Consider the following 144,179-nt stretch of genomic DNA (forward strand, 5'->3'; position numbering starts at 1 on the left):
GAGTGTTTTGCCTCTTGCTAGAGGGGATGGTGTGCTTACACACAACATTGCTCAGTCCAGACTCGGGTTCAAACCCGGGCCCTTAGGATCGCGAGGCAGACGCGCTACTGACTGAGCCAACTCACCGCCCTGGATACAGAAAGGATTGTCATCCTCTCGATCAATTCAGTTCAATTCAGTTTGATTGTTTGTGAAATAGAGATGTTGTATTAGTGCGCCATTGCTGGGAACAAGCATCGATGTGATTAAAACATTTAAACATTTGTAAAATAACAAAACAATAACATGTCGTGCGAAGAATTTGAGTGAAATTGTACGCATCTTCAAAATTTCCAGCAATCCAGGAAACGTTCGTTTCGTTTGTATAATAAGAAAAACGGGTCATTTTGGTCCAGTAGAGGAAACTCAAAACATTTTGTTATCAGACTTACAATAGCCCCTCGTAAGCGCCGGCATCGGATACTCGCAGCTGACGGCGCCGGTGAGCACGGGGATAGCAATGATCAGAAGCTGGCCTGTGATGAGCACCAGGACCAGCTGTACCATGAAAAACTTGGACTGAACGTTGTAGCCCTCTAGCGGCTTCTTGGAGATACGCATGAGGATGATTACACCGTAGAGGGCGACGAACGTGGAGCACAGAGCGATGACCGTCAACCACACGTACGCACTGTCCGCAGCGAACTATGATGAAAAGGATATTAAGCCAAAATAATACGAATATCATGACAGACTGTCTGCTTTCATTCCTTCAAATCCACCTACATCTAATCGTACATTTGTTTCCTAGCTCAACCGAAAGGTTATTAATGTTATCACATGATGATAATTGTCCCAAAATGAGTTGATAATGGAAGTTAAAAAACGATGCTTTGTTTCTCTGAGTCAACGGAACAACTTAGAAAGAGTTAGGGAGATTTGACCTTTTAAGAAGTGGTTGATGCTGTTGACGTGTTTCTTGATGTTTCTTGATGAGTCCATGTTTTATGATAATACAAACTACAAAATGAGCTTTTGAGAATATTGTAAGTTCAGGTTATGACAATCAATGAAATTATTAAGTTACAGCTGGCGGAAGGGTAAGAATGGGAGGGGGAGTGGTGCCAGTGTGAAGGTACTTACCAAGCCAGGGACGTAGGTTCCGTTGGCCCAAAGAATAAGAGAGGTGAAGTTACAAATCGGTCGCACGAAGGCCACTTGCAACACAATACGTCTCAGCCTAAGAAGGTTGCGACTGTCAGAGACAAAGAAAAATTTGATAACTTGATCACTTGATATCGGTCTACCGTCACACCTGCCTAATTCGTTGCTAGACTCTCAGCAAGGACGATCCTGGCTTAGAATAATTCTGCCCTGTCGCAATGTTCCTTGGCAAGTTGTTTTATCCACTACTTAGAATGTCTCAGTTGACCAGGGTGATTAAATAGGCACATTATCAAGCTGGATTTAAAGCAACACCACCACCGTCACCACCACCACCACAACAGCAGCAGCAACAGTCGCAACAACAACAATAACAACAATAACAACAACAACAACAACAACAACAACAGCAGCAGCAGCAGCAACAACAACAACAACAACAACAAGAGCTTTGTGCTTTTCTCCTAACACGCTGAATAAGATATGTCACACTGAGGGAGCATACATGTAAGACCCAATTGGCATATTACCGCAAAAGCAGTGCCTCACTCATTATGTACCCCGCCGTTTCGGATGTTGTTTTTTCGCTAGAAACTTAACACTAGCAAACCTACCTCTCTCTAGTCTGAAAACTCCCCTGGAATATGAACCTTCGTGTCCCTATTTATTTTTACCCTTTCAGTCACAGCAACACTGATTCTCAGAGTGTCATTTAACTCAGAATGTACAGGAAACAAGAAAAAAATGATAAAACAAAACCCCCCATCGCCCTTCTCAAAATTGGCAAACGACTTCAATTGCAATGTGAACAATCAATGACAACATTGTCTTACGCATTCATGTCCGGCTGAGGCAAGCACGGGACGCAGCAGAGCAGTGGCGGGCTGGCGACCGGTATCTTGGTGTCCTTTAGCTTGATCAGCAGTTGCTCTCTCCCGCCAAAGTAGCCAACGATCAGCATTAGAAACTGGTACAGCGCCACGGAGAAATACCTGCAATGATTTTTATTAAACTCTTTTATAATCTACGACTAAGTCCAACTGATTGCCTTTGTCGTTTTCACAATGTAATGAGACTATACTTTTATTGTTCGGTAATTATGATGTAATTTATTACCATTGTGGGTTTTTTTTCTACGCCTAAAGGTTCGAAAATTAGTCGCAGGATGTTAGAAACTGAACAAAGTATCATGATTAAATATTGTAGCGAGAAGGACTTGTAATTCACAAAAACTGAGGTCAAGTGAATAGGATCGTGAAAATGTGTAATTCATCACTTTTTATCAAAATATTGTTATGTTATCATAATGTGCATAAAAATCATGCTACTATTCATATTTACAAAATACTACTGTTTCGGTTCACATGGTTATAACATCCCCAAGCTGTTGAGAGTTAATGACTTACAGTGTGGCTGTGAGATACGTGATCAAGTGGGCCCGGGGAATGTACAACGCCAGCAACGAAGTCGTTGAGTACACCTTGAAGACAACAAACATGAGTTTGCAAATTCAATTTTTGTTGATTTTTACAAGATATATACACGATAAGGTATACACACATTGAATATTGGACTCTTTCACTGACTTTTTTTATGAGAAATATGAAAGTGACGGAAAAACAAAAATAATTAAGTGACATAGGCTGATAATCGCAGATTTACCCATATCACTCGTAAGAAAACTAGGGTGAAGTGACGTAGTATCCACATACCAAAATTAACGGACATCAGCGTTTGAGTTTTGAGCCTCTAGCATACTAATAAACAACTTTCATGTGGACCTTCGCATTTTAAATCAATGTTCTCTGTTGTCAATAAGGATGCTTCCTTCGATTAAAAAACGCAATTATTCTCATAGCTCATCACCAATTGACCCTGGATATGAGCCTACTGATAAAAATACGATGACCATTTGACCATACTTACTGGATAGATACCGAGAATGACCAGAAGTCTGACCCTCGTTCGACTGTCGTTCACTTTCTTGTTGACGTAGTAGCCAGCCTCGAGGTACATCAGCACCGTGGACAACGTGAAAATTGACATAAACACGATCAGGACGATTGCTGGCGTATTACTCGAATAATCTAGGAACGCAAGGAATAAAATAAAATGAATAAAAGTCAGAAAGTGAAGATGAGAAAACTGGCTTCAAACAATGGCGTCACGATGTCCTAGCAGCACAGTTGCTGTTATCATTAATTTTCATGATCTGTTGATGATTATCATTATTTCTGCTTTTGAAAGCTCGAGCGGCATGATATTTTTGTATGCCGTTATAAGGTATTCATGTTAGAGAATTCATGAGAATTGTAATCATTTCTCCCTTAAAACAGTGAAGAGAAGGGCTGCAAAGACTTTTGTTTGACAGCTTAAATGAATGTTAAGTGAATGCCAAGTACTTGACTACTGGAGTACATTGGTTATGTGACGTTATAGATAGAATAACTGTTGTAAAGCAGTGCTGTTATCAAGAGGTCGATAAAAGAAACTGTATCAATACGATTTACATCTTCTAAAAATAATTGCCCTATTAAATGGGACTTATTCTTGTCAATGAATTGTATAATATCCGTGCAAATTTCTGAATTATTTCTTGAGGACCTTGCAACGATGTATTTTAATGATTTTCCCTATGTACTTATAGCTATTTGAATCCAGTTTACGATGTTAAGTCAGTCGAGGAGTGGGACCCTCTTTTCAACAAGTCAAACACTACTTACATGCAAAGAGCTCCTCAGAGGAGGGTTCTACAACGGTGCAGTTTGCCATGGCGACGCCTGGAAACCAATCTGATGTAGGGAGAGAAATAGTTTGTGGTCTTATAAGTACAGGTTGTCGTGACAATATTGAAATATCTCATAAGCAGTCGAACTCACTTTATTGTTGTTATCAAAATACCAAACACAGAGTGACGATGCAATTTGCTACAGTTCACGTTCGTTAATACGAATATCAATCGTGGTATTTTCCAAAGTTTCGTTATCATGAATGTTCGTTAGTCCAAAATTGAACTAATGATCGTTATTCAAAAGGCTCGTTCATCAGAAAATGAAAATAAGATTCGTTATTCCAACGGTTCGTTAATCCGAAAACTAAAAGAAGGTGCGTACTATCGAAGCTTATTTCATCTGTAGATTAATGAAACTTCTTTGTATCACGAACCTTCGGAATAACATGTCTTCGGAATAACGAACTCCGAGAACAAACTGTTATGTCAGTGTTCTCTCTCCCCCCCCCCCCCCTCTCTCTCTCTCTCTCTCTCTCAGTCTCTAATGATTAAAATCGCTGCGTTTTTATAGTGAATCGTCACACATTGATCTTAATTTGAGAGCAACCCGGCAGTTCAAATACAAGATTAGAATTGTAATGCCATTGGCGTGTGGTCATCGTGATTTCCGGTGGTCAGTCACTCAGGTGCTATTTACGATGTCCGACATCTGAATTCCTCGCGGTTGATATAAACACTTTACAAGGTGTTAATTAAGTTCTCAATCATCATTAATTACCGCATGGACTATATATTTTATAACAGGATATTTGGGCTAGGGTTACTCTGTTGTATGAATCACATTTGGAGAATACAGTAAATACTCGTAAATGTCAAGTCGATTTATATTTTCATTGCCCCCCCCCCCCGTTCGTGAGTGATGAGATATAGATACTATGTGATAGTTTAAACACAATAAACAATAATATGCGGTCTTTGCGAGTCGAGTATTAGAAGGTAAATAATATTTGCAATAGCAATGGTTGCAGGTGTATAACCTATGGATGATTAGAAATATATAGCTTAATAAATAACTAACAAAATAATTCACAATATTGATAAGTGGGATATTTGTTGTCAAGCCAGAGGTATACAGTAGGCATGCATATCATTGACATTCATGCTAGTCATCGGAAACTAAAATCAGAGTCTCGGTCAACTCTCTTACAAGCAGCATAATGATTTCATAAATTCGTCTAGATACATGTTATATTATGCTGTTTTGCTAACATTCAGATAGTAGCTACTGAGGATTGTTTTACGGAAGTATAGTACATGCACTTGAGTCGAAGAAACTAATGGTTCTACTTATAAAGTAATTTTCATTGATGCCTTAACTTGATTATGTAGGAGGTTTGATGCTCATAATTCAGTCCAGGGTCGACGTAAAGATTAAGGAGGTCTGGTATTGATGTTAAAAAGTGAGGAGTATACATAGGTCTATTATAGTGTTTATATCTTTATGTAAACGTCTTTATTGCTTCTGAAAATCTCGATAGCGATTATGCTTGTCGATGAAAATATAGGTATTGACAAACACAGATAGACATGAACAAAAATCCTGAATATCGCTCCTATACCAGTATTTTGGGTTTTGCAACTGTATCTATTAGTCATTTTCGATGACATTATTCGACGACAATATTTGTAAGTGAGGCATTAGAAAGAGCATCTTCCGCAGAAGACATTGATACCAAAATTATTAAATTTGGTTTACTACTTTTTATTCTACGCCAATTTCTGAAAATGCAGTCATTGTCAAATTTCGCCGGATTTTTGCGACTTATGAGATAATAATTTGAGTGCGACACGCGATCCATACGGTGAATATTGTGTAAGCTCGGTGACCCATGTCAACAAAAGATACAGTTTTCATATTGGGCACGGGCCAGGAAAAAACAGTGTGTGTGTGTGTGTGTGTGTGTGTGTGTTTGTGTGTGTGTGCGCTCCCAATATGAAAGTTGTATCTTTCGTTGACATGGATCAACGAGCTTACACAATTCACCGTATGGAACGCGTGTCGCACCCAAATTATTATCTCATAAGTCGCAAAAAATTGAAAATGACTGCATTTACAGAAATTGGCGTAGAATAAAAAGTACTGAATCAAATTTAATGATTTTGGTATCATGGTCTTTTGCGGAAGATGCTTTTTCTAATGATGTCAAAAAATATATCACTTTAAGAACGCAAGGTACTGAAAATCCACCGTTCCGCTTTTTTTGGGACACCCGGTATATATAACTCAAAGATGTTAATGAAATTGCAGAAAATTGATATATTTGAAAAAATGGCATACAGAGAACAAATTGAACCAAATCAAATCAAAACTGACAATTGCGACCGTGTCATGAGGGGTAAGATGCAGCGAGCAGAGGGACTAGTCATATCGAAACGAAAACACAAATCGCAGAACGGAATTCACAACGGAAGCTTTTAAGCATTGCGTAATCTTGCATAAGTCCCTATAATAATGCTTTAAACTGCTACAACTTTGATTTCATTTGCTACTGAGTGGCCCGATCCTTCCGATCGATAAATTTCGAATTTCATGTAACTTCTTCTTCTTGTCTTCCGTTATCACATTCTATTATCATGAGCTCATATTGTACAAGTGCTGTCTGTATTTGATTTTCTGGATTATGGAATTGGTTATCAAAACACCACTTCTCCGCCATGGAAATGATAGAGATGCAAATATTTTCCCAGTCTTTTAACATCGGTATAAAGGTATAATAATGGAGAACCTTGAACGGAATACCGATAGGTGAAATCAATCACTGTCGAGTTTAAAGACCCTTATAACAATGCGGCTCTTCTAAGGAGGTCTTGACTTGTTAGCTTTGGATATTTGTGCATCGTGTGTGCATAAGACGACGTACCCGCACTCTAATTCCAGAAAGGCGATACAGTTTTCATGGCCGAATCATTACTTCATGTATCTTATATACTGAAGACATAAGAATTCCTCCGTGTAGGAGTATCTTTCTGTCTATCCTACTTTGACAAGAGGTTTATACTGAGGAAATTCACCAGACAACTATATTTCAATCTGAATGAATAAATTTCTCGCCTAAATTTCTCGTCTAAGAGAACTATCGTTAAGATATCCAAAGACACAATCTAATGGCGATCACGGCGTTCAAGAAAAATAATTTATTCATGACAAGAGACAGTAGCAGCAAGCTTGATATATATAAAAAAAAATCGCTAAAGAATCTAGAAGATTAAAAGTTGATATAAACATTCCGAAGATTCAAGCACAAATTTCAATCGTTTTAATACACTTCCTAGTTGATCACTGAAGGAAAAAAATCACTGAAGAGTCTGAAATATTATATATCGGAAGATAAATGAGCAAAACCCAGACACACACACATACACACACACGATAAAAAGAGTGTTTTGACCCTATAATGGTATATCACTGCAACTTAATGGTATTCGTACAACATCAGATGTTAGCATTTATAAATAAATGGTCGAGTATTGCACTGCTGTGCATGAAAAAAAAGTAACACCAGAAATTCGGGAGCACGCTTGTTGTACTTTCTTTCATTAGACACCTCACACAACTCAACGAATTCATAAAAAAACATTCCTCAATCACAGCTTGAATGAAGAAGGCAGTTCCTACTTAGCGCCTTGAGTTTTGTAAGGTCACTTCTCCGACCTGTGATTTTGCAAAGATCGCATCAAAATACTGGACGAAAGTAAAACTACAAACGAAGAGGAAGACGAAGAAGAAGAAGAAAGATTCAAGGCTTGGCTTCTCAATTAAAATCAGCTTGAACTAAATCGCTCGGTAGCTTTGAAGCGTTTCTTTTTTATCTGGTTCTCTGTGGTTATACTGTTGGTTAAGAGCGCAAATTAACATCTAATAATGTCATTCTCTTACCTCAAGAAGAAATCAGATCAAACGTGACTTGGTCACCGACCAATATGATATAGTATGCCCAAAGCAACACACAGGGGCCTGTTTGAAAAAGGCCTTGGTTGAAAGAGTGCTGGACTTCTTTTCTTTCCGCCAGCGCCAACAGCACAGAAATATTTTATCTAAATACGGATGCCGAAAAAAAAGTTCTGTCCCGTGGGCCAATGTTCGAGAACAAGATGTTGTAGAGGTGGAGGACAAAAGCGCTTAAAGAGTCACTGTCTTGTGTAGCATTGGTCTCTGCCAGCGTCTATTTTTGAAACTTCTGCCTCGTCTAAACTTATATAGCTGCAAAAAAAGGACGTGCTAAGAGTTGTAAATCAGGATGACACCTTGGTATGGTAACTCAGTCTGCTCCGCTACTGCTTCGGTAGGTCTCCCGTCTGCGTCTATTATTGGTGCGCGTGCGTGGGCAGCGGAAGACCAAACAGAAAGAGTTCTTCAACTACTTGGCTAATCGTGCAGGGTAAATGTCATGATTTATGGCAGGTGTTCTTCAAAGAATGACTTCTGTGCTTTATAGACCAACATCTCGAAGGCAGTGGTGGTGGTCCAGATAATACAATGACGAATCCACATTGTGATTGTAAACCTGTGTACACATTGTGGTCCTGTTACGCATGCCCAAATAAATTCATTTGGTATTGACTGTCTGACTCAAGCTCGCAATTTTCCTTAAAAGTGTTTATATATTTCCTTTTTGTTTCTCAGTTAAAACAACTATAAAGGTAACGGTGGGGAGTCAGATTAAGTCTTACAAAGAACTACGACAAGATTATTTTTCGACGCATCACAATTATGTATGTTAAGGTTCTCAGTTCCATTCTCTTTCGAACAAAGAAAGGTTTGAAAAAACACATTCTCACTCCAAATTCATCCTTGCAGTTTATGAACATGTCTATTTGAAATTGCATCGGAAATAAAATGAAACAAATTAAATCAAATTAAATTAATGTAAAGTAAAGTAAATTGCATTGAATTAAATAGAGTTAAATTAGATTAGATTGAATTGAATTAAATTGAACTAAATTTAATCAAGTAAGCATTTACCTTAGAAGTAGGCCAAGCATTACCTAAGAATAGTGTAACTTTAATACAATAACGTTGTAACTAGAATCTCGGTTAATTAAACATGATCACTGTGCTCTAATGAAAACAAAACAAAACAAAGCAATACAAAATAAACAAATAAACATGAAGACAAATGGTGGTCCCATTGCACAAATGCAAACACAACGAAGTTATGCATGATCGTGTTCGTTTACAACTTAATTAAGCTACCTTGACAGTTAATTAATCGGAAAGTATAGGCCTAGGTAGTTATTGCTGTAAATTGTGTTAAATGTAAGGGGGTCAAACACGTCGAATTTGGTTTCCGTGGAAACCACGAAGGCACGCGGGTGCAAAATAATAGAGAGAGGGTAGGCCTATGACTAGAAGACTCATTCACTGCTTACATTATAGAGCATGGAGCTAGAGCACAGCTCCTCTAGATGGATGTTTTCATGAAGTATTTTGTCCAGACAAATTTGCATTCAGCCAGTCACAGACGAGGATTTCAGAAGCTTATAACAGTTTGTCAGAAAAAAATCTTACGAAATACTTCATGAAATGTCCCTCTGGTGCCAGCCTATGAAGTCCTGGGGAACTGTACTGAGGAAAATTATATAATTATTGTCTCATCATCATTAATTAGCACCTTTTGAATTTCATCGCGTTTAATATTGTATAATCATAATTCATTTCATTTCATTTCATTTCATTTCATTATTTTAGCTCGGCACACGATTCAGCCAACATGGCTGTTCTTCCTGATGTTCGCTAATCATGCTAATCATAATATACAGTCATGTTTAGCTTGGTCTGATTTGGTTTATTTCTTTATTTTCTTTCTCCAAATACAACAGCAAAAATGAAAACAAATTGATACGGAATATACAAAAAAAAAGGAGAGTAAAACATACAAATCAATACAAGAATTGTCAATTTAAAAACATGTAAGAATTAAAGCAACATGTCAACATGTTAAGGCATAGTTATTCGCATGTGAACAAGGGAGAGATACATGTACATGAAAGTATATACAGCATATAATTAAGTGAAACAAAGCAGAACAAAAGGCATCTCCCCCCCCCCCCCAAAAAAATGGTGCATTTATGGGAAAACACATTCTTTACTCAGATTTTATCCGAATTGGGGAGGACAGGTGGCATAACATCATTGTGGAGTCAAATACAAATTTGACCTACGTTTAAAACCGCGAAAGTTTTCTTTTTTTCTATGTTGTTTTATGCATGTTGGCAGTGTATTCCACAATTTCGGACCTGGTTAATCAAATTTCTTTACCTAAAGCGGGTTTTAATGTACGGTAACTTAAATACTCCCTAATGTTATATATCTAACTTATATATTTTTTTTTCAACTGAAACATATAATTTATATAGTTAGGGGTTGAATTATAGAAGCCACTTTACACATTGTGCTTAATATAGTATATGTTTATTTCTTCTCATCTCAATTGTGTAAATATTAATTTGTGATACATACATATATAATGATAATGATAATAACAATGTAATATTGAATTATGATTATAATTACTTTTCTCATATATATATATATATATATATATATATATTATATGAGAAAAGTTAAAAAGCAAATTTAAGAAAAAAAAACACTTTTTGACACAGTATCAAGAAGTATAGATCATGAATAACTTTTAATCTACGCTAAGTACATGTAAGAACTTATCAGATGAAAATGATGACAAGATTTGACTTTTTTCATGCGAATGGTATATTTTATCAACACATGTCAATCATATAGCTATGTTTAAGTTCTAAACTCCTTACGAAAGTATGCAACAATGCATTACATAAAGTCAATGTAAAGTTTTTACCAAAAAAAGAAATAAGAATTAGAGATGAAAATCAAATTATTACTATGTTATTGCACTTTTGAAGTATAAAAAATGAATGATTAAGACATTTTTTTCCTGATATCATAGCCGTAAGCGGTCTTCCGATATGTACATACTTGCTAACATAACATATCTTGTTTAACATAACATATCTTGTTTATGCTGTCAGCCTCTCAGGTCTTCACCACGTTCTGTTTCGTCACCCAGATTGTATATTGATAGTTTGACACGGTAATTCAGCTTTTCTTTCAACTTTGAATAAACAATTTTGTATTGAGTGCTGTCTAAATCCATCAGACTTCGAAGAAAAGTATTGTTTTTGTTTTTTGTAAGAGTATTATGCTCTTATTTTCTAAATTGAAATAAAGTACGATGACTGAAATGATTACATTTAAAATATTCATGAGAGTCAAATCAGGATTTTACAAGGTATACCTATCTTTTTCCAAGCTATATGCAGTCAGTTAAACAAAGACGAAACATCACGAAGATTGGTATGACCAAGAAGGTTCAAGAGAATGGAGTCATAACCGTCTTATTTCCTTTTTCTAGATGTTCGATGCCGCCGCTCAAAAATATTTGAAGCATGTGCCAAACAGGATCTTCCACGCAGATAGAAAGACAATTGACTCGTGTCTCATTGCATAATCACCAACCACTGTCTAAGGAAGATGTGATGGTAATTACTTTTCGCTATCCCTCCTTATAAAAGGTAGGTGGTACAGACACGAGGATGCGCGAATAGAAATTGCGCAAAAAAATGCTGAAATAAAGATGAAAATTGCTCGACTGGGCATACCCGGGCACTAATCTGATATCTATCAACATAGAATTATACTTGAAGATTATTCCATATTAAATATTTTCTCATGATACAGCTCTGATTCGTACTCTTGCACAAATTTCTGGACGGGATTGACTTTTGTTTTACATGCTTTATCATTAAGTGAAATTTCTTTTCATTCAATAAATAAGATAAGCAAAATATGGCTAATATTATGTTAACGTTCAAAATAAATCTTCAGATTGCTCAGCAAGACGGCGGCGTTGAACGTCGATCATCAAAGGCACAAAATGTACGTGTGAAATTCTTTTGTACATCAATAGAAATCTGACAACTGTTTGAATAATTACAGCCTCCTTGGTACTGATGACTTGCATCAGGACAACCGAGTTTCAAACATTTTAATCGTTAGTGTCTCAGAATCGCCAGACGCGGCACTCTTCAGATCAAGCGAAGCATCACTTTGAAGTTTGTTTGAATGCAAGCGGATTCCGCCTAGGTTGTCTCCAGTACAAATGTATCAAGGGATGCGTGGGTGTTTCCATGCTTTTCCAGCTATTAAACTAAAATTTATCTTTTACTGGGAAGTCGATGTTTTTTTTCTTTCTTTTCCTGTTTCTTTTCAGCATCTCTTTTCGTTCTTTTTGTTTCTCTGTCACGTTCTCCTTTTCAGTCATTCGACTCCTCCATAGGCCTTTTTTTCTTTAAAAAAAGTATATATATATATATATATATATATATGCTTTGCTACGTAAACCAAGTGACGAGCTGCACACATGACTAATTGTGGCCAACCAACATGACAAATGACAGCTAGTTCAGGGTCCAAGATTGAAGTCATGCCTTGACAAAGGGAAACATTTGTCCGAAAATGCCATTTTTCGCAGAAAAACAAATGTTATTATGTGAATTTATGAAATACAGGTTGTAACAGTCGCTTTGCATTCATCGATAGTCGATGGGTCTTTATCTTATCTGTTTCTTTGTGCGAGTGCCCAACTCTTGATCATTGCGGATTGCAAATCTCTGATGACACATGCGACATCAGCCTGCTGTTTATTACACAGACGTCACAATGTAAAATTTATTAAAGTTGAAATTACATTAAAAAGAATTAACACAAAAAATATCAGCAATTAGAAGGGAGAATTCTGCGCCCAAATGCGAATAATAATGTGCATACTTTTGGACCCTCGATCCCCACCCACCCTATTTTAGCGAGTTACAGTATTCCATTCACCTGTTTTTATTCGTCTGTTTCAATTATCCAGTTTACTATGTTACGCAATCTTCGGGTTAAACTTTGGAGTCTTCAGGAGCACAATCCTGACACGTAGTAGATTTCAATGTACGCTGTGCTACATAAACGTAATCAGTTACTAAGTATGTTCAGGCAGGTGGTAACACGCATATATCCCCTGCCCCCCCCCCCCCATCATTATTTGTATGGAGAATATGGGTGTCTTGATGAAAGAATATAATACCAGTACATGCGTAAATATTCATAAATTCATATTCAGGCGTAAATATTCATAAATGAATGATACACGCCAAAAAATCAAAATAACAACAACAACGTACTATAGTCTAGCAAGTAGTAACAGCGTGATATACCGGTAGTCTGTGTTTATTCTAAGCCCCGCCCCCTCTTTTCAGCTGCCCTTGGACAAATTACATGGCCAATATGTCTGCGGCAATGCAGAGAATTAGCAGGGAGCTTTTAGGAGCTTGTCAGCAGCATCATGGAAGACTTCTGCGATGTCTTTCAAATGTAAGTCAAGCGGGCATACCTTTCAATTGAAAGCCTTTGCAATTTAATTCTGGACATGGCTTTGCCCAGGGCCACTAGATTGCGCAGGGCAGGGAATAGATTACAGTCCCACCCGTTTCTTTCTGTGCTGTTTTGTTGTGTTATGAACCATGCCATGGCCATGCGCATGCTGCTTTTGGCCGTTGCTTGTTTACACAGCAGAAATGCGCTGTCATCATCATTGACCAAGGTACAACGTTCGTAGAGAAAACAACTGAAGACACGCTACTCTTAAAATGGAAATGGAGCTTTAAAAGAGCGTAGAGATTATTTTCTATAGGTAAACCTACCTGCAGATATACTCTAGCAGTCTAGCATAGCAGTCATTTTAGCTAGTCTAGCTCTAGACTCTAGTCTTTTAGAACTAGATCTATGTCATAAATTAGAATAAATGTGCAAAACATGTAAAATAGGTTAGCTTTCAAAAGTTTTATTTCACAAGAATACAATACACATTTTGTATTTTACACTAATTTACTTTCTTGTTTACTTTATAGATCATTGGTCCAGAGACTCCAACTCTCCCGTTTTCGACGGGAGATCTCCCGCCGAAAACCCATTTTTGCAAAATCTCCCGTTCTCCCGTTTGAGATTTAATTTCTCCCGCCCTGGCTCTTTGTCTCCCGTTAGAAGGGATTTCTTACTTATTTCTATCGTATGTTGAAAAAATAAGCCTTAGATAGCACAAGAGAGCGTCTAGAACCCTAGGAACTTCGCGCTTCGCACACATCAAGTTGGGGTCTCCCGTTTGCTAGGGGTTTCAGGCGGGAGAATCTCCAGATCAGAAGGCGCTTTGGGTTGGAGTCTCTGTTGGTCATCGTTTGCAAGATTTATGGCCCTGCCCCTGGGTCTGATATGTCTTGATGGCATAGTAAATTATCCTGACCTTAGAGTGGGAGCAAGGGAGAGGGAGAGAGAAGATGAAAAGACTAGTGTCAGTGAAAGACAAGACCAGAGTGGTTTGTCTATGGAGTTTTCAGCATTCTTTTGAAATAGGCGCCACCACTGCCTGTCTCTAATATACTATGGCGGCTTTGCTGTTATACTCGTGAATTCAACCCCACTGTGTGGTGTACATAAGCACAGCGGTGGGGTTTTCTTTCACAGTATATTACTCATGAATGTGGCTTCCACCCAACGCCGTTTCTGCGTGATTGATACAGCAGTGGGGCCAATTTCCGCTGCATAGCATCTTTTCATCCCTCCTTTCCTGTTTTCCTTCGTTCTTTCTTTTCTTTCTCCCTTTTATTCTTGGGAAGACTTCCTAATGTCCCTCAACTAATTTTAACGATATAGATACAATCCTATCTACCTAACCCAAAACCCTAAACCTAACCTAACCTTGCTTGCTAACACACAGATGCTCGCGCACTGCGGCTGGGCCTATTTCCTAATTTCTCTATTGATGCATGACATGAATGATAAAGATGATAACTGACAAGATCTGAGAGTTACATCTGCATGTATGCATTAATAGTATAGAAGGTATGGAGATAAGCCTAGGGGGGGGGGGTGATTATTTCACATACCCTCTATCTTGGCAAGACTTCCATAGTCTACTATATTCCCCAAAGATAATACGTAATGCTCCACCACTTGTCAAGTGTGTGTGTATGCATGTGTCTGTGCATAAGCTCCAGAATTTTTTTTGGGGGGGGGGACAAGGAAGTCTGTCCATTGTCTGTGAGTGTCGTCAGTTGAAACTGCGTATATCTATAGGCTTGTAAAGAAAGCCCGTAGGAGTGCTGACAGTGATATATCAATGCATATTATCATACAGAGCTTGCTCTTTTTTCTTCTTCTTTTTTTTAGGTGGCCAGAAGGGTAATGTGGGCAAGAGTTTCAGGTGGCGTAATGGTTTTCAGGTGGCCCCAAATGAGACTGAAGATATTAAATCAGCGAATTGTAGATTAGTGCTTATGTCTGTGGATATATTATATTGTAAAATATGATATATGATATATATAATATAATATAATATATGTAATATAATATATATACAATGTATATATATAATCATAAAGATTTTAGGTACTGTAATTCAAATGGAAATTTTGAGAATTTTGCGCAACATGAAATCAGCACAAAAATTAAAGCACACAATTTTTTTTTGCCAGTAATAAAATATATACTAGTATTTTATTTCTCATTTTTTACAGATTTTTTTGAAGTGTACAAAAATGTTGTGACAACGAAGATGTACCTTTAGGTTTTTAGTATTCTTCCTATGTTTGAGGTCACACCTATATTGATTGATAGATGCTGTTTATTGTGTGAGAGAAACTAGGCCAAATATTCATTGTTGTAAACAAACTTAATATGTAAGTTAGACCATGCATGCTGCATGAAATGAAATTTCTGTATGATTCATTTCCACTAAATTCTATAATCAAAACCATGAATGATCAGCATTATTAAGAAACAAGGCTTTCTAAGGTGTTTTTGTTTTGTTTTTTCACATCACTGTCTCTGCTTTATTTTTGCAGGATGTACGCATGGGCTTTGTTGGGATGGTGGGCAGGTAAGATATTTTACATTTTGAAGTGGTTGTTTTGATCATTATCTTTATATATATTTCAAAAATGTCATACTAACAGGTAATTTTAATAATTTTTTTTTACAGAAGGAAATGATAATACAGCTATTTGTATCGAGGCATCTTGACTTTGCCTTCTTTATAGGTGTGTATTCTCCTTTAAGACCTGGGAAATAGAAGACAATCACATATCATAGATGATTTATGAAAAACAAAAAACACAAGTGCCTCTCTCTAAACACTTGGCGTACATAGCTGAGTGTAAAGAAAATTATGTGCACAAAGTTAAGTGTAGGAAACATAACGAACTGAGGCGATATTATTCCAGCTCCATCTTTACCTCTTTGTTTTTTTCTCATCAAGTGCTCAAGCAAATGAAATTATAGTTATACCATATCTGTATACTTTTATGGATGCCTCATATATTATCTCTTGGTGGCCATCAGAACCCCCCTCATTCGACTCAACAAAGTGAGTGAAGAGACAGGATGTGACATAATGGTCAAGGCGGAGTTTGCGAATGGCGGTGGGTCAGTGAAGGACCGAGCTGCCCTGTTCCTTATCAAGCAGGGAATTGATGAAGGTATGCTTCATGAAAGATTGATGAGGCTTCCCAAATTTAGGGAGAAAAATAAACAAATTGCTGTTTTGAATTGTGTGAGCTGAAAATATTAGCACTGCAATGAGTCATATGTGCATTAGATGCTCACTTTGGTGCAGCCATGTATCTATAGTCAGTGTAATAAATGATAGCAGCCCTTGTTTTCAAAAGACCTTTAGGTTCTCAAGATAGATCATGCTGATATTGTGTATACAAAGCAGCTCATGAATAAAACAAAAATACAAAAATTTTCAATTTGTGATCACTAATCATTCGAGGAAACTGTAAGTGAAGAGAAATATTTTTTAAACTGTGAGACTAACATAATCTGAAACCACACTTGAATCATGGAGAGAAAAAAGGAGAAAATTCAAGTTGTGTCCAGAAATACCGACACATATACATGCATGAAAAATAGAACACATTTTTGGGAAAACAGGCAGTAAAAAAATTAATGTGCATTGGTAGTTACAAGTCAATGACTCCTGCATGCAGTGGTTTGCATAATACATACAACACTGATAGTCCATGATACAAAGGGACTGGCATGATAAAGTTGCATCATAAATGTTATGTTGAGAGACATAAAACTTGCCTGAGAATATAGGAAAGCATATTCAGCGCTTTGTGTATAAAGGTTAAAGTACAAGATTTTATAACATTGATGTGCAGGAAATGGTGCTTCTTCAATTTGACTAGGATTTCTCAAATTACCCTCCGTATAAAAGTAATTTTTATCTGTTTGTTTGAAAGTAGTCTCTCTTGCCAGTATGCCACTTTAATATCTCTGTTCACTACTGTCAGGTGATGAAATTACATGCCTTGCTATCCTTTTATATCTTGCACAAAGCAATGTTGATGAGATGAAGTAAAATGGACAGGAATGATGTGAATTTGATGATGGTGTTTGATTTCATTGCAGGTCGTCTAAAACCTGGTGGTACTGTAGTTGAGGGGACTGCAGGAAACACAGGTAAATGGAGTCCAAGATCGCTTTTATGGGATGTACTGAGGCATGGTATTAAAGTATTTGTTTTTCCAAGCTCAGCTATTCTACAGTTACAAAAAGCAGTGCATTGTATGCTGTGTATCCTTGCAAACAAGATTGGTTAAACCACTTGGGAGGAAGAAAATAAAATAATACATGATTTGCAGATTCCAAATGCAATTAGCAGGTTCATGCCTACATGGTAATACACTCTTCTGAGATGTCATTTTGTCAGATTTTACCCTATATCTTATAGGCTGTGCCTAGTTTTGAAACATTATCCTGGCATAAACACGTGACCACAAACATTTTCAGAACAGATGAAATTCCCCTGATAGCAATGCCAAACTTTTTAAGACTTTACCCTTATTTCAAGGGCATAAATAGTGCTTGACTCAAAGTTTCAGCTTATACTTACAATATAATTGGAATATGACCTCATCAAGAGTTGTTTGAAGTTTTGTTGTTGTTGTTTTTTTCGAAAATAATGATTTTGAAATGAAAAACAAAAAGTAAACCAGATGTATGATTCATTTATGATATATATATATATATATGTATATATATATATACATATTTATATTTCTAAAAGCTTTGTTGCCTTATCCAGACCATTGTTCTGATGTCAGTTGCCCTTTAATAGCAAGAGTAAAGCAACTGATCAGGGGTAGGGTGTGGAATAGGAATACCACCCTCCCAGAGTAGAGACTCTTTTTTTCCCCCTAGGATGTGTGTATTAATGTTGCAGTGTAAAGCATTTTAGATATTTTCAAGGTTATTAAGTAAAGCCTGATTCATTACTGCATTAAGAGAAATGGCAGCGGAATAATCATTATGTATGATATCAGAGACAGTCTTACCATTACAGTGAAAGTTTTGGTGTTTGTAAAATCAATATGACATTGTTCTGTTGTCATGCGTTCGAGGATTTCATGATGCGTTTTGTTTCCCTGTCCATGCAGGAATTGGTCTAGCCCATATATGCAATGCCATGGGCTTCAAGTGTGTCATCTTCATGCCCAACACACAAAGCCAAGAGAAGATTGACATGCTCAGACTCCTCGGAGCAGAAGTCTTCCCCGTTCCTGCCGTGCCTTTTGACAATCCAGACAACTACAATCACCAGGTAATACCTTTCCTCCTATCACCCTGTCACACCCTCCCCCCCCCCCCCCCACCTCTCCAACCATGGTGCTGTACATGATGAATGTAGGCCAAAATAGATTTGATTAACATATCATTTACCCAGGAAAATGACGTGAATGCACGCGATTTAAGGAAAGTGTTCCCGGGAGAACAATACGAGTACATGCAAGGCACGTGTTATGCTTACATGCCTGGCCAGCATTTGCATCGTTCTCCCGGGCACGGCTTTCTTGAATCGCATACAAATGTACTCCTGTCATTCTCTCATGCACATTACGATATTATGTGTGACTTGTTAGTATGGTGGCATCAATGTCACTGTCGATACAGTAGTTGTCCCCCTGTATGTCCTTATGTAACTTGACAAAGCTGTGTGAACACCGAGGAAAGTGAAATGTACCCACAGAAGTATAATTATAAACTTATGAGTAAACTCTGTGCCTCAGACAAGGAAAAAAAAGTTAAAAAGGTATTGGATTTATTACAATAGAAAACAAGACCTTGGACAATTGCTAAATATCTCACAAATAATCATAATTGTGTTTTTAATGATGTCTAATATAATATGTGTGTTTGTCTGTGTGTGTATGTGTTTGTGTGTTTTCTTTAAGAACACTTCATTCAAGTAGAATGATTCAAGTATACCTCTTGACAGGAGATATTATACTGTATGTATTTATTTTGTATATCTGTGCATATCTGTACATTTGCTTACCAGAACATTCAAGTAGAATGGTTCAAGTGTACTCCTGGACAGGAGATATTACATTTCATACATTTATTTTGTAAACATTCAAGTGGAATGTATATCAATGAATGAAATTGAAATAAAACAAAGTGTGTGTGTGTGTGTGTGTGTGTGTGTGTATGTATGTATGCATGTGACCGTGCATGTGTGTGTGATTTGCAATTGATAGCCCTCAGTTGAAATGAAGGTAGTCTGAATTTTGTTTTAAGGATGGTCTGCAATGCAGTACAATAATATGATGATCATGGCATTGTGTTGTTTGATCTTCCTTTGCAACATGACTTCGCATGATAGCTGGATGGTGCATGGGTGGTGGTAAAAATAAATGGTTAGTTTTTTGCCTCTCCCATGCCCTTCCTTGATTCAGTGCTGCTGGCATTGGCATATTATAATTATAGACTATCATAATATCCTCTTCTTTACACATTAGACAATGGAACGAAATATGTGTATGAAACCTAGATTTTCTCCTTCAGGTCATACTGAAGTTTTAAACTGGAAATAATAATTGATTTTAGAGACCTTTATGGACTTTGATTCTTATTTGGTAGCACCACAAACTGCATCCCAAATCTATGTCATTGTTGTTTTTCATATTTTTATTAAGTAATTAGTATCTCAAGAAGAGATAATTAGGCAACGCTTTATTTACTCGTAGATAACTTAAGTGCCATTATACACCCATTATGCCCATAGAGCGAGCAAACACAGTCACGCCAAAATTGACATTGAGGTGCATCTGTCTGAAAGGGGGTAGTAGAGATTTAATACCTCTATGTTGACTTCTATCTCAGAATCTAAAAGTAAAAAAGGCCACAAATATAAATTGATGCCCAGGCCTATTCCAGAACTGTGTTATCAAGAAGTGACCTGTGCATTTAAACGTCATACCTTTTCAGATGATAGACTGTTGTTGCTATACAGAATCTCACCCTAATTTCTGTGCACTTTTCAAGTTGTTTGGTTTTTTTTTTATACTTGAAGCACATTTAAACTCAACCTTTGGCCATGTACCACTCTTTCAGCAGCAAGTGTACATGAATGAGGCACTGAAGGGTGTAGATAATCTCAACGTTCTCAACAGGTGTTAGTAAACATTTTTGTCACACGCGATGTGTATGATTATTATCTAACAAGTGGTTATCCATTGATAATTTGCACTTAGGTAGCTTACATACCACTTTTGGCAAATTGTTTGCGGCTTTTGCCTTCTGTAGATCTGAGTGCACATTAAAAGAAAACAAACAAAACTCTTTTTATTACCTTTCAGCATGATCTGAAAGCAAATTAAGGCAGGAAACGGCCATGCTGCTGAATTTTGTTAGAGCTGTAGGTAACATTAAATACTTTCATTCATGTTGAATCCCTCTTCTTCTTTCTCACAATTCTTACTTTCTGATGTGATTTCCCATCTATACAAAACTTGCACATGATAAGACTCGTAATGTTAGCCATAAGAAGTGTGAGCATTTATATAGTTTTCCTATTCTCGCAGTTATTTACGAAAAGGCAATCTTCACTGGTCTTAAGGGAAAGATCATTGGTTATTTTTCTTCATCCCATTGTGACTATATGGTGTTTATCATAATTCTTTATTTTTTACTTTTTTATTTCATTATCCTTGATATTTGCTTTTAATTGGAGCACTGCTTCATTAGCTCTTGTTGCCTTCTGCTTTTTGTCACAAAGGCCAAACGCTATGCTGATTCCCTGGAGAATGCCATCTGGACCAACCAGTTTGACAACACTGCCAACCGCCAGGCCCATATAGAAACCACAGGACCAGAGATCTGGCAGCAGACAGGTTGGCCATGACCTTTGAGAATGTGACGTGCAATCATTCATTTCTCTGTTCATCACTTGTACTCCACAATTGCTAGTTTAACCACTTGTGAAATTATCGGAAAGTCCCGATTCACTGAAAATTAGACTTGCGAAATAAATGCCATATACAGTTATTCTAATATTTGTGCTTTCATATTTTTTATTCTATTGTTATTATCATTATTATTATTATAAGGGGGGAGGTTATGTTTTCGTTACTGTTGTTTGTTCGTTCGTTCATTCGTTCGTTCATTCGTTCGTTTGTCCGTGCGCAAAATAACTCAAAAAGAAGTTAACAGATTGGGATGAAACTTGCAGGAAAGGTTGAGAATGACACAAGTACCAAACGATTAACTTTTGGTAGTGATCCGAGAATTTTGGGGGAATTTATGAAGGATTTTTGATATTTTGGCAGGTAGGGTCAATGAACTTGCGAGTTCAGGCTGCGCGCATTTGAGGTTTGCATGCGCGCACTAAAGTGCGTGCTCTAGTTTCTGTTGGGGCGAGGCGCACCGTGCAGCTGAGGGTTTATGACGTAACAAAGGCATCTATATTGGGATTCGGGCGACTCTGCCCACAATGCAGTACGTATGGGTGGAAATAATAGAAGAACAAGATCAGTGGTGGAAATGAGCTGCATGCTTGGCGGAGGTCTGCGCTCTCAGAGTGCTTTTCTAGTTATTATTATTATTATTATCATTATTATTACTATCATTATTATTATTATTACTACTATTACTATTATTATTATCATCATCATCATCATCATCATCTTTAGTATTATTATTATCATTATTATTTTTGTTGTAATTATCATCATCATCATCATCCTTATCATTATCATTATCATTTTTATCATTATTGTGATTATTATTGTTGTTGTTTGTTTCCAGAGGGCAAGGTGAGTGCTGTGACATTTGGAACTGGAACTGGTGGAACCCTGGCAGGTATGTTTAGCACTCTTTGAAAGCTCGTTGTGTGGTTTATTGGCAAAGCCAAACTGCTTTCCAATTCTTATATGTAGGCATGATTCTACGATAAAATGCCAAACGTCATTTAGCTCGTCTGCACCTTGAAGGACAGTTAGGGTGTTAAGAGGCTTTTAAAAATTCTGCAAATGAGACAAACATTCACATCAAAACAACAACAACAACAACATAGGCTATCATATGAAAGAACCTATGTACTCTACCTCATGAATGAAACAATAACCATAGATTTTGCAAAAATTATGGTAAAAAGGTTTTACACCAAACCACTAAAATATAGTTTCTTGGCCTGATTAGGTTAACCCATTTAAGACTAGTCACAAATATTATACTCGGGCAGGTGTTTATGGGAACTGTGTGCAATATTTAGCGAAATCACCTCATCCTCAATGGGTTAATAAATGTACACTCTTCTTTCTGTGATGCGCCACTTGACAGGTGTGGGGATGTACATGAAGGAGAAGAGCAAAGATGTGAAGGTGGTGCTAGCCGACCCCCAGGGCAGCGTCCTCTACAACTTCTTCACCCATGGCAAGATAGAGCGCTCTCCCGGCTCCTCCATCACCGAGGGCATAGGTCAGGGGCGTGTCACCAACAATATGAAGGGCGCCCCCGTTGACGAAGCCATCTGCATTCAGGATGTCGATGCCGTTAATATGGTCAGTCAAGTAACAGTGAATTCTTTACTCCACCTTTCCCTTTCCTAACTAAAACACTCCACATGTCATTAAGGAGATCTTTGTAATTTGGTCATAGATCTTGTACCCAATGAAATGCTTTATAAATATGTCATGACTGTGCAGTTTAATGAATTCATCAATGTTTCACCTACATATTCCTTGCATATGTGATACTGTATAAGCTGTTATTTTTGCAAACAGATATTTTTTCAAATGAGGAAGTCACTTACATATTTGCCAGATGCTGTTTTTGCGATTTAACGCTTATGCTATTTTAAGTGCATTATTGCCCAAAGGCATAACAACTTTTTCGCGTGTTATTTGATTTGCAGTCCAACAGTGATTACAATACTCATTATTGTGTATGTTTACCTGGTTACATGATTGTAATGCATACACACTAAACTTGAATTTTAAATGATTTATTTGCTAGCAGTTTATTCTTTTCTTGCCTTAATGTTTTTTCATGAAATATTTTGATTTGTCTTCCTATGTGCCGAGAGGCTGCAGGTTTACCATCTATAGCTTGATTTTTGCAATGAGTTAGTTTAAGAGTCTGTCAGAAAAAAACACAGCAACAACAACAACAGCATAGTGGAAGGAAAAGAACAGAAAATATAACTTTTTGCATTGTTCCAAGTCAAAGTCATGAATCATGTGACATCATTAAAACAAATTAAAAATTTGTGCACAATATGCATGCTCTTTTTCACCGTAAGACTGCACTGTTCGAAAATTAGAACCACTATACAGAAGTAGGAATGAACATCCCAAATCAATTGTTGTCTTCACCCAACATCATTCACCCAGTGACCCCGTCTGCAAATAGTGTGAATGGTCCACAATTGGTGCTGTGCATCTGATTGCACTCTGATTTGTAAGAAAGCATTCACACCAATCAATTCCAATTAAAGTGCCAGCGATAAGGGACCGGTCAATAGAAAACTGCAATACTGTAATGAATTGCAAACTGGAGGAAAGGTCATGCTCTTGCTACATCTTCTGTAAATCCTCTTTGAATACTTCACTGTTTGGTGACAGTAAATCAAAAGATCAAAAACATGGATAACTTACTCTATCTTGGTGGTGCTTGCTTCTTGTAAAACAAGAATTTACAAGTGTAAAGTGGGTGAGAGGTCTTTCAGTGTATATCAGTGTGATTGCTTTATTTTCTCTTGTAAAACTTGAAATCCTGTTGTTTCCCTTAATGAGAAGAGATTTTTTACATTCCATCATGCTTGAAAACTAGGCAAAAGGTCATTGGGATTTCAGCCTCATCCAGAGAAATTACCTCAAATTAAGCAGATATTAAGGAATGAAAATATATAATTTGTGTATAATTTGCCTCAGTATTAGTTTAGTGATGCATGTCGTGATTAAGTTTTTTTTTTTCTTTTTTAATCTTTAAAGCTTGGCTTTGTCTTAGTAAGTGAGTTGTTGCTACACAAGTCAAGCCCAGGGCAAACTTTATACAAGCTTACAGCTGCCATGAATTTTAAGGACGCATGTTGAGCAAACAACATTCATTGTGTATAAGTCAAAGCAAATCTGTTGAGATGCATGCCCCCTTACAAAATATATTCTCAGTCACCTTTGGAAAAGAAATGCCTGTTTTCTATGAAGTGTTATATTTTGTGAGGGAAACGTATGATATTGTGCCAGTTTGGTCAAATGACATTCGTGTAGCAAAAAACATGTAGCAACAACCACAACAGCCAATATTAAGCCTGCTATATTAGTGCAAGGACATATAAAAATGATTGCTAAAGAAAAACTGTAACAACTACAGCAACAACCGATATTAAGCTTGCTATATTTGTGCAAGGACATAAAAACTTACGCTACATGTAACAAAAACTGGAACAACAATCACAACAACCAATATGAAGCTTGCTATATTTGTGCAAGGACATAAAAACTACTGCTGTAAACAAAAACTGGAGCAACAACCACAACTGATATTAAGCCATGCTATATTTATGCAAGGACATATAAAAATTACTGCTATGAATAGCAAAAACTGGAGCAGCAACTGAAATAACCAATAGGCTTGCTATATTTGTGCGAGGTGCTGTCTTTAAATAGTGTTCAATTTAAGTTTTGTGGCTAGATAAGGTTTTCCAGGCACTTTGATTATGCAGTTCAACCAAAAGTTTGTCTGTGTGTGTTGTGCTTGCTTGAGTAGTATCTCATTTTACAGGGTTAATTGCATTATGATTACACTAGTATAAACAGATTAAGAGTCAATAAAAGCCATGATCGGAGCCGACATAATGGTCACAAGGACGTTGTGATGAGCCAATGTCAACAGCGCTGTCTTTATGATCATAGCACAGCAAATATGCTCTTCACAGAGTTTGTTGTTTTTATGGAGGTATTGATATTGCATCATTAGTTTTTCTCAAAGCTCTCACAGTGACAATGAACTAGCGGAGCAGAAATTGTGTGTTTGTAGTTTTATTTTTGAAGCCGGTACTTATGTCTTCTATACATACCTTCTCGACAACTCTTCATTTTTTTGTGATGAAACCTTTGCTTCATAACATTCAGCAAGATCAAGAAAAAGTGCAAGGTCAAAAGAGGTGACCTAAAAAAGTTATTCCATTGTCTTGAAAAGGAATGGGTGGAATTTAGATAGTATATGTATTGCATATATAGATGTGCAATAAAATTGAGGGGGGAGGATGGGGGTAGGGCATGGCTTGGAAAAGAGCGATTTCAGGATTCTTTGAATTTGTGAGCCAGATCTTTTTCCACATCATCATGCTTAATAATATTTTTTCTGATAATCTCGATTCTGTTTCACTGTACTGCCACAAATCAGCGCAGAATTTATACGAATACCAATTTGGGCCTGTCCACTATACATGGTACCTGCCATTCAAATACAGGTCCATTTGTTTATCTCTTTCTCTTTCCCTTTCTATCTTTCTGTCGTAATCCTGTCTGCCTTTCTTCTGTCACATTCCATTTAAAAACATTGAGCAAATATTGCGCTGAATTTGTATCCCTGATTTGTGTATTGCATCCCCCTTTTGGCTCTTTGACATTGTGCGACATATATTATCTACTCCTCTGTAGACATTCCGTCTGCTAAGTGAAGAGGGTTTCTTTGTCGGAGCGTCATCAGGATTGAATGTTGTGGCAGCTGTGGAGGTAAGAAAAAACAACATCCCAAGATCTTATCTAAATTTCTTGTTTTGTTTCACGAAATTATTTTGTTCAGAGATAGCTGGCTTCTCAAATCTACACTGTATGTTGATTTTCAGAGTGTGTGGAGATTGAAGCACAAATGAATGAAGACGAAAACTCCCCGTCAATTTGGGACTTTTTTTTGAGGGGGAGTTTGTTTTTATCCTTGGTCACAAGAAATGTTATAGTTGTCAGGGATTTGAATGTAGAGAGGAAGGTCTCAGAGCAAAACTGTTTGTTTCACCAGATTCTCATTGACTTCTTTAACCCATTGAGGATCAACTGATTTTGCTACAACATGCATTTTCCATAAACCTCTGCCCGAGTATACTCGGGACTCATCCTCAACAGGTTAAAATGATTTGAGGAGGATTGTTAGCATTTCATATTTCATGTGATGGCAGCTGAGAGATACACAGAATTTTAATGCCTGTACGAATGATTTACCTTATATTACCTCCATCCTCTTAACCCAGTAGACTCAAAATATTGTGATGTATTCATAATGCCTGCATATTTCCATGGCAATTAAAAGACTCTGGTCAGTAGGACAGTACATCGACATGGTCATTTCCACAAAAAGAAAAAGAGAGTAATTGTGTGCTCATGCGAAGTCGACATTGCATGGTCATTGATAAGTCGGTCATGATGCTGATTATGACTTTTCTCTGTTGGTCAAAATGGCTTGTCTTTCTTTCTCTCTCTCTCTCTCTCTCTCTCTCTCTCTCTCTCTCTCTCTGTATTGAATTCATGGGAATTATAAAGTCTTGATAATGTTGCTTCCTGAACTTTTATAATCCATATCGCCCATTGTCACCCATAAATTTTGTAAGTGTCTTTGTGATTGACAATTGATGTTGATTTTATAAAGACTGCAAAAAGGTCAATTCTTTAAAAAAAAAAGAAGAAGAAAGAAATTGATTAGAGAAAATTAGTTCATGCCTTTTGTTTAGTGTTGACCTCCAACGAGTCTGTCAGGATTTTACAGCTATCCCAGTTGGTTTGTATTCTAAGAACTGCAGTAACGCAACAGTAGCAAGGCCACATACTTCTATAAAGTGTTTTGTCAACATCATTCACCAAACTCCTTCGCAATGTTTGGTCCCAGGGACATGGAGGTTTCCAGCGAATCTCTCCCCAAACGTCATCTCAGCAATCATTACATGCTACAAATCTAACCATCATGCTTACCATGATGCTCCCATTCATTGTAATGTACAGAGAGGCAGAAATGCATGTTTTACCGGTACCTGGAAAACGAAACCTACTATATAGAACCAGTTTAACCCGTTGATTTTGCCACAACATGCATTTCCCAGAGACACCTACCCCAGTATACTCGGTACTCATCCTCAACTGGTTAAGTGTGAATTCAAAGACAGATAGGACAACCGGACAGAATTCTCCCCTTCCCCCTTCCCCCTATTGTTATACATGTACATGTAGAGGGTGTGATGACTCCATTCTACATATATATGATGTTCTTAGTCTGCTTCCATGCAGAAGAAAAGAAAATTTCCATAACGAAAAGAAGTACTGGTAACATCTCCAAGCTCTATGGACTCTGTGGTTCAGTCAGCAGGGTGTTGCTGTCTGGATATTTGTGTTGTGTGTGTGTGTGGGGGGGGGGGGCAGCGGGAGAGAAATCAATAGGGAAGGGAGGGATTCCATTATGAATATTTACCACAACTCTCTCTTGTTCATGACAAGTAAGATGCATCATATGCTATTTCATTTCATACTTTAACACTATTTCATACTGTATTTTGCTGATTCATGTTCAGTTAATACTTGCATACCTTCTTCACCAGTCCGTACGCATTTATAAACACATTGGGAAAGAATATAGAAAACGTAATCCTATTAATCTTAAACATTTAGAAGAATGCCAAAAAGTCATGTCCACAGGTTTTCTCATTCTTTTTGCTTCTGCATCTGTGCTTTAGAACACAGATTAGTTAAATTCTGATTCTGAGAAACTCTTTTTTATCATTGAATAGTCATTTATAGGTATTATCTTATATGACAAATCCTTATTTGACTGAATTGAACAAAAGAAGAAGAAGAAACCCTTAATGTGCAGGAATTTCAAAAATCCACATATCAAATGCAGAGGAATGTGAGGTATTTACAGCCCCCGGAAGGGGACTTGGGTCGTTTAGGCCTGATCTTTCCCCCACCTCCAATCTTTGACCGCTACCCGTCAATATTTAGCCCGTAAACTGTCGAGAGCAAATAAGTAATTACTTGAGATTTGCTGCCGAGTGCCACTTAATCATTCTATAATGATTCCATTGTATTTTGATTGGCCCATAAACTAGCACTTTGTATTCCAACAATTTGCTTTTCCGAGTTGGCAGATTATTTGCACATAGCAGTGGCAAACAAGAGATAAGGCAATCATCCTGTGATGTTTTGTGAAATGCTCTCTATATCATCCAAGCAATTTATGGTCTATGCTCTACATCCTTGGATACATATTATAAAAACTATTTATAGAAGTATGCCTGCAAACTGGTTATTATGCTTTGTTTTAGATCCAGGAAAAGTTCTCTCAAACAACCACATTCTGAAAAAACCCCAACAACAACAGCTGTAGATATTTTTGCAACTTTGTGTGTGTGTGTGTGTGTGTGTGTGTGTGTGTGTGTGTTTGTGTCTTGCTTTTTTGTTTTGTATTGTGTGTGTGTTTTTTTTTTTAAGTGAGGTATTAAAGTTGATCTCAGTTATCATACCAAAGCTGTGCTAAGCCTGTATACTCACTAATTATAACAACTAAAAGATGCTTCAATGTGGATGAAACACCAACTGTAGATTGCACTTGATGCTCTTCAATTCTTTTTCTAGTGCTACATTAGAATGAATGTTTTTAATTTTTTATTTAAAAAAAAGATATTGCTTGCAAAAATTTTCTCCTTCCAGCCAAAAGAAAGATAAGAAAATAAGGAACAAGTTACTCCAGTTGATATTTATAATGTTATTCGACATTTGTATGTAGAAAACACATTACTTGAAAGTCCCAACAATCAAGGTATGCTTGGTCTGTGTACCTGATTGTCCATAGCAACGAAGATAGTCCATATAACCATCCATGTACATTTGCATACCACTTCAGATACAACAAAGTACAGAATTTATAGGACTTAAAAGAATATAAATGAAAATGAAAACATTTTGATGTAATTCACATCCTGTTTCTGTTGGAATGTGATAGGTGAATCTTGTGAGTTTTGTGAGTTAAAATTGACTTTCAAATCACTTTTTAAAAATTTGTCTTCACTGTGTGAACACATCAGGATGATTGAGAAGTGCAGATAAGAGTTTGCCAGATAATTGAGATTGGACTGTATTCAGTGTCAAATGTGCCATCTGTCTCTCTGTTGATTTAAGACATATCCATTCATGTTTTGTCATGTAAACTTCTCTGATTGAATAATCATTAGCGCTATCTGTGGCTTGTCCTTTTGCACCATCTTGCTGTTGATGGTTGATGGAATAGTGTTATGACACCAGGGAAAAAGACAAGCGGATCCATAAGTGTAATCTACTGAAGGGGCATTATCATTGCTGTCATAGATAAATGCCTTGTGTAGTGCTTGAGTTTTCCAACTAAAGTAGAAACAGTTGTTGATGATGCAAACACTTAAAGTGATCCCACTCAAATCAGTGTGGAAGACAATTTATGTACCACCATCCTGAGAGACAAAGTGTCTAAAGGAGCTTGTTTATTGCTGTTGGGTTTTTTTCGGTTTTTGTGTTTATTTATACTTTTGTAGAGGAAATCAGAATGCAGCTTTCTTGGAGTTAGATGACAATGAAAGTAATACTGTACAGAATCTGCAAATCCTAAAAATACACTGAGATCTTATGAAGGGTGCACCTTTGATTCTCAAAATCGTATAAGATTTCATCAATGAGCCATCCATTGATCATGGGGAAGTGGGAGGGGGGATGCAAATAACAAATCCAGCTAATCTCTGTAGAGTTTGTAAGCATCCACTAATGAGATATTTATTACGTGGCTTTATGGCAGTGGGCTGCACCACATGCATCTGTGCATGCTTCAAACCACCTGTGATTCATTAGTGTAATCAGCATTTAACTCCTGATTTTCTTGTTGCTATAAACAGAAATGGGAGGGGGGGGGGGAGGATAAAGCACTGTAGTCATTTGCCAGTCATGTGTGTGTGAGTTTAATTTAAATGTAAATGGCAAAATATTCCCCCAAAATCTCATAAATGAAAGCCCCTCTTTAACATTAGGAGTGCTCAGTGCAAAGTACATATAATTTAGTTGTATCACAAACACCCCACCATACCAAAATCTTGCAATGAAACCACTAATACTGTATAAAGAGACGTCACAAATTTTCTTAGTAAACCGTCAAGGTGACAGTTTATTCTAGAAAGGGATTTTGATTAAACTACTGTGTATTGTTCATATTTTGTATATTTAACAATACTTAATATTGATTACACTGATTAACATTTTTATATTGGTTATTTTTATCCCTACCTCACATTTTAGAACAGTATTATTCTCAAGCAATAAAGCTTCTTCTTTTTCTTTTTAAATCTGCAAATGTTAGAAGGGGCTTTAACCCTAACTAGGCCTGGGGGGGGGGGGGGGGGGGCTCGCTGTTTCGCACGATGTATCGCTATTGCTGAAAGCTATCTCTGTGACGTTTCATGACTTTTTTCTTTCGAGTCTCCCGCATCTTTTGACACCAAATTTGCAATGCCTATTATGCATAAATATGTGCGTGCATGTCAGACCAAAAATTGTTCAAAAACATGAATTTGTATACAATTTCAATGCTAACTGTGCTTACAGGCAAATTTCATAAAAGCATGATTATTTGGGGGTTTTATTGATTAAAATCAATTTATAACACATTTCTTGTTCGGAACGATGTCACAGACAAATTTCATCGGAAAAACAATGAAAAACATGAAGTCGAAAAACAGAAATACATAATCTGATATCACAATTTTTTTCTCTTACATTAATTTGCTAAGGACACTAAAAAGAATATTTACGCAAAAAATTTGCCTGTTTTGAGCTGTATTTTGTGATTTATACCAAATAGTCTGATTTCATGCATCATTATGCATAAATTAGCACAATTAAGCATAAATGATAATTTTTTGACAAATCAACATTTCATGGTATGTTAGATTACATTATAGGCAATGTGTGTGCCAATTTTCATTGCGATCTCGCGGTTGACGGCCGAGATCTGGAGGGGTGGGGGGGGGGGGGGGGGCTTGGAAGTTGCGTTGTTTTATGACTGCTGATTTTGTTCTGTTTTTGGACATGTCTGATGCATGATACCATTCTACATCCTTATTACAAATTAAAAATCATATGAGATTAACTAGTATAGGAGCATTGATGAAGGCAATCATGCATACGTAAACTTGATAAACTGTTCTGACTGGTTGCAGGTTGCCAAGAAACTGGGACCCGGTCACACTGTGGTGTCATGCTTGTGTGACACTGGACAACGATACTACGCCCGTCTTTTCAACAGGGCCTGGCTGCAGGAGAAAGGTCAGGGGAATCAAAAGGATTCCACCAGATTTATTCATTCATTTTTATTCATTTCATTCTTTTATGATGGGGAGGAAAAAAAAGAGTACAAAAACACAGCTATATGATATACCCTGTGGTGCTGCGAATGTGCACATGATTATTTGACTTTTTTTTTTCTTGTGTTGTTTCAAGTCCATGTTACAGGGGATGGCTAGTAACTGATCAGTGGGAATCAGTGGGAATGCTGGGGGATGATTGTTCCAATCCTTGTGGGATTCATTTAAGAGTACATTATATATCTATTGTTGTGTGAAAATTATTTGCTTCAGAATGGTCTCATATTCAAGTAATGTGCAGTTCAATGTTAACGATCGCCCCGTCACTGTACAGGCATGCTAACCTGGAAACATTAAATTGCACATTACTTGAATATGAGACCATTCTGAAGCAAACAATTTTCACATAACAATAGATATACGTGTATAATGTACTCTTAAATGAATCCCACACGGATTGGAACAATCATCCCCCAGCATTCCCACTGATCAGTTACTAGCCATCCCCTTTAAGTTAGTTGTTGCATGCAGGCCTGAATTTTAAAAAAAAAATGTCAATGTAGGGCAATTTGTCAGTCAGCTATAGTTATGTCCAAGTAGTCGTTCAATTGCTACAGACACTGGTTTCAGTTGGTTTCTTCTCTTTCTTTTCCACTGCCCAGGTCTCCTGGATACACTCCCTGAAAAGTACCACGGTTACCTACACTCATGATGACCTGGTTCCAGCCAGGCACAGTTGGAGCAGCTGTCAATTAACTAGTCAAGCATTTTTTTTCTTTTTCTTTGTTAGATGAAGAGCATCCTTGGGAGATAATCAGTGATGTAATTTTATAGTCATTCAATTTTCATTGGCATTAATTCTATCTCTGCAATCCGTACATATTGCGTGGTATTTACAATGTTTCAGAGAAGAATTACCCAAGGTGGAACACACAATGCAGAAGAAAAACAAAACAAAAAAACAGACAAACCAGGAACTGACAGAAAAAAAAAAAGATCAGCAAAATTTGCATCAATTGATCATGTCATTGTCATGGAAATTTCCTCTTTATTGAAAAGGTGGGAGCTACATGACAAGAAAGTGTGATTTGGAGTCCCAGCTATCAAAAGCTGGGGTCGGTATTGTAGTCATGTTGAAGACCAGTTGCCTTGAACCAAGACTTTGGAAAATGGCAAATCTGTAAATCAGTATCACACGAAAAAAACCAAGAGAATAAAAAAATGCCTTTCATTATACATAAATGTGTTTGTGTGTGATGGTGCTACTGCATTCTGGAAAGTGCATTTTTGTATAATGTGTAAGCTCTGTCCTGCCATGTGAGTGCTGAGGGAATCTTCTACAGGAGAAGTGATCATTAGTTTGAGTTTTGAAAGCCATCTGTGACAGCTTGTTATCATTATTCTCATGGAAAACAAGCTTGAATATGCACTGACAGCTTCCACTTTATGAGTGTGTTGGCACTGACAAAAATTAAAATGTATTTTAACAATACTCACCAAATTAACTCCAGGTGGCTAGATGGTGGTTATCGTTCGTTTTGGATCATGGGCGCACAAAAATCATCCATGATGACATTTTAGACAGAATCAATGATTTTCAATTTACTGCTCTTTTGTAAACTGAGGAGATAATTTGACACAATTATGGACAATTTGATATCATTAGTCATTGTTGGTGTGAATATGGTAGGCGAACTTACCAACTGTGTGTGGCAAATTTGTATCTGATTGTCTCTCCTATAGAGACCCACTTCAAATCCTATCAATGCATTCTACTCAGAAACAGGATGAAAAATTGGTGGTGGTTGTGCTCTTTCTTTTGTTGTATGAAGTTCTGATAAGGCGATAGAAATAAAATATGCAAAGTAAGAAAAGTGAGAAACATAAAAGGAGGAAGACTATAATCAGTAAATCGTTATTTGAAAGAGACCGACAGAGATTCCTTGGAAATAAACTATTGTATTAACTGTCTCTTTCAGCCTCATCATGCATGCAGTAATAACTGATATTAAGCCGTCCAAAAGAGGGCGCTATTTAGCTTCAGTTGACTTGTTTACAAGTGTGATTTGTGAATCGTTACGCAAGTACATTCTTTTTTTTTTCTGAATCTCTCAGACACTAATTCTTTGAATTTGTTGATCTTTTTGTGGCGTCTTTTACTCCAGTGTCACAAAGAAAGCTGCTCTCCGTAATTTCGGACGTCTTTATGCTGCGCGTGTGCTAACGCCACCGACTTGACAATTCCGCCCAGCATACTGTGTGTAGTTATGAGTACATAGCAATCTATCTTTACTATGCGTCGTGTGATTCAATGGAAAGATCTAGACAAGAGATTTATGTCAAATTCTTGATTATCCTTGATGTAATAGTCATACCTCGCTTAACGAATGGGCGGCTGGATATCGATGATGGACTTTCAAGTAGTGTGGTTAACTGTTGTGATCACCGGTTATCCACTTATGTGCCAAAGATTTGACGAATTGCCTGAATTAAGCTCATTGTCTGATGTATCGCTGATGATTTTGGAAAGACGGCAAGTCTGGGTTGGAGAGATATTGATAGCGCTGTTCTTTTGAATATCATCTTCCTTCATCATTTATACACGTCTACTTGTATACTCAGCCAGACTCTAGGCCCGTGGGTTGTGGTTTGTTTGCGGTTACAAGTTGTAACCGCAAACAAACCACAACAACTGTGGATTGGAGTGCTATAGCACACACTGTTTTGCGTTGTTTTTGTATTCACAGCGCCACGAAGTGTAGTGTTTAGTCGCGCAATAATTTTTTGAGGTATCACTGTTCATTGCTAATACATGTACATGTTTCCCAATTTTTTCGTCAGTAATTTTTACTTTGGGTGTCAAGGAATTACTACCGTCACTTTTACTTAATGCTTCTAACCATGGTTAAACTATACGAGGTCTTTTTCAGATGATTTCTATTGTTTTTATTGATAATTTGTAATATGTTGGGGGTTTTTTTAATGACTAATCTAGTGCGGTATGTTGCCAAAATGTAAAACATGGGTGTTTTTATGACGCATTTATGCCTTTTTCTTTTCTCTTACAATCATGGGCTGATGATGATAGTTTTGTTTGCTGGATTTCTAAAAATCAATTTTCACGAATCCTTCACTGCAATAATGGTGAATGACTAGTGTAGAATGTTTGGGAAGACTACTTCTCGGGACCATTTGAATGATTCATTGAGTCTCTCAGTGTGTGATGTTCAGTGGTTCATAGAAGCTATTAGTTCTATCATTTCAGTCGTTTTAAAGGAATTTTAGTGAGTTTTTTTTTCTCCTTTTACAATCCTTTGTTTAAAGGTGAGGGGTAAATTCAGTATGTTTACGTTTACGTCTATCATAATACAATGTTCTCAAAGCTTTATAATGAACTGTCAAATGAATATATATTTTGAAATAAACGTAGTAGATGATCATTCTGCAGCGTGTCACTGTATTTTTGTTGTACAGTATTCACAGAATGCACGACGCAAAACCTGTTGTTGGTCGATACCACGAGAAAAAAAAAAACTTGTACTGTCATACATTGTATGTGATAAATTTTTTTTTCACTATTATGACTTCATTTCATTCAAATGGGATATCTTTGTTATACAGTACAACGTAATGTGGGAGGTTTTTTTCGACAAAAGTGTCAAGTACAGCTATAGGGCCTACATCAATTTGCTTACTCATTTTTTCTGCAATCCCCAAAAACAAAAACAAAAAATCTTCTGCTTTGATAGATATTTTGTATGAAATGATGTTAATATAAAGTCATCGCTCCACTATGAGCGATTTATACATCATAAAATTACATTACACATTATGTTTTGGGCCCCGTTTTATCAAACGATAAAATCGATTTTAAGTTTCCTTACTACACAGGCTGCCATAGACTTACAGTTGAAATCAACTATATAATCAATTGTAACTCTTCATAAAACAGGGCCCTGGACTTACACAAATCAAGTTACACACAACTAGAGAGGATATGATACCATGCATGCATCATGCACATACTATGTCAGAATGTCAAATCAAGTCAGATTCTTTAAGGCCGTGTCACACCTTTCCGGGCAAGCCTTGCGTGCGACTTGTGAAAAAAAAATTTTACTACCCGAAGGTCCCCGCAGATGACCCGCACGTGACAGTACCAAGTACGTATCTCACCCGTAGTCGCCCGGAGGTGCGCACGCAAATTCTATTTACCTGCAACCGTGTTTAGGCCCTGTCACACCTTTCCGGGCAAGCTACGCGGGCTTGTTGCGTGTAGGGACTTTCCAGCATACCGGACAATGTCTGAGGGCGGACAAGGAATTGGGCGAGTTTTGCATGTGTCTTACTTGCTGGACGCGTTCTACTTGCGGGTATTCTGTGTGACCTGCGGGTATTTTCGCCGCATTATACGGGGATTGCAAAGTACCTGCGTTCGAGTTGCCTGCGAGGTGCTGCTGCTAAGGGTCTCCTGCTGGCGTTCTGCGTGGACCTCTGCGGGCAAACCCCGCGACTCACCCGGAAAAAGTTTTGGTCATCATCAAAACTTGGCTGCGGGTAAATCAGACTTGCGTGCGCACCTCCGGGCAAATACGGGCAAGATACGTGCTAGGTACTGTCATGAGCGGACCACCTGCAGAGAGCTCCGGGTAGCAAATTTGTTTCCCCGCAAATCAACCCGCAAAACTTCCCTAGATACGGCATGACAAGGCCTTGATCATGCCCAAAACTTGTTCCCAGTGACTCGCGGGGGTTTGTCTGCAGAGGTACACGCAGCCGAACACCAGTAGGAGATCCTTACCGGCAGCACCTCGCAGGCAACTCCAACGCAGGTACTTCGCAGTACCCGTAGGTCAGAAAACGGATCGGTTTCAAAGCTCTCACGCAGGTCACACGGAATACACGCAAGTAGAAGGTAAGTGGCACGCGTCTAGCAGGTAAGACAAAAGTGCGAAACTCGCAAACATTCTTGTCCGCCTGCAGAAAATTCTCCTGCGTGCTGGAAAATCCCTACTCGCTACAAGCCCTCGTAGCTTGCCCGGAAAGGTGTGACACGGCCTTATGCTTTGCAATATTTTTATGAACGTGTTGACATGGATGAGGGATGTGCAATTCTAAGCGTTAGAAACGAGTCCATTGTACAAGAAAGCGGCAACGTATGTGTTTTCTTTTATATTCCGTCCTTGGTCGGGGTTCATCAGGACACTTTATTGACTATCGCGTTCTATCGTTCTTGCTTTTTAATTTTATGTACTGTATCAGCTTTGTTTATCAGCGGTTCCAATTAGGTTGGTACATGTACTAAAATCAGGTTGAACGATAGCTTATAACCAAACACACACAACATTGATATTCAACTCGCTCTTCGTGATTTTATGTGTCAGCTTAGTCAGTGTACTGATTATTTGTTTGTGTTCATTTTATATAGATTTAGCCTCTCGTATACTTTTTCAGTGATACAATTCTGTAAATAATCGTATCCCCACATCGGCAGCAACGTGTCACATAAGGAAAGTAATGTCCAGAGCCTTCTCACGCCCTCAACGGCTCTACTTCTGCTGACAGATCCTCCTGCCGATCCCTCCTCGGACAAAGCTTGTCCCGAGGGTGGCTCAGGTGGTTGTCGACGGGACAAATGCTCAGAATCCGCAGATTCTCGCGGATTTACAACTACAGCTGGGGCACCGACATTACTTCATCTTATGTGTGTGTTTGTCTGTTGTTGGTTTTTTTTTTAGATGCCATAGGTGAGAGGAGGCGGTGATTTTGCAGCATTCATGAAACACACGTGCAAAATCTCAATAGACTTGAATGTATCTCATATCTCATCCGGTGAATTTCTGGTAGCTAAGAATCAATCTCCTTCACTCTAAACGCGAGAAGTATGACAATGAACGACACAGAAAGATTGATACAGTACAGCAGGGATGACTATAGTCTACAGGACCTTAATACGGCACTAAGTGAACTCAATGTGTCCCCCACCTATCTATCTATCTATCTGCCTTTCTATCTATCCATCTATCTATCTATCTATTTATCTATCTATTTGTCTATCTATCTATCTATCTATCTATCTATCTATCTATCTATCTATCTATCTATCTATCTATCTATCTCTATCTATCTATACAGCTCGAGCGAGAGTATAACCAGAGACGCTTTTATAGACAGGTTCCCCCTTCCCCCTTTGTGCTATCTTCACACGCACAACCTTCTGAACAACTGAATGAATCAAAATTTGTGAGCAGTTACTACTGTTGTTGTTATTATTTTTGTTTAAGCTTTAATTAAGCCGAGACAGCACGTCATGTCCCATCGTTATAAATTATGTTCTTATTATGCTCCTGACTCTATACATACTTAGCTAATAATTGTAAAATATTGTGAAATATATAAGGATTAGACCGTTAAATCCTTCAAACTATCAGATAATAGTATTTTCTTTCTTTATCACTATTATGTGAGAATATGTGATCATCATTACATTTAGGAATAACAATGCGTGATTGCGTTTGGTCTTTACCAAAATCTGCAAAATCAAAATCAAAATCTCTGTCTAAGTCCCTTAATTTTGTTTAAAATCACTTGAATCATTTGGATGTATAGGCCTACCTTTACATGAATGGAATTCTCAAAGATTGTACCAAGCTGGCTTCACAGATACTGCTAAGAGTGCTGTATTCTAGCTCAATGTCTGCTGTGTTAACTATTGAGATTCGTCATGTGTTTGTTTTTATTTTTGTCTTTTGCCATGGGGAAAATTGAAAATTATGTAAAAGTTGTAAAGCATCTGCATCATTAACTTAGACGTCTTTATGCTCATAATCTAACCAAAAAAAAAAAAAAAAAGATTCATATCAACCCGGTTTTCAATGGTTTTACAATACATGAAATATAATCTAACAAAAATTCTCTTTTTCTCTCTATGTTTTTAGCCCTCCATACTGCATGAGTTGTTTTTTTTTTCATTATTATTTTTAATTAAATCCATTCCATCATTTCAAAACTCAGTAAACTAATATCTTCAACCGAAACCATATTTTGTTACCCTTCTCCCGTTATCATTCACAAAAACAAATGATGGAGCACTTTGTATATGAAATTTGGTACGCGTATACGATACAAAATAAGTTTATATCATCGTCATGATAATTTATTCAATATTTTATTGTTTTTTCTTCACAATGTTAAAAAAAAATGTAATTTTGATATTTAGATTTTGTACAATAAGTTGCTGCATAATCTGAATCACCACACAATTTAAAACATCATTTCTAATTTCTTGAAAATATATGGACCAAATTCCACATTGATTTACTAATCTCACGTCAATAAAAGAAATCTATTATCTTTCAAGTCGTCTTTTTTGGACAAAACGAACATCTATCATTAATGATTATCTTCATCTTTAACATAGCCTTCATACATGCAAACGTACTTCCACTTCTTCATGAATCGGTAGTTCGTCGCTATTATCCTAGGCTCCCCCTATGAGTCAAAACCAATTAGCTACCATTCCTCAGACAAGAATCCATCTGCTTTTAAGACATGAAAAGCTTTGTTTTATATTGCAATGATATACAGTGTAGTTTGATGATATACGTTCAACTTTCTACTGTTGGGGCAGTAAAGTATCGATCAGCCATTACCAAACTGGTTGTTTTTCTTGTCATTTCACTTAGTATTCAATTCTGACAATTTCATTCTCTGTAAGTCGTTCAGTATTTCATTTCCCACAACTTTAGCAGTGCAAAATGTCCAAAGTAACGCAAAACACAAATCCATGAACTACTATTTAGTAGCTTTGCTTGGATTTGCAACTATAAAGTAGAAACATTAGTTTCTCCTAAGTCTTAAAGACATTTTTGTTAGAATTCCTGCCAACTTTCAACACATTTTCGTGAAAAAGCTTGAACTAGCCAAGAACACTGTAAAGTAAATTAATGTTGCCGAAATCCAAGCTAGTACAAGTTAAAAAAAATAATCTAAATTTACTCTTTGAGTATAATTCAAAGGTCAAGATTTATTCGATGCAGAAAATTGTCCTTGAAGCGGGCTACCATGGTCCTTTTGAATGCCTGATTGTGTTTGTATGTCTAACTTGCAACCACTTTGAATGCCTTCAACTTTCAAAGCCGATTGTTTCCAAACGTAAGATGTGTATGTGTAACAGGTGACTAACCAGTTCTTAACCATTTTTTGTGGTTTGTTTGGGAAATTCAGGGGAGAAATCACATTCCGTATGAAAGCTTTAGGATTGAAAATGTATTGATTCCAAAAATAGAAAATCGATATTCAGCGACTTTATGAGGTTTTTGGGTGGACGGCCGGGTAACACAGACATTTGCTGTCATACTCAATACTCATAGTATGGCATCATGCATGGTGATAAGTTACAGATATATAAACAACACCGATGAAACTCTACATGCACATCACTCTCTATCGAAACGCCTACACTGATATTTTTATCACACTCAATTCTATATGTAGGCGATTTACGTGGCTAACCGCAATTTACCCCGTTTTCCAGGCATTATTGAGAAGCTTTCAGCCGGCTTACCATCTTCATATCCGCCAGATTTCTGGAGAAGTGATAATATACTCGTATCCTCCAGGCGACGCTGAACTTCAGAAGATTGAAATTGTGTTTTGGTTTCGCCAGGAGGAATACAGAATCTCATGTAGGCGTTACTGTCGTATTGATGGAAGAAGCCTTTGATATTTTTTTTTTGACACTTTCTAACTCATTTAAATTTCATATGGCGATGTTATTATGAAGCTTAGCCAGGATCATGACAATTGCAAATTATGGATTGATTATATCATGTTACATAAAAGTATGTATGTATGTATGTATGTTTTCACGCAGGGCTCAAGATTAGCGATGGACCGCGACCAATAAAATTTGATGTCGGGCAACCAGATTTTTCTTTACTATAAAGACAGCAATTAAATACATCAGTTCAGATCCATGCAGGCAATTGACTTACTTGAACGAGATTCTCTGCAACGAAATACAAAAGTCGACTTTTTAATCTACTATTAGACACCACTGGTAAAATTTGCAAAATTCTATTTTTTACTAAAGATTTCAATTTATTTTCGTATTTCTCGATGGAAAATACATATAACAAAATATGATAATACATAATGTCCAGTTTGGATATATACAACAACAGCAACAACAAACGAACATAGTACATAACGGTCGATGTATTAGTTCAATCAAAGTAAAAGAATGCTATAGAGAAATACGATGGAACCTACTAAAAAGCAAGAGCTTGTTCAGCGTAGGTCTCAACAAAAGCCAATAGTGTGAAGAACAAGACGAGGAGCACGGGTACAACTAAAGACCAAACTTTAAAAAAAAATAAAATAAAAGACCATTAATACTCAGGGTACAAAAAGATTTTTATCTTATTATAAAAGGTGAATTAGAGACATCCATAAACAGTGATGGAGTTGTTATCAGGCCCGCTAGAGGGTTTGAGAAGGTTCTATCATGAGAAGTATTACAGCTGTTCCCACAAGTTATAGGAACTTTTAATACCTTTTATTGCACTTTACATAAAGGGAGCAGCTAGATTATTATCGATACAGACAGAAAACAAGCTAACAAGAACACAAAGAGAAGACAAAAATAAAATGCATATAAACTAATTGAATAGTGGTTTTTGTTGTCAGTTGGTTGCTACATTTTTATTCAGTTTCATCTCCATGCCCACAGCAAGGTGTGTCGGCTCCTTAGCAGAAGCTCGCTCGCCCGCCCGGTGTCGGGTGAATACCAAGTGGAGCAGATGCCTATCGTCATCACGCGGGATGAAATGACGTATTGTTGCCATGGCAATAAGATGTCTGCCGGCAAGTCGCGATGCGTGTGTGTCACGCTTTGGGGAGTCCAGAGCCCGATTCGATCGGTTGCTTCCATCAGTTCCACGCCGCGTAGTCTCGCCGTGGAGACTACAAAGGAAGCGGCCTTCCCCGCCAGACCTTCTCAAGACTCTTACAGTTTTCCTCTTGTTCTTATCTCAAGTAAAATGGTGTCCAGCATCAAAACAACTCCGGCAAAAATTAAGGTGCCTGACTCATGTAAGTAAACAGGTGGAAGAAATCCAGGAGTGTTGATTTTCCTTTGGGCAAAAAAAAAGAAGAAGAAGAAAAATGAAGATAGCAATGTCTTATCTGCACACATTGATTTCCTACAATATTGATTTTGATGGTAATTATTATTATTCATATAATCAACGTAATGCATACAATTTTTTAAATGAACATGACAAAAGTCAAGAGATTTTGCTAATGGTCAATCAAAAAGTGCATTGTTACATTCAATTCAAGTGAACTTTTTATATCCATCTGACAGAAAAGTAATACAAATACATTACATGCTTTATATGAATCAATAACGTTTTGCATTAAAAAAATGTTCTTCAGACAAAGAGTATACATTGTAGTTGATACTACATGGTGCAACAATCTTTTCATCTTTAGCATGAGCGAAAAGTCTTCATTTGTGTCTTTTTTCAGACAGATGAACAGATTCTGCTTTAGGAGGGAGATGTTATTCATTTCATTTTATTTCATTCCAAACCATGTTTGAAGTGCAATGTGACAACTATTATATACATACAGAACAATTAAATGCAGCTCATTTGTTTATAATGAAGAAATCATAGTTTAAGGGAATGCAATCATGATAGGCAAACTGTAACTGAATTGTATCAAGGAAAAGCGATAGAAAACAGAGGGAACTGCTGAATAGCGTGGCTTGTAGAAGGCAGTCCCCTTATGAGCCATGAGCAGTAACTGATAGTAATGGGCAAATTGCCTAAGAAACAGGGGAAACATAAAACAAATCATACGAACACAACTGCAGTCATAGACAGAAACAAAGCAGTTCTCTAATGTAGAGGATACGCATTGAAAGAAATAATATACGGAAGATCAAAGGCGACAAGAGCAAAATAAAGATGAGTTCAAGGGTCAATTCATGCGACCATGTCAAATCAACTGGTGTTATATGTTCATAGTTTATGTAATTCAATAAGGTTTTCTTGTTTGCTTCTATTTGTCAATATTGTTGTTTTTATTTTGAAATATTGAGCCTTAGTCAGTAACGCTACAGGCTTCTCTCACACAGCTACGAAGTTTAGAGTAATGAGACTATCCGCGAACTCCTATTAAACTGATGAATTTTTGAGCACAATAACAAATCAAATCCGCTTAGAAATGTACACATATCACACCCTCCTATACGCGTGCACTCCACACTGGCGCGACCATATCAAAAGCAAAATGCATCAGTATGTGTAAAGTGTACAAGTTAGTTTGTTTGGTTGCACTATTTTTAGGGATCTTTATAGCTAAGATTTAGATATCGGAGAACAGGACTCAAAACGGTTACGACATTCCTCTGAAAGGCTTTAAAACCGGGATAACAATGTCATGAATTTTAAGAATGCTGTCAATATGAGTTTACATTTGCTGTGTTATATTTTAATTAATACATGATCTACATGATCTTACATGATCTGCATGATCTACATGATGTATGGCCATGATCTACATGGCCTACATGATCTTGAATGCGCTTTACTAGATTATGATAGTATGCATAATAAGACCAGTTTACAGTATAATCGCAAATAGTGTACTCATAACAAGATAATATTGGTCAAGTTGGTACCATGTGACATTCATTGATTTCGTATATGGTTTACCATCGTGAGCCATTTACTCTGATTCCATAGCATGGGGAATCCCGTGTTAAACAAATAGTATGTTTCACATCAATGCTATGAATTATCATAACCAAAAAACAAAAATAAAGTAATATGCTCTTTCATTCCCTTTCATAGCCAGCATACAAATGCATGTTATTGACTGTGCAATTCTGTGTCACTTCCGCCTTTGGCCTCAGCGAAACAAAACTGTTTAATTCTTGGGCTAAGTATGCATTTTCCGTGCCTATCATAATCTAGTACAGTGCAAGGAGAAGTTCGTATTATCAAGAGCGCGTACGTGGGATGCGATATGACTAAATAATTATGTTAAAAATACCTCCATATATTTTTCAAGGCCTACGTTATTAATCTAAAGGATATAAACGATTTATCTGCGAGGTTGTAGTGCTTGAGTTTGTGTGCCTGAGCAAAATAACAAGTAATCATAAAGACAGATACACAGAGCTTAATTCGTTTTAAAGCGTGGAATGAATCATACCGAATATCTCTGCTGTTTGCCTCCAAATTGTGTTACAGTTATACATGGGTATAGTAATAACAACTTGTATTAAGCTTTTTTTTTTTCTAACCAATTAGATATTGGTCTAAGTTTACATTGCATACTCTTCTCTCAAAAAATTTAATGCCCTTTAAAGGAATTCTTGTTTTTGTAACTATCTAATGCATTTTCGAAGAAAAAAAACAAAGATCCGAACTAGTAACAGAAGAAAAAAATCTCAAACAACGACAAACATATTCTGTCTGGGCACGCCAGACTCTCATGTTTTCATTTTTACATTCATTTTTTTTAAAGTAAAAGTTAATATGTTTAATCAGATTTGTTTTAATTCCCTATCCATCTGAATAATCAAGATATTGTATGAATTATGTATATCACATAATTGTATACATAGAGTCATCATCAATATGCATATCATATACAGTATATATGTTTGTATATATATATTATATTCATTTCATTTATTTGTATATATACATATATTTATATTTATATTGTATATATATATATATATATATATATATATACATATATACTCACATCTAGATGACACACATTATGTTGTTGCAAGACCCGAGCCAGCAATGAATATTGGCCCTATACTTGTAGTTGATTATGAATTAGCTTACATGTCAATAATTCAGATGAGACATGCATACAATTAGATTTTTGTTGGTGTTTCTGGCTGAAGACATCCGCAGTAGTCGTGTTATATTCTTACATTGTAATTGTTAAGTGCATCCTTCCTTTAAAACACCTTATTTAATTAAGAAAGAGGTACGCGTTGGAAAAAAAGAGGGGATTAACCAGTGAGCTAAACGAATCATTTTGAACAGCATTTCATGTTCCAATTATATTTAAGTCATGTGATTTTTTTAGCCTCTGGTTTCATAGTTATTTCAAACATGTTAGCTCTTTTTCAATGAGACAAGTTCAGGTTTTTTTTTTTTACAAGGAAAAGAACTGGATCTGTACAGCGGTAATCATTCCAAACAATTCTTAGATCTGATCGCGATAACACAAGTAGCAGATGGGATCAAGTGTGATGGTGTAAAATTTCGCCTTTAAGATGAAAAATGAGATTTGCCAAGGGGAATTGGGCGTCTTTCATCGAAGCAAGAGGTTTGTGCATTGAAGAAAAAAATAGGGCATACAGTACTTCAGTGTTGTTGTTGGTTTTTTTTTTACAACATCTCGGACATTACAGGCGTGAGACAGATCATGCAAGGATTCAATGCAGAAAAAATAATATTGTTCTTTAAGCAATAACTTCAGGCGAATGGGAAAGTGAGCGTTTGATAAAGACCCTCCGGAAGATTAAATGTGCATGATTTGTGACGTTAGCCATTATGCACGCTCATGCTATATATTCTGTAAAAGATAGTGTCAATGCGATGAGCAGTTGACCACCGGAGAGCAGAAATAACTTTATATAATATTTCAAGTCAATTCAAATTTCTAATCTAATTTTTTGATCAAAAAAAAAAATCCATATATACATCACTTCTTAGTGACAGGAGATAAGGTGAGTAAAACTATGTGAGATGAAAAGCGTGTACAATAATATTGTGGAACTTTATGATGATTAACATTGTCACGAAAACTGAAGTGATCAGATATATATTTATGCATGTATATATATATGTATATATATATATATATATATATATATATATATATACATATATACATCTTTAAAGCTACAACTTTTAACTTATTAAAAAAGCAAAAGACGCATTTATCTTTGCCTACAATATTGAGCGATACATCTAAACACTTCCGTATTTATTTCCCTGCAGTATCTGGTCCTCGCACCTTTCATCTTCCCTTCATTTTCTTCATGTTTCGTTTGTTCCCTCCTTCACTCTCAGGTTTTTTTTTTTCCACTCAAATTGACTTCAGCCTGGAAACCATTATAAAATCAAGAAAATCATCAGATCCGTTTAATGTTGTCAAGCCACGTTCATTCTTGACTAAATATACAGGTTAATATTTTAACCAATAAATGCAATATGATATTACATGAGATTACTGTTTCCTTTTCATGATGATGCAAGTGAACAAGTGTACCTCTTAAAACAATCAATGATTTTTCTGAGGCAATATTTTGATTGTCCCCTAAGTGAAAGGTTACTATAATCATATTGCTCTGAAAGACATACATTTTGCTCATAAATTTTAACGATTTACAAGATGATCCGTCACACATTTTATGTTTATCTCTTCTTTCGTCCGAGGCAAGTTAATAAGAGAGCCTTTTATATGAGTGTTGTTGTGTGAAATGACACGCTTTTTGATAGATTATTGAGTTCATTGAAGATGGTCCTCAAGATAAAAAGAAAAATAATGAAAGTTCAAGCAGAGTTGACCAATGAAGTGCGTACTCTGTGTAGTACGTGTGTGTGTGTGCCAAGCAGCGTATGCCTGTCATGAATTTAAAAATTGCAGCATTTACTGTTTAGTCTAATGTATATGTATGCACTCTTTACAATTCTTATCCATTCATTTAAAGCAGAAACTATAAATTTGATGAATAACTTCAGAAACTCTTATTCTGTTACAAAATCCTTATAATTCCTGACTTCAAAATGACTGAATTGTATGTGACTTAATTCTAGTAACCTCTTAATTGTAAAGAATTAATATTCAGAATATGTTGCCATGAGGTGGAATAGAGATTTTGAAGATCAGTGTCACTCTCCCTTGCTGGTGACGTCATCATCAATGAATTGACCTCAAAAAGGTGCAGTGGGCAACCAGCCCACACAAAATGTAGGCAATTGCGACCGTGTATTCTTGTTCTATAAAAACAGTGTTGATGCTGACTAATATTCATGAAGAATTCATACGCTGGAGAATTTGAGAGAAAGAGAGGTTTTCAGAAAAACGGAGCCCCACCATCATTAAATTCGTTGAATTTAGTACACCGTTTTGTGTTTACAACTAACGAAGTGCTCATTAAATCGTAATTGACATTGGAGTCAATTTCAATATTGGCAGATGAGGTCATAAAAGACGAGATAATGTTGATTATAATGTAACATATGTTACTGTCTACGAATGCAATAGAAAAGAACATGACTACGAAAAACGACAGCCCTCGTCGCAAAGAAGTAATTGATTTGTTTTTCACGCGCTTGCAGAGCAATGGTGGGTCCTTTCAGTTAAATATCACTGTTTTTCCTATTTTCGGTGATTCTTTCTTCTGACTGAGATCCATCACTGACGTGTCTCCACTGGCGAACGGGCATCAACCACGCATCTCAAATGGCCCTTCGCACACGGTTCATAAGATCCATGTTAAATAGCGGCAACGTGCCTGATGCAGGAGTGATGGATGTTGAAAACGAGGAAGAAAAAATGGCGCTCTCGAGGAACGTAGCACTAGGTTTCAGCCAATAAAAGCGCCTCAACCACTTGCATCTCATTAGCGTGTGCGAGGATGGTCCAGTAATATCGATCAGTGAGAAATGCGGTTCGTCCGTTGGCAATGTGAACTGCTGAGCATATTGTAAGAGACGGTGGGTGTGTGTGTGTGTGTGAGTGTGTGTGTGTGTGCATCATACGTGTGTGTGTGACATTGTACTTTGTGTGCGCGCGTGTATACCGTTGATGTCCATCTTGCTGCAGTATGCGGCGGCAACCTGTGCGACGAATTAGAAGCTGGGATGCTAGCCACCAATGCATTGCAAAGAAGACGAAGACGACGTGACAGGATAGAACAAATCCGCATGCATTGCGAAAGGATTCTTCTACGTCTTAGGAAGAAAGGAACACAAGAGGAGACCAATTTTTATTGAAAAGAGCAACAGCGAAAAATAGAAAGAAACACCTAAAGGGAAGGGAGGATTATCGACAAAACACTTGCTCCGCCGGTGGCTGGATGATGGTTGGAGTTATGACATGGGGACGAGGGCTGTATTTTGGCGCCTTTTTCCTCCTGGCCGCGGTCGTCTGTGCATCAGGCAGCGATAAGCACTACACAAACAGCTTCGTGATCGAGGTGCAAGATGGCGACAGTGCACATTCCGTCGCCAAAAGGCATAACCTTGAGTACCTTGGACAGGTTAGTCTGAAATATCTTAGTATCTCTCTTGGTTGAAGAAAACGAAAAGATATGTATTTTCCACGAACAAAATTGATGATTACTTTCGGAAAAAGTAAGCTCGTAACAGCTTCAATCGTAGCAGCTGTCAGGGGCAATGGAACAGCTTGTAGAGGCAATATACCAACTTCGATGACGTAGGTTTCTGGTCTAGTGAAGCTATGCGCATCAGTGTAAGTATGATTACTTGACTCTTGGCAATTAAGGTTAATATTAAATCATATTAGCTACCATTCCCTAGAACAGTAAACAACTAACTTTGAAGAGGTGAAGAAACGATATATAATACTTTATGAAGACTTTTCAAGATGACATGCACGCAATGAAAAGGGTATCAATATTTATCCTTAAAAAGGGGGGGGGCAAGGGGTGTTTAGCTCCACTCTAATCCCATAGTACAAACCTGATACACGATTGTTGGTCTTGAGGATTCACTACAAGAAATCAGTTGCAAAGAAAGACGAAAATGCATAAACATGCTTTCCTGATTTATATTCTAGGACGAGTAGCATAAACTCTCTAATCAGTGAAAATCCAAACAAATTCATATCAAACCCAGATCACATCGCTTAGTCTGGAATAACAGTACTGAGTGTGTCGTTAGCATTTGATTTCTTTAGAAATGATGGAAGGTAATTATCACATTTGCGCTCTATAAAAATGGTTCATTATTATTATTATTATTCTACGGAAACATTTTGATAATTCCGGTGAGGTGATTTGCTGTGAGATGGTTGTTACTTCCTTTTGCAGTTTTCTTTGTCCGTCCTGCCTTCCTGTTACTGTGTGGGGAAAATAAAATGAGAAACTTCAGGCCATGAAGAAATTTATCCTTGTAGAAATGATACAGGCTGAACGTAAACGTTGGGGACATAATTTTTACGATAAATCACTAGTAAAGAGTACATTCATTTAAAACTTTTTTGTGTTACTTTGCAGCCGTGCCTATTGAGCAAAGTAGTAGTGCATGAATACAGAAAGTGAAGAACCATAATTGATAAACATACACATGATTTGCTGGTTACTAGCAAACGTATGAAGGGGAAAAGTAAAAAAGGAATCAATCTGGATGTGACTTGAATGCTGAGGTGTCACCACGGACAGCCCTTACTCCTGCAGAGCATAAGAGAGAGGGGAAGAGGGGTAAATGATATACAGTGACTAATGGAGAGAAAGATGTACTGATCCACTGATGAATACATTGAAGTTACATATCTGAGCAAAGAAAAAAAAAACAAAAAGAGCAAAGTTATGCACAGATTGACAGCTACAGAAAGAGTCAACATGGAGCAGAGAAATTTGATTGCAAGAAGCCTTTGATAATTATGACACGTAATTTTCTCTGTGGGCGACTCATGATACTTTGAGGCATGCCATTATTTCCCAGAGGTCTGTTTTGTAAAGCCTCTTGTGCCGGTCTCCCAAGGTTTAGAAATGGCTTCGGCATAATCAAGGTCATTACAGGTATCATTACTGTGATTTCAGTCTTGCATGCCGCAGTGCTTCTTCGGGAACGTGAAGCTGGGCATTCGGGTTTCGCTTAAAGCACGCTGTGCATTATTGTGATTTTGTAGGGCCTATAATTTCATTTCATTGCATTTTATTTCATTTATGAAGTTTTCACACAAAATAATACTGTGTTGTGTTTACAACATCCATCCATGACACTGTAAAGTAACAAATAAATCATAAGTTATAAGCAGTATATACAAATAACATTTACACGTACGGCACAAAATCAATTGATGAATCAATAATGTAGGCTCGACATGAACTTTTTTCTTCTGTGGACAGTTCGCGCCACCAAAATCTTCAAATTTCATCATTTATTTATTTATTTATGTATTTATCTATCTATGTATCTATCTATTTATCTATTGATCTATTTACTTGGTGGTTCGACATTGAAGGTTGGTGGCCGCACAAAAAAAGAAGGAAGAGAAAGGAAGAGTAAAACATAAAAAACAATAATCATTTGATAAAACATTAAAAATGTTACAATAAGGCATGAAAATTCTGTGAAAATTGGCAGGAGTGATAAAGGGCTTGTAATACCATGTACTGTGACTATAAGATCACAACATGTATTGTATTCAATATTGAATTGACGCATAAACATGATTTTCTATGACACTATACATATTCATGAAATGATTAATTTTAACATTACATTAGGGTGATAATAGTACCCGCTTCTATTATTGGACAAATAAATTCTATGTTCTCATGGTCCGGTCTGGCCACCAAAGCTATCTATTTCTGGTGGCCCCGAGACACATATGTATGTTTATTATGTATATGTATATATGTATATATGTATATATATATATATATATATATGTATATATATATATATATATACATATATACATATATATATATATATATATACATATATATACATGTAAAATCCTATGCAGATACTCACTTTTACCTTTCTTTCTTCCGAAAATTATGATAATAAATCAGACGAAGATGTTGCTGAGCGGAAGCAAAGACTGTTGACGTTGTTAGAAGAGTTTGATCTCATTTGTTTTCGCTATCAATACAATACATAGTGCAGCAAGATTTTGTTTTTTGTTTTTAGCTGATAAAAAAAAACACAGATATCTAAGAAAAATTTGCTCTTCAGTGGGATTTTAACGATCAATAATTTCCTCTTCTTCTTTTTTTGTTAATGTCGTGACTTGTTTATCACGCGCTGCGTAATATGAGCTGCAATAAGGTAATTTCTTGTTCCCCCGTGACAGCCGTTCTGTCTACCACATTTAATTGGATAAAACGCTTGCACTAGACAAGAAGAATACTTCCTTGATATTTCCGGCGCCATTTCAGAATCAAATTGTTAAATAATACAATGATTTTTTTACACGATATAGACTGATCACATTTTAAGAATACCACATGCTCATGCAAAATGTTTAGGATCTGATTATCAACCTGTGATGTTTCACATCCTAGAAGAAACCCAGTGTTGATAGAACAAACGAATTTCGGGTTCTCACTGTGTCAGTTGTCAAATAATACGTAGAAGCCACTTACTATCTATATTGAATCTTCTTATTATTGAGCCTCCATGGTACAAAACCAAGATGTAATCCGGATGTTGTCATAGGGATAGTTACAATTGTCATATCTAGTCTTTCGTGGCAAATCTACCTGTATGCTGCGCGCAAATATCGAGACTATACTCTTGTCAACCAGTCTGCGAGTATACAAGTAGGTCCGAAAGTCATTGTCGGGTAAGCACATCTTGATTTCTCTTTTGACACGCCCGATGTTTACGGCACACTGATTACGACAAACCAGGTCATGGGATTGATCAGTGACATAGTCTCTTTCAACGCTGTCTTTGCGAAAAGGGATCAGGACGAACTCCTACTGATTTACTTGCACAACTTCACGGCAGTGATGGACAACACCTTCAATTCTCCAATATACGCCTGTGTCTTCCAACTTTCCTTCAACAAGACCATCGTCATGGGCGTCACCAGGGGGGGTGCGTTGGGTGCGAACGCACCCCCCTTCAGCCCCTTAAAAAAAAAAAAAAAAAAAAAAAAATCAGTCTGAGAGCGACATCAACGCCGGATGCTAAATAATAATAATAATTTTTTTTTTTTTTTTTTGCACCAGGGACAACAAATTCGTGGGCAAAAACAATTCGCACCCCTGGCTCTGGCAGCACTGATTTTATGCATATCTACTACTATACAGTGTTTACTATTTATCGACCGTACTGTACATCCGTACGGTACGGAGCACGTACACGTTTGCATGTTACGTGTGCTACTTACAAGTTAGTATAGGGTCTATGTACGTTACTTCTGACCAATCCATATTGCCAGCCCAAGTGCGAGCCTTAGCCTCATTAAAAATAAAGAATAAAAAAATGCCCACCTCCCTCCATAATTCCAGAGACGAGAAGAATTCCTTCTTACCTTTTTTTTTTTTTTTTGGACAGAAAATGCCCCCATCAAAATATTGGAGGAGCAAGCATATTATAATTTTGCACCCCATAATCAATATTTAAAAATTAGTAAATGAGAAGATTTTTCTTGCTTTTGAAAGAAAAAAAAAAGTGGTGCCCCCATAAAAATATTGGAAGGCAAGCGCACCATTTGCCCCACCCCACATAATCATAATTCCCGCGATGAAAAGAAATTCTTGCTTTTTTGTTAGAAATATGTCCAATTATTTCACCCAAAAGCAGTGGCGTAGCTATGGAGGGGGTTTGAACCCCCCCCCCCCCCCCACCCCCATCCGCTGGTTTAAAAAAAGAAGAAAAAAAAAGTAATTCAAGGGTTAGTAAACTGCTTTTGAAATCGACATGAAACGGTGATCAAGAAATAATATAGTTTCCTATGATTTCTTTTAACCATAATTCAAGAGGTATATAGTGTGAAACATTGTTCAAAATGCCCGGAGCCGACAAAAGATTGTGATTCAGCGTGATTCCTGGTTGACATTCTGCATAAAGCAGGATGTGCGCAGTGTACTCAGAACATCCGAACGGCAAACAGAGTCGGTGCAATTAAATGTTGCGCAATGTGATGTAGAATGTACACCTTTAACCTTACGCTTTGTTGTATCAAAGCTAGATCATTGATTTTGCAGTGTTGCTTTACATACTAGTCTATATAAAAATGTCTTGCATTGCCAATAAAAAGACTTGACCTGGGCTAATTCCTAACTTTTCCATGTATATAATACATACACACAAACAAACACTCACACTTAGGGGATGCTCTAAAGTGCAGATTTTGGACATCCTTCCCCTGCTTGGTCACTTCGATGCCACCTCGCTGGTCATACCTCCCCCAGTCATGAACATAAACCCACACCCTGGACTACCAGTGGCGGATCGAGGAGTGGGGGGACGCAACGGGCGTCCCCCCTTAATTTCCAATGCGAAAAATTATAGTTACAAACGGCAGTTTTTGGACTGTAAATGTCAAAATTTTCAAGCTCGCTCGCTCCGCTCGCTCGCATTTAGTCGTAATGCCATTTTCCTGACGTTGCTGCCAGTAATTGCCAGCAGTTGCGCCCGTTGCGCCCCGTCCCTTTATTTCCAAAGCGAAAAAATATAGCTACAAACGGCAGTTTTGGGACTGTAAATAAAATGTCAATATTTTCAAGCTCGCTCGCTCCGCTCGCTCGCATTTAATTGTTATGTCATTAGCTGACAGTAATTGCCAGCAGTTACGCCCGATGCCCCCCCCCCTAATTTCGAAAGCAAAAAAAAAAATAGCTACAAACGGCGGTTTTTGGACTGTAAAATGTTAAAATTTTCAAGCTCGCTCGCATTTAATCTTTATGCAATTCTCCTGATGTTACTGCCAGTAATTGTCAGCAGTTGCGCCCGGTGCGCCCGATGCCCCCCCCCCCCCCCTCTAATCTCCAAAGCGAAAAATATAGCTACAAACGGCAGCTTTTGGACTGTAAAGTGTCAAAATTTTCGAGCTCGCTCGCTCCGCTCGCTCGCATTTGATTGTCATATGCCATTCTCCTGATGTTGCTGCCAGTAATTGCCGGCAGTTGCGCCCGGTGCGCCCCCTCCTTTATTTCGAAAGCGAAAAAATATAGCTACAAATGACAGTTTTTGGACTGTTAATGTCAAACATTTCAAGCTCGCTCTCTTCGCTCCCTCGCATTTAATCGCTATGCCATTCTCCTGATGTTGGTGCCAGTAATTGCCGGCGGTTGCGTCTGGTGCGCCCCCTTCCTTTATTTCTAAAGCGAAAATATAGCTACATAGGGCAGTTTTTGGACTGTAAAATGTCAACATTTTCAAGCTCGCTCTCTTCGCTTGCTCGCATCTAATCGCTATGTCATTCACCTGATGTTGCTGCCAGTAATTGCCAGCAGTTGTGCCCGGTGCGCCTCCCCCTTAAATTCCAAAGCGAAAAAATATAGCTACAAACGGCATTTTTTTTTTACTGTAAAGTGTCAAAATTTTCAAGCTCGCTCACTCCGCTCGCTCGCGTTAAATTGCTATGCAATTTTCCTGATGTTGCTGCCAGTAATTTTTCATTTCACACCGTCATTCCATAATCCATTGATAGGGGGGACCACAACCTCCCCCCTTGTTCGCTCCGCTTGCTCGGGCTCGGTCGCGTTCATGACATTAGTGTAAGAATTAATACTAGAAGTTTATTTAAATGATACTGTTTATAGGCAAATTGTTCAATAACAATTTACTTCAAAATGTACTGATGCCTTCAACAAGTAGGACTGTTTCGAGTCGATAAAACACGCAAAAAAACCTGCATCAAATGGCACACTTTACAACAGCAAAATGCAAAAAGTGCTCACCGTGGGAGGGGGGCACTCCCTCCCACATCCTCCCCCTCGCTCACTCCGCTCGCTCTTACTTGGCCGCGTTCATGAAATTCAGTGTAAATATTAAAACAGGAAGTTTATTGGGATGATACTATTCTATAGGCAAATTGTTCAATAATAATCTTCATCAAAATATACTTCTACCTTAACATGAGGGATTGGTTCAAGTCGATAAAACAAGCAAAAACAAGCATCAAATTGCACCATAATTACAACATCACAATGCAATTTCAGTTCTAACCGTGGGAGGGGGTTGGATCCCTCCCACATCTTCCCCCTCGCTCGCTCCGCTTGCTCGGGCTCGGTCGCGTTCATGACATCAGTGTAAGAATATTGTTCAACAACAATTTCCATCAAAATGTACTGCTACCTTAAACAAGTGGGACTGTTTCAAGTCGATAAAAACACGTAAAAAAACTGCATCAAATTGCACCATTTACAACATCAAAATGCAAAAAGTTCTCACCGTGGGAGGAGTGGAGACAACAGGGACTTCCACACCCTCCCCCCCCCCCACCTTGCTCGCTCCCTCGCATACTAACACCCCCCCCTCCCCCCCCAACATGAAATCCTAGCTACGCCGGTGCCCTTTCCCCGCTTGGTTTCCCTCAAAAAAAAAAAAAGTCTGGGGATTGAGAGCTTCCTATATTCCAAATGTCTGTCCAAAAAATCGCGCTACATTTAGTGTCAAAACGCACCCCCCTTGAAAAAAAGCTGGTGACGCCCCTGATCGTCTTCTTTTTGTCAACATGGATGTCATCAGAATTATTTGAAATTAACCCTCTGGTTACTATCCCATGGAGTTATCACTTTTGCTGATGCCTTTAGCAAACTGAGAAAGGAGGCGGGTTATAAGTAGATGAGGCTTCCTGTTTCCTTCTATACTTTTGTGCTTCAAACATCGCTTTTCCGTTAGTCACATTTCATAAAAAAGATGCGGTAAGTGCTTTGCCTTGAGCGTTTAGTTGCCATTGTACGCACTGGTGCACGAGTCAGCGACGTAGAGAAATCTTTTCCTCGCGATGTGCATCTAACAGAAATCGCCCAGAATCGGAGTGTTACACTCTTGTGACACAGCCGTGACCACTGGAGTAGACGGGGAAAAAAAGGTCATTATTGCATGCAGTAATTTTACTCATTGATTTTTAACAATCTGCGTTGCGTTTGGGGTCATCCCACAAGACCGACACCCACGAGTCATACAGCCCACGAGTTCGACATAGAAAAGAGGTCCATGAGTCATACAGCTCACGAGTCATATATACAGCCCATGAGTTCGACAGATACAACACGGGGCTTAACGTGTCGGTCTCGGGGGTCTTGTTAGCTTTGCTTAGTGTCGAACTCATGGGCTGTATGACCCATGAGCTGTATAACTCATGGGCTGTATGACTCGTGAGCTCTATGACTCGTGGGCTGTATGACTCGTGGGTGTCGGTCTCATGACGTGCACCCTACTGTTACAAGATATCTGCGTACATGTCAGAGCGAACTTATTGGGGGAAAAAATAACAATCGATCTGTTCCTCGGTACAAGTTGTATCTGGATAGACAAAGTTGATATTCACCTGATTTCAAGATTAAATTTGACTAAGGTAGAACATAGTTGTCAGCAAATTCCGTGTTGTTTCATTTCTTTTTCTGAAACAAATGCATGCTATTAACTGAATAGAACCGAGCGATGGTAGTAAAATCGTAACAGTGTGCAGTCATGCTACAAGACTTGAAGTAACGTCGATGCGTTAAACTGTCGGAATTAATAGAGAAATGAAAGGAGAAAAACTTTGAATTACAAGCTGCTTCCACGGATTCAGTATTCGCATCTCCAAAACGTGATGCCACAGTGGAGGAAAAACTTGAATGATATGAAATAGATATTCCCACAGAGCTGGATCTCTGCGGCCCCTAAAACACCAGAAAGGATCAAATTCGGATGAAATTCAAATTGCAGCCGTATATGTTTTAAAAAGGGTTATTTTCAAGTATCCTTTTTTACGTTGTTTTCATTACTTTCGCAGAAATCAGTGGGTTAACTTTCATCTCATTATTTTTATGTTGTTTATTGCAGGGATGTAATGAGCATGTCCGATGTTTGTTCGGATCGACTATAGGTGTCATGATTTTTTTTTCGTAGCGTGCATGCGCAATAGCAATGGGTTTGTCGACAAATTGGGCGCGTAGATATTAATCCAATTTAAAAAAAATAGACGTATTTCTTTTTTTTTTTCAACTCGCATGTCCATGGTTGAAAGTCACATTACTCATCTCTAGGTACTTAATTAAAACTGCTTTCAAGCTTCTGAGTCGCTTTCCAAGAAGGTATTTTTGAATTGCCTTCTTGGCCACGAAGATGTTTACTTACAAGAGCTCTGAAGAGGTGAATATTTGGGGGGGGGGGGGGGGTATGCATGCAATGAGAGTAGATCGAGTTGTGTTCTTTTTAATTTTGCCCACACCGGACTGGAAGCGATCGGGAACAGTCAGTGAGAATTAAGGGTTGATAGCCAACATACAGACAAATAAACAAAACAATTAAAGAAAGACCCACTCCTATTCGAGAATGGATGCGTCATCAGATGCTGAATTTCATTCACGTCATGGCTTCATGTTTGTTGTTGTCTTTCCCTCATTCTACCTGCCCAGTGGATCTAATTATCATACTTTTTGATGCCACATAGCCACGCGGTCTCACGAAGGATGCACTAAATATATTTCGCCATTATTGACGCCTACTCATTTGCTGATATAAGCATCAGTTCTTTTACTCTCTTCATCTCCCTGAAACTGAATTGAGACGATTTGAGGATGATTTCGTCTCGTCGTCCTATTGCAAGCCAGGTGGGAAATGCCTTGCCTTACACTCCAGAGTGAGTTGTTTAAAATCATAATTGCGATGGTTGAATCAAGATCTGAAGTAAATCTCAAGTACGGTCTGTAAAATAGACCACTTTGATACGCGAAAGAGTACATGGACTTGATAACAAGTAAGAATGATCAAGAGCAGTCAATCCTATACACTCAGCAGACACGTACACAACAACACTGAACGCATAGTTTGAGAACAGCGAATGCCTAAGTCCGGACAGATCATGGAGATGGCCGGGTTAATTGCGTTTTTTAGCGATTTTAGCCTTTGCACTTTCAAACTCAGCAGATTTTTGATCAAATTCTGAAACGGAAGTCCTTTAATGGCTTGGAGATGTTCTCGCAAATTCCTGAGAGAGCTTTGAAATACTTATTTTGCAACTGTCATTTAATATCCATCCATAATTGCAGTTTTGCTAATGTACTACTATCCAAGTGTTGATTTAACCTGTTCAGCGTACGTGCTATAGCGGGCAAGTGGTTTCTGCACTAAATGAACACCAAGTGAACACTATAGCGATCTCTGTTTTAAAGGATCCATATGTGTTTTTATACTTCTATCATTGCTTGATTTTTAGATCATGTACTACCCCTTACGCGGAAGTGACAGTTATAGTCCATTCCCAGTGCTTGCGGCAGACAATATTGTATAGATCCGTTCGCATAATTCTACGTACACGTACTGCTAACCATGTCTAATTCCTCTGTCTATTACTGGTTTAGACGCGCATGGCTTCGTTGCTCGGAGATCAAATCATTTCAATTCGCTACGCGGAAAAGCAGCGGGCTGTTTCGTTAATGATTAAGTCCCTTTTAGTCTGAAAGTGCAGTGCTGCGACATTGATCGTTAGTTGACAAAAGAACATCTTCAGGCCTGTGGGAATTAAAGAAAACATGTAATTTGCAAACCATCTGTATAGGTAACATACAGAGAATAGCTCCAGAAGTTTGTTGTCTGTTATCTGTCATCATAGATTGTAGTCAGCAGATAAATTGCACACAACCACTCTTGTTGATTATCCAGTTGAAGACATTTTCCAATCCATTTAAATAATATTCGCATTTTTTACATCATAACAGTAAATCCTATTTTCAGTACTCTTAACAAGGATTCGAATGTTAAGCAATATTGCTTTTTCATTTCTGTGAATTTCAATTGTACCAATTTGATATTAGTAAGAGAAAACAGCTCGAGCAATTTTCATTACCTTTTTTAAATCACAACCTTCTGTTCTCTCTGTCGTTCCATGATTTCACCGCAATCATTATTGAGAAAAACCAAAATAATATTTCATGTTTTGGTATTGGGATGATTGATTATGCCGTAATGATCATGAATTTCTATCTTTGGGGTAACTTTTGAGAAGCTTGCCTTGGAGAGAATAAATATGATATTGCAAACAGGCATGCAGTGATGAAGATATAAACTGTCTCACAATATCACGCTAGCTGGAACTATGCAGCTGACATTTTTTAAAGCAGTCCGTGAGTTGTATTTCCGTTGCCTTCGAAATGTCATGATATTACAACGTGATCGCCGAAATCTCTGCGTGACCTTTATTCCCAGGGAGATGTCTGCAATGCATATTGAAGTCATAAAATGGCCCACGGCTCTGTTTTAATGCGCTCTGCAAGCACAGCTACGCGCCTTCCTATATCTTCAAAACGTGGAGAAATGGAAACGCGGCCCGCAAGCCGAATATAAACTGCGCACGCCATTACCGACAAGAACGAATCGATTGATATCGATTCACGGCTGGTATCGGCGTTGACTTACCGGTATGAGCAAATAACGGCCTGGTGATAATCCAGGTAGAAAAACCATTGGCGATCTCGCCTTCTTACATTTGCACGAAGTCCGGCGACTCGGGGATATCTTCCGTTCAATGAGGGCTTTTAAATGTGTGTGTTGTTGTGTCGTTTTGTTTTGTTTTGTAATTCTTGAGGGGAGAGTTCTGTCTTCCGGCATTTAAGTCACACGTACATTGACATTTACGTATAATGTCGGAAGCAGCATCAATCCAGGTGACAGTGACGGAGGTTTATAAACAAACGCCATAAACTAAATACTAACTGCTATAGAAGATCATTTGATATTACCACAATAATCAAGGGCCCGTTACATAAAACAATGGCATATAGTTACAAATGAAAGTGACTCTGCCATGGTGACAATTTCATAGCAAATCAAAGCCAAGAAAATAATCCTTGATGGTTACCATTTATAACAGTATTGTAAAGTTCATGTAGTTTTATGCAACCCGGGATCGGATGTTGGAAACGACAAAAACGTCACAGCAGTAATTATAGTGATAATGTTGAAACCAAATACACTCTTTTGTTAATAGTCTAAACACTCACCTTGTTTGTTGTGCCAGAGGCCATCCTCTATAGAAAGCTCGATGACTACAGTTGAAATTATGTAAAAAGAAAAAAAAATGTAATTAGAATAGACTCATAACGAAAAAGCCACTATATCCTCTTTTAAGATGTTTGCGACATGCTTGTAAGCACTTGGCAGACACTAAATTAAAATTCGATATTAGCGTTGTTGTCTGCAATTAAGTGAAATCCACAACATTAGAATACCCAGAGAGAAACGTAATTAATTCATGGGATATAATTCATTTGTACAAAATAATTAATCCGTCATCCGCCCACCAATCGATCAAAACTTCCTAGTCGATATCGCCACGGTGCCACTGACGCTGAATTGTTCCATGTTCACGAGAGTTGCATTGTAACAGCCTCTAGGATTTTCCATTAAAAAATTATAACAGATTTCTATTTACCACATTATATACAAGCGTGCTAGTCGGTATTTCAATGGGATGTGGTCATCATATTGTTTAAAGTCAACCTAAATTAAATTTTCATCTGAGTTACTTTTTTGTACAGTTTGGAAAATTAAAAGTGAAAATCAGAAACAAAATCAAAAGAGAAATTTGGATGTGTGTTTTTTTTTCTGACATAGCGATTTCTAGAAAGGGGCTAACAAGTTCGATGGATGAGCATTTCTCAGTATCAATGCAATGTACTAAAATTTTCAGATTTTTAAAACTTCTTCTGACTGAAGCATTTCTATATCAACAAAATGTGCTATTGAAAATAAAATATCATTTGAATCAAATTGAATTTGTTGCAAAAGTTCCCCTATTCCTCAGTAAATTGTTTGCCTAGTTTAAAGCTTTTTGTGATTCAGTAATTTAGGCCGAGCGTTATCGCTTCCTTTAAAGTTTGAAAAGTAACCCTTGCTGCCACGTGATCCGACAACCATGACTAATTCGGCGTCGCGTCCTGTGACAGTTCAAGAAGAGAACCAAATCGAAATTCTTACAAATTAGTGATACTCGAGCAGATATCCACTGTCTTCATTTTGCTTGGGGGTCCATAATCAGGAGGAAATTCACATCCATTTACAGGTGACTTGAAAAGGTCACAAACATTACAAATTAAATCGCACAGAAATTCCTACGGAAAGCTTCGTCAAATTGGAAACACCTTTGCTATTATGTACCCCTATCAATCGCTACTTCACGGTGCTTTAATTTGTGATCTGCGTAAATTATATAATATACGTGTAGAGAAGAATTCGATTCCTGGAAACCATTTGATTAATTCGATTAAAGTTATGTTAATCCTAGAAAAATTAATTGGGTGTTGATAGTAGTGATTGGTAAAATTCTCATGAAGCAACTTGGCCATATAATTTATGTGTTACTTTACATTGTCATGGATGGATGTCGCAAATACAACACTGTATGATTTGTGTGGAAACTTAATAAATGAAATGAAATGAATGAAATATATCATGACAGTGTCCATACAATGCGAAAGAAGACCTTAAAGAGGGCCACGGACTCAAACTTGCCCTACGTATGCTACGATAAACAAAACGATTATAATATGTGAAAGACAACAACATTGACGAAGTAAGGAACAAAAAAAAATAGTGTGGGGTCACTCTCTACGGCAATATAAAGACGGAGATTGATGGCACGAAAGTTGTATTGATCTTCGTTTTCTCATCGTAAATAAGAAATCTTTGTAAGTCACAAACAGTAATCGTTTGACTCTGAATACATAGGCCTTAATTGGAGGAACGTTTCAATTTATTCCAACTAAATCTTCAGACTTGTCCATTCTTCATTTTGTTCACCTGATTTGGAGTACAATATATAAATGATGGTTTGCCATTGCTTGCATAATGATTATTTCGAAATCTACCTTCTATACTGTCTAACGTTGGAAAAAGCTTGGCAAGAAATGCGATATCATCTTTACAAAAGAACACGATCTGTATACATACTCAGTTCTAGGTATCAGCTTGGAGGCAAACGAAAAGATCGTGCATTTAGGTGGAGTCAGTAAGCAGTGATAGCCTGTAGAAGAAAAAAAAAACACGATACAAAGCCGAAGAAGGCAGGATTAAATAAAGGTGAAAGTTAAGGGAAAGATGATTTTTGCTAATATATTTAAGTGACATCATCCTGTGACAATATCATTCACATATATCTGGTTTCATCATACGTATACTATCTTTTCTCTCTCTTCATCATGTTCATCTCTGTCACATATTTTATATATGGATATATATATATATATATATATGTAAATATATATATATATATATATATATATATTATATGAGAGAGATGAACATGATATATATATGTACATATATATTATATGTATATATGTATATATTATATATGCATATATTTTTTCATGATGTAATACATACAGAGAAATAGATAATCATAGAAAAGAGAAATATAAGTGAAAATAGATGGATCTATAGACAGATATTGCTGTGAATACAGTTGACTGTGAGTTTGCAGACGATAGGTTGAGGGAAAGACCACGTCACTTCTCATTCTCTGTCGTTTCAATACTGTTTCTTTGTCGATTACGAAGGCGTTTCAATAATAGTTGGACGAAATTCAAATTGCTCTTTTCCACTGATATCTAGGACTTCTCCGATCAAATCATTGTCAAACGAGACTTTTATTACTGTGATATTTGACAGTTCGACCAAAGCTTTGGAGTAATTTATTGTTTTCAGTGTGCTTGGAAAGATTCTCGTGAAAGGGCAAATTTGTCACTTCCTTTACAAAATTGCATTTCACTTCCTACAGTGAGAACAACCATTTTGACAGCAGAAATGTAAGAGAAAAGTAAATCGGGTCTCAGATACCCCAAAACACTAGCATTGACCGACTAGTGGCTGTTATGCATATGATGTGAATTTAGGTAAGTCACGTTAATTCCGTATTCGCTGTTTCGTCTTTGCCCGAGAAGTTGCTAATGTGGACGAATCTACCTGCCGATGTCTTTAGGTTTAACATTGACTAACCATAATCTGTCTATCTATCTTTAAGTATAAATGCACTCATGCACGTTATATCGCATGATTGTGAACTGGGTTGTACTGTTTCATTTCCTTTACAATTAGGGTCTATAAACTGCTCACAATCATCGTGATTAGTCAAAGGAGTTGGTATGGATTGTAGATACCTTTCCCTATATATGAAAGAGTATCTAATGAGCTTGTAAATTAGCATAATATTGCATCAATTATGTTTCACATGATGACTCTTGCAATTGCACGCACACACACACACACACACACACACACATACTCATCCAAACACACCTTCACCTCCACACGGCTCCAGATACACACAGACACTGTGTATACATTTCCGATAGCCGATTTCGCCGATGAATAAGCAATAGACGTGAGCGTGTCGCGCCCCTAGTGCTTTAATGACGCAGGAAGCGGGAGATGCTTTACTCATTCGGTCAACCATATGGTAGGGCAAATCATTCAGACATTTCCTGGGATATTGCCTCTACACAAGCCCGCGATCGTTACCACGGTACCACGCTAGTATCTATGGTCTATAACGCACTATATGTACAATCAACGTCATTTTCCATTATTGCGGATACCGCCTAAGCAGTGACGTAATCATTGTCAGTGCAGTGCTGGTCTTATAGATTAATACGAAGGATTATCTTGTCCCGTTTATTATAATGAGATGCTGTTCTTCCCGTTTAACCCGCGACATGTGTCGCCTGACATGATAACACATGATTCCATACACAATCGTAATTATATCCTATGGAAGTATGATATGGTTATGTTTGCATACTGATAGAAGAAGTATGCAGAACACATTTTCCTCTCATCTTTCATACCTGACTGCTTCTTGGCTTACAAATTGATTTAATCCCCCCCCCCCCCAATGAAATGGAAAAAAAGAATAGTGAGAGATTATTAAACATTATTTTCAATTTCACTAAGAGGTCAATGCAATTTTAACAGCGTTATTGACAAAAGATCATTATCAATTACGTAAACACTGGTAAAACCTCAACGTATGGAAATACGTAATAATGCATCTGATACCACAATTGCGTATTCATCCAGTTTGAAAGTATACAACCAAAACCACAAAAATTATCCGACTGCGGAAGAAGGTGCCCTGTCTCCCTGAGCATGTATGAACAGGAATATATCTATAAATGAAGCAATGAATAATTAATGCATATGAATACTATAGAAACTTAAATGAATAGTACTTCTTACTTGATATTTTCATCATGTTTGTCATGAATCGAAAAAAAAAATCTCCCGGAGAAAAATTGAAATCGCTGAGAGCTTTCAAAAACTTACTTACATGCGTACAATGCCCTTCTACAAGTGTGTTATCAAAGCAAACGTGAGGCGTCACCTCGAGATACACCCTCAAAGATGGCCTGCTTATAGATTACAACAGGTTATCAGAACAATCATTCTCCTTTAAGTGATTTGACGGACTTTGGCTATAAGGAAACTGACCCCCCCCCCCCTAAAAAAATAAAGAAAAATAAGAAGTAAATATTCCATCGCGGAATGTACTAACAGTTTCAAAGTGGTTTTTAAAATTGCCCAATTATCATTATACACTCTCCAAATATGAACGCAATCTTTCGAACAAGCCAGGTTATTACATAACTTTTGATATATATATAATATATATATATATATATATATATATATTTCATTTTACTTCCATTTTTCTGTTACGAAATCTACTTCACTGGACATCAAGTGCTGCGTTAAAGTGTGAATCAATCCAGCACGCCATGGCATAAGAGTCTTGATGCGTTTTCAATGGGCTGGGTATAGGCATGCGAGTTGAGAGCTTGGGGGCTTTCTAGCTCAAGCGAGCATGAATGCAGGATAATAGATTCCAAACACCAAGTCCGTTCATCTGGGATTTCTTCCAGGCACATAGCGGGTGATAGCATTTCCCTCTTACGGCAACACACGAAGAAATCCTAGTTACGTGTTCCTTCCCTGTCGCCAATTCAGAGGAAACGTGGACCTATAATGCTCTTCTGCTGCCCACAACACGTAGTGACGTGACTGGATTTATAGCTATATTTCATCATTCTTTAGCTCTCCTTTTATAGTGCAGTGACTCCAAGGATGTGGATAGAGGGTGTTTTTTTTTAGCCACCCCCAACAAACCTTTCCTGAAAACGCCCATCCTTTTGTCCATTTCTGAAATAGATCCACATGTGTATGTTGAAGCGGCTCCGTGATATTTATTACGCCTGCGACAGTTGCTCCCATATAAGATAAATATTTGTACACTAAGCCAAACATAAAAATTGTAGCCACAGACATAACCCTGTCCATAATCCTAATCCTCACGTCAAACTAAACTTAAAACCCTATCACAACCTTGACCCTAACCCTAAGTCCTTGGAAAACTTCAAGACCAGAACATTATTTTGTTGCAGGAGTAAATGTCGTGTCACCGTCGAAGAAGGCAATGACGACTTAAAAAATCGGCAACATTAATAACATAATGTGTAGCGTTGGTAATGTTGCGCTATAGTGGGAGTGCAATCTGTCCATTCTAAAATGCGTCATGTGTTGCCAAAATATCTTAAAGAACAAACAAGAAACCACTGAATAAAGAATACCAAAAAGTTGTTCCATTCTCTTATAGTAGTTATGATGCGCGCATTACCTTCAGGGAGTATATCGCGGAATTCCAGTGGGTTTGAAGAGACACTAAACAATTTTCGTCCTGACATATCAATCTGCGCCTTTGAATGTTAACAGAATATATGGTGCAGTACAAATATTGTGAATGATCATCACCATAATATCTGTTACGTCTTTTTGAATATCACCTGAAAAAAAAAAAAGGTGAAAAAGACAGAAAACAACAAAGTTACAAACTTGGGCAGTTCGATATTAATTTACAGTTGTTAAATATCCTTAATCTTTTATGACTAATTTTGATGTCGTTTAGTCTTTTATCTTTCAAATTTGTATTGTTCCTGTGGGTTTGACCTCTAGTTTTGTTGCTGTTGTGTACTATAGGGGGGGGGGGGGAGACGACGAAGAGTCAAATACTTAGGCATGCATGAGTGAAAATCTACCATTAATCATAAACGAATCCGGTCCTCTTCCGCCTATTCAGGTGTATGTTTTTTTGAATGTCACACACATGAAAATGATGGCAAAAAGGGTGAAAAGAAATATAATTGCAAATAGTGTAAGGAAAACAAAATGTATCTACATTCACCTATTGTTTAGGAAGGTCGAGAGTTCACAATCTTTCTTCTTAATATCTTTAAATAATGAAGCATCCATTTTCTGATAATGTCGATTAAAAACTTAATCCTCTGGTACTCAGTAGTTTTGCGGCCTAGTGATTTGGAATACAACAGATGTCATTTTCTAACACAGTCATTTGAAAAATTAGAGAAAACAAAGAAAAAAAAAACTAAAATCTACTTTGACATCTTCCCAACAGGTATTGAAACATCGACCAAACCTGCACCACTTCGTGAAGCGAGATGCAGAGGAATCGAAGCCAGCTAGTCGGCGGCATAGGAGGAGTCTGGAAGACACGCTGACTCGACTGCAACAAGATACCAAGGTGGGTGCAAATTGTTAATGCAAAATATACTTTATTATTCTTATTTTTATCCTTTTTCCACTTCCTCTTCATCTTCTTCTTCTTCTTGATCTTCTTCTTTACTATTATCATTATCATTATTATTATTGTTACTATTATCATCATCATCATCATCATCATCATAATCATTATTATTATCATAATTACCACCATCATCATCATCATCAGTATTATTTCTATCATTATTAGTATCATTATCGTTATTTCATCTCTTTCTCTCTCCTTTACTTATACCTAGATTCTTCAAGTTGTTCAAGTTGATTTATTTCACTTCCAACAAACAAATAAGAAATACAAATAAACGCTCATATACACAGACGTCATGAAATCAGTACCACAATGCGATGAACAGAATGACATTGTAAAAAATATAGGTAAATTATCAACAGAGATACAAATAACTGTTACGTCACTGTGGTAAATGCATAAACGATATTGCTGGAAATGGAGGGGACTGCTAAAAAAGCAGAGCTTGTAGAATGCAGTCCCCTCATAGAGAAAAGAAAAGATCATAGAGAAAAGATACCTAGATTCTTGGTAGGATGATCAATAGTTGTGTGGGACGAATTCCACAAAACGACAGAATTAGGGGTATTGCGCAATTACAAAATCAGAATACTGATGTTCCCCAATAGTTTGCCCAAATTATTTGGTATTTATGGCGACTTCTGGTGGCACACATAGTACATGCACAAACAGACATACAACCATTCGTAATATGGGTTTTCCCGGCAAATTTCGCACTTTTGTCAGTCCATTTGAGAGGAGGTTCATTCTATTTAGCAAAACCCCTCGTTATCGCACAGTCTGTCTTTCAAAATTGCAACTTGTGCGTTCAATTTAGCATTTTGATCAATGAAATTTGCACATGTGGCTTTCGAATTCGTAATAAAGGGCATTCAAAATTTGCTGGTACTCTACGTTCATTCAAATTCGCCACCACTCGCCGAAAAGGGTATTTGAGTCATTCAATTTCGCGAATGGGCAGTCAAATTCTAAACATTCTCTTTCAAATTAACGTCATGTTATTTCTTTCTTGAAAAGGTGAGAACATTTAAACGTGTATTTCTATGTGACTTTTTGTTTCATCCACACACTGTTAAGCAGTGAAAGTATCATATTTCTTTCATACATGTCATTATAGGCCTACATGTACCAATACTACAGATTAACTTCATCTTCTTACAGTCATGACAGCACAAGTTAGATACAGACATTTATCTCAAGAAGACAGAGAAAGAATTATAGGAACAGTTCATGATCATAACCTTGACTTTCTAGAACTGGCCGACACACTTGGAATAAAGCTCTCAACGGCGAGATAAGTTATGGCCACATGCACTATCTTCGGACTGGGAGACTCAATCAGCACATTGGGGGAAAAACTGTTGCAAAATCTCTGAAATGAATACGAAAATATGAAATGTAATAATGCGAACAAAACAATAACCATGTTCAAAAAAAATAAAGAAAGAAGCAAAGCATAAACATGTGTGCTTGACTGTAAAAGATGTTAAACTAGATGCCCAAAAATGAATTCGAATGAACGAGCACGGCATATACGTGATCACGTGACTATATCATTCTAAATTGAATGAACGAATAACGAAATGGTGCTTGTTTTAAGAATTTACATTTAGAAAGTTTTGATTAGAATGAGGTTAAAGGTAATTTGAATGCTCCAAAATAAATTTGAATTAAGAGATTATAAAATTGAAATACCAATCATGTCATCTATGCCAAATTTTGCTAAATTGAATGCAGCAATAAGGAATTGGAGTGACAAAAGTGCGAAATTGGCGGGGAAAACCTGTACTTTTGAATGTATAAGAGAATTCAATGGTAGGCTCATCCGTTTTAACTAGGAACAACGTGACCTCTTTTGATCTGTAACATGAACCAACTGAAGGTATTGATTATTACCATTGGGAGCAGTGATTTAGAACATACTAGAGTTATCAATTTGGTACATATGTGTAGATCAGTTGTGTCACAAAGCATCCTACGATTTAAAAAAAAATGCAATACAGCCTGAAATATAGGAGATATCACTATTTTTTTCTAAAAAACCATACTGTAGATGGTTTAGTCTAGAAACAATTTTCATCGTAACTGTGATGTTGTTCATAGTTTGTAAATTCAACAATATTTAACATTTATCATACTGATTAAGATTTTACATTGTTTCTATCCTTAACTCACATTTTAGAACTATTTTAAAGCACTAAAGCTGGGTTTTTGTTTCATCTGCAAATGGTAAATAATGCCTTTAAGAATCCTCGACAATTATTCATGATTCCCCATCAGACTGGCAGGGAGTACATAGGAAAACAGTAGTAGTGATCATTTCAAACTGTATTTCTTCTTGAGTTGGATTTTCTTGTCTTCAGTTTAATGAAGACCTCCAGGTCACACTCTCCGCTCTCCCGGTTGTCTTTGGAACATGTCCATCTTCTTTAAAATGCATTCTATCACTCCTGCTGTTCTCTTTATACATCCATCAGAATTCCTGCAGCCATAACTCTGAGGACAATTATATTGTAATTAGAATTTACTCTACAGACAAGAAAAAGTAGTTTGACATAGTACTTCAGTATTTTTTTTTTACTTGATAAAAAGGACTATGTGATTGGGAATGGGGTAATTGAATTTTAAAGGTATTATATTAAATTATGTTGTTTTCACAGACGAGACGCTATGTGAGCCACTGTTGCAAATTAATTGACGCTGACAAGAGCTGGATCATAGAAACGCATCTGCAATCTATTTGTGTCTACAAGGAATTAAGCATGGAAAGTGCGGCGTTCTGTTTGTTTGTTTGTTTTTTGCTTTGTTTTGCTTTGCCTCAGTCCGCTTCGATCCTGCTTGAGTTCAAGTGACTATTGACATTATACAGGAAATTAATAAAACAAAAGTCTCAAATGCCACGAGGATAGCATTCATATGAAATATTGAAGAGCATTATATTCCCGTCTGACCACCTGCATTCTTTCCTGAAGAGATGTTATTAACTATTCTAGGTTTTTGACGAGTTACCACTCAGTCTATTCTTTACAATGGGGGGAGGGGGGAAGCAAGCGATATGGGCAGAGAGATGAATATCTTGTAAGACACCACAAGATGTACTTCCTCCATGTCACAGCGGAGACAGACAAAGCCGGAGCAAAACACCTTGCCCACGGCCATATAGACGCATGACTAGATCTGCCGAGCGTTCGATCGAATCCCCAGCACGTCACAAAGGAGTGTATTACGAACATGACGAAATGCGCTTCCTTGCTATCACAAAGCATATCACGCTGGTGTGTGCGTGTGAGGTGTCTATGTGGGAGGGGGTTCGAGGATATTCATTAACACGGTCCTGAAAAAAAAAATATAAATAAAAAAAGATAATGATGAATAAAAAATAATAAATCTCTATCTTTGGCCGTTGTCAGGCGTCATTGCCTACCTCAACCGGAAATGTTCCCCAGAAAATGACGCAGTGATATTCCTATCTGATGATGATATAGTTAAAGGCCTTTGTAACAGCTTGACATGCAACCTTTTCATAATTGTTGACTTCCCGTTATCTCAGTGACTAGACGTCAAATACACACACACACCCACACACACACACCCACCCACACACACACACACACACACACACACACACACACACACACACACACACACACACATATATATATATATATATATATATATATATATATGTATATATATATATATATATATATATATGTGTGTGTATACTTACATAATTCATGCCAAAGTATATAATTCTGGTAAGTGCCAATGAGATGAATAGCATTGAAATGGATTTTTTTTTTCTTTTTTTCCAAAATCGTTTCCAAATTTCACCTGTCGAGGATGTGAAGATCGCTTCTTTAGCTGTGCTTTTATGTTTATCTTTCGACATGCACACGCTACATCATTTTCATCTGGCCATCAAATAATGTAGACCATGCCAAGATATATTGAGGAGCACTTCAAACATCTGAGGAGTAGGCAGAGTCTCTACCCACTCTTTACTCAGTTTACTTGCGACAAGATAGGGGAGTGGAAAATTAGGTTTATCCTCCGTTATTAGTTTTTATCCCGACAATCAGGTCAGGTTAATGCAATCTTTTACAATTCTAATTAAAGGACGATAAAGACGATCTCTATAATTCTTTAATGTTTGATAAAATTGAATTGAACTGCAGGATGAATATGTTTTCAGTGCCTCTGACAGAATGAAAGTGGAGGGTAAACGCGGCTTGAAAACGAACATTAAATGCCTTGAAAAAAAATAATGATTTTAAGATATAAGTGATGATAATCGGTGGCTGTTGTTCATAGATAGCTATCCCAGTAAGAGTGATATCTTTCAGCAAAAAAAAAAAATAGATAAAATACAACTTATTTCCTTCTGATGAGCGTCAATAATGTTTAACGGCTTACACTGCTTGTTTGTTTCTTAATATCGCAGTGTAAAATCTCAGCCTCGAAAAATGAACCCCTAGATGACAAACTTCCCGGCGTATCGCGCAGAATTAGGCCAAACGCATTTTGTCTAAGCTTGGGTAGCCCACTAGTGTCGGTGATTCTCATAGCTGCTCAGTCTTACGGAACACCATCTGTCGAGGGGAATGCAACATCAAATATGACATAAAAAACCGCTCTCACATCAATTATTCGGCGAAAGATAAATATAGTAGCCATAACAACCATGACGTCATAACACAAGACGACAGAGAGAGAGAGAGGGGGGGGGGGAGAGAAGGGATGGGGAATGGGATAGGAAGGGAGGAAGGAGGGAGGACAGTTGTCTTGGCAGGAAACCGCAAGAGGCATTCCATCATTCTATCTCTGAACACAAGAAATATATTATCATGCTTGGATGGCGGCTATTTTTGTGTCGAGAGCACTCTCCATCAGACGAGGGGGAAAAGATAATATTGAGCTCGGGATAGTGCATATTTGTCATACGGGACGTCTTTACTCCAAAATATTTTATTTATTTGCTTGTTTTGCTGATCGCATCTTAGCCAAGTCAAAAGAGCAAGAAACAAAATAAATACGTGAATAAGAAAATAACCGCGATTAGCATCTCTCTCCCCAGATGTTCTCTAGTGCCGCCAATCGTCAGCAAGCCGCTAAAATATCATCATTCCTTTCTCTTTTTTCTTTCTTTTCCATGGAGTAGAGCACTTACTACTGCCATCATGCCATCTTCTCAGTGTTAACATTATCAGTTGTGTCAATCGCAAAGATTATCAGCACCATATGGCATGAGAGACTGGAGTAGCGGAAACAATTTTGACTGTCTCTAAAAAGACGAAAAACCAGCAAAAGATAACATAAATACGGTAACTGTAGCAATTATTCATACGTCGATTTGTTTGTATTGCAACTGATGGACAAATTACTCTTCATCGACGTAAATACACACCGATTAGTCCGTGCTTTGTGTAATAGTCAAGAGAAAAATCATCGGCAAACATACTCTGGGGTATGCAAGCTCATGATTTTTATCTTTGCTTTTACTCGAAACAATCAGTTACAACTGTCCCATTCTAGGTATACCATACATCTTGAAATGCGTAAAAAGATCAATTTGTTATATATATATATATATATATATATATATATATATACATATATATATATATACATACAATGATAACACATATATAAACACGCAACACCCACAAAACTTTACTGTTTGCTGACTCAAACGATTTGCAAGAAGCATAGTAGGACATATCGCGCCAGTCTTTTCCTTATCATTATAGTTTCTTTTTTTCATTTATAAACTGTAAAGAAAAAATAAGGGCAATCTTTTTTTTTTGCAATTTAAATAGTGTGCATTACAACATGAAACACACGTTACCTTCGATTGCATAAACTATCATTAAGTAATCAATCATACAAAATTATTTTTATTTCCAAACTAAGTTCATCAAATTGAACTCTGTACAACAATGGAAGGACGTCAACATTTTGACAATTTCTCCAGGAAGTCATACTAATCAAGTTAATCTCCAAAGATGCGTTTTAAAGAGAGTTGTGTAAAAGACAATAACCCATCAAGGATATGGAGTCATTCTCATGCGACAGGCTCATTGGACCTAGTCTTCATTCAAATTAAAACGTTAACCAATCAGAAAGCAAGAACAACAGTAACATCAGCTTGAGGTAGAAAAAAAAAGAAAACTCAACAGGAATGATCCGTCTTGCTCAGGAAACAGGGACAGGTCCCCACCACAGGGTCTCCACTCTCCCTTTCCTTCTCTCACTCATTCCCTCTTTCTCCCACTTTCCTGGTTGTCTTATATAATATATGAGCCCTTTTGTAGTTCTGTAATAGTAGATCCTTTTGTCACAAGCGCACGTTTAAAAGCAGTATCAATCGTCAAATATAGGACATTCTCCTCCGGATAAAGTCGATTTAATGGGAAAGATATAAAGAGAAAAAAAAATGACTCGAAGTGAGATTTCATCAAACCCTTCTCTGCTTACAGATGCAACTACGCAACGGAGGTCAGTCTCTCAATCATCACGGTTTGAGTACTTAATCCTGCCTTAGATTAAAGTTCAACTTAACGTTGACTTAAATATTTGGAACAATTATGATTCGAATTTCCCTACACACTAAGAAAAAATGATTCATTCTTGCACCTTTTAAGGGTGCAAAGTGATGTCACACTGGTGGCTCCCTATGGGTGTTATCTTGCACCCTCGAGAAATGGGTGCAAAAGTGGTACCTTGCGCAAGGGTATAACCTTGCAACCTGTGGGTGCACCTTTGCAACGCCAAAGAAGGTGCAACATTGCACCCTTTATTGAGGGTGCGAAGTGGTTCCCTTGGGTGCATATTTCCACCCACACTAAGTGGTGCTAAGTTGCACCCTTTTCTTGAGGGTGCATCTTTCCACCCACACTAATTGGTGCTGAGATGCACCTTTCTTGAGGGTGCGATCTTTCTCCCTTTAATTTTCGGCGCAACTTTGCACCCTCTCTTGCCTCTACTTTTGGTGCAACTTTACACCTTTCGTGAGGGCGCAAAGAAGCACCCTAAGTTCCAAGATTGTAGCCTCTTTTGAGGGTGCGATTTTGTTCCATATATATAGGTATAATGTTGCACCTATGTGGTGCTTATTTGATCCATGACTGCAGCAAAATTGCTTCTTTAAAGGAGCCAGTCAGTGTCACTGTCTACGCCTTTAGAGGCGCAATGTTGCCCAGTATAACCTCAAGTGAACCTTGAGATTACTGGGCAATATTGCGTCTCTAGAGGAACAGGCAGTGACACTGATTGGCTCCTTTAAAGAAGCAATTTTGCAGCAGTTATGGATGAAATAAGCACCACATATTTGCAACATTATACCTATAAGGTAAATATACTTAGCATCACATAACAAGGTACAATTTGGTTACTTAACTACTTTAAACCTTGAATAGTGCGAACTAATGCAAGCCTGTTTGCTCAGTATATCAAACTTATGCTGTTGTTGCACTCTGCAAAGTAAATAAGATTGGTGTAATTTGGATCCTGTGAATCATGAAATGTGTGCGTGGAATTTGTGAGTTTTGAAATGTTAATGTAGAAGTTAACTTATAGTTGTGTTTGAATGACATACTAAAACCAAATATTTACCCAATTACCTTTCCAATGAGGTGAGCACTATCACTATCTATCAAACAAACCCTCTAGGCAAGAGCATACATCTGCATGAAGGAAGAGGTAAAAATATGATATACATTTGTCTGGATACGTTTTATTCAAAACGTACTTGAATACGTACTTATTCACATAATCTATAAGAATAAGATATGCTTTTTGCCAGTACACAAAGCCTCAAAAAACAAAAGCATGCTACGTACATTTCTAAAGTATGCACCATATCTTTAAAAAAACAAAGAAAAAAAAGTTGTTTGTATGCATTAAAACGAATAGGCCTACATATTTCCATGCGTACAATATTCATGTAACAGTGACGTCATCATGAATCATCAAAAAGATATGTTTCCAGCATAGACATGAATTTATCTAAAATTTAAAACATGTCTTACAATTAGGAGTTTGTTTTATAATGACGATGCCAATTGTCTTAAAGTCCTTATCACGACATGTCTTGGTGTTCACACTTATTCAAATCATGAGATTCTTGGCACTTAGATTACGACTACAATTTATTATGGTTTAGATACTGAACTGACATACGCATACCATATTCAGGTATACGGGCATTTCGATGAAAACATCTAAATACAAGGTATAATTATAATATGAAAATCGAACTTGATACCAGCCCTTATGGGCTACCAATGGAGACTAGGCAGAATCGCAGTTATCATGGTTATGTATTCAGATTTTGTTTTGGGTGATCAATTCGAGTCCCTCGAGCTGAGATTCCGGAACTGCAATGAGCAAATCATCATAATGACTAACAAAGTGACTGAGAATAATACATGCACCAGTTTCTGTTTCGTTGTTCTATACATAGAAAGTTGTTACGTTTTCCAATCCTCTGTAGGCACACAGGGATTTGCAGATCACCTTTGGCTATAACGCCATGGTCGCGTGCAAAATGATTGCAGCTTATCTAACTTGTAGTTTCCGAATAGGGGACTACCGTGCTTATACATATTAATCGGATGATAGACCCCGTCAAAGAGTAAATTGCGGATATCGTATACCATTGTCAAATCCACTTTTTGTTCTGTACACAGTTTCACTGGACTCTTATGAACCACTTAAGCATTACCAAATCATGGAGTATAAGAATAATCTTATGTTATTTCCTTGAAACGGCTGCATTTGTATGAGCGGGAACAGTTTGGCATCATACATGACTAAATGCATGTATTATACAAGGTTTCAGGACACTTTGAACCGTGTCCCCCCCCCCCCCCCCCCCCAAAAAAAAAACCCCACAAAACAAAACAAAGCAAAACAACAACAACGAGTGAAATGTTGTATACCCTAGGCCCATTAGTGTATGATCTTTGTCCTTTAAATACATTGCCCATATTTTTCAACGAATAAGCATCTGGATGCAACGTAGGTATATATAAAATGATTTTTTAAAAGGAAAATACATTTAACCACTTCAGAAATAACTATGGAACAAATAGCATAATATTGACACGTTCCCTTATTCCTAAATGACGTGACAGAAAACTTTCCTCACCGAAATCATTCTGTCGTTATTCAAGTACAAGACATTGATGATTATATACCTAGTTCGATTAAAAGTATACATGGAGTCATTGCAAAAGTATCTAATGAATAGCATGCTTCAGAACTACATCATTGTCATTTATTCTATGACGCTAATAATAGAGTAATTGTTCCGCCATACTGCCTGGCAGGTTGTAGCCCTCCTACGACGTTTGTTCAGCAAATAAGGCACAAAATAAAATTTTGCGAATTTTACACGCTGTTGCCAAAGTATCTAATCTTCTTTACCACTATTCTCAGACATAAGGTATGCTGATGCTGTATGAATTGGAAACGGAAGCTTCACAAATATTCACCATCTAACAAGGTAAAAGCGAAGTGATGTCTTGCCCACATATCGAATTTGTGATTACACTGATTTTCAAATGTAAGCTCATTGACTTTTTGACTGTTGACGGAGTCGGACTTCACCAATATCAACACTTGACAGCCATCTTTAGATGTTCTGGGGAGTGAATTTGGTGGTCATATAGCTCAAAAGTGTGGAAAGTTATTAAAAGAACACCACAATACTATGTCGACAGTGCTTACAAGGTGAGATACAAAGAAAGAGCACGAAATGACATCGTAGAATTTGACAATGACCTACAATATTTGACCTTGAACGCTGGCACCCACAATGTGGTAGAAGTAACTTCATCCAATCGTACATACATATGCAAAGTTTCATTTGGATACCTCAAACAGTACTTAAAGGGGAATGAAACCCAAATGTACCCGTGGATTGGAGCAATATCATAAGAACACATAAGTGAACATGGAAAATCGTATGATCCAGTGGAAGTTATGCATTTTTTAAAGTTTCAGTGTCACTTTCATGTATGGAAACGTATATGACGAAAATATCAAGGGAATTCCATAAAATCTGATTCTAAATGAAAAGTACAAATTGCCTCCACTTATTTGTCGTTGCCATAATGTTAAGGGTAATATTACCCCCACCCCCTTCTGGAAGAAGTAAATCAAGTGCTCCTTTTGTAATGCTAGAAACGTGAAACTATGCCTATTTTCTTTACATTTCTTTACATAATTTTCCATGGTTGTCGTCAAAGATGTAGCTTTCTCATCTCGTAATGGCGGCACTGAAACTCTAAATATATGTGTATATATAGCTCTTCAACGGATTTTCCGATATTCCTCAATTTGTGACGATGTGTTCAACTGCTAAAGTAATCTCCCTGCATTAACTTGTCCACTTGTACTTTTCGTTTCATTTCCCTTCGTGATACAACGTTGCCATAATCGATAACAGACTGATGTACGAACGGAGGGACAAGCTGAACAACATCATTTCTCTGGTGACAATTCCTTGTAAAAGTATACACCATGAAAACATTAGGCTGGTAAACTATATCAAGACAATTATTGAACAATATTGTTAATGAAATGCCGTAGGTTTTTCTTCGTGATAGTTGCCTGTTCAGATCAAGGCTTGCAATGTACTGCTGAAGTATGCATCGGGTGTTTCTGCCTTGTCTGGGATACTGAAAGCCACAGAGCACAGCAGGCCGGAAACATTGTAGCGAAGGAAGACACGATTGTATACAGGAATTCGGGCAGATTTCACAACCATCCAGCCAAATAGTGCGCAGCATTCACAGTGAAGATTGTGGGATTTAGTCCTTCCAGGTTCTGAAAGAGATTTTGGCATGAATAAATAATGACTGAATAAAATTTCGAAGGAAATAGGTCGTTTACACTATAGGCGGTTTTGTTGCTTACATAAACTAACAGGTTGCAACTATGACCATTGACCAGAAAATGGAAAATTAAATTGATTGCATAGATCTACTTCAGGTTTCTAACGTCTTTTGCTGAAATAATGAGAAATGGTTTTGAAATACCTGCGATATCCAAAACAGAGCAATAATAATATAATATAGGACTCACTTTTTATCACGATCGCTGCGTTTTATTTTGTTTTTGGATGGCTCATCCATTTCAAAACCAATTTTTATCAAATAATCTTTAGAATTCCTCTTAGAATGGCATACTCTCTATTATTTCATAAGTAGGTTCTTGGTATATCACAAAAAGTTAAAAGCCCAAATCCTCACCTCCACCAATACTATACCATCCCTTTAAGCTTTGATATTGGTTTCTAAACAAATCCGGTCGGATAGATTTATTTCAGCTCTTTGTCATATAAGTAAAACATGATAATGTTGCAAAGAAATATTCCTCTTATATTTCTAGTCACAAAGCAGATGGAATTCCCGTCTCCCATAAAAAAATAAAAGTGCAGCACTTACTTTGTCACAGACATACAGCATGTCCTCTCCAGGCAGACGGGGAATTAGGAGACAGCATGCCGACATCACTAAGTTAGAGCTGAAAAAAAAAAGAATAAATGTGGAATAGCCTGAGTAAAGTCATGTTGAAAAGAAAAATGTGGCGAATTTGGACTGAGATGAAAATACACACCTTTTATGTAGGCCTGCATACATTTATGACATTGGGCATATTCAAATATTCCCACATTTTTCCTGACCAACTCAAAGTCTTCATAACATAAAATAACAAAGTAAGACAACATCAAATTACATGCCAATTTAACATCAGTTTGCTGTATATTTTACACAGTTAGGAAAGGAGTAAGACTTATAGACCTCAGCCATTCAGCCGTTGCTGAGCTTGCCACAGATGATGGTCCGGGTGCTGGCCATGGCAATGGGTGTAATGATGCCCATTATGGTTGACACCTCTAATCCTGCTACCACACACACAAAAAAGTGAAAATATAGCCCCCTCTACTTATTCATAACATTGATTTGATTTACTTTGATAATACTGGTTACAGAAAAGAAGATTACCCCCCCCCAAAAAAAAAAAAATAAATAAATAATAATAAATAAAATAATATAAAATAAAATAAATAATAAAATAACAAATAAATAAATAAATAAATAAAAAATGAAAAAAAAAATGAAGATTCTTGCGGGGTAGAGATGCTGCCTGTATGAGTTACAATCCATCATGGAGTTTTCAGGAAAAAGTCCAAAAAAACTGAGAAGACGTAGAACGGAAAAGGCAAGAATGAATGATCGCAATGGTCCACTTGAGTAACATATCTCTCGATTATAGATGGTATCAAAAATTGCACTATAGTCTTATCAAATTTTCCGCAACCCACTAAACGGTGGCTACATTATAGTAACTGATAAAACTGCGTTCATGTGTAATAATACGCTTTAATATAATATACTTCACGGATATCACATGCTGAAAATCTAGATGAATCAATAACCTGAAAATACATATACAAGTGTACATGTATTACGGATTAATCCATTAATGAAACTTACATATTCTGTTGAGGAATCACTCTGTCCTTCAGAATTGCATATCAGTTTACGTGATCAGGAGAATGCGCGCAAATTATTGTATCTTGCTTGAATACCTGAAAAGGAAAATCAAGTGTCATGAGTTCAAGGCCACTGTTCATGCGTGTGTAATAATTTTGCAGAAGAGCTAACTTATGTAAATGTGACTACATAACTCTCTCCATGGCAGCTTAATGTATAGTTCAATTTTTATGCACTGCCTTGCTGCATACAGGGTGTACTTAAGTCCACCACATACACTACCTGACTACAGAGAATTATCCCAGCATAAAGATAAGCGTGCAATGTTTGCCATTATAAGTTTAGTTAGTACAATAGTCTATTTATCCATAAGTTTATCAACAATTATTCATCAACTTCAGTTCCGTTCCTTTTATTCGTTATTAATCAAATGTGGTATGGCACGACGCGATGTATTATCCTTGGGGATGTGTGTTTGTGTTGGGGGAGGGGAGGTGGCGTAAAGGTTATGTTAAGGATACACTTCCTATAGGAATATCCGATTCCACGTTTTCTTAACTATTTTGTTTTGTTGTTGATCGGTAAATATAAAGAATTACTTGAAATTTGTGATTATGTATGTGTTCACTGTATTGTGAGTATAAATTATGCTTGTATAATTGTGTATGTAGTAAAAATTGTATCATTTATAATGTGTACATGTACATGAATATATGTGAGTTTATGCATGTATGTAGATATTCCTATGTGCACGCCCATGTACCAACAAAAAGAATTTCCTAAATGAACAATAAATGAATTTGAAATCTGAAATCGGAATGCCATGACGTCTTTAGCAAGACATTTTATCGCTAAAGCTGCTCTAATTCCACAGAATGGTTACGAAACAAAACAAAATAGAACAGAAAACAGCACGCATAAAACTAGCCAGTTTTAACAGAACTCTAAAATGAACATTTTAATATTACTGCCTGCAAGCCTACATTATAAGACATGGCTATACAACCAAAAACATAACAGATACAAGAAATTTGATGAAGGGTAATATCGAGAGTAAGGCCTTGGTCGAGAACATTGTGGATATTTCAGATCATGCTTTACGATGATGTTTTAACTCACCATTTTCCACGTGGTAGGAATCTGCGGGGTCTTGATATCATGAAGTGGATAAAATAATTTTGAAGTCAGAGTTGCAGTAAGCCGCTATGAAAAGCCTCAGAAGAGCTGATCTGCTATGGAAATGGAATTTGCGCTAGATGCTCAGCTCAAACACGCATGAACGAGCTGTACAATGAGCCATCTGGGAGTCAACTTATGTGCACATAAGTTCGCACGACTCAACAATTCATTGAATTCATAAATCATGTTCAAGAAAAGAATGAACATGCCCACACCAGGTGACCAAACTACTGGGTCCGTGAATTGACACTCTAGGAAACATCCATGTCATTATTTTGCATCGAATGTATTCTATGGATTAATAGGCGTTTAAAAAAGAAATCCACTTTTGATTCTTAATAATTCAGTAACTATATATCAGATAACACTATCATTGATATGGGAGATAGTTGTATAGTGTACAATTTCGTTGGAGGTGGTTTAAAACACAAATCAGTTTCATGAAATCCATGATCAATTTCACAGTTAGGTTACAGATTTTGCTCTATTTTCAACCCTCTGTACAAAATTATCACTTTGCACAGAGGTCAATGGGTGTGTATGGGAGTATGTGGTTAACACCCTGACATTGGTGTTGAACAATAGCTAGGGTTTTAATGCTTTATTATTTATTCATGAGAAATTCCACTATCACAGCTAGTCTTTATTCATTCTAAAATGTGGTGTTCGCAAGCACACGGAAACATGTGCTTACATTTTTCATGTGCATGCATTTTACTCTTAGGCTTTACCGTGCATGAATCCATGAAAAAAAAGGGGGAAAAAATCAACCCTTACAAATAAATCGTGTAGTTTGCACCCTTATATATCCGCGAGTTTGCTCTCTAAATGATTTTAGTTTATCATTTCCTTTACGTTCACTCAATAAAATATGCATACATAAAATGTGACAATGGTATGAATAAAATGACAATGTGACAAACAAACAAACAAAGCAAACAAACAGCAAAAGATATCAAGTGAAGGGGTGTGTGAGAAGGCAATTGGCCTTATTTAAAACTAATCCCGGAAAAGTAAATACATTGTATATACAGAGAAAAACATTGGCACACACACACACACAAACACACACACACTCACACATACACACACATGCATACACAGACAAAAACATGGACCAGCGCATATTAGCAATACACAAGATGTCATTTTCACAAATACACTGTACACCCTATCTTGCTAGTCTCTTATGAATTCGTAAAATGATATTGGTAACTTCCAGAAAACCTTTCAAGTAAAATACGTTTTAAAGCTTCCTTAAAACTTTGTACCGTTTTCTTACATTTCACATCAGAGTGGATGGAATTCCAGATTTGAGGGCCTTGAAAAAATATTGACTTTTTTTTTTCTGTCCCGAGATCGAGTCGCAACGAAAATCTTTAGCGTGTAGTAGGGTTTGATTCCATCATCGCACAGTAAGCATGCAGGGAATGCTGTGACATATTCCATTTCGATTGGTCAATACCAGACGAGCAGTCAAGTATTCTTCGTTAGCTTGTTCGCAGACCCTTTCATCAAAGACTCAACTTCATTTAAAGATGCTCCGATGAATGATTATGAAATTATGGGAGAACATCAAGTTTTATGATGTCTTTAAAAAAACATGTACATAGTAGCACCACGACGGTATGCAATATTGTATTCAAGTGTCAATCAACACCATATGGGTCTTTCTTTGAGACTTGTTATGGGCTCAATATTGCACCTTAGCAAGAATGAACCACAAACAGGAAGATATGTCTTTGTAATGGTAATTACGTTTCGACATCCCAACCAATAAGAGATAGGTTAGGTGAATGTTAAAGACACGGGGATACACGAATAGAAATTGCTCAAAAAAAAAATGAAATAAAACGAACATTATTCTAATAGGCATGCCTGGGCAGTAATCTTTCAGTTTCAGTTTCAGTTTCAGTTTAGTTTATTTTGCACCAAGCATTAAAAATATACAGAGCATACAATAAAACATGAGTGTACAAAATGAGATGCAAAAAGAGAAAAATTCATAGGACATACGACATAAAAGTAAAAATAATGTGGCGGTATGACTACATACAGAGACAATGCCATTGGTGGGGGAAGCAGCAAGAAAGGAAAAGCCCTTGTGAGTAGCTGACCCATTTTACTGTAACATACATACCTTAGACATATTTAAGAAAAAAAAAAAAAGTCAGTTAAGTTGACAAAACAGAACAAGTCAAACCAATGCAATCATTACAAAAGAAAACTACGGAGGTATGGACGATAACAACACAGAAAACAGCAACAACAAAAATACGCCTTGAATTAACTATGTTTGTAATCTTCCAATAAAAGGTGTTTATATCTAATTTTGAAATTATTTATGGATTTTGATGCTTTAATTTCTCTAGGGATAGAATACCATATATGAGGGCCCTGATATATAACTGAATTTTTGAAAAATGAGGTGCGCATGTGATATAGATGATAGTTTGCAGAATTTCTTGTTTCGTAATTATGGATAGTGCTGTTCAGCGAAAAATAATCTAAAAGGGATTCTGGAAGGAACTTTTTGTAACATAAATACATAAAAATACCCAACTGTAAAAGATAAATATCATAAAATTGCAGCATCTTATACAAATGAAAGATTGGTTTTGAATGGGCAAGATATGAAGCATGGTGTACAATACGTATTGCACGTTTTTGTAAGACACAGACTCTGTTCAACTGGGTTTTTGATGCATTGCCCCAAATTATGATCCCGTATGACAAATGTGATAAAACAATTGAATTATAAATCATTTTTAAAAACACTTTAGGCATTGACTTTAATTTATACATAACACCAATATTCTTTGCCAACACATTACAAAGGTTATTTACATGAGCATTCCAGGTAACATTTTCATCAAGTATTAATCCTAAAAACTTCAAAGCCGACACACGTTTTACCCGAGAGGCACAGATATTGACAGAAAAATTATCAATATTACATTTTCTCTTGGTAAATAACATATAATTAGTTTTTTGAACATTAATTGTAAGTTTATTTGAATAAAACCACTTTGTCATCAGAGTAAGTTCTTGGTTCAAAATAATTTGTAACTCTAAAATATTCTTGTGTGAAAAAAATATGCTCGTATCATCGGCAAAAAGAATAAGCTTTAAAATTTCAGAAACATTAAAAATATCATTGATATATAACAAAAATAGTAAAGGTCCCAAAATAGAGCCCTGGGGCACTCCACATCTTATGCCTAAATTAATCGATTTATCATTACAGATGCTTACATGTTGTTTACGTTCGCACAAATAACTCTTAAGTAATTGTAATGGTAATCCTCTAATTCCATATGCATATAATTTACGTACCAATATACTATGATCAAGCGTGTCGAACGCCTTACTTAAATCAAGAAATACACCAATCATATATTCTTTATTCTCAATCGCAGTTACAACTTCATGCACAAAATTCACCATTGCAGATGATGTGGAGTGACCCGGCCTAAAACCATATTGATTTTCATGTATTATATTGCACTGTGTAAGAAAATTAAAAAGACGATTATATATACACTTTTCTAATATTTTTGAAAATACTGGCAAGACTGAAATTGGCCGATAATTAGAAACAAGTTCCGGACTTCCACTTTTAAACACAGGAATCACTCTAGCAATTTTCATATTTTCTGGAAAAATACCAAATTCAAAACACTTATTAAATATCAAACACAAACGTTTTGCTATCACATGTATAACTCTCTTTACAACTTTTATGTGAATATCATCATATCCGGCACTGGTAGTTGATTTTAAGTTACAGACTATGTCTATGATTTCTTTCTCAGTAACAGGGTTAAAATAAATAGTGCGTTCATTTACTTTCACATATTGCATAAAATTATCAGTAAGATCTTGTGTAAACTTTGAATTCAAATCATATCCAATATCAACGAAGTACTTATTCATAACATCACATATTTCTTTCTTAGCAGATACTTTCTCACAATTCTTTAATATTCCATTGCACTTAAATGTGTTATTTTCTTTGCCCATTGCTTTATTTATAATATTCCAAGTTTTTTTCGTACTTCCATTACATTTGTTTAACTGTCCGACATAATATTGTTTTTTGGCAAGTTTAATCATATTTGTAACTTTGTTTCGACATTTCTTATACACAGTCTCATGATGTTCACTTGGATTCTTTACAAATAATCTATACAAACGACACTTTCTTTTACACAACTTACGAATTTCATATGTTATCCATGGTTTACCTTTCTTAAATTCTTTTTTGTAACACACTTTTTTAGGAAAACAAAAATTGTAAACATTTGAAAACTTAATCAAAAAATCACTATACATACTATTAACATCATTTGCGTCAGGTGACCATTCCACATTCTCCATCATACGTACACAAAGAGTGATAGTGGTCTCGTTGATATCCCGCTTTTCATAACTTGTCTTGCTTTGGGACTTAATGCTATTATCAGAAATACAAAATACCGGTAAATGATCAGATATATCTGTAAAAAGGGCTCCTGACTGAATAACACATGTATCATTTGTAAGTACATTATCTAAAAGAGTGGCAGTTTGTTTTGTGATTCGCGTGGGGCATTGCACAGAAGGGAACATGGAGTACAACATCAACATATCTAAAAATTCATTAACATCTTGCACTTTCCCGGCATTCAATAAATTTATGTTAAAATCACCCATCAAATATATTATTTTCTTTTCGTTATGTACAACGTCTAAAATATGAGATAGATAAAAACGAAACTCATCAGTACTTTGATTTGGAGGTCGGTAAACAACGCCAACTATTGACGAATTCTTATAATTTTCAATTTCCACAAAAATACTTTCAATGAAATCATTGTTTACATCTAGATCAATGCGTCTCTTACAGTCAATATCATTTAATACATACATACCAACTCCTCCTCCACGCTTAGTTCTTCTATGATTTTCCTCAAATCTATAATTATCAATATTATACAAAGACAATGAAATATTATCATGAAACCATGTTTCAGTTATGCCTACGATAGAGGGCTGAACAGACAGAGAGTCTAAAAACAATGCAACCTCATCATAGTTATGACACAAACTGCGGGTATTCACATGTACACAAAATATCTTATCATGAAATTGTTTAAGTTCAAAATTACTGTCTAAAAACTTATTAAATTCATTAATTGTCATATACCCCTGCGAGAAGACATTCTCCTCAGAGTCAGAAGGAGTTAGATAATCCTTAAGAATACTTAAATCAACATTGTCAAGGCGCTGAAAATGACAATAATCATCCTTACGGGACATTACAATGAAACAACGAAAATACACACAAACATAACTAACTGCAAAAATTAGAATGATATAAACCTAGATGGTATTTTAGTTGTAATCAAGAGCAAAGAAACACCAGGAGAAAACACCTTTCAATTATTTCATTAGACACTAAACTTGTGAGATATGAGTGGTAGTATTGAAGTTCGGATCCTTTATATTGTCAGACATATAAGAAATCAATCAGCAGAACCCAGTTTACATAGAATCAATAATCTATTAATCACTTCATATGTTGGTGGATCTTCAGAGCTTTTGCAAGTCAATCTTGCTGTAGATTCTTTTTGTGATTGTTTTCCCATTTGATGCCCTCATGGAAATGATGATCCTGCCATCTATGGTCCAAGCTGACAGGACCTTGGTATTTGGTCTTTTCATTTCAGCGAAGGCATCCCAGAGAAGTGCACGATTTGTGTCAGTAAGGTCCTCATATATGCTGATTCCGCTTTTTTGTTCCTTTAGCTTTTTTCTGTTTCTCAGCAGGGCCTGACGATGACGATACGATGCCAGTTTGACGATGATCGCACGCGGTTTGGGTGTAGTACCAGCAGGTGGTGGGTGACGACGACTGATGCGATGACATCGATCAATGTCTCCTTGTTGAAGGCCAATTCCCAGGTTGTTATTTGCGATACGAAGAACAACGTCATCTGTCCTCTCCTGTGCATTTTCTGGGACACCATGTATACGGAGACAATTCCGGCGAGAATACTGCTCCAGATTATTCAACTGTGAGTGTAGATTTGAGATGGCATCTTTGTTTTGCACTTCCTTTGACTTTAATGTTGCAATTTCTTGCTCAGATTCCACCACTTTTGTTTGCAGGTCCATGATGAGTCCCTCCTGCTTTTCCAGACGATCACTAAGTTCACATAGTTTCTTTGAGATTATCTCGGTCACTGCCTCCTTGATTGTGGACCAGACTTCGTCGTCTGTCAAGAGTTCTTTCACAAGGTTCTTTGTTGTTCTTGTGACTGCCATTTGGCCTAGATGTTTTCAGTGACACTCACCTCATCAAAGATGCATTGAAAGACACTGCTATTCAGGTAAGTACTCTGGTATGCACAGTATTCGAAGTCTGTTAGATGCAAAGATCTTCAAGGCATGGTTGAGCGAATAAGGTGAGTATGCATACGGTACATGCACTGAAATGGTACTGGTACTGTTCAACTTACAAAATGCCCAGCAAGATATCCAGTTCGTGGGACTAGAAGTGGAGTAACTCCAGTGACACCCAGTTCAGAAAGTTTGAAGGATATGGCAAGATGAGGCAGATGATTCGAGATAAGGTTCAAAAACTACCACAATTCATTCTCCAGGTGTAACAGATATATATGCTCCAGAGAGATATCACATTTTGGTGGTATAGAGTGAAGATACAAGTCAAATTATCAGAGCTGTCGTTAGAGTTAGAGCTGTACCTCTCCCTCCATCAATCCTTCAATCTGATGTTTCTATTGATAGAGAATTCTATTTGAAGATTCATATCAGTTTGCTTTGTCAGAATCATGAGGAAAAGTGATAAAATAAACCGGCTATCCAGGGTACAGTTTAAACACTTTCACATGAAACAGCTCTGATTAACACTTTTGCACAATAATATTTCTGTTCAGAATTGACTTTTGTTTTATATGTTTTTATCTTAAAGTATAGGATTTAATTTGAAGCAAAATATAGCCAAAATTATGTAAACGTCCAAAATGAATCTTCAGATTGCTCAGTGAGACGGCGGCATCGAATCCCGATCAGCGAAGGCACAAATGCACCTGTGGAATTGTTTTGTATAGCAATAGAAATCTGACGACTATTTGAATAATTACATCCAGTTGGAACTTCATCTGTTAAACCTCCTAGGTTATGTGTACAATGTGATTGGTCAATACCAGACAAGCAATCAGGTATTCTACTTTTGTTTTTTTAGTAGACCCCTTTCATCATGGACTCAACTTAATTTGAAAATATACTCTCGATGAATGACTATAGAATATGAAAGAAATTTAAGTTTCCTGATATCAAAAAATATATGTTCATAATATCAGCACAAGGATATGTAATATTGCATTTTAGTGCCGAGCAACACCATAGGATGGCCTTTGTTTTGAGACTAGTTTGGGGCGTAATATTGCACCGTCAATGACCGTGGCAAGATCGAACCCAAAATGAACCATATAAGAAGCAAAGTTCCACCATTTTCTCAAATCGTGTAGTTTGCACCCATTTTCGCGACTTCGAACCCTTCTAGCTCCCTTATTGAACCTTTTTTTCTTAGTGTGTACGGCGTTAAATCAAGCGAAGAACCATGTCTCATGCAAGTGTACGGTAATTGTCACACTGTGCAATACAAGGTCTGATGTATGTATAGCCAACGTGCATCTCAAGGAAGAAGACACGCACCCAAACAGATAGACGCAAATAGGACAAAAAAAAAACTCAGGATATTAAGAAGGTGGCTAGACGTGCAGGATATTAAATCGCTCTGGAGAGAAGGCAAAGGAACGAAACAAAAACGAAATGGATGAATATTGCGGCGACACTCCGATAGAATCACATCAACGATATGATTTTGATTATAACAACGAGGTAATAAACTTGAAGTTTATTTCATCGATTCAATTTTGTTTTATTTGTTGGAGTTGTAGTCACCAGTCGAGAACACTTTTTCATTTTGCTTAAAATGAAATAACACTTCGAAATTCATACCTGGACGAAATTCTAGACTTGTCACATCTCAGAATAAAAGATGTCGAAACGGTAAACAGGTAAACAGACTTGAAAAAGGACCAAGGATTATGTCGACTTTACATATTTTTAGTTGTAAAAGAAAGATCCATCAGAGATTAGAGATCAAAGTTCCAATCAATAAATTCTTAGCTATTAAAGACAGAGGAAATAATCCAGCCTGCGTCATGGTTACATATGAATTATCGTCTCCTACAATTTTGAACGACTCTTAGCGCCTACTGCCAACTGTATGTGTCATGCGTCAGACGCACTAACAGGAATTAATGCGCTTACCATTTCAAATGTGAACAGCATTCCCATATGTCATGAGATTCCTCCTATGTAGGTTTTAGAAGTGACAGGTATGAATATTCTCTGTATTCTCAACATCGAAAAACTGAGGTGAAAAAGGAAGCGGAAAATGGGAGGCAGATAGCACGGGAAATCAATAGAAGAAGTCTGAAGGACAGAAAAAAGAAAAGGACAACGGGAGGTGGCTGGTTTAACAATATTATACGGAGACAGAGCAAATAAACCGGTATATAGGTAAGCATCTGAGCGGATTAATCAATCAGAGCAAAGGGGGAAAAAGAATGATCGATAGAGAAATAGAGAAGAAGGGATGTAGGTATATGAGTAGATAGAGAGAGAGAGAAAGCGAGGGGGCGCGGAATGGTAAAGGTGGTTTGACTGCGACAGATGTTGCATTGCAACTTAGCACCATTCCATTAGTACATGATGTCCTCACTCCATTTTCTGTAGTGGGAGCTATACAAGGGGAAACCAGAGATGTGTAAGTATGCGAAATGAAGCCTTGGAATCAGGGGGCAAGCGTTAACATATCCGGTTCCTGCTTTATTAACATCGTATCGACAACATGTAACAAACTCTGGTGTTAAAAAAACAACCCCCCTCAAAAAAAAAAAACAACAACAACAACAATAACCTTCGATATCATGTACTGTACGTATGACGAGTGGCGTATTGACACGAATATGCTCCATTATTGTAACAAGACAAGAAACATTGCCAATTTAACATGAATTTGATTCATAGTTGACTGTCAACGTTATGGCAAAATAAGTCAGTCATTTCTATAGAATTAGCCAATGCCAAGAATATTTAGAAGAACTAATAATTTCGTTTCCAACAATTACACAGACAGACGTTGTTTGTGAGAATTTTTGCTTCACTGATGTGTTGTCCGCAAACCAGTGAAGGCAATTAATGAAAAGCTAAAACCCTCATACCATGTCATGTCATTTACATTGTAAGCCATTTACTGAGGAATTCCAATCGTTGTCTGATCTTAGCGTTGATTTATCTACGTAGAATGAAATCTCGGAGCTGATGTATACTCCCTGCCCTGAGAATTATGGGCACATGGACAGGCATCGAACACAGTCATGCAGTCACCCACCCACGCCGTAATCATCACAGATACTCGCTCTTTTTTCGCAAAACGGAAGTAATCTTCCTTACAGTGATCATCGTGATGAAATGGATGACTGCCACCCAGTTAATCGGATAAAGTTTCAGGCATTAAATCTGAGGAGGAAAATGATCTGGTTGTGAAATATGATACATGGACATTACTTTAAAAAAAACCGAAATAGAAGTCAGTGTCATTTTACTTTCTCTTCAAACTTTAACAATTTTGTACTTGTGAGTATGATAGTTTGCGATTTTGCTGCTTTGATTATGTTACATCTTTAGGATCAGAGATCTTGATGATTTTTGACGATATATAAATTGCATTTCCTATATCGATTTCAATCGGTTACTTTGTTGCATACTTTGTATCATTTTGTCGCTGTGATCCAGAGATTCAGAAATTAAAGCAAACCAAACTTTAACGCTTTGAAACATTAATGTACATGAATTTAATTCAGCAAACTGCCGACAGACGTTGCATAATCAATCCAAAAGTATCGTAACGACTCATCAATGTATCAACAAAAGGCTTTTATCAAATGATAATGCAACCTTTCAAAGAATTGTCTACTTGAATAGACACAGATTTAACCATTTTACTTTTTTAATAATATGGAAATATGTTCACTTAGATTTAAAATTTAGTTCCTTGGCAACGTGATGTCATCCTTTATTGGCGCTGACTTTTAACCTATTATTAACCCTTCTCACATACTTGATTTTATTTTATCATGTTGTGTGGAAATTTTTCTCAAAAGGTATTCATTCTGGGGGCCAGATTTCTTGCGTTGTCTGCGGTAGTTTATTTTACTTGGTGTCCATACTTGTTAGTGCGTCACAAGAATACTTAACGTCACTCTGATAAAAATGGTAGTGGTTTTTCTTTTGTCAGTAAGAAATCAGAAATGAACGCATTTCCGTAGCTCTATCAACAATTTGTAAGTAGGGTCACAAACGTTCTAATCACAAGGGAACAGTGGGTAGTCGTTTCAATCAAACCTGATGAAACGAAGTCTCGTTAGCTGGTGCACCTGGTGCCCGCGGTAACTATGAAATAACTTTGATGAAAAATTTCTTCGTCGTCATGACAAGTCCGCGCGATCACCAGCGCCACTAACATATGATTTTTTTTTTCTTGTTGTCATGGCATTATATAGAACTGTCGTCTGTCTGGGGAGAAGGAAATGAAGCTTATTGCGCCATAGGATAATCACACGAATCAGACTCCTCCATGACAATCAGTTGATTGCATTGATTCTCTTTCTCTTTTCTCTATTTCACAAAAGATTTTCTCCAAGGTGCTCTACTGGTGATTGTTACAAAACGACATAGCAAAAACAAACACACACACAAAAAAAATCGTGTGAACTCGTTGGAGTAGTCTGAGATTATTTCTCGAAGGACTGTAAGAAAGGGGTTTTCATACGAGGGTAATTGATTGCACGATCAAGCTGTCAAAAATCGCATTCTCAAGAATCATTTGTTTTATTTGTTGATGATACACCGTTCGTGCTCTTCCTCCCCCACTCCCACCCCCACTCCCACTCCCACCCCCACCCCCACCCCCACCCCGCCCCCGTCACTAGCTTTTGCCGATGATAATTCATTTTCAAGCCTTAATCTTGTATTTAAGCTGCAGTTCTCTCGCCAAAATCAATGCAACCACATATTGGATCGTTCTTTGTACGAGTGAGTGTGTGCATGTTGTGTATGTGTTCGCTCGTCTGTGTGCAAAATAATTGAAACACGTCGTGGCGCTAGCCGAGAAACAGGATGCTGCATCCAATACTGGTTGAAGTTTAGTCAGGTGTATGCCGAGAGAGAAACGGTAATCACGGCGCAGCTCGGTGAATTGCTGCTTTTCTCTTCTGAAGGTCGCATCATGTTATATGACGTGAACATTAATTTGCATGCTCTGAAGTCTCTTATTGCTCATGTACGCAGGGAATGTGACCACCTCAACTGCTGATACAGTCTTGTAATGATATTCATTAAAGAAAACCCACCCCCGGCTCGGAGAAAGCCACAAAACAAAATTGAAGATTCATCCTATCTCTCCGCCCCCCCCCCCCCCCCTCCCCTCATGAATTTCGTATCTCCTTGCGTGGGTTCTAAGAAAAATTTCTGTAACGAAGGCCCTACTGTTCAGGGATATTGTCATACACACAGACAGACAGATAAACATACACACACAGATCAAGTATAATTAGGTCTCATAAATCACACCTACATAATCTTATTTCATGACTATGATCTTTTCTCCCTCTCCTCCTTTCATCCAGATTAAACGCGTCGTTCGACAACAAGGCTTCACCCGGGATAAACGCGGTTTCAAGGATTTGAAAAAGCTTTACGAAAAATACGACTACCCGAAGCTGAAGTCAGCGAGCCAAGAGGAACCGAAAACATGGAAGAATGCCCCGTTCAATGATCCTCTCCTATCCAAACAGTGGTATCTCGTAAGTATTGCTTGGGCCCAGTTGCCATGGTAATCTTCCACTGAGATATATATATACCTGTCTTTTTTCATACAGTGATTTGAATGGACTTTATAGGTCTAAAACTGCGAGTTGCTGGTCTACTTTTAATAGTACGCTGTCTCATTGTTACTCTTCCTTTTCTGGCCAATATCTTACGCAATCATGTCCATAGTTACGGCGATTGCATTCCTTTGATGGGATCTGGATGGTGTTGTTAATCTGAATGGCCAGCTTATTCTCTCGCAGTGATTAGATATAGAATGTCATTAATAAACATGCTGATTTCATGGATGGAAGCAAACTAAAAGTTAGCCGCATAAAAACTGGACGTAATCATTCATAACCATAGAAACAATGTCAGCATGTACCTACATTTTGCATAATATTCCCGTCAGTGTGTTAATGGCCTGTGCATTGCACCATAATCCATGATGCTGCGTGAGTAGATAAAATAATATGGTCAAATAAATATGAACTCAACGACTCTTTTATAAAGGACTATTTTCATGATTCCCCTTCCGAGCGACCTATTGTGTTCAGATTTGACCGTATAGGGCCTACTGGTATGACCTCGTAACATTTTATCAAGCATTCTTTCCGTAATGATAGTAAAGTTCACATCTCACGTAGATGTTTTTGCTGACGGGTAGGCTTACGCTTGATACCCGACTCTGCCCCTATCAATAATCACTCCACCCCCACCCTCTCGTGCCCCCATCATCCTCGAGCTTACACCTGATATCCTCGTCAACACCTCAATTTCGGACAACAACCACATAATGGATTAGCCATGGTGGCATTTTTTTCCTCTTCCATTTACCCCATGTTTGGTCTCGGCCTCTTGTTATTCTTTTCTTTTTCTTCTTTACGTTCATCAAATTGATTTATGTGACGGTCACAACGAGAATGTGGAATGACGAAATGACTTTATTATAAGATACAATCTACCATCGGCTTATACATCCAAGCATGGAACATTCCTGTAATTTTGGTCAGTTAAATGCACAAACCGTATGCAATTATCTGTATTATTTGCTTCCGAAATGCCTGCATTCTAATAGATATTATCTTTGTATTGTAATGAGCAAAATTAAATGATACATGTGCCGTCAGTATGCTGAAAATGGGGAAAAAATGAAGTAACAATCATGTTACGAGATCTTCTTAGTCAAACTTTGTGACAGATTAATCTATTACGCGTATTGCTGTAAGTCGCAATCAATGAATTACTGTTCCCGGCTGTGTAAACAGTTTTTGGTTTCTTTTAACGTCACCAAACCAGGAGTGACAGGTTTGGCTTAAGGAACTAATTCTCATTAGTATTCGGGGGCATTGATGCCTCACACTTTTCATGTCGAGAACAAAAATCCCCCCCCCCCCCCACGCCTACACCAATGATCCTCTAAGGCAAGAGGGAAAATGTTGGATGTGAAACTTTAGTAATTCTTTACCCTACCCTTTTCCGGGTCTTTACTCCTGCAAAATCCTTGCTGTTCGATTTCTTTCTATACACTTTCGCGTTTTTTTTTACGCGCTCCTATGTCTTCAATGTATGAGAACATCATAAAGCTGTTGGCAAAATACTATTCGATCTTCAAAGGTGTTCAACTTTAATCGTGTAGCGTTTTCTCGTCAACCTGCCAGTAATCAAAACCCTGTTTTGGAGTCAGGAAATGACCGAAAGATGTTTGTGAACACTTTCAAGGAAGACGTGGATTGCCTGACAGTGCCACTGGGCAATAAAACTGTCGGATAAAGGAAAAGTGAGATAGGGAGAAATATAAAGGAAGACAGGGTGTGTATACGCCAGACACGGGCAGGCTACGTTTGAGAGCGAAGACTGAGGGCCGTATTGGGAATGAAACCACATCCTATTGCTGTGCGTCTCTCTGTGCAGGAAAGCGGGAACCAATCTCACTCTGGAAAAGTAGATGAAAATATATCAGATACAAACCCTTCGGATGTTAAATAATATTGATGGAAAGGTCAGTTTGGAAAAAGATTGTACCATTGATCCATAACATGTACTGTGCTGGGCACCCAAAGTTTCTCCTCATCCCTCAGAAAGTCTAAAAAAATGGAGGCTTCTCCGCGATATATGCTGTTGCTCCTCTTTCCTTCTGCCTCTTTGTCTGTCTGTCTATTCGTAATGTATGTATCTATCAAACTATCTATCTATCCTTTCGTCTATCCGCCTACCAGTACTGTCAATGTAGAGATTTTTGCGGTGTACCACTTTAACATTATCTGTTTTTCAAGTGGAGGCCTATTACCACTGCGTCCAAAGAAACCACGCCAACCTCAAACTAATGGAGATCCAAGTATTCGTATATATACAGTGGGATTGTCCGGAAGAATCTCCTGCCACATGTGAGCTGAAATACAAAACCATTTTTTTTTTTCAGTCTGAGTTTCTTTTCATCTCTCAGAAGGTCTCAAAGAAACCGTAGAGGTTTCCGCGCGGTATGATGTTGTCCCCCATATAATCTTCTATCTATCTGTCTGTTTGTCTTTCTGTCTGTCTGTCCGTCCATCTCCCTATCTATCTATTTGTCTGTCTGCGTGCCTGTCTATCTCTCTATCTGTCTGTCTATCTATCTATCTATTCATCTATCCGCCCACTAATAATATCTCAAGTGGAAGCCCATTGCCAAAGAAACCACACCAGTCTCGCGCTAATGAAGTTCCAAGTATTCCTTGTGGGCATTGGTCTGCAAGAATCAACAGCCAATGGCAATTCGATGATTATACAAAATCATTTGCGACTCATGACAATCCATGACATGCCACCGCTATTCGGCACCGTGGTAACACTTTCGCGCTTTGAATACGGAAGGGCGAACATGCAATCACAGTGTGAGCCGAACTCGTGATGCAAATCAGTTATGCGTGTCAATCGACGTCATAATCATCGTCAATCGGATGATCTGTTGATCCTTGGAAAGTGGAGCGTAAGCACTCACGCAAAAGCATTTAGACAATGGGCGACCTATAGGCCTACTAGTATGACGCTTATTAAGCACGGTGTGTTCTTTGCCTGATTGTTTTTTTAATAGTTCCATTACAGACACTAGAGCGTTCATTGGATGACACCTTTACCCGATCCTGAAAGACGACAGTATTGACGATTCCCTTTTCTTTCTCTCTCGATCTCTCTCTCTCTTCTTCTTCTTCTTCTTCTTCTTCTTTTTTGTGCATTGCTCAATCCAGCTATAACTTCATATCACGGTCACAAAGAAGCCAACTTTAGTGATACAGGGAAAGCAACAGATGAAATTATCTTATCACACTAATGACAATGGATTTATTTAGTGCATTTTTATAGTGCATAGTTTTGCTGCTATGTGTCCTCAAGCCTGTTGAGATAGTCTGAAGTTGCGAGTAGAAACCAATCACTCAGTCATCAATAAACAACTGTGCATAAGACACTGTTGAGAACCACTGGCACCCGAATCTTTTGCCACTTAATATGTGGTCCACACTCAGAGAAGCACTTTCGGACAAACTCGAAACTAATGAAACGAAGCAATACAAAACATCCTAACGGACGAAATGTCAGACTCTATAAAAATTCTCAATAACTAGTAGGGCCTATGTATTCACGTTCTCGAAGAAACCCGCTTTCATTATGATGGTAACGCGATGACGTTAACGGGATTGTTCTGTATACTTTACGCATAATATGCATTTTATTCTCAAAACGTGCCAAAAACTGCTGTTCTTGGGCATTTTTGGAGCAATATAGTTCTTACATCGTTTCTGTTGTGTTTTCCCCTTGCTAGATACGCATATAGCTACTTTTGGGTTCGAAAAAGAAAGCTGCATGGCGTCAAAGTGGATTGCTATTAAAAAAAAAGTTTTAAAGAAATCTTATTTCATGGTAGGATGCTGTTACCTCACAGAAGATTGAATATATTAGCCTATCTTGACTACGTCTGTTGATGGAATGGTGTCTGAAGGAAATTACGGTTAAAAAAAATAAGCAATCACTGGGAGTGTACAACCAAACTTGACCTTTTCCAGTCGCGATGGAACAGACTACTCAAAGATCACAAACCGAACGTGAGCCGCCGAGCGTCAAAGAAAAGGCGCGGCAAACTCTAATATCCCGCCTGCTGACGGCCATTGGAAATGTATTGACATCATTAGCAAACCTGAGCAAACACATCGGCTGCCAAAGCCGGGAGAGCACTAATTTATCTGTCGAGAGATATTCCCCGAGGTGCTGTCGGCGCGGCCCAACGGTCAGAGAGCGATGGGGATATAGGAGAGCACAGCCGCCCGCAAACATCTTGTCGAATTGCCCGGCATGAGTAGGGACTGTTCCTTCTCAAGAGACGCACACTTCAAAACGTCTTCGTCCCACAAGTACTGCTGTGGACTTCGGCCCGGATTGGTCCAATGGGGCCGTGGGTGGAAGCAGTACTAGCAGTCATAAACACTTTACAACTTGTAGCAACATGAGATCAACAGTGGACAGAGTATTAAGAGCAGATGATGTCGTGAATTCCACGTCCGTTCAAGACTATGATGGATGGAAGGAGCAAAAATAAATCGCTAATATATGTCACATTTTTTCTTATCCAAAGGAGGAAGCAGATATTTTGCTACTTTCAGCATGTTAGCTGTTGTCACAACAGAGAGTAAGTTCGTGACTGAAATATTAGTTAGAGCACCCGACGGTACATCCACTGGATTGTCATGGCTCAGGGATTTAGCATTCTGATCAGTCAGACGAGCCTCTAAACTTAATAACCCGCCGTTTTCCGTTGAAGTATCCTTGCGTCGTCCTAGTCTCATTAAACGTCCACCGCACTAAGCTATCACTGCGGATACTGGATCTTATTTCTCAAACACTTATCCCCCATTGTGAAAACACCATTGTTGACAGTATGTAGTCAAATAATGATAATTAAAAAGAATGGAATATTCAAGATCGATGTTTTATGGTGTAATTGTTGTTGTCCTTTTTGAAATTAAGAAGGTAAACTTCCCATTTTCTCCCATGCTTTGTACGGAAGAATAGAAAATTTTTCTTGCTTCCATTTCTTGCATTAATTGAATATACCTCGAAGAATATGATGCTGCCAGGTCTGTTGCCGTAGAAACTGCTGATATATTACCTAATATATATCAAGACGGTTAACAGAACCTGATTTTTTTTCTAGACGTGCTGGATCTATCATTTACGCTCAAGATATAGTAAAAACATGAGAACAAAATAAATCAAGGTGACCTTCACCTAATTTAGCGTAAAAATATTCATTTCCATGACGCAATTCCTAAAACCCTGCGCACAAAGGTTACATTTAGCACTCGATTCTACATAGATACCATGCTATCTATAAAATCAAACGGGGAAGTGTCCTTTGGCAGGACAAAGTAGAAGAATGCTATGGACAATCCTCGATGTGTTAATTTGAGACCGTCACAGCATTAAAATCCAATGATCCATTTCAATACATTATTTCTTGGTACATTGTACTCTGCTAACATATATCATAGCAATTATTTCATTGGTATATGTATTTTTTTCAAGAAAACCAATCATTTAAACACAATTCTTCCCTAGCCTGGCGGCCCTTTGAGGAAATAAATCGAAAAAGTACATCAACACTTTATCTAAGTTATACAGCAACTTGATAACCCAGTAATTGCCACATTGTATACCCTACATTGAGGGGATCTAAAGTCACCACTTGTTACTCTCTTGTGGCTGCTCACAGTGAGCACAAGCAGGCATAATGTTTGTCATACATCTATAAATATGGTGGGAAAAGAACTTTCGAAGAGCTTTATATAGTTGGTTGGCAGCATAGGTTGATCGATGGGCAAAGCGCGCTGAGGCGGACATTCCATAAATGAGTCGAGATTGAATGCTCGTGTTGTGAGGGAGGAGGGGGAAAAAACAGAATGCAAGCACGCCGCTATTTGGTGGTCTGTTCGAAGTAATGGAATAAGGGGGGGGGGAAAAAGTGCAGCAAACTTCATCTTGAGGGTGTTAATGTCACCATTGATTTGCATGGCAGGATTGACTCAGATATGCAGGAGACGAGAGCGACGGACAAAATCTTTCAGATTTTTTTTTATTCATTTTTTTTATTTATTTTTTTTTACCGATAGCACTCACGATGGCATAATGCCATTTCCAGGATTTAAATTCATTCGCATTTCCCTCGGGATAGGCGAGAAAAGCCTCTGACCTAATAAAAGCTTTCTAGAAGTCATATCGTCCGCAATGAAGGAGAGCGAAGTCCTGCCGAATTATCTTCCCTGCATTTGCGCTTTTAGAATTCATTTCACTTCGAAGTAATGTCATTAATCACCCGCATGCAAAATTCATGTGTATTTCTCGCGGCAAAACCCCGGGCCATCAATCTCAATGCTTGTTTATTTCGCTCTACCCTTTATGTATGCTTCTGTACACTTGCTAATGTATGTGAGTATGTTCACGCATATCTTGATTATACGTATACAATTATAATATCACCATTCCTCAATGTACGTGAACGAATTTTGAACCGAGTTCACTGATTGTATGTTATCAGGGTTTTTTTAATCAAAATAAGCGAGTTGAACTGAAACTTTCAATGAATTATTTTCTCTCTCTCTGCCTTTTTTTTTCTCTCTCTCTCACATGCACACACACGTATAACCACACACACACACATACACACAATCTTTCTCTCTAAATTTCACACACTCACTCTTCACGTGCAGAAAAATGTCGGTCAGGCAAACGGTAGACCAGGACTGGATTTGAACGTGGAGGAAGCATGGAAAGCTGGCTACACTGGAAAAGGGGTTACCATAGCAATCATGGATGACGGTGAGTTGTGAGGCAACCGATTTACGCACAAAAAAAAAATGCACACAATGGTCCAAATTCACGAGAGCCGTACAATTTTGAACCGTGGGTTTAAATCATGGATTGATTGTACCGCAGGTTTGTGCCATGGTACAAAAATTTGCATTTCACGAAGGAGGTACAATTTTTAACCTTGTTCTTATTTTGTACCAGGGCTAAGTAGACCATGATTTAAAATATCGCTTTCTTGCATTCGGGCCAGTAAGTGACGCAGATCTTTGGTATTACCTTAATCCGTGTCTATGTTGAATGTCCAATTTGAACACTTGCGGCCTAACTTTGATGGGGCGGGGGGGGGGGGGGGGGAGGGTGGATGAGGACCAGGCACTTAGAAATACGATGCCTGAAAACATCAATATCTATTATGACCTTAAAGATCGCTTCAGCTATCATAGGCCCTATGTGTCATGTATACCAAAGTTCGGCAAATCTGCCAAATGTATAGTGATTTGTTTCTCGGCCAAAATTATCATGAGACTACCATTTTAATCTCACTTTTTGCACTCTAAACTAAGCACTAAAACTAAAAACTCTGACGACTTGTAGAATTTGCTATTTGACAATCATTAAAATCACATGTTAACTAACCATATCCAGCACCCAGCTGAAAAACGTAGCTTACAATTTCTTGTTCTGAAACGTAAGTGTGTCGGAATCTTCGTCTTTTCCCTTTTTTATTTCTCCTTTTTCAATTTCAACCTTTTTTAGTGTTTTTTTATTCACGCTATGCCCAACCTTGCAGCATACTGAGGGACACAAACAATCGTTATATTTAAAACCATGTCCATTTGTCTAACTAGTTAGTATCTAGTTGTCTTTATACTTATGTCTATCTCTTTTATCCACTTTTTTATTCATGCAAAAGCTCATCGTCAATAATGGAGAAGTTCCGTTTTTGAAGAATTAAAGAAGAAATCACCCGTTAGTTCAGAAACGAATGTCTCAATACCCTTATTTTCAATGTCATATGTTTTTACGATTCTTTTCTGTTTGTTTTTTTTTTCTTTCCATTTTCTTTATCGTTTACTGATCATAGGTATCGACTACCTGCACCCTGACCTGGCGCCAAATTTCAATGCAAACGCGAGCTACGATTTCAGCAGCAACGACCCCCTCCCTTATCCGCGCTACACTGATGATTGGTTCAACAGGTACTGTGTACCTCCCATTATTACTTTCAAAGAGCTGCTTCAGTTTTCACAAGAGAGAACTAGCTAATGTGTGGATAACTTGAGTGTTCGGGTGTGTGCGTGTGTGTGTATGTTGTGAATACGGTTAGTGTTCCATTCGCGAAATTGATTCATCTGATATTTATCGTCTGCAGTATGTGGGACGATGGTGATGGTGATAACTGAGATTTAATACAAACGTGGATCATTGCAACTGATAAACAAATTGCCCTACATCGACGTAAATAAGCACTGAACTGATCAGTTGCTCATCAATTCGAATAATTACGCAGTACCCGCTGCACGCCGTAAGGATTAGGACCAGCCAGTATTGACTGTAGGACGGAAGCTCGTCTAGTGGATAAGACGTCTGTCGTGATCAGGTCGTTGCTCGAGTATATATGCCCATGATATCTGTTGTCATGGCTACTGCTAAAGCACAGATTGATTCAGTGCTTATTTACGTCGATGTAGGGTAATTTGTCTATCAGTTGCAATAAAAACAACTCGACGGAAGAATCTCTTCAATTCGAATAAACGTGGAGTAGCAATGACATCAGTAACCATTATCTCAGTCAACTCAACTACATGATCTAAACATATAGTATCAGTAATTTTGAGATTTCCTTTCAAGCCCATCAAAATATGCTTTGTATGTTGTTTAATCCGAAAAGACGAGACGCTCGTTTTAAATTGTAATGCTGACCGAAAATGATTTACGAGTATCCGTCCTCATATATAATATCGAAATTTGATTGATTTATTTATTAACATCAATGTGGACTCTGAGGCATTGTAACAAAAAATTTAGACCTTTGTATATATTGAAGAGGGGAACTAAAATAAAAGCATGTTTATCTGTTTTGTGATTGTTAGGACGTATTAGGTGACGGGATATAAATTAGTCATATGTCCAATTTCCGTGATTGATCTGTGTTTCATTTTGAAAACTAGCAGCGGTTATACTAACGTGATTTGCCATTTATCACGCCCTACATTCACAGAGTCAAGAAGAAAAGTTCCATGTCCTTAAAATCTCATTTGATTTGAACTGAATTGAAAAGAGAGATGGAGAAATGAGACAGAGAAGGCAAGAAGAGGATTATAGCAAACAGATTGCTGGTTTGTAATTGTCTGATTAGATGGAAATCATTATTGTCATATCCAATATCCCAATATTCTTTTTTTGCCATGGTCGATTGACGTTCTGGAGCAAACGTCACTAACCATTGTAGAAATGCGAAGCAGATTTTCTCCTCCATTCGCATTGCGAAGCAGTCATGTTTCTAAAATAATGTTAGATATCTTTGTCATTGCTTTGTTTGACACTTGAACTTTTTTTCTTTGTTGTTGTTGTTGTATGCAAAATGTTCAAATATCATTTATCTTCAATCACAATACCCCCAGCGGCATTCTATGCACGCACGCATGCAGTGCATGTAGTCTGACCTTTCGGATGAAAAGCGAATGCCGGCTGCAGGGGTGGATAAAAATACCACCTACTTCTTCATATTTTTTGACACATCTCTATTTCAGCCACGGAACGCGATGTGCCGGAGAAGTGTCGGGAGTAGCAAACAATGGCGTTTGCGGAGTGGGCATCGCTTACAACTCCAAGATTGCTGGTGGGTTCGATTCACATTTCATCATTTCATTTTTTTTTTTATTGGAGTACGTATGCATGTACAAAGAATGACGTTTACAAAAATTCACAGAATAGTTCCGGATAATATCGAACAGAACACGGGTAACCGGGTGACCAAGCACTAATAATAATAATAATAATAATAGTGGCTACTTGTATAGCGCACAGGTCCACTTTTCAGTGCTCATGGCTCTTCAAAAAATGAAAAGATATCATATATTTACATGCATATACATATTCAAACATTTCAACAAAGAAGAAAATGGTAAACAAAAACAAATATATACCAAATAAAGAATACAACATATACCAATTAAAAATACAATATTGATCCAATATTAATGGCATACAGCAATTACAGTCCTCAGTATGAAAGGAACAGATACGTTTTAAGTTTGGATTTGAATGACTCTGTAGATGACAGTTCCCTTAACTGAAGAGGTAACTGATTCCACAATTTTGGTCCCATAACGGAAAAAGCACGATCACCATACTATGTTTTACTCTGGGTGTTTGGAGTAAGAATGTATCTGATGATGAACGTAGCCTTCGTGTCGGATTGTATTTTTGAACAGAATTACTTATGTATATGGGGGAAAAAGAATGAACTGAATGATGTACTAATAACAGAATCTTGAAAATAATCCTTTTTTCTACAGGTAACCAATGTAAGGAACGGAGAACTGGTGACATGGAATCAAACTTAGTTGTAAAAGTTAACAATCGGGCAGCAGAATTTTGCAACCGTTGAAGTTTTGTGACATCTTTTTTTGGAAGATTACACAATAATGAATTCGAAAAATCCAACCGAGAAGAAATCAAAGCATGAATAAGTATCTCAGCTGCAGATTTAGACAAATATTTCCTTATGAAACTTAAATTACGCAACTGATATCGAACATTCCGCTGAATATGAGTTACATGACTTCGAAATGACATTTCCTGATCAAATATGACACCTAAATTACGGGCTGTTTTCGATGGAGTAATGCAAGTGCTACTGTACAGCAAACGATGCATAGTATTCATTTATTCTGTAAAATATCAGAATGCCAGCTTTCATAATGAGAAAATGCAATGACTGACTTGAAAGCGTCTCAACGTTAATGACATTATTACAATATGTCCCTCTTCCGAACAAGTTTTTTTTTCTTATTGCACTGGGCCCAGTGCTAAGCCTAATATCCTCTTCATTCGCTGTTCAGTCATTATCACATATCTACGTGGATATATGGGCACGCAGAACATAAACTTCAAGTGTGCCGTTGGTTTTGTGTGTATATATATATGCGTATGCGTGTGTACTTTTGTGTTGTTGTTGTTGTTGTTTCAATGCAATAATAATACATTACACTTGTAAAGCGGTTAATACAATGTTTCTAAGCGCAAAGGGAAAAGACGAAAGGAAAATGAATAAGGAGAAGTAACAAACAAGTCAAAATAGAAGTTAGAATGATATGACATGCATCAGTGTGTACCAGTAAATGAATGTAACAAGTAAATAAATGCAACAACTTTACTAATTTTAGCAATAAATTTTGCTCCAATATGCATGTATTATCTTGTATGCATCATCAATACAACTACGGTACTGTACAGATTACGACCTAAACAGACGGATTGATAAGGTATTTCGAAGTCAACATCACTATTCATAAGTTTCAAATGCTTTTCGTATAGAAAGTGATGATTTAGCTAACGATCGAAGGAGCTCTGTATGATTTGAAAATATCTTTGTTGAACGAATAGTAAATTTGTCATCGTTGTACAGGTGAATATTCTTTTATATTGATATGAGCCTCAGCGCATCGTTTGTTATTTTCGAATTATTTTTTAATTCAGTTGTACTTTGAATCAGAGCAAAACCCTCTAGCTTCGACAGTGTATTTGTTTCTGTAAGTCTGTTTACATGATTTTCGTCATCGTCTTTCCAACAAGGTATTCGGATGTTGGATCAGCCGTACATGACGGATATAATCGAAGCTAGCTCTATGAGTCATCTACCCCAGGAAGTTGATATCTACAGCGCCAGTTGGGGTCCCCAGGACAACGGACGCACAGTTGACGGGCCCCGAGACTTTACTCTAGACGCCATTGCCAACGGCGTCAACAACGTGAGTGTTGTTGAAATTGCTGTTTTGCTTCAAGAGGAATATTATTCTTATCAGATTTGTTTTTGTCATACCCATAATAATTATGTCTCTCCTAATTCCACGCTTCAATCTTTTCGCTTATTTTGGTATTGACACTCAATTTTACTAGAACAGTTCCTCTTTTTCAGTTGAGCTGTTTGGAGAAGGCCTATCTGTTTATGCGAGGTAATGAACTTAAGGAATAATTACATAAATTGAAAGTTACCTTGATTTTCGTTTATTTTGCAGTGAGAAAAGAGAAAATTCAAAGGAAATAGGAATAGATAAGAGTGATAAATAATCATTGCCTTCAGTGATGCTGCTATGTAGTTTTACAGACATGTTGAGCCATCCTATATAAAACTCTAAAATTAATGTCTTGATTTTCTGTTTAATTTGTTATCAGGGTCGAGGTGGAAAGGGTAGTATCTACGTGTGGGCTTCCGGTGATGGCGGCCCCATGGATGACTGCAATTGTGACGGGTATGCGTCCAGCATGTGGACAGTCTCCATCAACAGCGCCATAAACGACGGCAGGACCGCCCTCTACGACGAGTCTTGTTCCTCTACACTGGCTTCCACATTCAGCAACGGCCGTAACCAGCACCCCGAAGCTGGAGTGGTAAGCAGCTTTCGCCTGTTTCGATTACTATTCGATAACTTAGCTCTAAACACTAAACGGTCACAAAAGGAATTATTTTTATTTTTTTATTTATTTTTTATTTTTTTATTTATTATTATTATTATTAATGTATTTTTTTTTATTTTTATTTTTTTTTTTTTTTTTGGGGGGGGGGGTATCTTCAAAATACTCTTCATTTTCATCTACCATCACGAAATCTCTGCTCATCTTACTCACAAAAAAACAAACACCGCGGATCAATGTGTGTGTGTGTGGGGGGGGGGGGGGGTCGTCCTTTTGCATGTAAAACTTTTATACAAAACAAAAGGCCCTGTCACACCTTTCCGGATAAGCTACGCGGGCTTGTTGCGAGTAGGGATTTTCCAGGATGTCCAGGACAAGGATGTTGGCGAGTTCCGTAGTTGCGTCTTACTGCTAGACGCGTGCCTGCCACTTGCGTGTATCCCGTGTGACTTGCGTGAGAGCTTTGAAACCGATCCATTTTCAGCTACGAGTGACACACTGGGACTGCGAAGTACCTGCGTGGGAACGGCCAGCAAGGTGCTGCTGCTGAGGGCCTCCTACTGGTGTTCTGCGTGTACCAATGCGGGCAAACCTCCGCGACTCACCCGGAACGAGTTTTGAGCATGCTCAAGGCCTTCTCACACCGTGCTATCCGGACCTCCCAGCAGTTGGTCAGCACCTGACAGTTCTGTACCTATCGCGTATCTCGCCCGTAGTGGCCCGGAGGTGCGCACGCAAGTCCGATTTACCCGCAGCCAAGTTTTGAGCATGACCAAAACATTTTCCGGGTGAGTTGTGGGGATCGCCCGCAGAGTTCTATGCAGAACGCCAGTAGGAGGCCGTTAGCGGCAGCACCTCGCAGGCCCCGTATGCGTCAAGATAATGACATTCTGTGGGACTTCTGCCATTCCTTCAAAGGGAATTCTCCACCGAGTTGTCAGCTCTCACTCGCCACCCATGCGCCTGACACGCAGGTCACACGAAAGTAAGACGCATGCGAAATTTGCCCAAATCCTTGTGCGCCTGCAAAAATCGTCCTGCGTGCTATAAAATCCCCACATGCAACAAGCCTGCTTAGCTTGCCCGGTAAAGTGTGACAGGTCCTAAACTTGGCTGCGGGTTAATGGGACTTGCGTGAGCAACTGCGGGTAGCTACGGGTGAGATACGTGCTTGTAACTGTCATGTGCGGGTCATTTGCAGGGACCTCCGGGTAGTAAAAACTGCTTTCGCAAGTCGCACGCAAGACTTGCACGGAAAAGTGTGACATGGTCTTTACCTTTTTGATTTACATTGGCGATTGTCTATATCTACGTACAGTGTTTTTGTTTGTCTGTTTGACTGCTCGTTTGCTCATGGAATATGGAACATGATAATCTTATGTTCCATATTCCATGAAACTGTGTTGTGACGTATCATATCCTTCTATTTTTTTTTTCGTTTTCATTTCACCATGAGTATCTCCTTAGGTAGAATGAGCGCTTTATATGAATCAATTATCATTATTGATCCTTAATATTACTTTATAACAGTCTAGTGTTACCACAATTTGATTACTGTTCTGTAGTTTGGTCAAACAGATTTCAATCCCATACAACTAAGCTGCAAAAAATTCAAAAGAGGGCAGCACGAATAATGTTGGACAAAACATATGACACACTGTCGGCTGATTTATTCACAAGTCTTAAATGGATGACACTAGACAAACGTTTTGATTTCAGCCGCGTTATGATGATATATGCGTCCACAACTTAGCACCTTCATACCTTCAGTTACACTTAGTTAAGCCTAGTGATGTATATGAACATCACACAAGGCTAATAGACAGTGGAAGTTTACGTGTGCCAAGATTTCGCTCTGATTGTCACAAGTGCAGCCCAATCGTATCTTCTCTACTTGAATGGAACAGGCTGGATTATTCAATTAGATCAGCTTCTCCCGTATATTCATTTCAGAGATTGTTTCAGCAAAGTTTTTATTTGTAAGTAACACACCAAATTTATTCTGGGCTAGCTAATCATTCCTGTTTAATAGCGTTTTAATTGTTATTTCGGTATTCTGGTGAACTCTTGTTGTGGCATAATCAACATACACTGTATTCTTTATGTTACTTTGCAATGCACAGTATGTATCTATATGTCATCTTCTGTATATACGTTTTGCTATTTAATGTACATTATGTTCATCAATATTAATCAGGGCTCCATGGAAGACCACTATTCATTGGTGAATGGGCTACCCTGACAAAAGTTTAGAAATAAATAGATAAATAAAATAAATAAATTTTATCATAATGATGATGATGATCATAATCATTATTATAATCATTATTATTATTTGTATCAATATTGGTATTAGCATTAGTATAATCATCTTCATCATCCTCATCGTCATCGTCGTCATTATTATTGTTATTGTTGTTTTTATTGCTATCATTATTGTTATTATCATAATTATTATTATCGTTGTTATCATTATCATTATTTATTATCATTACTTTTATTGTTATTATTATTATCATTATCATTATCATCATTATTATTATTATCATTATCAATGAAAATTAAGCTGTGGCAGCGCAAGTTTGCTTGAGGAACACAGAAAGGAACGAAAGAGAATCATTGCAAATCGCAGATTCGAACGAGAACCAAAATTAATATCTAGGCAAGATCTCATACCATCTTAGACTGCACGTCAATGAGGTTTACGCTTCGACTTCGAGTTGAAACTTTACTATTCTCTTATATGCCTCTCAATCTGATCCAATTATCATTGCTTGTATATTTATCTACTTTATTATATTTTAACAAGGCATTTTCACCTTTCATATTTTTTTCTCTCCCTCTCTAATTTTGAAAAGGCCACCACTGATCTCTATGGGAACTGCACCCTTCAGCACTCTGGAACGTCCGCCGCTGCACCTGAAGCCGCCGGAGTGTTTGCCTTGGCTCTGGAGGCCAAGTAAGTCACATCTTTCGAAGAGATAATCGTCATAGATACAGGGGCACGATCGTTATCTGTTTGGTTCTCTCGACAGATGCTTCTTTGCGTCACAAGATTCAAGATTACTGATCTTCATTACTTGGCTGAGTTATCATAATAGATCACTATTGCCTAAATTCTGCGAACAAATCTGCTGGAACTTACCAGCGTTGACAAGGTTACACATAACTGTAGGCCTAAGTTTAAATGCTTGACGGACTAAATCCTCCCCCTGCCCCGAATAAAAAAAAAAACACACAATTTAAGAATCTTACTACGAGCTAAAGATGGCATCAGTAGCGTTGCAGCTAATATGTTTTATGATATTCATTTTTCTCACTTTGCGATGCAATATTTGTTTTTGTTATTGCAGTTATGATTTTGATCTGCAGAGGTTGACAGCCCTGCAATAAATGCCTGAACCGGAAAAAAATATATATATTCTCAGACCACAATGTGGTGGAAATTACCACAAGGTGTTACTTTGAATTTACAATATTTGAAAGAGTGATAAGTCTGCAATGATATTGAATGATGTCTTGGAACATTGATTGTAATCCAGTGCTGTCATGCATACACGTAGTGTTGTGTGCATTTGCTGGTGTGTGTGTTGACGTGTACTACTAGCAGTCGAGCAGGTATGTAAGCTGACAAAATCAATACCTTAAACACGCGCCTTAGTTACTGATGATCTAAAAAGGAACACGCATAGCGCATCTACCTATGCACGCCAACATGCAAACATAACGAAAATGTTTGTCAAAATCTCTTTAAATTGAGTTGTCTGAATCCTCAGTGCAGATTCGCTTTGTCGTTCATAATGATTCTTGCTGACCTTAATTTCAGCAATGTAACAGAAAGAGCGCTTTTTACGAAAAAGAAACCTTCTCGACAAAGGAATTGATCGACAGGAATCAACGCTTAAGAGAAACAATATAAAAATGAACTTTATCTGAGCATTCTACATATTGGATTACACTCAGCCTCAAAATACCGAATCCTTTTCCGTCTATGAATGATATCCATCTGTTCATGAGACAGGCACATTCTGGCCAAGTGAAAATTCTATTCCTTTCGACTATCGTTTTATACGTTTCGCACTTACGTTCCGACCTATTAACTTCCATGCAGTCCTGAGCTAACATGGCGTGATATCCAACACCTTACCGTCCTCACCTCCCACAAAAACCAACTGTACGACGAGAACTATAAATGGCAGTGCAACGGCGTCGGTCTCGAGTTTAACCACCTCTTCGGGTTCGGCGTTCTCGATGCCGGCGCTATGGTCAAGCTGGCGGAGAAGTGGGAGACCGTTCCGGAGAGGTTTCACTGTACTGGAGCCCACTGGAATGGCTCAAGGTAAGGAGATTTGGTTCCGTTTAACATGTTTAGTTTTACTTTTTGCATTTTAAGAATTGTTGATTCCGTAACATCATGGCCATGGTCAACATCAAACATTTATTACCTTTTTACTGAACTTGTTTTTTTCTCCGATTTCATTTACTCGATGCCAGTTCTCAACTGTCCTTTTTTTCTCCGCAGCACCGTGAGAGCCGGTGACAAGCTAGTGCTGAAGCTTAACACTGACGCTTGTGACGGCCAAAAGGGCTTCGTGCGTTACCTGGAGCACACTCAGGCCATCATCACCCTGAACAGCTCCAGGCGAGGGGACGTCACCCTCAACCTCACCTCCCCGATGGGCACCCGCAGCATTCTCCTTAGCACGCGGCCAGAAGACGACGACGACAAGGATGGCTTCCAGCACTGGCCTTTCATGACCACCCACACCTGGGGAGAGGACCCGCGGGGAGAATGGATTCTGGAGGTGGCCATGGTGCCCGGGTCCCCACATGCCGCCACCCTCACGGAGTGGTCTCTGGTTCTCCACGGCACCCAGACCGCGCCCTACATCGAAGAGGCCAACGCTCGCTCTAAGTGCAAGGCCAAGATAGAACAGCTGGCGAAACAAGCGGAAGAAGCCGAACGCAACCAGACCATCCTCGACCGCCAGGAAGAAGAGGAGATCGAAGCCGTGGAGCAGGCGTTGGAGAACGAAGAGCTGGCACAGCTCGAAAACCAGGAGGAAGAGGAGGAGCAGGCAGCTGCTGCAGTATCCGAAGATTACCCCGACGAAGCAGAACCGTCCAGCGATCTCTACAACGGCCTCGAGAACGAGGTCTTTGGGTCGGAATCAATCTTTGCTGATTACTATAGTTCTTCTTATCCTTCATACCTCCAATCCTGGAGAAAATTCAGTAATGATGATGATTTTCTGGCTTTACTAAAGAAACTCCTCTCGAAGGAAAGCCGTGAGTGAAATTCATCTCTAAAAATAATCTCAGGATAGTGGGGGTTAGGAAGCCCATGGTTTAAAAAAAAATACAAGAAAAATAAAATCGGAACTGGGTGCTCGGGTGTGAAACCTTTCTTGTTCACGTAGACAGATTGCTCAAATAAAATCGGCAACAGCAAACTAAAACTTACTATGCTGTGGACTTAAAAAGATGAGAATCAAATCAGTTTTAATGAACATTCGAACTCAGGGTAAATCATAAAACAAACATAAAATTTCTTATGGATCATTTAAGAATGATTTGGGTCAGTCAACATATTTCATTTACCTGATTGTTGGTACATTGTATTTGATATCCGAAATCGCTATGTGCAGAGACATAGCGCGAGGCGAGTATAAGTTCACAAGAAATATATAAACGTTTCTTCGTCATCTTCAATCTTATACCCCACACTCACTCAGGTGGTCATCTGCACCGCATGCGCGTTCCCATTTTTCTTTTTTTTTTGGGGGGGGGGGGGAAGGGGTATATTTAAGGGGTTCAGTTCGGGGGAAAAATCCCCCCAAATCGTCGAAATAGAGGGTCTTTTAGTATTCTTTATTTTTATTTTTTTTAAATCAGTGATAGTTTTCAAATCTTCCCCCGAGCAATCCTTAAATAGCGTCTCGAAGAGGGTTAGTTCAAAACCCAGGAAAATTCCGAAATAGGGGTATAGTACGGCTTCTTGGTGTTTACTCTGCATGTTTTGCTGTAGAGTATGCCGGACTGGCCTTCTTTTCGCGGGGGGGGGGGGGGGTGGGGGCGGTGGGGGAGGGGATCTTGATGGCTTCCCTTCATAAAGCCTGTGATAGGAGGTCAAATTCTAACCCTTTTCCACTCACCGAGGGTGTATCTTTAAGAATCTTGAACAAGGGTATGTGTATGGTTGACCGTCTGAGGGGAGGGCAGGTCTTAAACGCACATCTCTGTAAAGACTGTTCATGTCTTGGTATTGGGATGGACGGTTTTATTAGATTTATTATCTTATTTGTGTTTAAAAATGGGTGGCATGCGTACGTCATTGGGCTGACCTGATTTCGCTGTACGCAAAGTTTTGACAAAATGCTGGCTAGCAAAACAGTCCCTACAGCCAAATTTCTGCATACTTTGTAGACCCGTTTGCCGGGTACAGGTTAGCATGAATTTAAGTACTTTTCAAAGAAATCATCACTATATAACATTTTGTTTAAACTAAGTAGGAACAACGGGGACGTCTTAACTTCTTAAAATTTCATATATCACTTTGATGAAGACTGAATTTTCGTCGGCATTGAACCATGGTACTTTTAGAACGCAATTCGTAGACAAAGGGATCGTTCACTATATTATCAGCACCCCTGGTGATGTTTTATGTTTCACCGAGTGATTAATTGTTACGCGATTTTCATTTTCGTTTTTACCCTTTCTTTGTGTTTCGATGAGATCTACGTTAATTTTTTTTTCTTTTCAGTCATTCAGAGAGAGGAAAAACAACGCTGGCCACCTCTTCTGCACTAGATTCATTTTGTTTCTTTTTTGTTGTTTTTGTTCGTTTGTTTGTCAGTCACCTTGACATGGTGACCGAAAATGTCAATATAAAACATTGTGTGCATAATTTTAAAAAAAAGACTCCGCGAGAGGGAATTTTTTTCATAGATTCTTGTTTTTCATTTTTTATTTATTCATTTTTTTTTACAAGAGGATTCGAGGATTGAATCCTTTCTTTTATTACTTTTTTTTTTGTAGTTGATTGACTGCAGAACTTCGGTAGTTATTTCACGCAAAACAATGTGTGTCTGTACTGCATTAAAACCAAACTGACTAGCCGCTAATCATGAAGTGTTACTTTCTGCCGAATTTGTCACCGTCATTTTAGCAATGCAATAACAAGGTTGATATTATCCCGCGCATTTAAATCTAGAAAGTGTCTGTGTTTGTACGTAGCCCTATTACTGTAACTAAATGTGTGTGTCATTTTCTCTTATTTCTCGGCAGAGTCAAACCACGCATGTCGCCACTGTAATCTTCTTTCGTTAGATGCAGACACCTCACTTACTGCCATTTTGCATTCATTCCCTGATACATGAAATCATGTTGATCTGTGAAAAACGTCTACAAATTCTTAGGTTTCTGCAGATTCAATGTTTATGTATGTACATGTACATGCATATGAATACAAATAATATCATATTCTGCTTTGTATAACACATACTAAAACAGTTAAGTCTGCAAAACAAATTTATGAGGACATTATCATACAATTAGTATTAATTGAAAGAAAATGTATTAATTCCCACAACTGTTTGTAAGACCCAAAGACTTCAGTAAAGCTCAAAATTAATGAGTGTATAATTATATATATATATATATATATATATATATATATATATACGGCTCACGAAATCAAAAGCTTTGTATGGAAATGTGAAAATTCTTACAATTTGTTTGCACTCAATAGAAATGGAGGATTATTTGTAATGATATAATTATGCTAATCCTTTCTAGAAGAAAAAAAAAAACAAAGCATAATCTTAAGGATGCATATTGTGGCTTTTTTGTTGTGCAATCTCAGTTCTCTGTTATCGTGTTCAATTTGACGGTTCGATTCTAAACATTCTAGTGGATATTCGATTGAGCTAGGTTCATCGCACAATGTTCACCCGTAGATGTGACACATCAAACATCTACTTTCACTTTGTTTCGCATCATTATCAAAATGAAACTGTCATGATGTATTATACAGTTCTAGAATATTATTGGTATGTACATAATAACAGATAGAGAGTTTTATTGTAACTAACAGCTTATCTATGAATATTAGCTGTGTGATCACAGTTTTCCATGTATTTAATAAGACTGCATCATAGTATTGTTTGAGGGTCCGTTTAAAAAAAAGATTTAACTTACATTTCACCAATTTCAAAGTGGCAAGATCCACTTATACTACGCTGTACTTCGTTTTCATCAAGATATGTGTATACATAGTTTGTTCTTGTAGTAACGACTCTTGCATGTGTCCTTTAATGTACTTCGGTGTCTGATCTCACTCATGGACTTTTATGTTCTGCGTGACAATTTCAAATTCGAATTGACCGAAACTGTCAAATTTTACGAGCAATATACTGCAAATGAAAAAAAGGATAATTACAATTATGATTCTGAGTGAACTTAACGAGTATGTGCAGAACAAATGCAACAGTGCAAACAATCAAGAAAAGTTTATTTAAAGTTATGGATATTCCTTGTATTGCCCATAAAGATTATTACTGTCAAAGCCCCTTTAACAATGTTCACATAGTTAAGTTAGTATAATAAAAGTGCAATTAATGTACACGTCCCCCACTAACAGACTATTATGTCACCAGCTTCACTATCTTTTTTTTATGGGAAGAACGAGTGCATAGACGTGTCGAGCTATATAGCTTACCAATGTTATTAATACTTGCGTGAATCACTCTCGTTTTTTTAACATAAAATATGTGCATTCACATTAACCTTTGTATTAACACTGACACGCACATTTTGTTTTGTATTTTATACTCCAATTTCGTTCAATAATATAGAAGTCGTATTACTGATGAAGACACAATACACACAAACAAAATTAATGATAACATTTAGTATTCCACTCACCATTGTTGGTTTTTATGTAGAATTCTTCCACATACATAATATACAAAGAAAGACTTATATAAAGACCAACAACAATAATCGACCGACTTGATCAAACTCATTTACTTTATGCTGCTTGTCACGCAACATGCATACACGTGCATAGAGTCACACATGGACATGCAATATAACTCTTCTTTAGTAAATTGATGAAACGATGTCCGTTTATCATATCACATTTACCCCCCCCCCCCCCCCCCCCATTGTCAGTTATTTAGTTATTCTATTCATGCAACAAATAATGATCTATTTCTCTGTGTGTGTTTTGCCGCTCTTCCCCGGTCTGATGATTCGGGGAAGAGCGAGGTTCAGATCATGAAAGCTGAACACCATTTGTAGATGAAACTAAAAAAAAAACCAGCTTTAGTGCTTCAAAATAGTTACAAAATGTGAGTTTGGGATAGAAACAATGACTGTAAAACTTTTAATCAATATCTTCCATGTAAAGTATTGTTAAATATACAAAATGTGAACAATGGTTATAATAAAATCGTTTCTAGACTAAGCCGTCTAAAATCATGATTTAGTGAGAAAAAAATGATATCTCCTGAAATTGTAGGCTTTACTGGGAAATTTAAATTGTAGGCTGTTTTGTGATACAACTGACCAACTCATTATTATGTATAAAATGTGATTACTAAAAAAAATAAATAAATCACCGGTCCCAATGGTAAACAACAGCAACTTTAACAGACATCGCACCTGTATACACCTGTTATAGTAATTAGTTATTCTATTTGTGCAACCGAAAAAAACAACAATTTATTCTCTGTGTGTGTTTTATGCTCTGCCTTCCTAATCCTAGCCACTCACATCCTCTACACACGAACCTTGTTTTTGCCGCTCTTCCCCGTTTTAATGGTTTTCATTCATTCATTCTTTCATTCATTTTTCCATCTCCAACCAAAAAAAATACATTTTTTTGTACATTAAGATATAAGTGTATAATATATCGACATCACAAAATATAATAAATGAAATTTATGGATATACCACTGATAAGGTTAAAAAAACACACACAGCGCTCTTCCCCAGTCTGATGGTTTATTTATTCATTCATTCAACCATCCATCCGTCCATTTATTTATCTATTCATTCATTCATCCATCCATTTTATTCATTCAATCATTTATTTATTTCCCATCTCCAACAAAACATTTATACTATTTTTTTTACGTTAAGATATGTGTGTAGGACTGAAATTTATGGATATACCATTGATAAGGTATTTGAAGATGCAGGAGATGGGGAGGAATGCTTTAAAAAGCAGTGCTTGTAGGATGCATCCCCCAAACATAAAGCAGTTATTGTAATCATCATTGATCTTCTATTTTTGTACATGAAAACTGGAATTACAAAATCGAATTGCACAAGCTCAGAATAAAACCCTAACTAGACAAACACCCTGACAAATCCCAACACTGAGTCGCTGTCATGCAGACAAGAGAATAGGAAAGGAGAGAGAGAGAGAGAGAGAGAGAGAGGAGAAGAGAAGAGGTGCTGATAACATGGTTCGAAAATATAATTAAACTAGATATATCGCTACGGCTACTGATATGCCTCCGCCATAATGCATGGTTCTCCTAATAGGTCAATAGTACAATGTCTTGACAATGTGTGATGACAGTTTCATACAATTGGCAAAATATTAAAATGACAGGTTTGACACAAATGTGCTGAAAGTTCACTTTCCTAAAACTAGGTTCAATTGGATGAATGATTAAAACGTCAGAGTGCAGGTATTTGGGGAACTGATGATTTTTACTTGACTTTTGACCCTTTTATAAGTTTATGCATTGAGTAATTTTCAAGGTATTGAGAAAAAGTATAATTTCAGTATCAAATGGGAAAATAGCATTATCTAAACCTGGCCTTTGACCTTTGACCTCACAGTTCCAAAGAGAATCACTGTTAGGTTGAACATGCATAAATATGTAAGTTTCATGATGATACCTTGAGTTACTTTCGAGATATGGAGGAAAAAGTGCAATTTAGCACTTTCACTTGACCTTTTACCTTTTGACCTTTGACCTTTTGGCAAGAAACTTCCCCAAAAATATATATTGGGTAATACATGCCATACATCAAGTTTTAAAAAAAAAAAACCTTCAGGCATATTGCATTTTAAGGAAAGTAGTGATATTTTGAGGAGTTGACCTTGACCTTTGACCCCCCTGACCTTTGACCCATGACCCCCAACTTCCCTAGATAATCACTGCCCACCGGTACAAGCATATATACTAAGTTCCATGAAGATACCTTGAACCATTTGCGAGATATGGAGAAAAACATGAAATTTCAATTTTTTTTTCTTCACAAAATAACCTATGACCTTTGACCTTTGACCCTGTGACCCTAAAATCCACACAAAGTATTATCCCCCAAGGATATACCCTCATACCAAGTTTGATGTAAAACCACCACACGGTTCTTGAGATATCGACAAAAACAAAACGGGACGGACGGACGTACGGACGGACGTACGGACGGACGTACGGACGGACGTACGGACGTACGGACGGACGGACGGACGGACGGACGACCCGAAAACATAATGCCTCCGGCCACTTCGTAGCGGAGGCATAAAAAAAATGTCGATAGCGGAGATGGATAGTGAAAGCAATGGTTGAACCGTTAAGGGAAGATTGGGGTCGATATCGTGATAGTGAACCTGCATAAAGTATACACCTATATTGGATGCTCACAATTACACATCCCAACATCCATATACTATACAGTCATCAATACACTAACACGCACGCATATGCACGCAACTGACACTCCGACGTACCATTGTTAAGGCCCTATAGCTGTCACACCTTTCCAGGTAAGCTACGCGGGTTTGTTGCGAGTAGCGATTTTCCAGCATTTTCCAGGATGATTTTCTGCGGGCGGACAAGGATGTTGGCGAGTTCCGTACTTGCGTCTTACCTGCTAGACGCGGGTTACTATACCTATATGGGGACTGCGGAGTACCTGCGTGGGAGTTGCCTGCGAGGTGCTGCCGCTAAGGGCCTCCTACTGGTGTTCTGCGTGTACCTCTGTGGGCAATTCCCCACGACTCACCCGGAACAAGTTTTGAGCATGCTCAAGGCCTTGTCAAACCGTGTTTGGAGAAGTCTTGTGGGTTGACTTGCGGGGGAAAATGTTTGCTTCCCGAAGCTCCCTGCAGTTGGTGCCTCAAATACCGTAAATGCATTTGACTTCAGTGGGGGGAAAGATAATCGTTAATATTGCTAGACCCTCCGTCGCCAAAGTTTATTTTGTATGATTGTCATTTGAATTGGCACTTAGATCACTATTGTGGGCATATTATTAAAGGGTGTGTACAGTTCTGGTCGAGGTGAGGATTTAGCTTTTAACATTTTGCGAGATATCCAGAAACCACTCTATGAGATGTCACAGAACATGCAATTTAAGGGGTATCAAAAGTTTATTTGATGACAATCGGTTTTGAAGTGGCCGAGATATCCAAAAACAAGGTGAAACAAAGAATTCCTAATAAAGTTGTGGCCTGTCGTCTTTTATTATCATCAATTTTTTGGACATCTCAGCCATTTGAAAACCAATTTTTATCAAATGTTGAATCCTTCTTAAAATTACATGCTCTGTCACAGTTCATGAGATGTTTCTCATTATCTCATTTAGGAATGTAAAAAACATGAATCCCTATCCCACCCAGTACTGTACACCCCCTTTAACAATTGCAGCAACATTACTGAAGTATAAATTGACTACACTGTGTAGGGGAAACGATCACTTTACAGATATAAAGGTAACAGCCCTCTCAACGTTTTCCAAAGGTACCCTCCCCCCACACCACCACCATTTTAATCCTATGTTTCCTATATCAAATTACATGATATTATGTGACTATACACGGCTCCAAACCCGATACAGTAATAGTCACTTGGGTTAACACATCGTTAATATTTTCAAAGTTTGCCTTACCTGTGACAGTAGTTACAGTATATGATAGATATCATGAGCAGTTTTTCTAGACTACATTTTTACGGACAGGGGCGGCTTTCACTGTGACTTTCATTGATGCTGTTGCACATCATGCCTGAGTGACCCTGAATACTCTTTCTCCCTTTCTATATGAAACTGCATCTCCTAACTTTCTCTTATTTCAATCACTTTTTGAATGGGTTCGGATGGTCCAATATACAAATGATGCACAGGATAGAGTGCGTTAGTGTATTAACGCCACGAAATAATCCTGTGCATCATTTGTTTTATAAAATGGGTCGAAAATTCGAAAACTAACATCATTTTCAGCGTTTTTCACGTACCTTTGTGGGTCAAGACGTCCGAAGATGTTCGTCCCAAACTTTTACGCACGTCGCACTCGCGGAAGTCCCGCACATACAGTATAAGTATAATGGGTGGTTGGGTTTCTTCTTCTTCTTCTGATTAAGTCTGCCTCCTTCAATAGACTGAAGGACACCCGCATGAAAACTTACTTATTTTACATAGAATATGCACCCTTTACCTTAAAGACTTGATATAGACTCCTCATATAGGCCTACTAGACAACATACTCTGAAAACGGCGTGAGAATTAACCTGCTAAATCGTTGGATTTGCTCTTCAAAGTGACTCCATGTACGCGTCCGGTCCCATAACGCTTGGTCTACTGTACTGTACAAAGTGTACGTATAGTACAGTATACGTACGTACGCCACATATGTTATGCACAAGGGAAGACAGGCCGGCCGGCCGGCAGCCCGAACTAGAAGTTGTTTACAGGATTGACAGCGCGTACGCGTATGCATGCAATTCATAAAGGAGCCGCCGCGCGCACAGACGATCGGCAAGCTACTGTGTACCATAGGATTACAGGCAGTGCAGTTGTACTGAAGTAAAGGAAGGAGGTGTGTCTCATTTCAGCGCTTCCTATTGGCTACATTCTTGAACCCATTTTATAATATACAAATGATGCACAGGATAGAGTGCGTTAGTGTAGGCGTATAGTGCACTCGAGGGTATTTACAATTGTGAAACATGCACGAGGCGAAGCGGAGTGCATGTTGCACTACATTGTAAATACCCGAGAATGAGCTACGCCTCCACTAACGCCACGAAATAATCCTGTGCATCATTTGTTTTATAAAATGGGTCGAAAATTCGAAAAATAACAGCATTTGTCAGCGTTTGTCACGTACCTTTGTGGGTCAAGACGTCCGAGGATGTTCGTCCCAAACATTTACGCACGTCGCACTCGGAAATCCCGCACATGTAAGTACTGTACGTATAAGCGTATACGTACGCCACATGATTGTTGTGCACAAGAAAGGCCGGCTGGCAGCCCGAACGAGAAGTTGTTTACAGGATTGACAGCGCGTATGGTAGCGCGCGACGCACTTATAACAACTGATTAAGTGCGCACTGCTAGTGTAAACATTGTGACGTCAGTGACTTTACGCTTTTTTGCAAGGCCGTGCATGATAGTAAAAATTAATGCACGCACACGTGACTCATTTCAGCGCTTCCAATTGGCTACATTCTTAAACCCATTTTATAATACAAGTTATATATCATTTTAATGATTATATATCATTTTAGTGCTTTAAAACTATGAAGAAAAGAAAAAACTCATTTCGGCCTATATACTTTTTGTGGGTTTTTAGCTGCGCGGTCACGTATCGCTGTGTATATTCTCGAGCAAATGCATTAGTATACGTACAAGCACTGTTCATATTAGTATACTATTAATCACGTTAATAACAAAAGACTGTACTTACTTACGGTGAATGAGTCTCGATGAAGTGCTCTAAAACAATTGTTTGGAAGCAACTCTCTCACATTGATTTGTAATGAAATACTCATCTTCATTGTTAACATCACTATTATCATCATCATTGATCTTATCATCATTACTGTTTTTCTTTTGTCCGTCAATATTCCTTAAACTCTTCGAAATCAATGAGTACTTTCTCATCAATTTAAATTTCTTGAAAGTGTGACCAGCGCATGCATGCCTGTTTATTGCCAAGTTCTCTTTTCTTCTTCTGAAATTCACAAACACTTTTCGATATGTATCTTTTCCTTTGGAGGTTAGAGTGGTTTCTTGCTCTGGGTATAAAGATCATATATCACCACAGCTGTCGAAGCACTCATACATTTCGTTCTTGTCAAACAACCCTACGATGTAGAACCACCTAAAAAGATATCTGTCCAGACAATATTCTCGAATAAACAATAATGTTCGCAAACAAATCAGCATGATATAGGCTTGGTAATGAAAAGGTATATGATACAGACATAAATATTGTGAATAAATTAAGCTGTAGTGTTCTAAAAACAGCGAAATTGAAAGCAACTCTCTTGAATAGCTTGATTGTTATACTGAATTATGTTGATATTGCTCATTCTAAATCAAGTAAGTTTTCATTGCTTTTGTTTTTATACAAGCTCAAGTTAATCGATGTTTTTTTTACAATTCAATTCATATCCATTTTCGCTCTTACATTTCAGCATGACACAAACAGAACACAGTTTGAGACATAGCATGCAATGGCAATACACACAATAACATACAATCACAAAATAAGACAATATTACAAGTTTAACAGTTTAAAGAACATCATAATGGCATGGGAAAAAATAGATTGTGTGTGAAATGACCTCAAGTGGAAGTGCCATGTTAATCGCATTTTCCATCCGGCAAGCATGAAGCTGCACATGCTTCGAATTCATTGAAACTCGATTCACTCTTAACCTGCGTGACCTGTTGTCGGTCTATTGCTCGTCGACCAGTGGTACAGTAATGTGCACCAGTTTGGTACTCGGGTATAACCGAAAGTCAGCAGGCTCAAATTGAGCGAATTCACCGAAGGGCTTGCCGCCTCATGCTTGGGCCAAACATGATCTGGAAATTCTGTCTCCCAACTCTAGATTTATACAGCAGGCGTGAAAAGCTGGCTCTCAAATTGGGTAGTTTGACCAAAACATAGTCACCCTTCCACCATTGGCTCCCTCCTACCACCGGCGTAGCCAAGGGGGCGATGGGGGCGGTCCCCACCCCCTCAGGATTAGGACCAGGGATTTGGAAGGCGGAAAAAAAAACAAAGACGAACAACTGCGTGTATAATGTATGAATGTGAAGCCGCTGCCCTTCAACTTTTTTCAAGTAAGATTATTGTTCCAATATTTCATTCAAAGTGTGCACCAGATCGTTGAATTTCAATTCTGAAAATAACAAAATAAAAATCTCTCTTGCTTGGGAGGGGGATACACCCTCCTCCTTTGTGCCCTTCTCTCTATCCTCAGTACACTTTTCATATTGACATAGAATTCTGGATAATCATACATAATTCTGAGTGCACAAGACTTATTGCGTAAATTCCAAAAATGCAAAAGTTCCCTCATGTTACAAGGGGAATATCCCCCTTAAATCAATCCTTTCCTCGCTCGGTTCCCCGTATCAGATTTTTATTACAATTTTTGACAATTTTCAAAATTTTCCATCAAATTTTTATTCGTACACGAGATATCTCAATTTCAATTTTAAAAAGGCAAACATTCCCACGTATAGGAAGTATACATAAAAAGATTGCTGCACTCGGTGGACTGCAAGTTTCAATGTCACAACCAGAAATGTGTCAAAACTTCATCGTAATCTTCTCCTGCATGGGGTGGAAGCTAAAGCGGCCATCTTCTGTATGTTTTTGACCAAGAGTCTGTACATGCAGTCTACGGGAGATTGTCTTGCACTCTCCCATTCTCCTGACTTTGTCGGACAGTTATATCGTGCTGTGTGTTTCTGGCCCCGTTAAATAAGCACAGAATGGAGCGACAGCCGCTTCTGTGTGTGATCACACCCATGATCAGAGATTTGCTATGAACTCTGCATGTACAGTACTACAACTAGGAGGGGGGGGGGGGAGATCACCAAAATAGTTATCTGACGTAGTCCCTCCTGTTTTGGAGCAGCCTTAATATTACGAGAAACATGAGGACAATAAAGGTGGACTCACTGGATAAGGAAAGAACAAGAAATAGCACCACATAACTGTAGAAAACGCAAAAAACATATAAACAACACTGGAATACACACACACACACACACACACACACACACACTTATGCACACACACATACCCGCATGCACATTATACACAAATCCGCATACGACTGTAGGTGTTACCAAAAAAAAAAGAACATTTCCCACTTTTGATTTTTATTAGTTCAAAAACTATGATCATCAGATAACATTGACATTGATATGAGTAATAGCTGAATAGTGTACAATTTTTTTGAGGCAATTTAGAAATGAAAGCATAAATCAGTTTCATTAAATTCAAGATGTGTATATTTAATTTTTGCTCGATTTTCAGCCCTCTGTACAAACCTGTAACTTTGCACAGGGGACAATATTTGGTGTCTATGGGAGTGTCTGGTTAACACCCAGACAATGGTCCAGAGTTTGAACGCTCTATTTTAAAACACATTCACGAGAAATTCCACTATCACAGCTAGTTTTTATTCATCCTGAAATAGTCAAGCACATGAAAACATGTGCTGGGCAATTCCGCAGTTAGGACTTGACATCGATAAAAGAAATGTGCCTCTTTATCTTAATCTTTGATTTAGGTATCAACTAATGCCATGGATGTTCAGAAATCACAAAGGTCTTAAAAATTCAGTATAGATTTTATTTTTTCTTTTCATTGATTTTGCGAGATCTCAAGCCATCATTTAGATTGTAGGCATACATACATGTGGGACTGGGGACAAATTACATTGGGTTCCTTAGATATTTTCTTATATCCAAGTTTTGCTAAAGGGAAAAAGGATGAATACATGTTAATGTTCCGGAGGTCATGTGATATTTCATCAATTAGGCCTACAAAAGTGTGACTTGCGGAACTACTCCGGACAATAATGTAACGTTACTTCCCATACTTTTGGGAGTCTACTTACAAAATTATTGGTCGAAATACTAAAAAAGTTTGCGGGAACATTTGTGACCCGCTACAACAAAATAATCCAAAAGTCGGGCGAGGTCGATTATTTGAAAATTGCATGATATAATCCCCTAATCTTTCTCCTTTAAATTGATATATAACACATTTTATAAAAATAATCGGCTGCGGAGATATCGATGTTTAAAAGAGAGCATGTCGAGACGTCTGGAAAATCACTGTTTCGAGAAAAGCGCCATAAAAGTCTTCCTTTCGACGCAATCGCGATCAAGGGACACGCAAGTCAGTTTTCACCTCTGGACAATAGAAGGTAAGCCCTAGCAACCCCCGAAGAGTTCATTCAAGCACATCAGCGTTGGCGGTCTCCTCACCAACCAATCAGTGACCAGGATGTGAGAAGCGGCTGAGCATAGCGCACCCCGCTCGCACGCACCAGTCGACTAAGCAGTGTGCGAGCTTCACGCTTCGGTTAGCAGCAAGCAGCAAACTGACCAATGAGATCACTCTGGTCGTCGTTAGGGGCGGAACCTATATGTGGCGCTCAATCCAAATTTTCGAACCAGTTTCTGCTTCCTTGAAACGCCAAAAAAACATGGCTCAGAAAAACGCTATTTTGGGGTCTTTCCTTTCACCATTTTGCTTCAAAATTTCGACAGATGATAGAAGACATGTTAGTCTCCAATAATATATCAAAATCAGAAAATCGTAAGTTTTGACCAACTTTAATGCTCGGACTTTAACTTGATTTTCACGGCTTCGACAGTGCGCGACTTTAGGACCTTTTTGTTGTAGCGGGTCACATTTGTCATGATGCATTATTTAGTAATTGAAATTAATGCAACATTTTGTTTGTAGTAACGTATACATTTTTGCAGACTTTTTGTCACGAGACATTGATTTTCTTTTTGTCATGTCCTTTTTTGTAACGTTACTAACCGACCCCTTAAGTTGCCATGGCAACTCTAATATTTGTTGAATTGTATTCACTCTTAATTCCTGTATTATCATAAACCTAGGAAGGATGATCATGTTTTCAATCCGCATGTCCTGTTCCATACGTGTTATCGTTACATATATCGCTCAAACTTCGATCGCGATGGCGTGGGGAAACTCATCTCCAAACTGCAAAGGAGGTAATCACGTGACAACAAATGAACACGACACTCCAAGAAGTGCGATTGTACCAAGAAAATAAAGGGATATAGTAATATGAAAGCAAAAGAAAGAAAAATGAGAAAAATGGCGGGAAACCTAGAGAACTTATGCCACACTACCGTAATGCGACACAATTAAGTAGGCCCCTAATATAATAAACAAAATATCGTCACACGCGCTAAACTGGAATCGATATCACGATACCGCGCGTAAGATACCGTGCAACAAAGAGACTCGAACCCCTGATAGGTGAATAAATTTACCAAGAGGCACGAAGAAAATGCGTCTTCACATTTCGAACGTCTGTTGAGGTGTTTCAGGGATGTTTTTGTGAGCATGTGTGTGTAGACGCCCTATAACTTACAGTACTAAGTGTTACAAAAACATTTCCCACTTTTGATCCTTAATAGTTCAAAAACTATATATCAGATAACACTGACATTGATTATGAGGAATAGCCGAATAGTGTAGAGTTTTGTTGGCGGTAATCTAAAAATGAAGGCATAAATCAGTTTCATTATTAGAATTCAAGATTAATTTTTAAGTTCAATTCAATTCAATCATAGTTTATTTCCAGTCAACGAAAATCAAAAACATAATACAAAGTATACATGTCATGAAATGATATTGTCTAAACGTTTACAAAAGATTCATACATAACAACATAAATATGTACAATAATTACGGGGAACAATGCATGTATACTTCGTGAGCGTTCGGAAAATAACTTCAATCATGGAAAATAGCGATCCACTAAAAAGCAAAGCTTGTGGTACGTGGATCGCTAGATCCACGTAAGTTACGTTTCAGATTTTGCTCCATTTTCAACCCTCTGTACAAAACTTTAGTCTTGCACAGGGGTCATTGCCTTGGTGTGTGGGAGTGTGTAGTTCAGGGCCGGCGCAGTGTTTTCAAAAGTGTGGGGGCCCACTTCCGGGTTTCATAAACTGACAAGCAAAAAAAAAAAAAAAAAAAAAAGGGGGGGGGGTCCTCAGCTAATCTCTCCCCGTCCACTTCCGGGTTTCTTCAGCTGACAAGCAAAAAAATCTCCCCTCCCATTTCCGGGTGTTATAAAAAAAAAGGTCTTCAGAGAAAACACATAACCTTGGTACCGCCGCCATACTTCAAGATCTCTATCTCTTTCTATCTTAGTGCCACTTACGTACTTTCGGGTTGAAAAAAGTGTGGGAGCCCAAAGTAATGACACCTTATGTATTCCTTTGTATGGTGCACAAAAAGTGTGGGGGCCCGAGCCCCCACGGCCCCCACGGCTGCGCCGGTGTCACAGGCGATCCGTTCCGGCCAGTCGATAAGTTCCGCCGGAACTTATCGGCGGACTGTGGCCGGTATATAAGATCCCCCAGATCCAATCGGCGGGATTTTTGCCTCACCGCCGATAAGATCCCCCACCGCCGATTCGTTCCGGGTCTCTACCGTACAATGTATACAAAGTGGTAATGGGGAAACACCCCTTCAGTAAAATGTACTCTTCCAGTCTCCCTCTACAGCCAATGAACTTCTCCAAATCTCTCTGACCAGCCAATCGAACAAAGTTGCCAATTTGAAACCCGGACTACAAAGCGATTCCTTTTTTCCCCTCCCTTATCTCTTTCGTCGTCATGGTGGCCATGGTACAGTCACAGAACTCTGCTCTGTAGAGTTCTGCACGATGTGACGTTGGACATGCCAACCTCTCTCTGATTTGAATCATTTTGAACAGAATAACCGAATGAGTAACTGTAATTGCGATGTTCGACATGCTTTATGTTAACTACTGTAATACAAGGACCTTCATATTAAACATACTATGAGCTCAAATAGTCCACCTTCATTTTAATGTTTATTTTCAGGGCACAGAGTCTAATCATTTTAGTGCGATATAACGACCAATATGATCGTCAACGTCATACATGCATGTTCGTTTGGTTCATTATTTTTTCAGTTGTAACAACTAAAAATGACGCGATGAATTTTGTTTTTGTGTGTTAAGTTGTCTTTATTATATGTTGTGTCCGTGTGTATGTGCATATGAATGTGTGCGTGTGTGTTTTTCTCTCTCTCTATTGGGGAGGCGGTCTATCTATACACACAGATACTTCAAACAGGAAAGGTATTCTAAAGAGATACAGTATAGTTTTGGTTGAGTGGGCGATTGAAAATTTAACGTTTTGCAAGACTTGTAATTAGAAAGCACATTTGAAATAGAGAGCGTACGATTCTAAGAGAAATTGAAAGTACATTATACAAAATCGGTTTGGACTGAAAAAAAGACATGTGTAGTGGGCAGATAAGGTGGGTCCATCCTTTAATTAGGGTCTCTTTGTTTATACAATGCGAATAAAAAAAAACGCAACAAGATTTGATTTCAAATTTGTGAAGATTGTGTTAACTTTACACCAAAGTGAGTAGCAACATCTTAAAACCATATATGATACTCCTCTTCAAAATGATAATTATTTATGCATACACGGTCATGGATGGCTAAGTAATCATTCTTTTTAGACAATGGGTAAATTGGACTTGGGACCAAGTTTAGACCCTGCAAGAATCAATGCACCTTATCAGAAATTAACTTAACAAATTAATGGAATAATGAAATTAATAACCACAACTTACCATTGTTTTTTTCGGATATCTCTTTTTAACATTACATCCCATGCCCCTCAACATGGCCACCATTCCTTCCCACACAGAGATTAGCTCTTTTCTACATCTCACGCACAATTCTGCGAATCATTGTGGCTTGATGGCGTAGAGCTTCAAATTCAGTGATTCTTTGTCTCAGAGTTGCAATATCAGGTTGAAGGGTAATGAACACTTTGCTCTTGAGATAACCCCAAAGGGGGAAAAATTGCAAGAAGTCAGATCCAGAGATTCTGGTGGCCAATGGCTGCACACCATGATACAGGGCAATCACCCGATTTTCAAATACCTCAGCCAATCTGTTTCTTACTGCAACTAGTCGATGGGCTGGTGCGCTATCCTGTGCCCACCATATAGGCGTCTGAACACACCCCTTTGTTGCACAGGAAAATCTTCCATTAATTCAGGAATCACATGTTAATTTAAAATTTGTAAGCATCCATTTTCGTTGCGGTTGTTTTCAAAGAAGAAGGGCCCTAGGTATGTCTCACCAGTCTGAACATTAAAAAAAAAGTGAATTAAAAAGGATTTATGCTGGTCTCACTTACTGAAACTCAGCCATCCGTGACCGTGTAAGAATAAATAAGATGTCATTGGAAAGAGGAGATTATATGGCTTTATGATGTTGGTACTTACTTTGGAGTAAAGTAAACACCATCTTCACAAATTCGAAATTGAATCTTGTTGCTTTTTTTGTACGCACTGTAGCTACATATATCTCAGCAATTTGAAGCTAATTTGTGTAAAATGAACTCTGAATTCCTAAAAGAATTGAATGCTGTTTAGTATTGCAGGTTTCTCATTATTTGTTTGTTCTGAACACCACCTTATAGTCAATACTGTACCATCCGTTCAATCTTGAATGTCTTCCCTTTCCATGATAGGGACTGAGGCCCCAAAAAATATCTTCTGTTAAAAGGGGATGGCTTGTAACTGATCATCGGGAATCAGTGGGAATGCTGGGGGATGATTGTTCCAATCCTTGGGGGATTCATTTAAGAGTGCATTTTTTGTTCTGTGAAAATTATTTGCTTCAGAATGGTCTCATATTCAAGTAATGTGCAGTGTAATGTTTCCGGGTTAGCATGCCTGTACAGTCACGGGGAATTAAACAACACAGTTATACTTGAATATGAGACCGTTCTGAAGCAAATAATTTTCATACAACAATAGATATATTAATGTACTCTTTAATGAATCCTACTAGAATTGGAACAATCTTCCCCGAGCATTCCCACTGATACCCATTGATCAGTTACTAGCCCTCCCCTTGAAAGAAATTAGAGTGCATGCAAAATATGGGGTCATATATCACAAACTCACGTAAATTTTCTGACTTCTAGTGATACCCTATAACTTGAATATCCAAACAGTGCACCTATGTCCGAAATCTGGTGTTCCATAAAAAAAAGTTACATTTTCTCTTCGTAAACATTAAGTTTCATTTATATATGTACATACATTTTTAATGGAAACACATATTATATGCACATGTAAAAGGAGTGAAGCCAATAGTGGCGATGGGATAGACAGAAAATGAAAAACAGCTATCATAAACTACATGTAACATGAATCGACAGGAAACAGACAGAAATATGGCTTAATGTACCCCAAAATGGCATCTTTTAGATAAAAAGTAAAAAGGGTAAAAGCGGTAGGCTAACAAAGAGAGAAAAAAACAACACAGAATTAAAAATAAAGAATAAAGAAGAGATTTAGAGTGCGAAGGAGAAAAATAAGGAGAAAAGTAAACAAAGCAAAATTTTATTCATCTCGAGTTATAATAGCTCTACTTCAACAGCTTAAAATAAAGAAATTTTAATCCATGTATCCATAAATAAATAAATTCAATTCAATTCAATTCAATTCGTATACAGCTGTATATCAATAGTTTTTGTATACATGTAGTTGTAAATGTCGGGTTAATGTATTGTTATTTTGGTGCATACGTTAATGTATGTTAATGTGAGTGAGTTTCATTTTTTACTCTATGACATGTCTGATTGTGGTGTACCTGTGATGTATTGAATGTAAATTTTGTTGCGATATCCAATGTATAAAGAATTTCCAGAGTGGACAATTTAAGTAATCAGTTGATAAATCTCCTCTTCCGTTTATCCTGTTCAGCGTGTAGGCATTCTCTCTCTCCTTCCTTTAATTTTGTTTTTGCTCTAATCCTTTCATTCGTATATTCCCCTCAGTTTAGTCATGTCACGTTGTTGTGTCTCTGTTGTTTCTTTCATTTTGTCTTATTTTTTGCATTATGCATAATTACGCACTTGTAATTATAATAAGTATTTTTGAAGATATTTTAGAGTGGTCTAAAATCTACAACCAACGCTTTTTAGTGGACCTCTTAGTTCTCATTTTTACCCTGCAAACATAACTTTGTAATACCAGTATGTGTGCATATCTTTATTAGTTTGTTAATTACCATTGAATGTCATACTTTGTAATGTATACTTGCTTATGTTTGCATTTTTGATTTACTTTATGTTATGTTTTTTTGAAAGAAAAATGAGAATAAAATAGATAAATGAAATGAAATCCAAATGCATAGCTCCATTTTAGTCCCCTGCATACACGGCATACACATTAACAATTTGTTTGCAGACTACTAGTATTAGACCAACATTCTTTTTTTGTTTTGAAGTACAGCTGAACAATAATTTTCTTATCAGAACAAAGCTCACCGAAAAAAAAACATGTTTATCCTTGCTGTACCCTACCAGCAAAACCTCCCTCTCTCTTCCTTCCCACTTCAAGCAGTCTCTTATAAATGTAGGACCTATAACTATAGTATTATCATGCTCTTTCGTTGAACTGTTCTTTGAAGTTTTGTCTATAAATAAAGGCTAATCGTACACTGTCTGCGCAACGGCTCCAGATGATCAACTCGTACGTATTTGTGCATGATATTTAGCTAATACATTGTAGGCCCTACAGTAATTCATTTCTTCTCGCTACTTGTACGAGGTTATAATATGATTCATTTAAAGGGAAATTATCAGAACGTAAACATAGGTTTGTCCTTAATATCATTTAAAAAATGAAGAAATAGCTTTCTTAGATTTTTTTTGGTTTGGTATCAGCATCCACAATACACAGATATTATTTTGTTTTTAATGAGGCCTACTCGCACAACCCGGATAGGATCGGCGGTTGCGGAACGTTTCTGCGTACGGCCTATTGTGCGGTATATTCGTTCTGCGGAACTAATCGACTGGATTCGACCAGTATATCGGTTCCCCCGGAACCCGGAACGGATCGACTGTGACACCGGCCCTGTAGTTAACACTCACTCATTTGCAGTTATTCATAAGTTTGATCATTTTTTTTTTCATTGAGCGTTATCAGGTGAAAGCAATTTACTTGTATTTTCTTGCTTTATGTTTGTATGATTTGTGCTGTAGTATTTCTATGTCTGATAATTGTTTATTCCAGGACCCTGTGGAAGACCACTGTATGTGAATGGGCTACCCTGTCTATTTTTAAACATGAGCAAATAAATGAATAGATATTTAGAATAAATAAATAATTAAATAGATTAGGTAGTTTGTTTGTTTGTTTGTTTGTTTTTCAAGGCGACGTCTTGCTTTTATTAAATCCAGACTGGCTGTCGGCGGCAATGATAGGTCCATAGGGGTCCACAGACCTGTCGTAAGTTACTCCTAGTACAGTAGTAATCGATTGAAAGGCTGTTCGGTCCACCCGAACCAAAGAGCTTTTCCCCAGTGGACTGGTGGGGAGGAGGAAAATCTCTTTGATCCGGACCCACTGAAGTTCATGTTCGTAGTGTACACGTGTGTTTATAATTATGTACAGTACTTTTCTCCGCCGCACCGATCTATCTAGCTACTGGCTGATCGTTCGCGTGCGTGTGTACGGTTTTCTACAGCACGATTAGAAAGTGTGCTAAAAGCGTGCGCTGCGATATTTGCTTTTGACGTGACGACTTCATTTCTGCGTAGTAGATTTACGCACAAGCCTAGGTAAGTACCAAAGAGATTATAATGAGAAGCGAGTCTCGTGGCCGTGCGTACGCGTGCGTGGTGAGTGGATGTGTTACAGTGTGGCGTGTACGGTGTAATCAAAGAATGTACGTGTACAGCTCAGCTTACGTACAGCTAGCTGTGTACGATCTTTGGTGTAATTTCGCTCTCTAGTAGTACATATTTACTGTATTTTACGCGTGGTACGCGTTAGAGTCGAGTCCTAACGTTAGACCTACGGCTACACAATAAACACGACTCCGATTGTTGTGCATTTTTTTTTTCTGTATTACGGCCTGGCCTTTTCCCTTGGTAGCTTCTGCGTCTACGTTTCACATGATTTGTTGGTAAGTTTATGGATAAGAAGTCTAACAGAATAAGTCATGAAAAGGAAGTTAAGACAGTTGAGCACCGGTAAGTAAAGTAGGGCCTAGGCTACCCTAGCCCTAACGTTAGCCTTTACCGCAACAGCGACCCCAACACGTAACACGTTACGTGTCGGTAGCAGCGCGCCCCGCAACGGGGTTAGTTAGGGCCCATAGGCCTAACGTTAGGGCCCATAGGCCTAACGTTAGGGCTAGGCCCTAGCTAGTAGTAGGCTCTAACCCAAGCCATAAACTAGAATACGCACTACTCTTTACTGAGCCGTTATTCTGCCGTTATTCTGTACTGCCGTTAAATAATGGGAATCAATGATGTATCATTGATTCCCATTATTTAGCAAAAACATTTGCCACATTAGAATGGAAAAATGTTATTGATAGAAGGCCTGGTCCAATTTCAGTCATCCCTCATCGCTCTATCATGAATGATAATTTAATCAAGGGGGAAATTTCACTCTCATTCGAATGCTGAAACACATCTTTCTCACGCGTTTGCATCAACAGGTATTTTCTTAGACATCACTAGTCTACGTCATGATCGGTGTCAGATTATTTCGCGGAGGATGCAGGGGGCGAGAAGCTGTTCGTCTTAGAGCGCACGTGAGTACCGGTACACGCTAAAATTTATCCAACCGACAATCTGTTTTCCGTCCTTTACTAGTATAGTAAATTATACATATTTTCTCCGAAGCGAGTCATGGACATCTAGTACGACATGTCCTAAGACGTTGAGTTTATACTAGTACAGTTGTACGTGAAAGATGACAGCAAACCTTGCTACGTAATGCAGGACTTCTGTCGTAATTTTTGAATTGCTTAGAAACCGTCTATATTCCATTTGATATTTCCTTTTGTGTGAAGTCGGGTGTTTATGCGGCATCACAATAAACTCGGGCAGCATTGTAAGCGACAGCACCGAGTATCAATGTTTGATACAGGTCGAAATATAGTAAATAGTATCATTGCAAGGCACAATCAACCAAAATCTTGTAAGTTACATTCAACCAAAATCTCGCTAGTCACATACACGTATATTGCAAGGTGGGGGGGGGGGGGGGGTGTGTTACGGCACATTTTGGTAAATTGCATATTTTGGTAAATTACCAAAATGTGCCTTAACATGTTACGGCACATTTTGGTACCTGCACATTTTGGTTAATTTGCCAAAATGGGCAGGACATTAAAGGCACATTTTGGTAACGTTCTGCTCCTCCACAATCATTATAAAAACACATTTAATTTTGTAAGTGCAGTTGGTTTTTGTCCCCACCGAATGAGTTCGGTAGCCCAAGGGGACTATGAAACGGCGTGTTGGTGTGTGTGCGTGTGTGTACATGTATGTGTGCTTGAAATGATAAGATTTGCTTCCTCTCTGTCATTTCTGGTTCTGATTGCTCTGACTTATGGAGATATAGGTAAGGCTTAAGGGCTTTGAAACTTCAACACAGAATTCTGAATTCTTTAATTATGCAAATTTATGCGATTTTTTTTCCAGAACTGAAATTAACGAAAATGTTACTTCTCCTACATTCAACAGTGGGTTTTTATTCTGCTTGTTTTATCTGAGAGGGCTTGGTTGGGACTACCAAAGTTCAATACAGTAAAGAATTCTGAAATTTATAGATTATGCAAATTTATGCATTTTTCCTCAAAAGTAACCGAAAATGCTACTTCTACATTTTACAGTGGATCTTTATTCTGCTTGTTTTAATGTGATGGGGCTTGGATGGGACTACCAAACCTCAACACAGAATTCTGCAAATCATTAATTATGCAAATTTATGCAACCTCCTATGTATGCAATTTTTCAGTTTTTTTAAACCAAAAATGTTACTTCTACATTTAACAGTGCATTTTGATTCTGCTTGTTTTATCTGATCGGCCTTGATTGGGAGAACCAGAGTTCAACACAGAATTCTGAAATTCATTAATTATGCAAATTTATAAAAATTTATAAACTTTTTTTAGAAACTCACAAAAATGCTTCTTCGACTTTTTAAAATGGATTTTGATTTTCGTTATTTTATCTGATGGCTTGGTTGGGACTACGAAACTTCAACATCGAATTCTGAAATTCATTAGTTATGCAAATTTATGCAAATGTATGAAAAAAAATCAGAAATTAATGGAAATGATACATCTCCTTCATTAAACGGTGGATTTTGATTCTGGTTGTTTTATCTGATGGGGCTTAGTCGGGACTAGCAACGGTTTTTAGATAAGAAGATGAACATTTATGCACGACGCACGACGGATGGAAACGGATGGCATTAGCTCACGTATAGGCCCCCGGTTCAGGTGATCTAAAAGTCATAGGGGGCGGTCACCCCATGCCCCTCTGTATCGCCACCCATGACCCAGACATATGAAAGTGCCATGGCAGCACAGGGACTCAATACATTGACATTATCTTTACCAGAAAAATGCCCCCCCCCCCCCCTTCAAAAAATTACTACAAATGTAGCGCGAACACTAGTCTTGCCTGGAACAATTATTGATCACCTTAATTCTTACTCCTGGAATGCATAATCTCCTACCAATGCACCCTAAATAAAAAAGAAAGAAATCCGGAGTTTTTATCTCAGGAACGGATTATTACCCCCCCCCCCCCCCCTTTACTGGCCGATTACACACTAGCAGTTCCCCTTTAACAAGCCAGTCGAGGCTTCATTCTACACCAACTATACAGAAATATCACAGAAGATAATTTATACCTACCCTGTAGTACGCGTACGACGGCCTTATGTGAGAAACAAAAACGAATTTTGCATTTTCTCTGATTTATTGCTATACGTCATTACCATGACAACGCAGTACCCATCCTTTAACGAATGTGTCTTGTACGTCTTCACTCCAAGACCAAAGTGCGTGCCAACTATTGTGAGCATTTGGCAAAAATTAAGGAAGTAATTTGATCTGCAAAATTTTGTCATAGTTTGTTGCGATGATATACTGTTACCATGGCAACACACTAACCATCATATTTCAACAAAAGGTCCGGGGGCTAGCCGCTAACCCGAGTATCGCAGTCAATACATGTACACTTGACGCAATTTCCCTGTAAATTAAGGCCCCTTCTCCCTTTTGCTAGGAGAACCCCCCCCCCCCCCCCACACACACATACAAAGAACATGGGTGCTTCTACCGAAAGGATGATTCCTAGCAATTTGGTTGAAATCTGCCCATTGGTTCTGAAGAAGATGGAAATGTGATTTAATTTCTTCCCCTCCCCCTTGTTTGTTCAGCCTCCAAACTTTCACCCCTCTAGAAACCCAAGGGGGCTATCCTAAATATTGCCATGATCAGCTTATATTCCTCATCTATAAAGGTATCTACAATGTATAATATAATATATCTGCAGTTATCCAAATCAACATCTGGGACCCGTTTCATAAAAAGTTGATATGATAGCAACTCTTGCTGGAATGGCAATTGTCATGACAACGACAAAAATCCAGCTTCGTGATTGGCTGTTGCTATTGGAAGTTACTATTCCAGCAAGAGTTGCCATCCTAACATCTTTTATGCAATGGGACTTTGGTAACACTTGTAGGCTTAAAAAGTGCGTTGATCTTACAAGGGTTTCTTCATATGCTTATTTCCTGCTTTCTATTAGTCTTAATCTATTTGTTTTTTTTTAAACCTTTTTTTTTATTTTGCTGTTCTTGATAAAAAAGATATGATATGCACAACTCGGTGGTTTTTATCTGCAGTTATCCAGATCAACATCTGGTAACACTTATAGGCTTAAAAAGTGCGTTGCACAGCCCCATTTGTACGGCTGGTTGCAAATACATAATGCAGTATTGCAAATTTCAGGCATTAAAAAAGAAAGTCGAAAATATCTGAAAGCATATAGAAATCTTCTATATTCAACCCACTACATGTGATTTCACGTCTTTTTATTTCTTTCTGTGGTTTTATTCTCTCTCTCTCTCTCTCTCTCTCTCTTATGTATATATATATATATATATATATATTTGTATGTATATATATATATATATATATATATATATATATATACTATATGTATATGAGTCTCGCTATATATGAACTGTGAACGCCATGAAATGCAGAAGTGCAGACATTCTATCTAAAACTTTTAGTAAGCATTTCCCCTTATATATATATATGTATATATATATGTTGTGTTTCTTTTTGTAGTGTGCTTTTGAAAAAAAAAAAGAAGTTATCTTTTTTCTCAAAGCTTTTAATGTTCCATCCGTACCCCGTTATGAAAACATTGTGTTGTATAAAGCAAATAACACTTGACGTAGGAAATAACCTGGCATACTTTAATCTATACGTCGTATCTGTTAACTTTGGCCGCTGTTGCAATCCGTTTGTGAAGACATTCACCCGGGACCTCCTTTGTCGTACAATTTCCCATGGGTTGTTACTGTCTGTTCGGCGATTTACTTTGTCCCCACAGATGCGCTGTGCTGGTTTACTCTCTAGGAGTTTTCAAACCACGTACAGTGTAATGTCGTCTTCAGCGCATCCGGTTGCTGATCGTAACGTAACCGCAGTGGAATCGGCTGAGCAGGAAATGAACGATTCTACGTTGCCGTTTGGGAAGAAAGCGGCAAAATCAGCGGCGAAGAGCCCAGTATGGTCCAACAACGAGTGGGACCCGCTGGAAGAGGTGATCGTTGGCCGAGTCGAAGGGGCAACGGTGCCGCAATTTACTGCCGAGGTCAAAGTGAGCAGAGATTATTAAATTTTACAATTGAAGGGTTCAAGGAATCGCACTTCATTTTCATTAATTCATGTATTGTAAGGTGCAATATCAACTGTTGTTGGCCTGAAAGACCTACCTGGGCAGAAGGAGTTATTTTTGTAGAACAAATTGACGAGAAATGCAACCGTATAAATTGCACGGCAAGTTTCAATGCTTACACGTTTATCTGGTTGTCGTCTTATGTTATTGTGTAAAGATGCATTTTATTATCATGCCGCATGTGAGGTGAATGCTATTCCACTCGCCAGTCTCATTCATTCATTATCCTTCATTTTCATCTTCTACCGATGTTTTTAAGCTCACCTGAGCCAAATGGCTCAAATGAGCTATTACAATCGTTTACTGTCCGACGTCCGTCGTGAGTAAATTTCGGTCACATTTTCATCTCCTCTTTCAAAATTGATATCTGGATTTTGACCAAGAATTGGCCTGAACCAGCCATGGTGAGTGGGGGGGGGGGGGGGGCAAGGGGGTATAGCTTATATGCCCTAAAGATAGTGACGATGTTCGCAGGGCAACCCCAAATACCCCAAATTAGCTAATTGTCATAATGTTTTGACACATTCACCTTCTTTAAAACATGGCTAGACTTAGACCAAACCGATCTAGTATCACCAAGGGGGAGGGGGGGGGGAATCACATTTTTTTATAAATGGTGGCGATGTCCTTAGGCAGGACCTTTATAATCTTGCAGAATGCTTGACGTTTTCATCTTCTCTGAAAAAGAGGTGGCTGGACTTCGATCTAACCAAGGAGGTAATCAGTGCCTCCTTGATCTAACTTGGAAGGAATCATAAATGGGAGAGGGGATTATGATTTGCATATTGATGGTGGTGCCCAAAGCGTCCCTTAGGAGGGTGGTGCGTATAAGGTGGAGTGTCATAAAGGCGAAATGACATGCTCAGGGGAACAGTAGACCCACTGGTCTCGTAAAGGGTGTTACTTTTTCGATTTGCCACTTCATGAGATTTTGTCTTATCTTTTCTGTTGTGCTTCCACTCTCTTGTCGTGCCAAATCGAACACATACTGCCTAACCAGCATTTTGCTTCTCTCCTTTTTTACAGGCAAACACAAGTAGCAAGTGTTGGGAATTTTTCAGCAAATATGGCGGACAGTCTTTCCCGCTGGAGCACATGAAGGCAGCCGAGGAGGAAATCGAAGAGTTCGTCAACATTCTGGAACATGAGGGCATCACAGTTCGTCGTCCCGACATTTGCAACTACCAAGAGGAATACGCCACTCCTGACTTTCGTTCTACAGGTTCGGCCTTGTGTTGCTCCCAGTTTGCGACATGATTTATTGTTCTATATTTTCTGTTTGTTCCACCGAGGATGACGCAGACGTTTTGGGTATGGAATAGTTTCATCCCACTCGAATTGTGTTTCCGTAAAAACTGAAATGTCTGAATGCGATAGTAGATGACCGGATGTTAAAAAAGTAACCCATGACTGGCCCTTGGGGTCGATATGCAGGTGGGAGAGGAGAGAATGGCAGGGCAGTGTCAAGGAGACAACTCGACTCCAAGAACCTCACTCAGAATCTAGCAGAGTGATGTGAATACAAGCATTCAGGGGTTACCCTTTTCGTTTAGAGTGCTCAAAGTTGGAGCCAAAGAAATATTATTCAATCGGTCAAAGTTGGTACAATTTATTAGCCTGCACAGATTTTAATTAGGAGGGTAGTTGGAAGAAAAGTCAGTGGTCAAAAGTATTTCTTGGTATGCAGATGGCAATTGAATTTTATATTTTTTTAATTTACGCAAAAGCGGCAAGGAGATTGATTTTTTTCTGAGGTCATAAAATCTGCAGTTGTATCTTATAGAAATACAGGTGAATATTGATGCAAAAGTTTGAGGCTCTTGTCAAGCTGATATACATGTTTCCATGGATGTTATAAACAAGTCAAAAAAAAATACCTCTTGATGATAATATTGAATGATGTTAGGGTACTTATTATAATGATTGACTTGAAAGTAAGATACTAGATGTCAACGTTTGTCTGAAAAAAGGCAACAAGAAAGTTAGATACCTCTTCCCTCTCCTACCCCGCCATTCTACGACTCGTTCTGTCATTACCTCCACCCTAAATTGCCAAGACGGCACGACTTGCGTTTCGTTCGTGTTTTATGAGAAACCCATAGAAACCTGAACAGCATAAATGCTATGATAATACCCATCAGGTATGTACGCTGCGATGCCCCGTGACATCCTCCTGGTGCTCGGCGATGAGATCATCGAATGCCCCATGGCATGGCGATCACGCTTCTTTGAGTACCGGGCCTACAGGTCACTGGTGAGGGAGTACTTCAAACAGGGTGCCAAGTGGACAACGCCGCCAAAGCCGCTGATGAGCGACGAGTTGTACGACCAGGTGAAAATGATTAACTTCGGTGTTGTGCTGGTTATATATATCTTTTCGTTGTTCGTTGTATTGAGCACAACTGCATTTTTTCGTACCATTCGCTACGAAGTGTCGCCGGAGGCATTATGTTATGGCGGAGGCATACCATTCGCGATAGGGACATTACAAGAATCAAGAAATATTGTGGTCATAATATCACCATCTTGCTACTTGACTATTTCAAAAACGAATTGGTCAAGTGTCATGAAGTACTCTTGACACAATGCATGATATTCATTCCGTTGACGCTGATACAAACGGATTATGAAAAGCGCGAATGATACTGGAATTTACGCATAATTCTGTAAATGACATAGGATTGCAGTGACCGTTCTGAAGGCGTTAGAATCAAGAGTTATATTCTTTTAAGGAAGACCAATGGTAGATATCTGCATACAGGTTGTTGCTTTGAAATGTTAAAGTGTGGAAGTTTGACGTTCTGATTGTGTGCCTAAATCACTTTGTAAATGTAACATATCACAATTTTAACCAATATGTAATCTCTCCTATGTCTATTCCAGACACACTCTACCCAGCCCCATTCTTACTGCAGTGCTTCCACACTACCTATTTCAATGCGTCAAAATGCTAAACATTTTTTTTTCCTCACAGGAGTACCCAATGGGCAACACGGTAGATCGCCATCAACTTGCGGCCGAAGGTCGATTCGTTACAACCGAGTACGAGCCCTGTTTTGACGCCGCAGACTTCATGAGAGCCGGACGAGACATATTCGTCCAAAGAAGCCAGGTAAGAATAAGTCAACATTCTAATTTTTGGTATTTCTTTTAACAAGCAATGCAACGAACATTTCTGATACGCTGTTGTCACCTCCATCAAAATTTATAGTTTCTTCTAATTGATTCAAAATGGAAAAGACACCAAATGACAATCTCTGTCGTGGAGATACCTATCCTGCCTACCTTCGGATGCCACATAGAAATATCTCAACTAATGCTAGCTACCACGATTGCGTTCTAAACTCGATTTTCTCATGTTTGTTATGGTCTTACATTGGCTTTGGCACTCTCGGATGGCTCGAAATGCAGCGATTGCTGCAAAGCAAATTCATCGCTAAGAAGTTGTAACTGCTTCATATATAGACAAAAGACGAAACACAAACCTAAAACTACTTACATACACCTTCCGGTTTCCGACAAAGAGCTAAACATACCTTTTTTCTTTTGTGCGACAAAATCAAAAGAAGGAGAGAACAAAAAAAACAACAGGAGATATCTGACTACATGATTCCAGCATGTTTACATCAGTATCCACTTTTCGTTAAGAAAAAAACTGCGATACTGCTGCTGACCTGTACTGAACTGGAGCACATGTTCTCCCACTATATTAACCCCGCGCTAAAGGTCACAAATATGTTTGGTATCGAGTGGATGAAACGGCATCTGGGCAACCGCTACCGCCTCCACGTTCTCTCTTTCGACGACCCCAACCCGATGCACATCGACGCCACCTTCAACATAATCGGGCCTGGTCTGGTGCTGTGCAATCCCGAAAGACCTTGCCACCAGATCGACATGTTCAAGAAAGCTGGTTGGACGATAGTTCAGCCGCCAAAACCTGTCATGCCAGACTGTGAGTTGTACGCTAGTATGCTGGATGATGATACTGATGAAACTTTCAGTCATTTTACATGTGAATTCAGCATTGAAAGTAATTTACTGGAAGTAGCAAAGTGGCATTGTAAGTTGTAGCATTAGTTAGCAGTTTCAGAGTAATTTACGGCAGTATTATATCTTAAAGGTAAATAAAATTTGCATAATCTATCCAAAAAGATGAAGGGTACAACAACAAAAGGAGTAACGAAAAACGCTGGTCATGTGCTATGAATGCTTGTCTATTCATGAATTTATATTCCCTGACATTTAGTCGATGCTGGTGCAAATTTTAATGCATTTTACGTTCATTCATAATTTGAACGCGCTTTTCACACGATTATGAGAAAACATCACAATATCACATGCTGATAGATTTAAACTAAATGGACTAATTAGCTACTTGAGTGCTGATTTCGTCGATTGTCAAATTTGCTCACCTCAGAATGATAACATTGTTTAATCAGATACAGTTTTTCACGAGAGTTGGTTGGGAAAACCTATTGTAACAAAAATAATTCTGACCCGTTAAGTCTTGACAGGACTTTAACCTCTATGAATGAATAAATGTCATAAGTAAAAAATTTTTGTATTCGATTTGCCTAATTGATCTTCTGCAAGTACCTCCATTTAATTACATGCCTAAGAGTGGATATTCTCACCGGGGAGAATATTAGTCAAGGTTGTTATAACAGGGTTTTAATAAAATCTAAGTGAATTCGCATTTTCCATTTTCATTTATGTTCGTATCTCTGCATACTTTATTCAATTCACAGCTCACCCTCTCTGGTTGTCGTCCAAGTGGCTATCGATGAATGTTCTGATGCTGGACCCCAAGCGCGTGGTCGTCGACCGCAACGAGGTCCCCATCATCAAAATGTTTGAGTCCCTGGGCATCGAGTGCGTCAAGGTCTCCCTCAAGTACGCCAATTCACTCGGTGGCGGCTTCCACTGCTGGACCTGCGACATCCGTCGCAGGGGATCGCTTCAGTCCTATCTGTAGGGCCTATAGCTATACACCCCCAAAACACGCTTATAATTGTAGATACACTGTGTAGTGTCTTTGTGTTCAAATGCAGTTCAATGCCACTAAAGGATTTCCCGGTCAACTAAACGTTTCGAGCAACCAATGTGACGTTAAAAGTAATTACAGTTCCTGCATTCGTGATATATCCGTCTTTGCGACCAATCAGATTCGTTTATGAGGGTGCATGTTTAATATACGATGTAGCTGCAATCAAATTAGGAATGTGTGGTTTGTATCAAGTAGAACATCTAAATGGGGAGGCGTTTGGGGGGAACGCTTATTCATGTCAATACTTTGCCATTGTGTTGTTACGCTCATTAGGCAAAGAAATATTCTCCTTTTCATGTCAAATCTTGGTGGAAATTTGATCTCTTGTGAAAATGGTGTTTTGATTACTCCCCCTTAGATTTATTGTTGATTGGATTTCTATACGTTCCAATTTATTTGCATACTCTTTACACGAAGGTAGTTCTCTGACTTTTTTAGAAGAGAATGTACAGGGAAGAATTACTGTACATGAAATCAAGGAAAACAAAGACAAAGATATAAAAAAAAGCACACAAAAGATTTCACAGTGAATTGAACGTCCGTTTGTGTTTGCATGCATGCAACATCCAAATGTCTATTGTGTCCACGTTGATACATCGTAAACATAGAACTTAGTGAATAAAGAACAAAATCGACTTATTATATGACGAATTTAAATATTTGCAACACATTCACCGGCCGTGACTTATCGGGTTCATTGCAGAATTGTCGAATTTCAGAGCACACTGTTTCCCATGAACACCTTTAATCGCTGGTAGCGAAATTGCTCGTTCTGGAACAAAAAATCGTTCAATTTGAATGACCATTTTATGAATTTTATTAGCAAGAGTCTTTCAATTGACTGGAATCCTCATTAAAGGGTTTAATCAATAGAATCGCAAACTGAAGCTGTTATCAACCCCTACTGACTGCCGTACGCATGTACATGAAGCATTCTTAGTAACATGCCAAGTACTTGACTTTCCGTCCTGTTTACTTGAAAAAAAAAAGATAAGCAGATTGGCAAGTTTGCTCGGATGGGTCGATGGGTGGGGACACGCTGCTGCGACTGTGTTATATTCCATGTTTCTGGGCTGTAGACGCCTTCTGAGAAAGCCGAGGTCAATCTTAGTATCCAACCACCTACAGAATCCTACATGTTTAACACATCTCTGTACTTCTACGGAGTGTACCTTATGGTGTAGTGATGATAATGAATGATCGTGTTCAAGATTAGTTGTTGGGTTGTTGTTTTGTTTTTCATACAAACTTTTTCATCTTCTAAGTAGTACATGCATATGTGCAATTTATTGGGGCCATGTGCCTGATTGACTGATATCTAAATCTACTTAAACGACATGGGTGTAAACTCACTGTCCCCTCGTCTATTACATTATTCTAATTACTTATGTGTACTTTTTATCCTATATTCTATATTTTTCTGTTTCCTTTGTTTGCTTGAACCCCCTGTATAAATTCCATTGCGGAAAACACATTTCTACATATTGTCTCATTTCAGCATAATCTGGTAGAAAGATATAAATGAATAGGTACTCAGCTGTCTGAAATAGAAGGAATGTAAGTTCAAGTTTACAGGTCACAAAAAAAAAAATGGCTGAACTATTCTCTGAGTCACGAATTCCACTGCGTGTTAGTCCAAGACTGATTTTGTATGGTGAAATTGAGAAATAAATTGGACAATGTGTTCTTTGTGCACAAAGGGTTAAAAGTCAATCCTTGATTAGTTGTGAAGGGTCGTGACCTTGCTCATAGTGTACACAAAGGGCAATGTACTCATGGCAATTACTGTGATTCTTCTTTCATTGCGTGAGAAGCGGCTGCATCAAAGCTTTTGTATCTCGGAAAATAATCTGGAAATTTGTTAAGTAGTTATACACGTACAATATGTAGTTACATTTCTTTACATTTCCTATCTCGTTGACTCCCATCAGAAGAAGAAGAAAACGAAAAATTACAGTGCTGCGATGTATTCTAGCGATTGTAAGACGAAGAATAAAGTTGTATTTCAAACCATTCTAAATTGATGCCACATAATAAATTGTCATTGTGTCACTGTGTCCGACGCACTTCTTCCAAGCATGATGACGATCATCTCTATTCCAACCAACCCTCTTACTGACGAAATCACAGGAAACAGAAATGAACGGACATAACAAAAGAAATGGTGTTGTTATAGTCATCATCTTTCAATTTATACATTCGGCACCACAATTTCAAGAAATAGAATTCACATTGTACAGATCGAATATTGAATGGCTGCACCATTGGTCCCTGATACATGCAACGTTTGTCCATATTTTATCCAATTGGACAGTACATGAGCATACACAACACTTTTTTTAACAGTGTCACTGCAAGTAGATAGCCCATTTTTTATTTTGATTGGATTGATAAAGCATGGATCTTGAGTCATTATCTTCAGGCATTTTAACATCTGTAGCCATTGGTAGCTGGGCTACTTTAAAGATGAGCATAATATTGATTCAGACTTAACATTCTAAAAGACTTAAAAATGATAGAGATTTGTATGAGCTCATATTGTTTTTTTCGCGCAATTTGACAAAAATTCCATTCCATTTCGTTGACAAACATTCGGGTATCAGCGATTCTCGTCAGTCGCTTTTTCGCATGGTTCGAATTCGGTATTAAGAACTTTCAGTTTTGTGGAAATGAGAATCATTTAAATACAGTACACTGCATCTCGACATCGCGATATCTCTTTTCAATTTCGCACTAGTCGAGATCAGGGCACGACAAAGTCATGAAAGTTCTAAATTTCGTTTTCAAAGAATGCAGATTCGTATTTCTAGCAATCAATTCGTGCAACATTACCGTTACCCTGATCACGTGCGGCTGTTTTGTTTTGTTTTGTTTTTTCGTTGTTGTTTCCATCAGAGTCTTCTAAGCTGCCAATTTCTTGGCTTTTTAGGCATCCGGGCAGGTTTGTCTGGGAGCGATTAAACCACTGGTTGCACTTGGCTGGTGTAAACGAAATTCAGTACCTAAATATCAAACATGTTTTCCTCCGGAACGCGCTCGCAACTGGGAAGCCATAGCAAATTTGAATGACGTTTTCACGCGTTTTTATGTGAATCAAAATATTTACACTTTCGATTGACAAAATCTTGAATCGCAGGATCATTGCTTTAAATTGATAATACCTATTTTTGGTCTTTGAATTTTGATGTCGTTGGTCATTTAAATTCGCCCCCAACTGAATGAAAAATGTTAAGAACACAGTTTTAAATGTAATCAATTTTTATTGATGAAATTCCGTACTCTTTAATAGAATCATAATGGTAAAATGGCAATGGGAAGGTCTATTAATAAAAAAAAAGTTAACCGTGTTAATTGCAGCAAAAAGTAAAAAATCAAAAAGGAATTACTTTTCGTCAACACACTCTCTTGTAAATGGATTATTCGTCTTCGAAAACAACTCGACAAAATATTCCGAGGGATTCCGAAAACAGAGGAAAGAGGTGTAGCGTTTGAAGCACATGATAATTTCGCCAATTTGACCTCATCAGGTATTCATAACGTGCTTTGTTGACAGGATAGACACACGTCCAAAATACATCATATTTTTCCGGCCATCGTCGAATTGACGCATAGATTTCATCGAACATACAATATACGCAAACAGACGAGTTCTCAAGAGGACAGTTTGGTATAGGTTGAAGTGCCTAGAAAATACTTAAGTTAGATTATTCAGAAATGCTACCATTGGTTCTAGGAAATTTAACCAAAAATTAATGACCGCTGTTAAAAATACAAATTATTAATATGAGGTTAAAAAAGAGAAATGTATTGAAAAATTTCCACTTATGAAACGCCTTCTTTAATAACTTTTGTCTGACTCTATGGGCGTTTTCTCTCTTCTTTTTTTTTTCTGACGGCATTTGCGATGGATGCACTCCTGTTTCTTGCATTTTCTTTTTTGC

At 37.9% G+C, this 144,179-nt stretch overlaps 4 protein-coding genes across 4 annotated transcripts in view; 3 read left to right on the plus strand and 1 right to left on the minus strand.

Moving 5' to 3' along the window:
* LOC139736188 (organic solute transporter subunit alpha-like) overlaps nucleotides 1-4,026 on the minus strand; it is a 4,715-nt gene extending 689 nt beyond the window's left edge. The window contains exons 1-6 of the mRNA XM_071646922.1: nucleotides 3,867-4,026; nucleotides 3,070-3,230; nucleotides 2,550-2,623; nucleotides 1,977-2,135; nucleotides 1,123-1,234; nucleotides 432-684 (exon numbers count right to left, since the gene is read on the minus strand). Of these exons, the coding sequence (XP_071503023.1) occupies nucleotides 432-684; nucleotides 1,123-1,234; nucleotides 1,977-2,135; nucleotides 2,550-2,623; nucleotides 3,070-3,230; nucleotides 3,867-3,915 (808 nt within the window). The 5' untranslated portion in view covers nucleotides 3,916-4,026. The remainder of the gene's footprint in view (nucleotides 1-431; nucleotides 685-1,122; nucleotides 1,235-1,976; nucleotides 2,136-2,549; nucleotides 2,624-3,069; nucleotides 3,231-3,866) is intronic.
* A 9,173-nt stretch (nucleotides 4,027-13,199) lies between these two features.
* On the plus strand, nucleotides 13,200-32,999 carry LOC139736214 (uncharacterized). Its single transcript, XM_071646948.1, has 11 exons — nucleotides 13,200-13,325; nucleotides 15,851-15,885; nucleotides 16,347-16,483; nucleotides 17,424-17,474; nucleotides 18,452-18,615; nucleotides 21,073-21,187; nucleotides 22,101-22,154; nucleotides 22,635-22,855; nucleotides 25,958-26,032; nucleotides 31,516-31,621; nucleotides 32,322-32,999. The coding sequence occupies exons 1-11, from the start codon at nucleotides 13,230-13,232 to the stop codon at nucleotides 32,369-32,371; spliced, it is 1,104 nt and encodes a 367-aa protein (XP_071503049.1). The 5' UTR covers nucleotides 13,200-13,229; the 3' UTR covers nucleotides 32,372-32,999.
* Nucleotides 33,000-47,308: 14,309 nt separating this feature from the next.
* LOC139736215 (neuroendocrine convertase 2-like) lies at nucleotides 47,309-110,096 on the plus strand. Its single transcript, XM_071646949.1, has 12 exons — nucleotides 47,309-47,371; nucleotides 47,539-47,974; nucleotides 66,043-66,168; nucleotides 91,685-91,861; nucleotides 98,603-98,711; nucleotides 99,787-99,901; nucleotides 101,456-101,544; nucleotides 103,503-103,678; nucleotides 104,103-104,318; nucleotides 107,201-107,301; nucleotides 108,454-108,681; nucleotides 108,865-110,096. The coding sequence occupies exons 2-12, from the start codon at nucleotides 47,792-47,794 to the stop codon at nucleotides 109,637-109,639; spliced, it is 2,295 nt and encodes a 764-aa protein (XP_071503050.1). The 5' UTR covers nucleotides 47,309-47,371; nucleotides 47,539-47,791; the 3' UTR covers nucleotides 109,640-110,096.
* A 20,846-nt stretch (nucleotides 110,097-130,942) lies between these two features.
* On the plus strand, nucleotides 130,943-140,166 carry LOC139736189 (glycine amidinotransferase, mitochondrial-like). The gene is made up of 7 exons (XM_071646923.1): nucleotides 130,943-131,008; nucleotides 134,841-135,110; nucleotides 136,215-136,410; nucleotides 137,330-137,520; nucleotides 138,163-138,300; nucleotides 138,915-139,143; nucleotides 139,940-140,166. The coding sequence occupies exons 1-7, from the start codon at nucleotides 130,943-130,945 to the stop codon at nucleotides 140,164-140,166; spliced, it is 1,317 nt and encodes a 438-aa protein (XP_071503024.1).
* The last annotated feature ends 4,013 nt before the right edge of the window (nucleotides 140,167-144,179 follow it).

Source organism: Diadema antillarum, unplaced genomic scaffold, assembly GCF_040938485.1.
Source record: "Diadema antillarum isolate AM-2024a unplaced genomic scaffold, OU_Dant_1.0 seq00000633_RagTag, whole genome shotgun sequence".
Lineage (NCBI taxonomy): Eukaryota > Metazoa > Echinodermata > Echinoidea > Diadematoida > Diadematidae > Diadema > Diadema antillarum.

What these genes read in the sequence shown, in the direction of transcription:
- LOC139736215 (XM_071646949.1), top strand. Translation starts at nt 47,792, where the DNA reads ATGATGGTTGGAGTTATGACATGGGGACGAGGGCTGTATTTTGGCGCC. An exon ending in ACTGATGATTGGTTCAACAG is followed by an intron (nt 99,902 to 101,455) that starts GTACTGTGTACC and finishes TCTCTATTTCAG; the next exon opens with CCACGGAACGCGATGTGCCG. An exon ending in GCCCACTGGAATGGCTCAAG is followed by an intron (nt 108,682 to 108,864) that starts GTAAGGAGATTT and finishes TTTTCTCCGCAG; the next exon opens with CACCGTGAGAGCCGGTGACA.
- LOC139736189 (XM_071646923.1), top strand. Translation starts at nt 130,943, where the DNA reads ATGATCGGTGTCAGATTATTTCGCGGAGGATGCAGGGGGCGAGAAGCT. An exon ending in TCCTGACTTTCGTTCTACAG is followed by an intron (nt 136,411 to 137,329) that starts GTTCGGCCTTGT and finishes AATACCCATCAG; the next exon opens with GTATGTACGCTGCGATGCCC. An exon ending in AAAACCTGTCATGCCAGACT is followed by an intron (nt 139,144 to 139,939) that starts GTGAGTTGTACG and finishes TTCAATTCACAG; the next exon opens with CTCACCCTCTCTGGTTGTCG.
- LOC139736214 (XM_071646948.1), top strand. Translation starts at nt 13,230, where the DNA reads ATGGCCAATATGTCTGCGGCAATGCAGAGAATTAGCAGGGAGCTTTTA. An exon ending in CAGACAACTACAATCACCAG is followed by an intron (nt 18,616 to 21,072) that starts GTAATACCTTTC and finishes TTTGTCACAAAG; the next exon opens with GCCAAACGCTATGCTGATTC. An exon ending in AGAGATCTGGCAGCAGACAG is followed by an intron (nt 21,188 to 22,100) that starts GTTGGCCATGAC and finishes GTTTGTTTCCAG; the next exon opens with AGGGCAAGGTGAGTGCTGTG.